The sequence below is a fragment of the Denticeps clupeoides genome, chromosome 5, assembly GCF_900700375.1.
Source record: "Denticeps clupeoides chromosome 5, fDenClu1.1, whole genome shotgun sequence".
NCBI classification, from domain to species: domain Eukaryota; kingdom Metazoa; phylum Chordata; class Actinopteri; order Clupeiformes; family Denticipitidae; genus Denticeps; species Denticeps clupeoides.
Genome location: NC_041711.1, coordinates 28,479,409 through 28,619,143, shown reverse-complemented (window position 1 = coordinate 28,619,143; position 139,735 = coordinate 28,479,409). Strand labels below are relative to the sequence as shown.

At 42.6% G+C, this 139,735-nt stretch overlaps 13 protein-coding genes across 24 annotated transcripts in view; 2 read left to right on the top strand and 11 right to left on the bottom strand.

The window, feature by feature from the left end:
* Positions 1-2,164, bottom strand: part of dyrk1b (dual-specificity tyrosine-(Y)-phosphorylation regulated kinase 1B) — a 33,098-nt gene extending 30,934 nt beyond the window's left edge. The window contains exon 1 of one of the 2 annotated variants that reach the window (XM_028979858.1): positions 1,910-2,164. The gene's annotated coding sequence lies outside the window, so the exon portion shown is untranslated. Of the gene's footprint in view, positions 63-1,909 lie in introns of those variants that run through there. The other variant, XM_028979857.1, reaches the window with a different exon arrangement.
* Positions 2,165-2,536: 372 nt separating this feature from the next.
* Positions 2,537-5,697, bottom strand: fbl (fibrillarin). The gene is made up of 9 exons (XM_028981370.1): positions 5,673-5,697; positions 5,055-5,147; positions 4,645-4,815; positions 4,472-4,566; positions 4,221-4,391; positions 3,618-3,750; positions 3,425-3,537; positions 3,066-3,211; positions 2,537-2,974 (listed from the first exon to the last, which is right to left on the bottom strand). Exons 1-9 carry the CDS (start codon positions 5,680-5,682, stop codon positions 2,950-2,952), a joined length of 957 nt encoding a protein of 318 aa, XP_028837203.1. The 5' UTR covers positions 5,683-5,697; the 3' UTR covers positions 2,537-2,949.
* Positions 5,698-7,135: 1,438 nt separating this feature from the next.
* On the bottom strand, positions 7,136-19,400 carry kcnj21 (potassium inwardly rectifying channel subfamily J member 21). 3 transcript variants are annotated; one of them, XM_028980504.1, is made up of 5 exons: positions 12,005-12,047; positions 10,948-11,064; positions 10,695-10,846; positions 9,497-10,370; positions 7,136-7,931 (listed from the first exon to the last, which is right to left on the bottom strand). In XM_028980504.1, the coding sequence occupies exons 3-5, from the start codon at positions 10,779-10,781 to the stop codon at positions 7,573-7,575; spliced, it is 1,320 nt and encodes a 439-aa protein (XP_028836337.1). In that variant the 5' UTR covers positions 10,782-10,846; positions 10,948-11,064; positions 12,005-12,047; the 3' UTR covers positions 7,136-7,572. The 3 variants fall into 3 exon arrangements, with proteins under 3 accessions (XP_028836337.1, XP_028836335.1, XP_028836334.1); XM_028980502.1 differs by lacking the exon at positions 12,005-12,047 and having other exon boundaries at positions 10,948-11,150; XM_028980501.1 differs by lacking the exons at positions 10,948-11,064; positions 12,005-12,047 and adding an exon at positions 19,097-19,400 and having other exon boundaries at positions 7,138-7,931.
* Positions 19,401-31,837: 12,437 nt separating this feature from the next.
* Positions 31,838-40,404, bottom strand: ppox (protoporphyrinogen oxidase). The gene is made up of 13 exons (XM_028980260.1): positions 40,289-40,404; positions 38,712-38,817; positions 38,285-38,419; positions 37,807-37,922; positions 37,578-37,710; positions 37,318-37,462; positions 36,943-37,136; positions 36,728-36,791; positions 36,315-36,433; positions 36,114-36,227; positions 35,188-35,337; positions 32,678-32,720; positions 31,838-32,599 (listed from the first exon to the last, which is right to left on the bottom strand). Exons 2-13 carry the CDS (start codon positions 38,796-38,798, stop codon positions 32,466-32,468), a joined length of 1,434 nt encoding a protein of 477 aa, XP_028836093.1. The 5' UTR covers positions 38,799-38,817; positions 40,289-40,404; the 3' UTR covers positions 31,838-32,465.
* A 589-nt stretch (positions 40,405-40,993) lies between these two features.
* LOC114790291 (uncharacterized) lies at positions 40,994-43,240 on the bottom strand. The gene is made up of 3 exons (XM_028980234.1): positions 43,161-43,240; positions 42,164-43,096; positions 40,994-41,955 (listed from the first exon to the last, which is right to left on the bottom strand). The coding sequence occupies exons 2-3, from the start codon at positions 43,075-43,077 to the stop codon at positions 41,211-41,213; spliced, it is 1,659 nt and encodes a 552-aa protein (XP_028836067.1). The 5' UTR covers positions 43,078-43,096; positions 43,161-43,240; the 3' UTR covers positions 40,994-41,210.
* A 911-nt stretch (positions 43,241-44,151) lies between these two features.
* Positions 44,152-46,909, top strand: upk1a (uroplakin 1a). 2 transcript variants are annotated; one of them, XM_028980235.1, is made up of 8 exons: positions 44,152-44,294; positions 44,487-44,578; positions 44,646-44,846; positions 44,934-45,008; positions 45,080-45,187; positions 45,849-46,025; positions 46,354-46,437; positions 46,514-46,909. In XM_028980235.1, exons 2-8 carry the CDS (start codon positions 44,516-44,518, stop codon positions 46,556-46,558), a joined length of 753 nt encoding a protein of 250 aa, XP_028836068.1. In that variant the 5' UTR covers positions 44,152-44,294; positions 44,487-44,515; the 3' UTR covers positions 46,559-46,909. The 2 variants fall into 2 exon arrangements, with proteins under 2 accessions (XP_028836068.1, XP_028836069.1); XM_028980236.1 differs by having other exon boundaries at positions 44,482-44,578.
* A 3,106-nt stretch (positions 46,910-50,015) lies between these two features.
* On the bottom strand, positions 50,016-82,244 carry arhgap33 (Rho GTPase activating protein 33). 4 transcript variants are annotated; one of them, XM_028980325.1, is made up of 25 exons: positions 81,978-82,244; positions 72,889-72,957; positions 68,422-68,513; positions 67,691-67,775; positions 65,794-65,880; positions 65,331-65,468; positions 64,793-64,885; positions 64,203-64,325; positions 63,470-63,547; positions 62,617-62,698; positions 62,469-62,528; positions 61,968-61,997; positions 61,143-61,292; positions 60,958-61,060; positions 60,734-60,878; positions 60,569-60,651; positions 60,299-60,406; positions 59,764-59,909; positions 57,318-57,474; positions 56,822-56,961; positions 56,659-56,733; positions 55,842-56,584; positions 55,499-55,679; positions 54,869-55,209; positions 50,016-54,760 (listed from the first exon to the last, which is right to left on the bottom strand). In XM_028980325.1, the coding sequence occupies exons 3-25, from the start codon at positions 68,430-68,432 to the stop codon at positions 52,382-52,384; spliced, it is 5,538 nt and encodes a 1,845-aa protein (XP_028836158.1). In that variant the 5' UTR covers positions 68,433-68,513; positions 72,889-72,957; positions 81,978-82,244; the 3' UTR covers positions 50,016-52,381. The 4 variants fall into 4 exon arrangements, with proteins under 4 accessions (XP_028836158.1, XP_028836156.1, XP_028836155.1 ...); XM_028980323.1 differs by lacking the exon at positions 72,889-72,957; XM_028980322.1 differs by lacking the exons at positions 72,889-72,957; positions 81,978-82,244 and adding an exon at positions 69,117-69,267.
* A 2,027-nt stretch (positions 82,245-84,271) lies between these two features.
* rbm42 (RNA binding motif protein 42) lies at positions 84,272-87,685 on the bottom strand. Of its 2 annotated transcripts, none has more exons than XM_028981232.1 (11): positions 87,548-87,685; positions 87,239-87,297; positions 87,013-87,151; positions 86,858-86,924; positions 86,656-86,724; positions 86,398-86,570; positions 86,120-86,290; positions 85,907-86,041; positions 85,308-85,425; positions 84,961-85,155; positions 84,272-84,784 (listed from the first exon to the last, which is right to left on the bottom strand). In XM_028981232.1, the coding sequence occupies exons 2-11, from the start codon at positions 87,292-87,294 to the stop codon at positions 84,672-84,674; spliced, it is 1,236 nt and encodes a 411-aa protein (XP_028837065.1). In that variant the 5' UTR covers positions 87,295-87,297; positions 87,548-87,685; the 3' UTR covers positions 84,272-84,671. The 2 variants fall into 2 exon arrangements, with proteins under 2 accessions (XP_028837065.1, XP_028837066.1); XM_028981233.1 differs by having other exon boundaries at positions 86,120-86,287.
* Positions 87,686-91,225: 3,540 nt separating this feature from the next.
* LOC114790908 (IgGFc-binding protein-like) lies at positions 91,226-101,032 on the top strand. The gene is made up of 14 exons (XM_028981339.1): positions 91,226-91,251; positions 91,355-91,405; positions 91,877-93,061; positions 93,354-93,703; positions 94,298-94,871; positions 96,030-96,628; positions 96,729-97,293; positions 97,380-97,981; positions 98,089-98,647; positions 98,737-98,933; positions 99,022-99,160; positions 99,265-99,593; positions 99,679-100,246; positions 100,327-101,032. The coding sequence occupies exons 2-14, from the start codon at positions 91,357-91,359 to the stop codon at positions 100,332-100,334; spliced, it is 5,724 nt and encodes a 1,907-aa protein (XP_028837172.1). The 5' UTR covers positions 91,226-91,251; positions 91,355-91,356; the 3' UTR covers positions 100,335-101,032.
* On the bottom strand, positions 100,756-107,493 carry ncam3 (neural cell adhesion molecule 3). 2 transcript variants are annotated; one of them, XM_028981340.1, is made up of 16 exons: positions 107,026-107,493; positions 106,409-106,480; positions 106,126-106,326; positions 105,895-106,032; positions 105,409-105,552; positions 105,161-105,278; positions 104,804-104,958; positions 104,337-104,470; positions 104,029-104,158; positions 103,603-103,770; positions 103,169-103,288; positions 102,683-102,810; positions 102,428-102,599; positions 102,092-102,293; positions 101,754-101,879; positions 100,756-101,350 (listed from the first exon to the last, which is right to left on the bottom strand). In XM_028981340.1, the coding sequence occupies exons 1-16, from the start codon at positions 107,090-107,092 to the stop codon at positions 101,311-101,313; spliced, it is 2,115 nt and encodes a 704-aa protein (XP_028837173.1). In that variant the 5' UTR covers positions 107,093-107,493; the 3' UTR covers positions 100,756-101,310. The 2 variants fall into 2 exon arrangements, with proteins under 2 accessions (XP_028837173.1, XP_028837174.1); XM_028981341.1 differs by having other exon boundaries at positions 100,756-101,879; positions 102,683-102,812; positions 103,168-103,288.
* A 10,580-nt stretch (positions 107,494-118,073) lies between these two features.
* LOC114790654 (sulfotransferase family cytosolic 2B member 1-like) lies at positions 118,074-122,090 on the bottom strand. The gene is made up of 6 exons (XM_028980895.1): positions 121,910-122,090; positions 120,291-120,499; positions 119,698-119,824; positions 119,194-119,288; positions 118,708-118,888; positions 118,074-118,610 (listed from the first exon to the last, which is right to left on the bottom strand). Exons 1-6 carry the CDS (start codon positions 122,040-122,042, stop codon positions 118,495-118,497), a joined length of 861 nt encoding a protein of 286 aa, XP_028836728.1. The 5' UTR covers positions 122,043-122,090; the 3' UTR covers positions 118,074-118,494.
* Positions 122,091-127,898: 5,808 nt separating this feature from the next.
* LOC114790479 (sulfotransferase family cytosolic 2B member 1-like) lies at positions 127,899-132,724 on the bottom strand. 3 transcript variants are annotated; one of them, XM_028980576.1, is made up of 8 exons: positions 132,510-132,724; positions 132,146-132,240; positions 131,775-131,923; positions 130,661-130,869; positions 129,567-129,693; positions 128,680-128,774; positions 128,155-128,335; positions 127,899-128,063 (listed from the first exon to the last, which is right to left on the bottom strand). In XM_028980576.1, the coding sequence occupies exons 3-8, from the start codon at positions 131,905-131,907 to the stop codon at positions 127,948-127,950; spliced, it is 861 nt and encodes a 286-aa protein (XP_028836409.1). In that variant the 5' UTR covers positions 131,908-131,923; positions 132,146-132,240; positions 132,510-132,724; the 3' UTR covers positions 127,899-127,947. The 3 variants fall into 3 exon arrangements, with proteins under 3 accessions (XP_028836409.1, XP_028836410.1, XP_028836408.1); XM_028980577.1 differs by lacking the exons at positions 132,146-132,240; positions 132,510-132,724 and having other exon boundaries at positions 130,667-130,869; positions 131,775-132,020; XM_028980575.1 differs by lacking the exons at positions 132,146-132,240; positions 132,510-132,724 and having other exon boundaries at positions 131,775-132,019.
* A 1,455-nt stretch (positions 132,725-134,179) lies between these two features.
* Positions 134,180-136,302, bottom strand: LOC114790698 (sulfotransferase family cytosolic 2B member 1-like). Its single transcript, XM_028980986.1, has 6 exons — positions 136,036-136,302; positions 135,344-135,552; positions 135,037-135,163; positions 134,879-134,973; positions 134,629-134,809; positions 134,180-134,538 (listed from the first exon to the last, which is right to left on the bottom strand). Exons 1-6 carry the CDS (start codon positions 136,247-136,249, stop codon positions 134,423-134,425), a joined length of 942 nt encoding a protein of 313 aa, XP_028836819.1. The 5' UTR covers positions 136,250-136,302; the 3' UTR covers positions 134,180-134,422.
* Positions 136,303-139,735: the final 3,433 nt, after the last annotated feature.

Here is a 139,735-nt window from a genome sequence, read left to right as displayed (position 1 = left end):
TCCCCTCTCCCTCCGTCCTAACCTCCACGACAGGTACCGAGCAGGAAAAAAAAAGGGAAAAAAAAAAAAAAAAAAAAAAAGGTAAACCGAACCCCCCTCCCCCCTAAATCGCCACCCCTCTGGTGGGTGCGATGCCGTTTCAAGTTGGCGTATCGTCCAATATTTCCTTTTAGAAAAAATCTCTTCCAGAGAACATCAGTGTTCGGGGAGGGGGGGTGAGCCGAGAGGTACCGCGCTGGTCTTCGGCGCGCAGCCCGAATGTGCGCACGGTTAGTCCGGCTTTCGGCGGCTCTCGTCCCGGCAGGTCGCCGCTAGCGTCGGAATCACGACCAGCCGCGGACAAGACGGCGCGGAGCCCGCGCGGCTCGGCCGAAACGAAGCCGCGGGTCGCGGTCGAAGACGTCCTCACGCCCTTCCTTTTCTCGGTTTCCCCTCCGCGGTAGCCCTCGCCGCCAGCCGTGGGGCTCTTCTCCAGCGCTAGCTCGCTAGCTGGCTAACATTTGCCAGGACTACTGGTTGCTAGCTGCCTTGGCTAGCTGTGACTTGCTTGTTGCGGTGCAGCAATGAGGGTGGAAGGGGGGGGGTGGGGGGAGGGAAGCGTGATTAAATTCGGGGGAAAGAAGCCAAGAAATGGTAAAAAATCGGGGTGTATTGCCGCACCGCTGGAAACGAGCGATGTTCATTCCCCACGGACCCCCCTCTACGCCCGCTAATCTCGGTCTGTACAAGACTGCCTCTCGCTTGACTAGAGAGGGTCTTCACCATGAGCGCGGCCCCGGTGCTCTGCCGAAATCTCATTCCCTGGCGGATTTTCACTCCACCAGCTACCGAAATATCACCCCATCTCCTATTCTGTCACTTTTTATACAGCTTGCGTGGTATGTGTGGTGTCAAGATCTCCGTACTATATTTGTAGGTTTCCTTTTTCGTACAGAGACAGGAGTGAAAGTGACATTTTGGTAAAGAACTTTACAAGACCCGATTCGAGCGGAACACTGCCGCGAAAGCGCCACTGTATATTTAAAAACGAAAAAGAAAACCGTACAGATTCAGAAAACAACGTCAAACGATATTTCCGGCAGAGGCACTTTTCGGCACAACACCTGGCTCAAAGCGCGTCCCCGCTTTGCTTTAGCGCGGCGTTCAGTTGACTTTTCCCTCACAAAATGGCCGCCAAAACAAATCTGCGGCTTCAGACTGTGAGGTTTAAGTTGAGTTTTTTTATGCTTAAACATATCAATGTATGCGTTAAAAATGTAGCAAATATGCGACGATCTTATACGGTCTGTTTGTTGGGAGGAAAAAAATCATACGTTTATTATTCAGTCCGTTGACCTTGCATCAACTTGCTAACAATAGTCGATTTGAAGTTGGATGCAGTGCTTCGGCTCATCGTCAACTGTTGTTCAGAGATTCCAAAAAATACAAAACGCACGTAAGAGGACCGCGCTTACAAAAATGTTTAATGCAGTTAAATAAATTACTCGGGATGTACTGTCATTAATCGGTCTGCCTTTCTTCAACTAAGCGATCTCCAAAATTAGCTAATATTCGCTTAATGTGCAATTAACCTATTTCCATCAACCCATTATAAGTGTTGCATTATATTGTCACATATTGATAGTGGCTACTTATAAGAGCAAATGTTGTCAGATGTATCGCGATTTTTTTTTTTTTTTTTTACAAACGACAGCAAGTTTAAAAGAAGGGGAGGAGAAAGTACATTTTACAGTAGTCGATACTATACAAAAGTATCTCAACGTATTTTCAAGACTGCTGATCGACGTAGCAGCTCCGCGGTTTTAAAAGCTTCCCGTCCGCTCACAGCACTCATTCTGAACCAGAGAGCAACACTAATAATAATAAAAAAAAGTTACTAAAATAGTTTGTTAACATTAAAGGGCCTCACCTGTTTTCCGCTGAATTGCTCGCCACCCGAAACCCCCTCGGAAAACTCCGCAGCAACGTCGCTAGCATGAGTGACCGCGTCCTTAATTCGCTGCACTCGCGCCAAGGGCCGCGGGTGTAAATTTTATTTATTTTTTTTTTTTTAAAAAATCCACAAAACGTTTTAGCCTCAAAAGAGCCGAGTTGCGTGGGGAAGCCGTGGGTAAAAGGAGCGCAGAGCGGCCGCGCGGCGCCGTTGCCGCGGAGCGCGTTTGATTTTCCCGCTCCTGTGGCGCGTCTCCGCTACGCGGAAGCGGGCAGGCAGCCTTCCTACCCGCACACCATCTTAAAATGGCGGCGGGGCGAACGAGCGCCGCGCTTACTTTTTATTTTCTTTTCTTTTTTTTTTAAACAAACGGCCCAAATTACAGCAACGCGCACGTTCGTTTACTCTTTTTTTTTTTAAACATTACGCGCAGTTATAAAAGTTGAAAATAAATTCCCAGTCCCTTACAAAAAAAAAAAAAAAAAAAAAACACGGTGAAATAGATTTTACTGAAACGTTCTCCATGTTTTGATCATGCCCATATGATAGGGGTTACTGGACGGAATGCGACTAAAGACAACCAGAAGAATACAACACTTTTGATAATAATAAAAAAATGTTTAATTAAGACATACCTTACAACAAACAAGGTTTCCACATTTAGCTAATTAAATTCTTTTACAAAGTTGTGGAAGATATGCTTGATCACAAGTTAGCTACTTGAAATCTAAGTAAAACTAAAAAGTACACAAGTGAAATATGTTTCTTGCCGTTATTTTACAGAAAAAAAAAAAAAAAAAGAACTCAACCAACGAGTTCTTTTTATATATATATATATATAAATGGAAACGGTATAGCCAAATCATCAGGGATGGGCCACAGTGTAAAAAGCCCTAAGGAAAAGGTAGTTGGTGACGTTCACGACCAGGGAACCAACTTGAGCATCAGCACAGTCCTTAACACCCCCTTAAGGCCGAAGCGGGGACAACAGAAAACCCCCCAAAAAATACAGCCCATCATTTCTTCTGCTTGGGTGGTGGTCTGAAAAATGAAAAGGGGAAAAAAAAAAAAATGTAACAATCTATACAGTTATTTAAAAAAGCAGACTAACCTGTACCCCCATCCCCCTAACCTGTAAACTCCCACAACAACAGCATGATCTCTTTCGTATGGCTCCAATGTCAGCTGCTCCTGGGGCTTCATATTCTCTGAACTCATTTTCTTCACTTCAGCAGCAAATACCGCCTCTGGTGCTGCCGTTGAATCGATACAGTTTGCCTGGAAGCAAGGGAAGGGGTTTGGAAAATCGTGGTACACTTAACACTGCAATTTTTTTTTTTATTTGCAAAAGATTCACCCTGAACTAGGCATACAATTTAAGGCCTTCTCTACAGATATCCATAATTCTACACAATGGTGCACTAGTTTCTTGTAACATGTTAAATCATGTCAAACAAATATTTAAACCATAATCAGACATTCAGCTTTTACCTTTATGGATATTACAAAATGACCTCCATTTTTGAGGAAGTTGTGTGCATTAAGAGCCACAATTCTTGTCTGGTCAGGCTGAGCAACATCAGCAAAGATGACATCAACCATGCCTACACCAAGTACAAATTGTATGGTTAGGCACACACCATGAAAGAGATACATTCTACATACAGTACAATAAGAAACGTACCAACAAGCATTCGGTATTTGTGGGGATGTCTTGCATCTTCAATTATGGGAATGATGTTTGTTCTCTTCTTAGCCACATTTAGTAGGTCTCTTCCTGATCTATGTGAGAACTCCACTGCATACACCAGGCCATCCTTAAATTATAAAAGCAATTCGTTACAAAGCTGATCCGCATATTGTGTTAACTAAATAAAAGTTAACGACACACGGTGCACACAACAAAATGGGTCCTCTGCATTTAGAACTGTACATTGGTGGTTCAGGATTTGAAGCAAGCAACCTTCCGATTACGGGCCCATTTCCTTACCCGCTAGGCCAAAAACCATGCCACTCACTCTAAAGAGATAAATGGTAACAATCTTTGACTAGTCAATTACTAAACAAATTAAATTTAGGCAGCGGTGGCCTAGCAGGTAAGGAAGCAGACTCTAAAAGTTGCGGGTTACACTGAGAAAGGTTCAATCCCCACACACTGCTCCCCGGGAGCCTTTCACGGCTGTCCACTGCTCACACCAATGGCGATGGGCTAAATGCAGACATAATTTCACTTAGTGCTGTGTCACATGTGACTGACAATTACTTTCCCTTTCAAGTAATTACTTACCGGTCCAACAATGTCAGACACATGTGAGACTGTTGTTCCAGAAGCTGCTCCTAAATACATGACTTTAGCACCAGGCTTTATGTGAATTTGGTCAACTCCACCCAATATGGCTGCCGCTAGCTTCGAGCGAAAAGGGTTCCATGCTCTGTATTCAATTTTAGTCTCCCCTTCCTAAAAGGCACAAAGAAATGTGTAAAATACAAGCAGGATATTTAAATACAAAAAGCTCACAGGAGAGTAAAACTGCTTACCTCAACATTTATCCTCTTCTCACCGTACACAGACTCTCCAATCACCATATTTTTGGTAACAAGAGCATCTTCCTTCCCGCGGCAGATAAAAACACCTGCAACAAAAAGTGGTTAAATATAATATATAGAAATAAAGAAATTTAGTCACACATCACAAGGACGCTGGACTTTACCTTCATGCCTGTGCGGCTCCACAGTCACCTTTCTGCCTCCTCCGAAACCGCCACGGCCCCCTCCACCCCTACCCCCTCTGCCTCTAGGTGTTCCGCGTCCACCACCTCCACGGCCTCGGAAGCCGCCGCGAAAGCCGCCTTCTCCGCCGGGGGACTTAAATCCACCTCCACCTGGAATACAGAGACACCGGTGAGCGCAAGGTTCCATCCAGGCTGCCCGCACCGCTAATAAAAACTCCAAACCAAGCCCCCTCCGAAAGGCCAGATGCAACAAGTGTACAGAAAACAGTCACCATTCACTACACATGAGTCTACATCACAACCGCAGCAGATGAAGAACAATTGGAGCACGTTTAACTAGAACTAGTTGCACTGTAATTAACACATGCACAAAGAAGAACATTTCTTACCTCCGCCTCTGCCTCCACGAAAGCCGCCACCTCCGCCTCGTCCACCCCTGCCCCCAAATCCACCCCGACCGCCGCCACCTCGTGGACTGAAACCTGGCAAACAAAAATAAATAATAACAATAATAAAAAAAAGTGATGGGTCGATGAGAGAAGCGCGCATTGAAACACGTGCTTTTAAAACGTCCGTGCTGTAGTTACCAAGCCAGCAAATCAAAGTGTCATTTCAGATTCCGACCAACAACTAACACCAGGAACGCAGGCTCGTTTTCGTGCGTGACACCAGTTGAACGTGGAGGAGGAGGAAAACCAGCCAAAATGCTCAAGTCTGGACCGCTTCTGCGAGCACGCGTAGCGGCGACCACGTGTGCGGCCGCGGACCCCGCCGAGCACGGAGCAGGGCAAGAAGGCGCTCAAAATGCCTGCACATAATACGCGTTTTAGCCCGAGTTTCTACAAATGTGCGACACAATACGTTTAACACCATCCTGTCGGTTACTCGCGTCGGCTACTCGCGTCTTCAGGCCACGCGGATATTTTTTAAAAAATAAAATAAAATAACGAAAACAAAAAACCATCCCGCAAGCTGCTCTCCATCAGCATCGTGCACAGTCCACCCACCTGGCTTCATGTCTGCTCAAAAACTCTGCCGCTCCGAAACAACACCGCAGCCGAACGAAGTTCGCGGCGCAGTTTCCGTCAATGGCCGCCAGTCGTCAGAGGCACGAGGGTCACAGCCGCCGTACCCACAATGCACCGCGGCGCAGACGGTGCGGGAGGCGGGGGCGGTGCTGCCACCTATCTGCGCCGCAACGTCTTACTCGCCAGGTCGACGTTCCTTTCCCACGTGATCGTGATCTTATAACGTTGTTGTTGTTGTTGTTGTTGTTGTTTTTTGCCCATTCTATTTCTGTAGTAGCAATGCTCGCCTAAAATCATAGATGCTGATGCTCGTCCGAAACTATGATTGGCATCCATAACAGGAAGAAAGGTTATTCTTGTATTGAGTTGCGATCACACTTATTTTTAAAACGATTCACTACATCTGTTGTCTACATCATGTGCAATTATCAGCTTTAAAAATACCCCCCTCAGTATTTTCAGTTCTATAAACATTCATCCCTCACCAACGAGTTAAGTTAAAGTTAAACCGGATGCTTTTCTATACGTTTTTTTTTACATGTCTGTAGCAAATGAAGGCGGAGGGGTGTGGTGGCATAGCAGTTAAGGACTGATCGGAGGGTCATTATCCATCAACGTTCCCCCGAGGTCACACCGCTCCCAGGCACCCATGGAAAGACGAGTGAGCATTTGGTGATGGGTTAAATGCAGAGGACAAATTTTGTTGTGTACACTGAGTGTTGTGTATCACATAAGACACATATTCACATTAAATACCTGTTGTTTACACATCTATTCCTTGACCATACAGTTTTAATTCACGTACCTGAAGTGAACCGATTATTCAAGGTAGTCAAATATTCAGACTAATACGATATGTGATGTCAAAAGTACAAAACGCATTAATGTAAACTGTATTATGGTTTTATTGACATTTTTGCTGGTAAACGTTTTCATTAAATTACTTTTTCATTAAATTCTCTTTTTTTTTTTTTTTTTTTTTTTTTACAAATGACCACAAACACATCAGAAAATTATGTATCTAATAGAAAAAAATGTCGAATGTCACACAGTTTCAAAGTAAAGCATTTAATTTGTCTCAATAACCATTTATCCTTAAGATCTGCATAAAGCTTGTGAATATGAGAATGGAGGAGTCAGTGAACAGGAAAACCACCGAGAGGAGTGACTGAACCGTTTGAACAGTAGGGGGCACACGTTACCCATGTTTGGAGTCAGGTCTTTCCACAGTGTCAACGAAATGCAATCTAACTAGCTTTTTATGTCCAAATGTGCATGCAAGGTTGAAGATTATACAAATAGAAGACTAAAAAAAACATAAATAATGACTTTTTATTTTTGTAATTCTTATGCATTTAGTTGAATTATTAAAAATCTTATTTTCCTAATCATGAGACAATGTTATATATATATATGTAGCTATGGGATTTACCATTACATTAACATTATTTATTGGATAATGACAATACAAAATAAGGAAAATACAGCCACACATAGACAGTGTTTGAATGCAAGTTAAAGGTATCACAGAATGACATGCAATATGTATTGAAAATTCACTTTGTCAAGACAAATAAATGAACATTTTTAGGTTTTGAATTCATGTAGCATCTTCACCACTGGCTTAATAATACTAAATTAAGAATATGACTAAATCTTTATACATTAATCATCACAGTCAGTACTTACAGCATCAAATGTCTGATCTATGAACTGTGTATACAATATAAATTACATAATATTGATACATCTAATCAAAGCCATGTTCCTTTCCTAAGGCTCTATGAAGTAGTTTTTGATACAGCCCTACTACCCTCTACCAATCTGCTCATACGCAGTAAGGTTCAGGAGTCTGCTGACATAATAAAAAATAAAACACTCATTCAAGCTTGGTTTCCTCCCTGCTCACATCTCCATTGCTAATCGTTTCCTCATCTCCTTCATCCACCTCTTCCCCAGCACATGCACTGCTGTCTTTGTCTTGTTCTGTTGAGGGGTGGGACCTCTCTTCCACAGTGGTGGGTGGAGACAGGGGGGCAATAGGTATTGCTTCACCTTTCTTGGCCAGCTCTGCCAGCTCGCGGGCGGAACAGGTGGGGGTCGGAGTGGGGTATGTTTGGTGAAAAGTGTCGTAGTCTACCTCATAGAAGCCCTCTTCCAGGGATAGGACAGGGGTGAAACGCTCTCCCCACATTACCTCTGATTCCAGGTAAGAGCTGCGGGCCTGACATGTCATTCCTAAAGAGAGAGGGATGTTGTGTGATAAGTATTACAATTACAATCTTTAGCATATGTATCATAGGAGTTTATGTATTAATCAACAAACTGCCTGACACTGTAAAAAAAAGTACCGTAATAGAATTAAAATACTGTTTTAATACTGTCAGTTTTACTGGCCTTATAATGTTTCATGCTGTAGACCATTCATTGTCAAGTACTGTCATGTTTTCTAAATAGGCACATGCTACAAACAGTGTATTAATGTAAAATCTTTGATGTTTAAGTAAGAGAAAAGATTTCTGATGATGACAGCCTACAGTTAATGGTGAAAACTATTCTTCCTATTGCACACAACTGAATATTTGGATTGGCTATAAATAACTGCAGTTTCATTCTCTGCTCAAGTGAGGCTTGAAGATTCAATTGCTATACATATTAAGCACACAGGGAAACACACACACACCCACACACGCACACACACACCTAAAGACCATGTCAGGCAACACATGCAACAAACCACACAGAGATACCAACACCAACTTCATAATCAACAAATTATGATGCAATTATAAAAGTGAACAATCTAAAATTGATATATTTTGTTTCCCAATTCAATAAGGGTGTGAATAAATGTTAGCCCTATGAATAAATATAATAGATATAAATAGATATAATGGCTGTAGAATGCATAATGATGTTGTACAAAATTGGCAAGATAATGGCAGGCAGATAATAAATATAAAAATGCATAATTAAAAACAGAAAGCTGGATTTGTCTTTCTTTAGGGTGTGTTTAGGAAAGTACATGCCTTTTTCCATCAGTCCAAATAGCAAAACTGCTGACATTTTGTTTGTTTCAACTGCACTACAGTAAACACAGAGAAGACAAAAATGCCCTAAATTTGGCACAGATTACCGGAGCAGAGCATAATGCGGAAACATTAAATTAAGCTTATCTTTCTACCCCGTTCTTGGCCATGATTCAGAAGAATGAGGAGGGGGAGGCCGCAGGAGGGAGCAGAGATACTCAGTCATGATTCACATTGGATTCCCCTCAGTAGGCTCTGCTCTTTAATTTCCCTTAGGCATGTCTATTGACAGCCCCTGGTTTCTCTTACCGCCATCTCAAGAGCCTTGCACTTCTTGAAAGCAAGCCGCTAGCATTTATGGTGCAAAGGACAATAGTGAAATCAATTAGCAAGGTGTAATTGCTGCCCTTGTCAAGTGTATTTACTATCACTGTTAATTAGTCTTTCCCTGAGAGTGTCTGGGAGATTTCTGCTGACAGATAAAAGTCTGTTAACAAGGGCTGATTTACATATTTGAGTTCATTGGTTTATCATTATCAGTATAAATGAATTATTTACATGATTCTATTTTTTTTTTTACTGCTGTGTGGGATTGTCAATTAACAACTTAGCCATTTCTTCTACAACTGGTTAAGAGAAACAGGAACAACTGGTTACCAGAAACAAGATCTAAAAAAAGTAACTGTCCATCAATCAATAAATAAAATAGAGTGCAATTCAAAAACACATTTACATGCAACACAATTACATGCAACACCGTTAGCAGATGCTCACCTGTGGCCTCCACCATTCCCTCAAGAATGACCACAATCTCAAACTCCTCCCGTGCCAGCTGCTCTTGTGAGATCTCCCAGAAGGGGCTGGACTCATTGAATTCATGAGATATGATGAGTGGCGAAACAAGGAACAAGCGATCATCCCCTGTATCGAAACCCACATTGATGTCCATCTGGTTCAAGGGTATAAACTCCCCTTCCTTGGTGTGCTTAGAGCGAATGAGCTTGGCCCTGATGGAGGCTTCCACAATATGTGAGTTACGCAAGTCCCCCACACGGAACATCAGGCACAGCTTACTGTCCCTCATTGAGATCACAGCCTTGTGGGAGAACATGAGTGTTTCGGCACGCTTCTTTGGCTGGGAGATCTTAACAAACATGCAACCAACCATAAAGGCATTGACTATGGAGCCCAAGATGGCCTGCACCAGCAGGAGAATGATTCCCTCAGGGCACTTGTCAGTGATTACCCGATAGCCATAGCCAATTGTCGTCTCTGTCTCAATTGAAAAGAGGAAAGCTGAGACAAAGCCATTGAGATTGTTGACACAAGGTGTCCACTCATCATCATCTGCATGGTCCAGGTCCCCACGGATATAGGCAATAAGCCACCAGATAAGTCCAAAAAACACCCAAGTGGTGGTGTAAACCAAAGTAAACACTAATAAATTGAAGCGCCATTTCAGGTCAACAAGTGTGGTGAAGATGTCGGTCAGGTAGCGGTACGTCTCTCGCACGTTGCCATGGTGAACGTTGCACTTGCCATCCTTCTCCACGTATCGTTGCCGACGCTTCTTTAAAGAACTGGGTGGCTCACATGAATCTCCAGCACTTGTCACCCCTCCTACCAACATGGTACGGTCAGTCGGGACCTGTTTGTGTTCAAATAATTCAGCATTATCCATAGAAAGGGAGAAGAAAGTAAAATGTGGATAAGAAGCTTAGGTCAAACTGAGAGAGAATTCATTTGTTGCAGACACAGAATATGTAATACAGAATTTTTCTGCACACAAGAGATAACAGTTCTTCTACAGAAGTAGAGCAGAAAAAAGTACGAAAGTATGAAAATTACACTGGGAAGCAAGGTACCAGAAAAGAACCTTTAAAAGATTGTACGTGCAGATTAACACACATTAGCAGAAAAGCAGATCGCAGCGCAGTTGTTCAAACTTGCATAAATCTGAATTATGCATCACCTTGTCTTTGAAGTCAATCCATTGTTTTGGAAGCTTGATTCCTTGTTTCTCCACATCCTGTCCTATTTGGCCCTTGAAGCTACTCATGGCCTAGAAGCCTCTGGGCACAGTGACAGTCTTGGTCCCAACACAGTGTCAAGGGCTGTTTTTGTCTGCAAAAGTAGAATAAGACATTTAACACTCTTTTTCACCTACGCTAACCATCCACAATTCATGGGAAAATGTCCACTGCAACTGTTCTCCACATTAACACCTTATTATTGCTGGATCAGAACATGTGAGAGGAGCAGTGCCCACATGCGGTGTCCTGGACTGATCAAGATTGTGATGTAGTAAGTTTCTGCCATCTATCAGCTTAAAGGTCTGGAGGCTGAATGAAAATGTAATTAGTTGCTGTTTACCATAGAACATCTTCAACATGCCCTTTATAATCCCAATAGGCCTTGAGCACACACACGACACACACAGCCCCACAAAACATGATATCTCAGTTTCCAAAAAAGAAGATTTGCTTTGATGTGACACGTTATGTGCCTTATCGGCAAAATGTAATATACCTGTTCCTCTGCAGAGCCGATTTAAAGTAGCTGGCATTTCCTGTGCCAGGTTACTTAATACTTAAGTACATGCTTAACAGAAAGGCAAAATGTGTGTTATAAACAACAACAATTTTCTTTGTGTAATTTAACACTCACTTCTATCATCCTGGTAAGTATCATCAAAGGGGTGTTATATTTTTATTAATAATGGCTGTGTGACCTGTGGGATTTATTTTGGTGTGCCGCAGGCTTCCCTTAGGCAGATCCGTCAGCTCGTCCGGCCCCTCGCGCCACATTCAGTCTCAGCCACTCAGTGTAGGCGAGAGATGACATTAGCGGGCACACGTGTGAAAGCCGTATTAATGCAGCTGCCCCAGTAGGGAGACAAGGGTAAGAAAAGGACAGTGGCAGAAGGCGCACACCGGGATGCAACAGATCAGCTGCAGAAACGCCTATCTTCCTGTGTAGCCACAGGTAAGAACTACCTTTGTGTGTGAACCGAGAGAACAGTGCGGCTACTGACAACTGCTGTACTGTACTGTATGTTAGCCAGGCTCAGATCTTCCTCCACCAGTCTACCGAGAGAGGCAGTCACCTGAGAAATAAACTGAACATCAAGCAGCAAGATGTCACATGCACACATGATACTGTCCAAAAAGGAGTAAAACATGTTTGGAAAAGAGGTTCCGTGGTTAAGAATGGGTATCTTAGCTTCACCTCTGACACCCAAAGTCTTCACGAAACCATCCCCTTTGTAATGACAATTCTGACCTGCACTCAGTGTGAACAGCCAGTCTCCAAACAGGGTCTGCTGGGAAGGTTTGCCACTGAAAGCCCTCTGCCACTCAGTGGGAATGATTGCATCATCAAAGTCAGGGTGGCAGGGGTGCAGAGTGGAAGGGGTCACTGGGAAATGTCACCAACTGTGGCGGACATCTGACTCCTCTTAGGAGAATATCTCTGAGACGGGAACAGGCTCTTTGAGACTTATGAAGCTGTCTCTTCAGAGGCTAGATATTAACATTCACTGGTTCTCATTTGTTACAATTTCCATTTTTGTATTTAATTTCACACACAAGAAGGCGGAGAAGCAGGACATTGGGGCAAAAAAAGGCATTTTATTTTACAAAGGGAAACAATCAAGCACGAGGGACAAATCCAGGTGAACAGAAAAGCAAACCCTTATCAGGAGCAGAACCATAAAACCAGGTGTGTAAAGTCCCTGACAAAAGTCTTGTCGCTTGTGTACAAATTAACCTCAAGTGCCACTTAAATATATTTCTAATCAAGATTTTTTTTTACAAGAAATGACTCATTTTATTCCCAACGGCTTTTGTAATAATGTTTCAGTGCAAAACAAAACTATCAAAAAGATTCTAATATTCAAAGCTTGGTACAGCCCATTGAGACAATTTTTGCAAAGACATAATTGTTGTCGCCTTGTCATATATGCTTCACCTGTGACTAATAATGGATCAATTAGGTCTCAGGTGTGTATAAAAAGAACCCCAATACACTAGACCTTCACATCAACTGCAACTAGACCTCTGCAAACATGCCTAAGATTCACCCTGAGACTAAAGTCTCTTCAGAGGATAGCTATTTAAATTAGGGGCAGTGGTGGCCTAGCGGTTAAGGAAGCGGCCCCGTAATCAGAAGGTTGCCAGAATCAGAAGGTCTTATCCCAATCAGCCAAGGTGCCACTGAGGTGCCACTGAGCAAAAGCACCGTCACACACTGCTCCCCGGGCACCTGTCATGGCTGCCCCCTGCTCACCAAGGGTGATGGGTTAAATGCAGAGGACAAATTTCACTGTGTGCACCGTTTTCTGTGCTGCTGTGTATCACAAGTGACGATCACTTCACTTTACAATTAAAAGTGTTGATTATCAAGAGGCGTAAGACCAGATCCACTGCTGGTGTGGCAGACACTTTCAATGTGTCTCAGCGTCAAGTACAGAGGATAAAAAAAAGATTTGAAGAGATTGGAGATGTTTTTGACAAGCCCAGGTCAGGCAGACCCTGCAAGACAACTGCTCAAGAGGACGTGAAAGGCAACATAAATAGCCTGAAATAACAAGAAATCTTAGCTACCTTTTATATTCCCAACCATAAAAGAGGCAGCCAAATTCTGCAGCAAAGGCAAATAACATCAAGATGCTCCAGGATTGGCCAGCCCAGACACATTATTGAGCATGTGTGGGGTAGGATGTAAGAGGAAGCATGGAAAACAAGTCTGGGAGGCATTCAAGACTGCTTTCTTTGCTATTCTTGATGACTTCATAAATAAATTGTATGAATCCTTGCCAAACCGCATGGATGCAGCCCTTCAAGCTCATGGAAGTCTTACAAGATATTAAATTTGGATCTCACAGCACCACTACTTAATTTGCTGACATTTTTTTGTAAATTTGTTCAACTTTTGTCTTGCCAAACTAATTCATTTCAATGTATTAAACATCATTTGGTAGAGTATTAGCTTTTCATTTGAGCTATTTCTAACACAAATTGATTAATTAAAAGTCAGGTTAATAGCAGCCGTTTCTACAAAATAGATAAGACTTTTCTTATTGGAGCTGGCTGGGAGACCAGCAGCATCCTGCAGAGACAAAAGCAGAGAGAAGAATTTCACAAACTTCACTGCTCAAAAAATAAAGAGAGCACATCCTAGATCGGAATGAATGAAATATTCCTATTAAATGGGGTGGTAGTAGCCTAGGGGTAACACACTCGCCTATGAACCAGAAGACCTGGGTTCAAGTCCTGCTTACTACCATTGTGTCTCTGAGCAAGACACTTAACCCTAAGTTGCTCCAGGGGGGCTGTCCCTATAACTTCTGATTGTAAGTCACTCTGGATAAGGGTGTCCGATAAATGCTGTAAATGTATTAAATACTTTATTTACTTTAACAAAATCACACCAAAATTATTGATGGAAATCAAATTTATCAACCCATGGAGGTCTGGATTTGGAGTCACACAAAATTAAAGTGGAAAAAAACATACAGCTGATCCAACTTTGATGTAATGTCCTTAAAACAAGTCAAAATGAAGCTCGGTAGTGTGTATGACCTCCCTTCAATGCCTGGGCATGCTCCTGATGAGGTGGAAAAAGGTCTTCTGAGGGATCTCCTCCCAGACCCGGACTAAAGCATACGCCAACTCCTGGAAAGTCTGTGGTGCAAAGTGGTGGATGGAGCTAGACATGACGTCCCAGATATCCTCAATTGGATTGAGGTCTGGGGAACGGTAGGGCCAGTCCATAGCATCAATGCCTTCGTCTTGCAGGAACTACAGACCCACTCCAGCCACATGAGGTCTAGTGGGGCAGTGGTGGCCGAGTGGTTAAGGAAGCAGCCCTGGTTGTTGATTTGAATACCTGTCTGCCAAGGCTCCAATGAGGTGCCACTGAGCAAAGCACCGTCCCCACACACTGCTCCCTGAGTGCCTGTCATGGCTGTCCACTGCTCACCAAGGGGGATGGTTAAAAGCAGAGGACACATTTCGTTGTGTCACCGTGTGCTGTGCTGCAGTGTTTAACAATGACAATCACTTCACTTTCACTGTCTTGCACTACGAGGGACCCAGGGCCAACCGCACCAGCATATGGTCTCACAAGGGGTCTGAGGATTTCATGTTGGTACCTAATGGCAGTCAGGCAACCTCTGGCGAGCACATGGAGGGCTCCACTCCCTGCCATTACTGACACACTGGTCATGCTGGAGGATGTTGCAGGCAGCAGAACATTCTCCACGGTGTCCCCAGTCTCTGTCACATCTGTCACATGTGCTCAGTGTGAATCTGCTTTGATCTGTGAAGAGCACAGGGCGCCAGTGGCGAATTTACCATGTTCTCTGGCAAATGGCAAACATGCTGCATGGTGTTGGGCTGTAAGCACAACCTCCACATGTGGACGTTCATACTACCCACATTGAGTCTTTTTGTGCACATTTGTGGCCTTCTGGATGTCATTTTGCAGGGCTCTGGCAGTGCTCCTCCTGTTCCTCCTCGTACAAAAGTGGAGGTAGTGGTACTACAGCTGGGTTGTTGCCCTCCTACGGTCTCCTCCATGTCTCCTGATGTACTGGCCTGTCTCCTGATAGCGCCTCCATGCTCTGGAAACAACGCTGACATACACAGCAAACCTTCTTGCCACAGCTTGCATTAATGTGCCATCCTGGATGAGCTGCACAACCTGAGCCACATTTGCTACAACTAGAAAGCACTGCCAGCATTCAAAAGTGACCAAAACATCATCCAGAAAGCATAGGAAATGAGAAGTGGTCTGTGGTCACCACCTACAGAACTACGCCTTTATTGTGGATGTCTTGCTTATTGCCTTTAATTTCCACTGGTTGTCTATTCCATTTGCACAACAGCATGTGAAATTGATTGTCAATCACTAAGTGGACATATTGATTTGACAGAAGTGTGATTGACTTGAAGTTACATTGTGTTGTTTAACTGTTCCCTTTATTTCAGCAGTGTATATTGATTGTGATTTTAATATGCACTGTTACCTAACATTTAAATAGTTAAAGTGTAACTCAAGGCACTTTCAACAAATAGTAATTTGCATATTGTAACCATGAAGGATTGTTGAAGAATTGTTTGCGTCAGGATGCATTATCTTGCTGAATGAGACCCCTGTGTTCCCCTGGTAAGTGATGCATATGTTGTAAAAGAAAACATGATCAGACCAGGAACCTTCTTTCTTTGCCCCATGGTCCAGTTCTGATACTCATGTGCCCATATTAGGAGTTTTCGGTGGTGGACACCATGGTTAGCTTGGGTTAAGTTGCCTGCTATATGCAACAAATTAGAACACCGTGTCTTCTGAATCCAGAATTGCAGCAAATAGAGGCAGAGTAGTTCCTTCATTGGATCAAATAACTGAAGTATCCTGCAGCAGAGCAATGTTTAATTATCTAACATGCTGTGGAGAATTTTTGCCTTTTTGTCAAATCCTTTTGTCAAACTGACCATGCACCAGTCACTCTGTGCAGCTCTGGTCTGCCAACTACCTCACTTGTCACTTCGTCACTTTAAACTTACCTCTGTTGCACTACATGGTTTTGCACTCTCCACCATATGCCCTTATTTGTATATGGTGTTTTTAAAATTGTATATTGTGTTTTTTTTTTTTTTTTAATTGTATTTATACTTTGTATTCAATGTTACTGTTACTGTTTTTGTATTTAATGTTACTTGTATGGGTCAGAGAGTAACGTAATTTCAATTCTCTGCATGTCCTGTACATGTGGCAGAATTGACAATAAGGCTGACTTGACTTGACTTATACTTTCATCCAGAGATCTAATAATGTGTTTTATTGATTAATATAGCACAGATGTTCTACTTTGGAGTGAGCATTGAAATAGCCAGCAAATTACCCACTTGAGCATATAAAATGCACAATGGGGTACAGCAACCTCTTTTTTTCTCATATTTTTATGTCTGTCCACCTGATATAAAAATTATACAGAGAAGGGGGGACAAAGTACGAACACATAAGACCAAAAAAAAATGTGTACAATTCCGTCCTTGGACTGAATAAATATTCATCTGAAATGCACAAAGAAAATTTCTTTTTACTCAGTGGCCTACTTAGTGGAGTTTAGGCCCTTTATAAGTATTACTGTTATCTTGGGAATAGATGTCTCTGGAGATGTTGCCTCCTCGCTCGTTTTAAGGCTTAATTACAGCCTGAGGTTATGTTCTCACTCACTTTTGACTCTCGTATTCTTGTAGGGTTTAACTAGGCTTATTGTGTACTTCTGTTTTGTTGAGCTGAAGGACACACAGAGCTGGGCAATGCAATTGTTTCATTTATCGGAAGTAGCTATTGTCATGATGTGGAGCTTTGAGTAAAACATACGGAAGAAAATATGGTAGTTTTCCAAGGCGCTGGCCTTGGTGACCTTCAGCAGTTTTTTGTCATTTCCTGAGCCAACGATGAAGGCACTGGTTGCCAGGTTCAGCTGTGTTTTTGTAGCTGTGAGAGAATAAGGGAAATATGGTGGTAATCACATTTGCACACTGACAAACCCAGGAGCCCCCACTGTCAAAAACCTGGAAACGAAGTGGCCTGAATAATAAGATGTCAGACATGACATTTGATTTTGGAAACACCCACGGGACCTCAGAATTTATGCACTGCCTGCTACAGCGTGTTTGCGATGCACTAATCTTGTCTACAACATGCTGTAAAACATGCGTGTCATCTTTAAATATCTGATGAAACAAATACGTCATAAATAATCTAAAATAAAAAATATGATTTACAATAACAGTTATGACAGATTTATGAACATTTAATCTAACTAACTGTCTAAATGTAAACTACAATAACCGTGCGCAAATCCCCTCATTTTGGGTTTTTATTATCTGGAAAATGAATTCCAGTATTATTTGAGTCAAGAGGCATTTTTACAGATCCTCCTCCACCAATGCATGGCACTTAATTTCTGCTAAGTGTGACAGATAATTGCGCATCACTACGCATGGACCAGAAACACTTTAAGCACCTAAATGTATTTTTTAAATCACCATCTCAATCTTTTGGTCTGCTAGTCACGCTCCTAATGACAAATGCTATAATCCATGTTGAGAAAACATTAAGCATATGGTGCAGCTTGTTCAGAAAAGAATGAGACAATCTTTCATGTTAGATCCCCAAAGCAAATAAAGTTGTAAAGTTGAGGTGAATTACGCAGCATCACTACATCCCTGTCCTAATGGCCTGTCTAATACAGTCTCATAGGCTATACCAGAATCTGTCGGTGAGCAAATTTTCACTCACTCACTTTCCACAACCTCTTAGTCACAGACCCCACACACCACACTCACACCTACAGCCAATTCAGAGTTTCATTCCACCTATTGTGCATACGTCTGAATGGTGGGAGGAAACCGGAGAACCTGCAGGAAACCCACGCCAACACAGGGAGAGCACGCAAACTCGGCACACATAAGCCAGGATGCAAACTCACAACCTTGGAGGGGCGAGGCCACGTTTAGTACAATTTATTTGATTCATATCAAACGTGTTTTTGTGGTATGTTGTGGAACAATGTCTGTATTTTTTTAATTTATAAATTAAAGGCAGTTTGAATTCTCAATTATTAATGTGGATTGCTTCAGTACTTACCAGCAAACCAGCCCAGAGATACTCAGAGGTTGCACATTTAAATTAAAATGGCACTTATTAAACACAGTATTAAAATGAAGTGCAAATGTAATGTGAATGGTATGAGGTAGAGGTGTATAAAAATCTTTATTGAAATTGTAACTTATTGACAAGCAGCCTCTACAGTTGACTTTTATTCCGAACTCTAATTTTGCTCATGTAGCGCTGCAGAAGTAAAGCAAACGAATGCAAAACGCGTTAAGAGGAACAGTGTAAAAACGACACTTGCATGTTTCCTGTCTCGTACAGAATCGATCTCTCGCTGGGGTCAGTACCTGGGCGCGCTGTGTCTGGTGATAATGGCGATAATTGAAATCATTATGGCGGGACACCTACAACGGGCGGGCAGGCTTGACCCATTTAAACAAAACGCGAAGCCAAACAGAAACAGCCTGCAAAGCCCAGACTGTCGGGTCTGGAATGATGATTTATTCAGCAGGAGAAGCGAACTCGGCGGATGACGGTGCGTGGCCCAGCGTCCCACTCCGAATTCCAATCACGTAAAAACCATCCGAAAAGTTGCAAATATGTAAAATCCCACGCGAACGGTGGCGTGAGACGTGCCATGTTGGCGTTTAGTGTGGTTGATTAAGATCTCCATCATGGTCGACACGACCCGCGCGTTTTGGATGCGACGGGGAAAGCTGGTGCTGAGGACCGGTCCATCTCTCTCACCTGCACGGTCCAGGTGAGTCGCTCTCGGCGTGGTCCCGGGTCCCAGCACCTCTCCGGCGCGGGACGCGTCCACGCGTCAGGACGTGACGGTCCTCCGAGATCACGGCGAGAACGACCCAGGCGCGTCCAGTTTCACTCTGGCGCTCAGGAAATCCGTCCTCTCCTCTCCAGAGCCGACCGTGTCCCCACAAACAGACTTAAAAAACAAGATCTACATCAACTCCTCAAGTCTGACGGTTCAATAAGAGAAGAAGCACCGGCGCCGGTTCTCCGTCGGTTTCCCTTCGCGGACAATGCGCGCGGAGAGACGGGGACCGGCTGGCGCGTCCTGGAGGCGGCGCGTAACGCGCAGATCCCCGCCCCCTCGCTCCGGACGTCTGTCCCCGCGCTGGGGGCTTTACCGTCACCTCACATCCTAGTGGCTTATAAGCAGTGATGTTAACTGTTTTAATGTTTATATCTATTTAAACATTAACGGGTTTATATGGCTTTATCTAGCCTAGTGGGTATCACACTCGCCTATGAACCAGAAGACCCAGGTTCAAACCCCACTTACTACCATCGTGTCCCTGAGCAAGACACTTAACCCTGAGTGTCTCCAGGGGACTGTCCCCTGTAACTACTGACTGTAAGTCGCTCTGGATAAGGGCGTCTGATAAATGCTGTAAATGTTAATGTAAATGTATTATCTGCTCACGCTGGTGCGCATGCTATCTGGCCAGAGGGTGAATACTAAGACTAATATCCTCTAATACCCTTTTTCTCCAGTAAGTGGTGGATTGGGATTTATCGAGTGACCTGCATGTCTTTAGAGTTGGTCTCTGGACGGGACTGCATTCCTACGCGACGTGTGTGTGCAAGCTTCAGGTTGAAATGCAGCCGTTTGTTTTCCGCCGTCCTTTGTGGAGGTACTGTATAATGATGGGAAGCACATTGACAATCCACTCACAGCATGGAGTGGAGAGAGCAGCGGGAACCCCAGGGATCAGTGGAAGAGAATGGCAGTGGGTTGAGAGGGAACAGAGCGGCGTGCATACATGCCACGCTGACGGACATAGAGGTGAAAAGGTCACCGATGCGAGAAGCCTGCCTGTCGCCGCAGTCGGATGACTGATCCTCGCTGTTTTCACGCACGGGTCTTCCTGCGAGGTGAGCCATCGCTGCCATGAGGGTGGGGGGGAAAGAGTACTGTGGTCATGAACTCAGTTCTCACAGCCAATCCTGCTGTAGATGGTGAGCAGCTTACGTTTGCATCCACGGCAGCCTATTCACACGGATTCTTGTAGATAACATGGAGAAATGATGCTGAAACATGAGAATTCAGAAACCAAAAAATGTTTGGTTAAAATTGGGAAAGCATTCCTCCTTTGAGGTAGACTGCAGAAACGTCGCACCTTGATATATGTCACAGCACCTGGCCAAATGGCCATGCTAGGAGGCGCGTTTATAGTTTCATTAGGGAATAAACAATGTTTTAATGGTATAAAACATCCCATGGCTCAGCAGAGGGCTGACTTTTATTATGATGAATGTCACATTGCTTCGCTCACATCAGCGTTATAGTTACTACATTTCATCATCAAAAGCATTTTCCATTACTACGCGAGGACGGACCCAAGGCCCAGCGCTGACCTCACGGGCTACGTTTTCAGGCGAGGCTGCATTTGGAGCAGCAGCTCAAAGAGACGTCGAATTTTCCCGTCTAATAAAGAAACTTTTTGGATTCACACTAAATCAATAGAAAATGCAGCTTTTCCTCGGGGTGCCTGGAATCTTATAAGAACTGCAAACGCCGAGCTCTGCCTCTTTCAATGAAAGGACGGCGAGCAACATGATGACATTTCACACGGCTCTGCATCAGAAACAAGCACCTTCTACAGAATCCTCCACATCAGGTGTGCATTTCACTGTCCTCCTCCTGTTCTCCGCATGACTTCCAGCATTTCCATTTATAACGAGGGGCGAGGCATCCACCGAACGGCACAATAAGTTCCCACATGCCGCATCTCAAGACGCAGGGATAATTATTCAGCAGGAGGTAATGTGCGTTAAGCCTTTGTGCCTCCACGGGCAACTCGTATTATCCGACAGGGAAGACGTTACGTTTGGGATGCGAGATGGTTAATACAGTGCCACTCGATCAGCAACTGAGATGGTGAGATAATCACTGAGATAATGAAGGGCATCTCAGCATCTGGCACCACATATGAACTGGAAAAGCAATGCTTTTTTTTTTGTTACAGTGAAATTTGGCTGAAGCATGGCTGCTTACCCTCAATCACCCTTGCATTGCGTGTACAAGCCTAAATAGTGGAAATTATTCTGTTACAGTCACCGCCTCCTGGGCACTGCTTTGGATGATACACAGCATTTCAGGCTCCACAGCCTGGTACACATTACAGATGATGCAGAGTTGTGTGTTTAAAGAGTCTGAGGCATAGTTGTCAAATGGGCACACTGAAATATGATTTTCATTTTCTGTGAGGATTATGTGGCCATAATTGATACAATGACTGCACACATAAGAATCCGGTCTTGACAACAGCTAATTTATGGTCAAATTTAGACTCAGCAGAACTGCGCAAAGTGGGACAATAATAATCGGGCAGCCGGGCAATTATGTCAGACCTCACAGGCTTTATAACTAATGGACATTTAACAGAGACACGTATTGCATTTTGGAGACACGTTTGATGTACGCTTTATGTCCACTTGTATTATTTCTGCAGTCTTTGCACTTTTCTGCATATAAGATATTTGACTAAATTGTATATTGCTGTTTTATACTGTTATACTTAAGAGACACCAGAATCAAGTTCCTTGTATGTGATCGCTCACAGACTGATTCTGGTACACACTTCTTCTCCCAGCCCTGCTCAGAAGAACAGACTTTATAAGATTTTACAAGATCATCCATGCATTACCGAGTGCACAAAGTTGTGTTGCAAATTGAACCCTCTTTGGACACTAAAGGTTAATGAACGAGGAGAAATCCTGTCCCGGCTCGCCTGAGTGTATTTATGTGCCACAGAAAACAGTGTAAAATGGGCCTATTAAAAAAGTACCAGGCAGACGGCAAGGAAGCAAAACAAAGGCGGAGGAAAGAGAGGTGCAGAGGTCAGAGGTGGTTGGATGCTGTGCGAGGAAGTAAAGAAAGAGAGGGGAGAGAGAGAGAAGTGTTAATGAAAGATTGCTACAGACGGCAAAAGATGCAGAGGATCACAACAGGAATATGTCAAAAAAAAAAAAAAAAAATCATGAATGAAAAACTGAATCAATCTGTACAGTGAAGCAGGACTGTGAATATTTGTGAAAGCTTTCTCTTTCCCGCAAAAACTTGCACTCAGATCATTGCGACAGATGAGAGAGACTAATGAGAAATGGGCTCTTGTATATCACTGCTTTAGCATCAGTGATGGACCCATTAAATATAATGTGGTGCTACAGGCAGGTTGCACCCCATTTCCTCTGTTACCAGACCTGTCCACTAAATTTGTGGTCATTGGCTAATTGCTTGTGCTGTGCCTGGCAATGCTATCTATTTCTTGCTTTTTTCAGCCCATGTGTGTCTGTTTCTGGGTTATTATGCATCCTATGTATCACTGTTTATGCAGCGCTCTGAACAGCTTCTGCCATACGGTGACTTTTGCACATATTAATGTCTCATATTAGAATTAACTGGGATGTCTTTATTTGTAGAGCATATCAGATGCCCTGATCCAAATAATATTGCAATAAGTAGTTACAGGGGCAGTCCCCCCAGGAGACACTCAGGGTTAGGTGTCTTGCTCAGGGACACAATGTAAGTAAGTAAGTGGGGTGCTGAACCTGTTACTTTCTGGTCAACGGGTTCATAGGCGAGTGTCTAACATACTAGGCTACTACCACTCTAATATGACATATTTCTTGCTTATTGTCAAAGTAGAAAGACAAATGACAGGCAACAACAGCCTTGAACATGTAGAAACCCGGGATCTGAGATGTGGTGGTAAAACACATATGGAGCTCAACACATTTATGGTAAGAGGGTGCAGTGCTTTACTTATTTTTATTACATTTTACAAATAAGTACTGTCCTATTAATGCATTTATTACAGAAAGGGTTGAGGAATAAAGATTTATCACAGTCAACATAAATTATCCCAAATAATATTTTATTCATAATTCCTGCCCTGCACTCATTTTCCCGGGGTGGGCTCCGGCAGCCCACAACCACGCGGTTAGGGAGAGTATGTTGTGAATTTTATGGCAGAACAGTGATAGTGTATACGGAGCACAGTCCAAAACGATTTTCCATCCTCTGTTTTGGCATATGTATTTCCAAAAATTCGACTCCCCTTTAGGCAGGACTGTGATCTGAGAGGTGCCAGCTATGGCTGGGCATTCACAGCAAGAGCACCTGCATCGCCAAAGCCTCCCCTGCTGTCCCTCTGCATGTATAGCCAGCCGGCTCTGGCTTCTTAATGAATATACACCTAGTGCAATAGAATTAGGTTTTTTTTATATGTTTTAATAGGGCACACACACACACATATATTTTCTATTTATATTATACAAACATGATTTTTCTGTGAAACCACTGGCAGACGTGAATGTAAGGTATTCTAGTAAATCTAATAAAGGGTTTACGTCGAGAACCCTTTTTCCGTTCATGAGGTGCTTCTGCTGAAGTGTATTCACACGTGTACATTATTTAACTTGCTGTAGCCCTTGTTTGTCTGAGTGGCTTTCATCCCTTTTTCCTCACGTCCCCTTCTTCGCGCTCACTGAACCCAAACCCTCCCTGATGCACACTCCCTGAATAAGCACTTCCTCTGAGCTCCTCAGCCGCACCGAGAAATATGACATCTCTAACACACAGTCTACACACATCCACCGGGCACAGCGCTTCCTCCCTCCAGCATCAGTTGATAGAAGAACTCCCCTCCACTGCAAGGCAGCTGCCCTCCCGGGGTTTACGCCTGTTCCCCCTTGTGCCCTTTCCTTCACTTTATGGTCTTTCCTACACTCTCACCATGTTAATATTCTTTTCAGAAATTGTGCTGGGCCGGTTGACTCCATTAAGCTGTTGGTATTCACTGGTAAAAAATGCAACTGCTGCATAATGCTGCAACAAGAGGTCGCTGTCAAAACATTATCAGCCAACATTCAGCTCCTCAAGCTCATTGAAGGGGCCAAAATGAAAGCTTTGTCTGGGAAGCACCGTGACTCTGCCAGGGATAATAAATCCCCCAAAGCAAAACAAAACCCCCCCAGAGATGCTGCAGTGACAGACATGATGTGGATTTTCGACAGCATTCCACAGCCCCGGAGATTTCACCTGTTTCTTCCGTCAGGGATTCAGAACAGGCACCAGCTAAGCCACCTTGAGCTGCTTCCAGTGCTGAAAACTGGACAGAGGACTAAAAGAAAAATACCTCAACATGTCTACATGTGATGAGATGAGGAGGGAAGCAACAGAGATGCATTATGCTGCACGAACTTGTTGAACAGATCAGGCAACGTTCAGACAACGTGAAGCAACATGCAACATGCAAAATGGGTGATAATCGCCTAGTGGGTATCACACCCACTTACACGTGTGTGCACATTTCTCCAGGGGGCTGTCCCTGTAACTACTCATTGTAAGCCACTTTGGATAAGAGCGTCTGATAAATGCTGTGAATACAAATATAAATGCCAAAGAAACACATTAAATGAGCAACTTGAAACTGAACTTTACAGCTAGTTGTTAAATTGAAATGAAAGTGCAGTGTAATTACATGTTAGGTTTCCAAATCCTCCACATAAGTGACCTGTGCAAACCCTGTCAGTGTAATGATCCTGGAGCAGTTATTTAGCAGCCATTCAGGGATGGCCTCAGGTCTGCTCATTATGATATGGTCAGTATGTGTGGTAGTGAAGAGAGAATCTGGATAACAGACAGAATAGGTGATGGTGGTCTGCCACAGGAAGCATTTCAAAGCAGGTTTCAAGCAGGCAAAATTTATCTTTTTAAGTTTTTAAGCACTCATAAAAATAATCTTAACAAAAAGCAAAACACTGAGAATATCATACAAATATGTGATTAATGTTGTTAATTATCATTACTGCAACTTGATTTGTATAAAATGTTAATACGCGTAATAAAATAAAAACCTCTTTGGATTGAAGGCTTCTGCAGTGACCTATTTTAAAGCCCCACTCTTATTGGATTCTTTGTGCTTTTTCTGTTCTTCATTTTTTCACGTACACACTTCTTCCTCAACATAACACTAGAATTGCCGAGCATCTTGTTTAATGCCAAGCATGTCCAAATCACTTGAGGAAGCATGGGTTATGTGTAAATGCCAGCACCCAGTGATTACTGTCGCAATTACAAGGTGGAGAGAGCGGCAGTAGATTCTTGCCCTATCCAAATGTTATATCTCGCCATCATCCTGGCAGGAGCAGGCTGAGCTAAATAGGTTATTTTCACTTACTGCAATTTATTTCATTATTCCATTCTGAGGTGCTGCTGATTAAAAGATGCAGGGCAGGCAGATAGCACTGGCATTCAGTCTCATGCTGAAGTTGTCATTATTCATGCAGAAAATCAGACATCAGAACAGTTCAACCAGCAAAATAATAAACATAACAAAATGCAAGACAAATACAAGAGTATATTGCATTTTTAAAAAGTGGTTAGGTGTGAAGGTTTGAAGATAACGTGCCGAAAGGCACCCTTTGTTTGGAGAGTTGCATTGTCAATTGTGACTGTCAGATTGTGATGGGATGTTCTTGTTTCTGATATTATACATCACCTTCAGTGTTTGAAAGAGAACCCCCCCTCAAATTAAAGTTCTGTAAACCGGGGTTTTTTTGCAGTAACTGTTGGCAAAAATTCTATTCCTTTCAGCACGCAACATTATTGGGTTTCTGAAACAAAAAGGATCCATGAAACATAATGCCTCTGGGACGAAGTGAGTCTGCTAAAATCAGGGGTACTTAAAGATTAAAAATAGCCCTCTTCATTTCCCCATGAGTCAGAGAGGGACTTATGTGGCACTGGTTGTGAGGCTTTGCAAAGAAATGTAACTTTCTTACATTTGATGTCCAGACTGAGCCAAAACTTAATCCAACATCGCTGTCTGACACTGTTCTGCAAGAGACAAGATAAAAAGAACTGGGGTGGAGGGGTATTATTTCTTACATACAGAGGGACTTGAAAGCTACTCTGCTTAACAGACTTAACGACTTTTTGCAGGTTTCAGGGGGAAAACTTTGTGGGGAAAAAGTCGGATCAGTCGTATCCAAAACCTAATTAGTGTATTTCAAGGACCACGGGAGCTCTTTGAAGGTTAAGTCTTAAGGATAAGGAGGGTGAAAAGACTCCACGGCATCCTTAAACCCCTTCTGACATACAAAAAAATGGGTTACGCTTAACTGATGAGGCAGCAAACTGAAAGCCTCAATTGGTCAGCCTTAGACTGGAATCTGACATTACAAATATAGACATGACTTTGTGTGTGTGTGTGTGTGTGTGTGTCTCGCCTTTCTGCCTTCCGCAGGGATAAACATGATGTTTATCCTGTTAGTGGAGCGCACACCTCATCGTGGCAGGAAGCAGCACGCGTTAATAGAGTAACGTGGAGCGGAGTAAACAGCAGCTTATCTCTGATCGCGGCGGAATGGCAAGTCTGCCGCACAGGGACCCCACAACAGCAGATAGGTATGGGGAAGTCGGGGTCTCTTCGGTTTCCCAGACTGTCACACAGCTCATCACAGACTGTCCACCTGCAGTATTAAATCTCTCTTTGCTTTACCCCCGATGTCAACCACATTTGTGAGCATCTACTAACTGCCGCCTGCAGGCGGACATTATGGAAATTAAGGGGAAATGATGGGGCGATAATAATAAAAATTACGAAAGCGAAAGCTAGAGGGAAGAAATAATGTGATTACAGCAGATGTGGTGGTAAAACACATATGGAGCTCAACACATTTATGGTAAGAGGGTGCTAATGAGTTTAGAATTACTTTTTATAGCCAAAAGAGAAAGTAAAATGAAATAGGCCTCCCACATGCAATGCAATTTACCCAGATTTACAGTGACGGTGTGGTAAAATAATTCCTTCAATCAGAAATTTAATGAACACAAAAACTTGCGTGCGAACGTCTCATTGCACAGGAAGCATCCTTCCGAGCGATACCTGAGTATTCCTCAGAGGGAGAGTGTTGGGATGAGTGGCACGGCATCTAATTGGAAGCTGAAGGGTTCCTCATCATATTTCACATATTCTAGCAAATGTGTGAATGTGCCTGCCTCCAGTTAATCACCGTGTCCATCAGTCACTCACACCCAGGCCCTCAAAGACAGATAAGACAAGAGATGATTAGAGCTGAAGGAAAAAAAAAAAAAAAGCGTTGTGATTAGAGGCTATTAGATACGCGTGAAAAATTCATTCCTTGCTTGGATGAAAAAAAAAAAAAAAAAAAGAGGGGAAGGAAGGGCTGTCATCGATTATAATGTATTCATTACCCAGACATAAAACCACAGTCTATGACCATGGGCACCATTAATATTTCAGATGCTAGGCAGTGTGAAAGAGGAGGTGAGAGGGGGGGAAGATTTATCTGCTGTCAGAGCTGGAGCTGACGCGCACCTTCTCCCCGTGCCACAGTGTAACTCGGCGATTAATTAAACTCCTGCCCATGATGTTTATGAAGAGGCTGGCAGCTTCAGCCCACTCACCTTCATAACGCTCTACGCAGGAGTGCGGATAATTGCATGCAAATGTAATAAGTCTTTGTTAATATCATTGTTCAAATAAAAGGAGCTGCTAGGAGAAAAACGAACGCTCTGGAACCGTTAACACACGGAGCCATAAGGCGAGAGGAGCGAGAGCCCATCTGGAAATATCAAAGATAGAAATGATGGCACAGTGACTCCATACTGAAGTGAGTACAGTTGATCAGACATGAAGAGGAGGGGAAAAAAATCTCTTTGTCAGAACTTTCAAGCAGGGATTATGTTGTCTCCTGTTTCTAATTGCCAGGCAATTTAGTTCATCCAGTGACTGTAGTCACGGAGTTGAGTGGTGAGCTTTCTTCCACACAATCAAGCCTAGTGTGCCCCTCCTCATCATATTTTTTATCATCTAATTCTAATGAGGCATTAAGGGAGACTCATTTGCTGTCCAGTCAAAAGACCTGCACTGCACTGAGTTCAAGCGCTGCAAGACGTAATGGGATTAAACATTGTGATACACACCACAGCACACAGTGAAATGTGTCCTCTGCATTTAACCCATCACCCTAGGTGAGCAGTGGGCAGCCATGACAGGCACCCGGGGAGCAGTGGTGCTGAAAGGTGCTGAAACAACTAAGTGGGGTCAAATGACTGGCCAATAAATCTGTCACGCCTGAGGCACTTGGTGGAGAGATGTTGGACGCAGAGAGTGAAGAACAAATGTTTTTTTTTTTAGGAGTAACACAAAAGAGTCAATAAGCAGAAGTCAACCCCCAAGCCATGTGCTGAATACAATCCCCTTGGGTGCTGCAACTGGAGTCAGGCAGGGCTGCCACAAGTGCTACACCTAGCAGGTGCTGAGGAAAAAATGTCCCCAATCACTGGTGCACAGATGAACCCGGATCCCATTGTACGTACATACAGCACATCTACAAGATAGTCAACAAGTGCACAGAGAGACAGACATACATTTATGAGTATCAATAGAAATAAAGTAAAATTAAGCACTAAAAATAAGTATGTAGTAATGCCTCAAGACACATTGCACTTTATGCAAGAGTTGAGTCAATAAGTGAGTTATTACACAGTAGAATAGCAACAGAAGAATGTTTTTTTGCTTTTATATATGTATGTTTTAGTGGTCCCCTAATACTCTATCTGAAGTCTCGTTCCGAAATTCAGCCGTGGTGAAGAATTACAGCCAGTCACGCAATGAGATATCCCCAGGATGCGTCATTTCGGTGTGCTTTAAATGCTAATGAAGAGGAGGTGGGGCAAGGAGAACTAACCCAATATCTCACGTGACAGAACTAAAAAAAATACAGCTGTGCTCATTTTTACATCCAATCACTGAGCAACTGCAATGCTTCGCACGCTTTCAAGCTAAAAGTTACTCTTTTAGTGGACGGGTGGGAATTTCGCAGGGTGGACAAAGCGAGGGGAGGTAACCTTTCCCCTTCTATTTACATAAAGGGAGACATTCTGAGTTGCCGCTCTCTGAATGGCGAAGCAGAATGGCCAAAGCACACAAAGCTATTTACCAGGGCATCCATGGCTACAAGCGACACTGCACACAGACCCTAATACCCTAACAAAATCAAAATCAGTACTGCAATTCTGTGGGTACGAAAATATACCAGATTAACACAACTGAAAAAACTATTTAAAAAAAAAAAAGAATACAGACTGACTTAAAATTAAGTTTTTCCTTCACTTGTACTGCTTAATAATGTAACACATGATGTAACAATTTGATTGCATCTTTGCAAACTTAGGAAGTTTGCCCTATTAATGAATTATGTCTCCAAATATTGTCTTGAAGAAGCAATTGTGCTGTCAGAGCGGCAGACTTCAGCAGCAGGGGGTAGTGGCATTGACATGTCGATCATGACCATAATAACGAACTGATGCACCATAGGGGTGTCATAAGAGCCTCCGCAGCAGTCATGTTAACTCCCAAGACTAATTGAAGATACAGAGTGCACTGTCCACCCATCAATAAATCAATCAATGCAGTGCTCATCCAAGACACAAGCACCAACCAATATGTTGCAACGGACGCCGACTGATGCTGCAGAAATAGGCAGCTGCTATTTGATTAGCAAATCACTAGGAGGAAAAAAGGTCAGCCAATTTCTGATAAAGGTCATAAAGATGTCATTTTCCAAGCCTCCACACACCTTAGGCAGTGCACTGAGGCAGAATAAAAAAAAAAAAGTCATTCTTACTAGAGCTTTCACTGGCAGCTAAAGACAAATTGTAGTCATTTACTGAGAACAGCAGACAAAGTACAAGACAAGTGGACACAAGGGTCAAATGAGGAAGAGTCTAATGTTCTCACTGCATCTGAATGCAACAAATGGGGCTTTTGGTAAAGAGCGAAAGAAATTTGGCACCGGGTCCTCTGAGTAATGGGAGTTAATTGTCCAGGCTAATATTTTTCTGAAATGGCATCTCTGTGAGATGGGACGGTGCAACACAGCCACAGAAATCACAGAGGTGAAATATTCACATTCACGCTCATGACATTTAATCATAGACTATTTGCAAGCCCCAGGCAGCAGCAAACATTTCTTGCTGAAGGCAAGTCTCCTTGGGCAGGAGCTGACTGAGAGGCTTAAGCAATCTGGAAGAGATAGGCAGACCTGTATGGCATTAATCGACTCAAGAACATGTAAAAATGCATCAAAAACTCAAGCACATTCAACAGACCCAGCAAGACCCAGACAAGTGTGAGAAAACAGTACTGCTGTGTAAACGTGTGTGTGTGTACATCACAGGCTGTATGTCAGTATCACAGGCAGCATCACCAGCAAAGCACAGGCATTAAATTGAATCGTGGTGACTTTCATAGACCCGAGGAGAAAACGAGAAACCTCCAATATCAGCAAAAACGAAAAGCTGTTCTCTCCCCTCAGTTAGAAGGCAAGAAGAGGCATAGGGACAAAAAAAACATTTTATTTGAATAAGGCACAATGCAGTGCCAGGGGACGATTAAAGACAAACCCAGCACCAGTCAGTGGATACACCTGCTTTTCAGCCGAGCCAAATGGCAAACTCTCCCTCGCTGCCTCCGGCATTGACGCCGCCTCGCCTAGACAGCAGACATCTGCGACGCAGGAACTCTGAGCGCCTCACACCCCCCCCCCGTCTGAACCAAGCACAAAGCATAACGGAGCGCTGACATTCCCATAACTTCCAGGAGGAGATGTGAATGGGGCTGCTGATGCCAGCGAGCTTTAATTACAAACATGCTGTCTGGAATCCAGGAGAATCCAGGAGGCGACAAAAAGGCCTAGTGAGAGCTTAAGCGATTCAATCACACACAAGAGTGCCAGGTTTTTTTTTTTTTTTTTACCCCCTCCACAATGCCATTACATGCAATCATTTTTTAAAAGCCTTATGCCACATTGTTACACTGAAGCCTATACGGCCATATGTCTATTATGTTTTTATAAATTCATAAACCCAGGAATTAGCAAAGGGCACAATGTTTAGGACAGGGTCACTGGCACTGATGTGCAATGCAATTGAGACTTGTTCCTCAGCAAAATCAAAAGTGACACAAGCCCCGCTAATTAACATGTTATTATTGCCACATTAAAATATGAGAAGCAACAGTAAAGCCACACATCCATCGCTGGTGATAAATCCCAGTTCTCAGCTTTTCCGTGGACAGCTGCTACATGAAGAGGCTTTAGACACTTTGTAACAGAGAACACTAGCAAGCTGGGAATCAATTTAACCATTCTGAGAAGACGTATAAAACTAACAAAAGCACTGATGTACTGTTGCCAGGTTTTGTCTTTTTTTTTTTTTTTCCCCCTGCTTAGGAATGGAAATGTAGGTGCAAAATTCACAGCAATTTGTAAATTTTGTGCAGACCTGCACTCCTGCATTTTGTTGCTTATCCTTTTCACTAAGCAAAAATTAAGGGACCAATGTCCTCCAGCCTAAATATACAAGAGACACAGGACTAGTCCCACATTTATTGTCGTGTAAAAAAAAAAAAAAAAAAAAAACCACACAGGACATTTCATTAAAATGGGAATAACTTGCACCAGACATCATACAGAGACTCATCTTCACATTGCATTCATCAGACAATGATTTATCACAAGGGGAGGCCAAGTCTGTTACTCCAGTGACAATTTTGTTTAAGTGGCTACTAGAGATGATAGGATGAAGGCTTTAAGAGCAGCAGCTTCAAAAATCACTGTCGGTGAATGATGTGCAGCTCAAGGCACATTAAGACATTTTTGTCTCATTTGAAATTCCTGATGTCTGTTTTACATTCCACAGTGGTTTGAGATGAATTAAAGTGTGACTGTCCCATCATCTTCACCCCATTTGTATTTTCCTTGCCTGTTGGTGCCGTGCCATCTTGAAATTGAAAAAATAACCTGTTTCAATCTGAATTCAGCCACAAAGATTCTGTGTTAGTGTTCGGAAGAATCGTTTACAGCATGCTGTAATGATGTGCTACAGCTCAGAAACAGAATCTTGCGGTTGTTAAAGAAATCTGGGAATTCTCTTACTCAGCTCACCCTGACGCTATACTGTACATGTACAGTATGATTAAATGGCAAAAATCATAACACATTTCACAGTTTTAGAAATTGAAAAGTAGAACATTGGCTGCCAAAGGAGTTATGGAATTCAGACCCTCCCCACAAGAGCCTCCGCAGCAGTCCGTCCGCTGAAAATTACGTCATTGACTGAGACACCATCAAATGAGGCTCCTGCCAAAGTGAGCAGCAGGTTGTGGTCACTGATATACTTCCTCATTGTTTCTGTTGATGAGATTAATATTATTATTACACTCAGACATTCTCATACGTTCTTGTTGTATGAAAGCAATGTTCTCTTACCAAGTCGTTTCCAATGTCCAAGATGATATTGGGGAATACAATCCTTAATAAAAAAGAAAAAGAAAAAAACAATATTCAAATTACATAAAAAAAATTTTTTTTTTTAAAATCTAGACTTTAGAAGGAAACAGTAACAAATGCATGGCTTATGAAAATTCTACATTATCTATGCGTTCCCTGTACATAAGTCTCTCCCCCAATAAAATAATGCCCACCAATCAATATGCAAATAATTTATTTAAAAAATGCCTCAATATTTCTGGTAAGTGTACAGCCTTGCGCAGTGGCTTGGAGGAATGATAGGCTAAAGCTCTGGGGTAGAGGTGCACTTTCTCTCATAAACAACTCACTTTCCATAAAATTTCTACTGAATTAAGGTCAGGGCCAGGCCGTCCAGACACAAGAAACTTCTTCTTCTTCAAACATTCTGTTAGAACAACCTGTGTGCTTAGTGCTGGTTCCCTTAAAATTCAATTCACAGACACGTACACAGACATTTCCATTAAAATTCACAGGTTTAAATGACCTGGCCTGGCCCAAATTCAGTACACAGACCCAAACCAGTACAATTAGAATGCAGAGATTTCATAAAATAAAAAAAATTCAAACAAAAACATCAATAAATAAGACTAGGTTTTGTGTGTGTGTGAGAGTGTGTGTGTGTGTGTGTGTGTGTGTATATATAATGTCATCTCGTATACAGATGAGATTTACTTAAGCATGTGTGACTGACAATCAGCTCAATGTATATATTCTTCTTTACTGCTCATGCACACTTTAAAGCATGTCCCTCCAAAAGAAATAAAGTGCAAGAGGGAAAATCTGACAGTGGTCCAATCTTTTAGCAGCAAAAACACACAAACATACCTCTGTCAGTGGCACAAGGTTTTCCTTTTGATCTATTTTTAGAATATATTCTCCCAGTAGGTGTCTGATGCAGAGTTCCAAAATGAACATTCAAAGCAGGATTTATTAATGATAATAAATATTCAAGGACAAAAATGTCAACATTCTAAGAAGACAAAAAGGGACCAAGACACAGTGTATACATTTGGTCTGAACTGCTAAGGGAAGGGGTGCTGTGGCGCTTTGCTGCGTCCAGTTCAGTCAGCATGAGGTCTCAATGCTATGAGGAGACCCACTTAAGAGTAAAACCACAATATTCTTGGTTGTATTATGAAATGGCACCTGTTATGTCGGACTAAACACACTCACACATACTTGTTTTATGTTCTATAAACCTACAGTCCTGCTCAACATTACTGATCTTCAGGATGCCTAGAGTACTTCAATCAAAAGATTCAATTTTCAAGTAATCACTTCAAAGAAGAATCAGGAAATATAACATGGGTGATAATAAAAAGTCACTACTTCTCAATATTTGGTTGCACCCACTATGGCAGTGATTACTGCCACCAAACAGTTCAAGTAGCAATCAGCTTTTCTCCCACTCTTTCTTTGCAGTTTATTCAATGTCTTCAATCACTCTGGACTCAATTGTTTTATACCTTGCAGTTACACATATTTTATGTTTTATGTTAAAGACATATTGGTAATCATGGTATACTTGCAATATTGCATGGTATACTTACATATTGCATATTGGTAATTATGGTATACTTGCAATATTTGCAATACTGTGGTCTGTAGCAGTCGCCTAAGCATTTCACTGCATATCATACCGTGTATGTGACAAATAAAATTTGAATATGTGTAGAATTCCTGGTTTGAGATCAGGGCTCATGGCTGCTTCTTGCTTCAGTTTGGGGTCGCCACAAGGGTTCATTTACATGTACACATCTGGCATTTAGCAGATGCCCTTATCCCCTGGAGGATCTCAGGGTTAAGTGTCTTGCTCAGAGACTCAAATAGTAGTAAGTGGGGTTTGAACCTGGTTCTCCTGGTTCATAGGCGAGTGAGTTACCCACTCAAGATTGGTCCAGCCTGATAATTTCTTTGTTTTTGGATATTTTACGTGGTGCACAATGTTCCACTACCATTATCTCCCATCTTTCGGGAGATATTTTTGTTTTATTTAAATTCCATAGTTGCTAATAATGATGAACAGAAAATCACATTATTTTAAAAACACCTTCTAACTGATGATTATTATCCCAATTACTAAACAATGTCCTTACTTTGACCAAACCAAAAACACTGGCAGTGTGGTCACTGAGAAGGCTGAAGTTTGTCACCTCAAACCTCTACAGATGCTTGCTGAATAAATGTATACTGTGGGAGCTAAATATATAATTTTCCCTAAGATGATTTATAGAAATATTTTTATTTGGCTTTTAATTTAATCTTCTATTGTGAGGATGGTTTCTATATTCTGGTTCGGTATTTGAACTGGTAACTTTTTCCGATTATGGGTCTGCTTCCTTACACACCCACCACTGCACCAGGCAGTTTAACAAAGACAGTTAAGCACCGATTGTCGTGGTGCTTTCTTTATTATTGCAGAGGGCACAACTGCATAAACAGCTGAAGAGGTTACGGCAAATCCTTACCTTCAGAACAGCAACATAAGTCCACTTTGGCGTCACAGCAAGGCTGAGATGAGAGTTCACTGCTTGAGTTGCCCTTTCCAGCAGCATCTGCTTGGTCACTTTGTCTGGATCACCAAATGCTTCTTTGAACCATGCCCCACCCATCATTACCTTGTAGGAATAAGAAAAAACGGAAAACAGGAAGTCATTCAGTATGACCTTGCTATTAAAAACATGATCTTAAACATGCATCAAAAGAGCAATTTCTTCTAAGACTTTGAATCAGGTGTCCATTATGGGTTATTTAAATGCACACATCAGACTCTGTGTGTGTAATGCATACAGCCTGGAGCACATATTTAGCTCTGAGTCAGGATACTGGTTCATTACACCCTAGCAGCCACATTCTGCAGTCACTGTGCCAGCAGAATGCGGCTACCGTAAACCAAAATGTCCAAGGCTGCAGACATCAGCCTAGTAAATAAATTATGACTAAAGAACAGAATTGAATTATTAAAAGCCTTTTTGTGTAGTGGAAGCTACATACACAGCTTTATTCTGGGTATTCCAGTTAGGAGTGCAAAAACATTCCTAGGCCTGAAACGTGTGAATTTATAGTTGCCATGCTCAGGGGTGCAGAACATCTCTCGAACCAGAGCAGCCAGAGGGACGAGTGGAGAAACGTTTGTGCTAATCATTGCTAAAAGCATGAAAGATGTAGATATGCTCTTCTGCTTTTCTATGTCCTGCCTATGCAGCCTGAAGCCACAATGTATGGCACAAATATGTGCACGACAGGGCATGAAAGACGTTCGTTTTGTGCATGTGACAATAAATTAGAAGGTTTGTGGTAAAAGTGAAAAATTTTAAATCATGTTATGCTCGTTTCTTTGTTTTGCTTAAAGAGAAATGCGTGGTAGTGTATATTAATGCATTCTTTGTCTTACTGTCAGTCTGGTGGTTGGGCCTCCAGGGCGGTTGTGCTGTGGGAAGGGAACAGAATCATACACTACCCCTAATAGTCCTCTGTCTTCGAAAGACGGCACCAAGTGGCCGAAACCCTGCAGTCAAAGCGCATATAAGCAAGACAAAATACAACTAAAGCAGAATCAATGAAAAAATGTGCAATGCGAAGGCAGCTTTCTCACCATCTCAGGCAGGATGGCACCCTCATACTCCAGATTTACCACAGCTACAGTAACGGGTGAGATTCCCTGCAGCAGTTCTGACAGTGGCTGAGCAGCAGGGGGAAGCACTGATGCTAGAGCTGCATTGTAAACACACACACAGCACTGTAACCGAATGTCTCACTAATCTTATTTGTGCCACACTTGACTTGTCTAGTACCTCTGCAGAGGGTACAGCAATAAAAACAACATTTAGGTAGAAGGTACAAAACAAATAAATAACTCCCTAAATATGAATTATATTGATAAATAACTAAATAAATAAATCAATAATCAAAATAATAAATAATAAAGTCTAAAGACTTCACGGATGAGCTCCCTTTCCATAATTATTTTAAAAATAATATACTCCATTTAAGCATGCCTCCACATACATTTAGCAGGAAGGGCAGATATGACATGGTCCACAGCTATAATGCATCCATCCTCCATCTTGATCTGAAGATTAGCAAAACATCACGATCTTTTAACTATTTGCACTCACCTGTAATTATTTAAATTAAAATTAACATAAATGATTATATCATACATCAAAGGAAAACCGAAGCCAAAATGCTCACATCTAAAATAACATCTAAATTGGTCTTACCTCCCAGCCACAGCCAGTGGGGTTCAGGGTTTTCACAGATGCATGTTTGTGCAACTCAACATTCTTCTTTATTTTAAGAAACTCTTCTAGAGCTTCTGGAAGCATCTGCATGCCCTTTTTCAGAGACCACTGGGACCACGATTCCTTGGATGACCTCTTTGCTAGGTCTGATGGGGGTACATGCAGACCGCCTCCTAAAAAACAAAATTCTAATTCAGTATGAATACCCGTTTAATAAAATGTATTATTATTATGTATTCTACCTCCAGTCTTATTATTATAATCCTCATCATGGATGTGGGTAGAGATGTCATATTAATCAATACAAAGATGTCTACCGTAATATACACTGTGCTGAGGTGGTGAGGTTCTCACCTGAGCCCAGCAGCATGCCCAGTAATATGGAGCCTCGTGCCCTCTCAGCATTGAAGAGGGGTGGGAAACAGGAACGCATGCTCAGAGCCTTACAGTCGCCCGCAAACACGCCTCTACAGAGACTGTCTATGGCAATGTCAGTCAACTGTTAAACAGAAAGGACTGCAGACAGTCTAGTGTATTTGTCATGGTGTTCAATTGTTTTAAAGTTATATCCAGATTTTGTGCTTAAAAAAAAAAAAAAAAAAAAAAAGTCTCACCTCAGAGCCCAATCTTCTGGACATAAATGAATGAACGGATTCATCCTCCTCCTTCCCTTTACTAACCAGGACCTCCCTCAGTACATTTTGCAGAATTGGTCGAGAAAATGGCGGAACAGTCCGAACAACCCCACTATACATGTTCAGTTGAGAGAGAAAAATGAAGGGAGATCATCACGTGAATCTGATTGTGGGATTACATTAAAGATTAAAATCCCTGATGACTAACCCTAAACCAGAAGGCATCTTGTGTAGCTGTCCTTTCACATACAGAAAGCGATTCTTGGAGGCCACGTGATTATTGGAAACTGGGAGAATTTCACTCTCCAGTCCCAGTTCGGACACCTGTAAAAAGAACTAGAGTAAGAATAATGTTTCCTAATTGCTAGGTTAAACATTAGCTTTTTTATACCACTTCCAAAGGCAGATAGATAAAAGTGATTGTCATTGTGATACACTGCAGCACAGCACACGGTGAAATGTGTCCTCTGCTTTTAACCATCACCCTGACAGGCTCCCAGGGAGCAGTGTGTGGGGATGGTGCTTTGCTCAGTGGCACCTAAGTGGCACCTTGGCAGTTCCGGATTCGAACCGGCAACCTTCTGATCACGGGGCCGCTTCCTTAACTGCTAGGCCACCACTGCCCTTCACATCATAAAAAACAAAAAACAAATGAAGTGTGGATAGTGGGCTTAAAAACAATATACCATATTTAGTGTATTTTTTCCAACTGCTCCAACCGGTCTCACTCCCCTGGGTCCATGCTCAAACACGGCTCCATCCTGTCTACGGGTGGAGCGCAGCCATCCACCATACTGACTGCCTCCCTCCAGCAGCACTACCTACAACAGGGAACGAGACGAACTCAGTTATATGAAAGTGACTGTTTCTGTCAATGTGATACACACAGGATAGCACAGCACAACGGAAATGAGTCCTCTGCACTTAACCAGTCACCTTTGAACAGGCATGGAAGGTGTCTGGGGAGCAGTGTGTTGGGATGGTCAGTGACATATTGATGGTTTGGGATCTGAACCCACAACCTTTCAAGTCCACTTCATTAACCTCTAAGTCACCACTGCCCCATATGCATTAAACTGTGAAGGAAAAAGATTCAGTTCTCTGGATTCATACCTTGGAGACCTGTGGGCTCTTGCTAAGGTGGAAGCAGGCAGAAAGGCCCCCTATGCCCCCACCCAGGATGGCGACTGTCTTCTGCATATAGCACAGACTAGGACACCTGTGTGTAACAATGGCATGTACAGAGTCTGTTACTAGACTGTCATTGCAGGACACAGAGATGAACACAACCATCTGTGTCTAATTGGTGACCATGGTCGAGTGACAAATCAACTTATCTAAGAGTAAGTGAACATACATCAGGGCTCTTACACATTTTACAAGAGTTTCCTTGATTGTTCAATTACTCCAAGGCAAATTTGACCACATGTTTGTGCAAATGTGAGAAAAAAAAAAACCCTGAAAAGCTTAAGGTAAATGACAGTTTCTTTGTTCCAATTCATGCAAGCCAGAGTCCAAGTAAAATTAAACGCATCAGGTTAATGTGTAGATAATCGGCTAGCAAAAATACCTTAGACCTGTGCTAGTTTTAAATGTTGTAGTTGTAAATGTAGAAAAATGTTTCTTGCGCAGTCTTGTGCAGTTGGTAACTATGTACTTCATGTTAAACTTTAATGTGTCAATCATATTTCAATGACTATGTTTATTTTGTATACCAAAAACCTTCAATGCCTGGAAAATTCCCTCCAAATTTCACGAGTTTCTCAGGTTTTTAATGACTGTAGGAACCCTGCTCCATGCAAAATAAAAAGCAATGTTATTATTGGATATTGCATGAAGCAATGGGTTTCACACAGAGACCACACAACCTCTGCACACTAACTCAAACAGTTCATCTTTGCTTCCAAGAGAACATCTGCAAGCGACAAACCAAAACGGCATCGTCTTTTTTAAACAAAGGACGGTTGAATTACATTGAGATATGTTGTGTCACAAAACAACTCATGTAGAAACCCAGAGCCCAGATAATAGGGAGGGGCTGAGTGTTCGCCCCTGATAAGGTGACGCCTCAGTCATGTGCAAGACCATTTATGACTCTTTCAGACTGCAATGATAACATTCAAGTAAAAACAGAATTTCAGTAAGGGATCATTTGCTCGAGATCAGCCTTTTGTTTAACAGAACATGCAAGTGATCCTTTTTGTCGTAAACTCAATTCCACATCCTGGTGTTGAATTTTAGTCGCGACAAGTCACCATTCTTGCCTGAACCAGCTCTTCTAACACAAATACCCACTTAACCCAGAAGCAAACAGTCTATTTAAACAAAGCACTGACCTGTAGGAGACGATTTCATAGTTTACTTTATTTATTGACTGAACAAGTAACATATAATCCACGCAGCTAACGCAACTATATAATTTCATTCGCACGTGATTATATAAACAGACGCAAGCGAATTATGGCGCACATGGCCTTCCATACACACCCGCAGCCTTCATGAACGCGTGAATAGCAAAAGATGCACATTTCACTATTCACCCCTACTTAAAACACATCTATTCATTTAGCAGCAACTAAAGTTACTTTCAGTATAATGGTTGTAAATGGGTAACGTGCACATAAAGCTGTCAAGGCGTCTCCCGTGCTGTCACACTGGCGACAAAAAAAAAACTCACTGAAGGCCCTCACCTTCAGCCGGTGAACCGTAACGCCGCCCGGCTCCTGCTGCGCAGCCGTTTCATGACGACTTCGGCGTCCGGCTCTCACGGCCGGTGCGCGCCGCGGCGCTTCTTCCCTCCCTGCTTCCGCGAGGGGCCGAGGCCGGTGTCGGCCGCTGCCGCCCCCTGGCGGCGGGAGGGCTGCAGTCGCCTGGGTTCAGTAAACTCAAATTCGAATTTTATTTGCCACATGCACAGCCATACCCGGTATGACATGCAGTGAAAGGCTTTTGCGACTGCTATAGACCTCAATATTGCAAACATTGCATATATTCAAGTGAACCAACATGCAAATATTGCAATCATAACCAAATATTATGTTTTTTAAACATAAAATATGTGTAACAGGTAGGGTGAAGGTGTGCAAATGTGTAAAGTGAAAGGAAAGTGAAAATTTGTGCAAAATTCTGGCGGGACAGAGTCCAGAAGTGATTGAAAGTAACGTCAAACGGCCATCACACCCAAAGGCCCGTAACACTAATGCTCTAGGTTTAGGTTTAAATAAAGCCATCTTCATAAGCACATACAAAACTAATGACATTTTGCCGGATAAATATAATGATAATAATAATGATGCCTGGTGGTATATATCCTCAATGCTTTCAGACATTCTGTGTTGGGTCTGTTTGTTGGGTCTGTTTAAAAATTGGGTGTGGATGTTGTACCATCACTCAGCGACAAATGAAGCATTTTTATTTACTTTGCATGTCTTCAGAAACACTGACATACAAATCCATTGCTTACATTTTAACTGTATAGTGGAGCATGTAGTAGAACAATTTAATGCTTATCTGCTAAATTATTACAAGATTATAACTTTTTTTTTCCTAAAAGCAGAGGCAGTATTTGGCTAAAATATGTATATATTGAACATCTTAATCCACATTTAAAAGTTACATAGTTTTGCAGAGGTCTGGTCTTTTTTGAACATTTTGCTCCAGTAATTTAGGAACATAAGACGCCAAAGCAACCCTCCTGTGATGAGGCAAGGCTGAGCACAGAGTGTCCTTAAGTTTGGGAAGGTCCATCCCCTCAGGCTGCAGAGCTGACACGAGAAACACGGCCCGATGCAGCCCCAGCTGTTCCACTGCCTTTTCACTCCACCCCTTCACTTCTTTCAAGTCTTCTTCATCAACCTGGTCCATCTTAGACAAGACCAGGTAGCATTCCTTCCCCAAAGCCTGCAGACTTTGCAGCAGATTCAAACAGTCATGGGTGAGTCTGAGTGGACACAGCAGGATGTAGACATCACAGGGGTTGGGGACAGCAGGTACTTCTGCTGAACTCAGGGAGGAAAGCCCACCAATGGCACCCACCCCGGGGAGGTCCCACAGAACCACATTTGGGAGTGTGGGGTGGGAGTAGGCCACAGGCTCTTTCGTGGTTTCAGTAATGCCCGTCGGAGCTGACCCTTCTGCCCCATCTGTAAGGCCCAGGAGGGCATTGATGAGGCTGGAGCTTCCACAGCCGGTCACTCCAAGGACGCCAATCGCCAGCTTGAAGTGCTCCATGGCGTTCAGAACAGAAAGCAGTCTGGATGGGTGTTCAGTCAGATCTTTTGGATGGGATATTTCAGAAATTTGATCAAGGTCCTCCTTGGTCATTTTGCCAGTTTCAAGTGCAGTGGAGATCACCGACCTGGTGAAGATATGAGGTAACCATGATATGACCGAACACAGCAGAAATGTACACACATGACTGACACTCCATCTAGTTTTTCAAGGCCTAATCAAATTATATTCATTTACATTAACAGCATTGGCAATGATTTACATAAGTGCTTTAAAAAATCCATTGTTGAAATATCTTTAATTTGGTTCAATAAGACAAAACTATTGTAACTTACATCTTGTCATTTTTTGTCTTGGAAGATTCTCTGAGTTCTTGGCTGACGTCTACTACGAACTGGCTGAACGTCCTCTTCCTCAGATCCGGCAGAACTTTCAGCAGAAGTCCACCAATCTCCATCAATTTCACTAGCTTTGGCTGGTTTTGCGAATCCTCGCTGAGGCTGGGCGATCTTCTTCTCCGCTGGATCTCCAAGTTGCGATCTCTCATGCGCTCCCAGGCGCAGGTCTTGCAGGCTCCCTCGAGTTTTTCCTGAATGAGGTCCATTTCATGTTCTGCACAGACCAGGAACAGAGGCTGTCCTCTTACATTAAATGCAGCAGTGAGCATCAAGTGGTCCTCCTGGTGCAGCTCTGAGGTGAGGACCACGAGCACGTCATAAAGGACCTGCTGTCGAGCCTGTCCACTTATGTTCTGCTGTGCAGTGAAAGACATGGCGGAGCATCCTTCTAAAGTCCATATCCGAATATTGGGAATTTGACAGTGGACGACCATTGGAAGGCTGTAATTATTTCTTGCTGTTTGCTTTTTGCTGTCAATCAGTTTCTCCCCTACAATTCTTACTTTCTTGGTTTGTTCCAAATTAGGATCATTTTCTAATTGCGTTATTTCTACCACATCCTCAGTCATACTGAAACTGGTAATGTCTTCTTCCTCCTCCTCCTCAGTCTCCTCTTCTTCTCCATCGTCTTCTTCTTCTTCATCTTCCTCATCTTCATCCATTCCGCTGACCGCGTGCGCGAGTTGTGAGTTGGCCTCCTGCGTCCCGCCAGATATGGCCACATCTAAAGTGAAGCGTTCAAAGAGCTCCAGGGCCGCCAGCAAGCGCCTCTCCAGCCCTGCCGCGTGAAGAGCCGTCTTCCAGGCGGCCAGCACCTGCTGCTCCCGCTCCTCCTCCAGTCTCCCCAGCATCACGGGCCTGCAGCTCCTTCTGAAACGGAACAATTTACACAGAAGGCCAGCAAATACCGGTACCAAACACAGCAGGAGCTCACCCAAAACTGCAGGAACACAGAACCGGACCGCTCTGTCGCCCCGCCGAAGCCGACTGGCGTTCCAGCGCCAAGTAACTCGCGGCCTAAATGCAGAATCTGTTTGATCGGTGAGTCAATACAAAAGGTCAACAAGGAAGATTGTTTTACGGGCGTCGACGCCGGCGAGCCGGTCCCAAGGAATAACAGAACATCAGACAGTTCAAGAGAGTAATGGTGTTTTAGCGAGAAAGAATGATCGTCAAAGAAAACGAGGATTTTAGACTTTACAGGGACACTGAATATAAAAATCTTTATGTATTTGTTTAAAATATTATTTCTGCATTTGTTGTTTTGTGTAAGTGTAATGGTTCATTTTAGGTACGTTTACTCTTACTGCAGTAAATACAAGTTTGTAGTACTTACAGATGTGATGTGAAATGTGAACGATAGATGTCAACGTTGCTGTTTGTTTCCCCCACTTCACTGTGCATACATATTTATTCAAGATAGACATCTCAGCCCTTCTTACACCTCGTATACTCCGAGCCTCCAGTACTGCTCGCCTGGTCCCTCCATCTCTGAAGGTACGAGGAAGACGCTCATCTAGACTCTTCTCCGTCTTGGCCCCTCAGTGGTGGAATGAACTTCCCCTCGAGGTCAGAACAGCTCAGTCACTGAGTATTTTCAAACGGCAGCTCAAGACCTTCCTCTTTAGGGAATATTTAGATGAACTGGTAACCTTCTCATTGTCTGACTTCTGAATAGAATCTACAACAGAGTGAATAAAAAGATTGTATTCATAGTTGGGGGTCCTAGTGAACCAGAATTGATCGCTGTGGATAAGGGCACCTGCCAAATGCCTAAAATGTAAATGTAAAGTAATGTAAACGTGATGTTCCCCATGCATTCTGTCGCACTCGGAATGCTGTGTAGTGAACGACCACGGCCCCGATGGTGCGGAGGTGAATGTGGCGATGTGTCTGTCCTGCTTCCTCTAGTGGAGCCAATGTCATGTGCATGTGAAAAGTGCATCAGTGTCCTGGTGGAACAGCAGTCCAAAACGTGTTGTCACACGAGGGCGTGCAGAACTTGAGACGTGAGCAAGTCACTACATGAGGCGAAGGCGTCAGAGAGAGCAGGTGCGGTCCTTAACAGGTACGCTACTCTATCACTTCACGTTTACTTTATTAAATCTATTCCTTTATGGTGTTTTACTTTATTTGGTGGGTTAAGTAAGAAAAATTACTTTGTTGCAAAGAGTTAAAAGTTTTGACTGGGTTAAGGGGCAAATGTGGTAAAATGATAAATACCCACTGCATTTTACTGTGTCTGTTACTGGTAGTGTAGAAGCCATCAACTCTTGACGCTGGAGAGCCATGGGAGATGCTGGAACCACCTGCCTGATGGTCTTCCTCGTCCTCTGCAACGCAGTTGCAGCAGTAAGTCTCCTCGGTTGTGGACCGCAGATGTAAGACGAGTTGCTGACCTCCTGCCCCCCCACTTCAGGCAGCGGGTCTGTGCCTCTTCTCCCTGTCCATCTGGGTGGCAGTGGACGGATATGGACTCTACCAAATATCGGCCGTGTCGGGGAAAGACGACATTTTTGCTGGGGCCTGGATAGCCATATTCACCGGCTTCGCCTTGTCCTGTACCGCAGTCTTCGGCATCTTTGCTGTGCTGATCAGAAGCCGTTGCCAAGTGCTTGTGGTACGAAAATAACCAGTAGAGTGTGTGTGTATGTACCGTTATATATTAAATTCTAATGCATTAACGCTTTCTATTTTTTTTCTGCAGTACCTCATCATTATGTTTGTCATCTTCATATTCGAATCAGCTTCCTGTATCACTGCTGCCACCAACAGAGATTATGTGAGTATGGTGGAGTATGGTGGAGGGTGACAATGAGGTTTAAGTGACGGTATAATCCGTTTGATTTTCAGCTGGTTGGGACCAGTGACCTGGTGAAAAAGCAGATGCTGATGTACTACACAGACAGCAGCAGCGCAGGTCAACAGGTCACAAGAACCTGGAACAACATGATGACTGATGTGAGTGAATGATGAGTGTATGTCAAGTGCTAATACTTTTTGAAGATGAGTTTGCAAAATAAGGGCGATCCTGCCTAGAAAGCAGACAGAGCTGCTATCTGATTGCCGTCTTGGGTCACTTTGCTCATACGCTAAGGTAAACAGACCTGAAATGGCTTTTCACTGCTTAACCAGATGAAATAAAAATAACTAGACAAAAAAAGCCACTGATGCCTATAGGCACTGGTCTACCAGCATATGGAAAACGCTGATGTTGCTGTGATCAACAGTTTTTTATAAGAATCACATTATATCTCGTAAAGCTGACAAACAGGATCCAATTTTGGATTCAACACCCAATACACACCCTTGGACTGCATTCAAGCCTGCTCTCACACAGCATGTCAAGTCAGCATGTGAAATAACCTGTTTCCAGAGAATAATTGTGGGAAGCAGCGATGGGATGCGGTTAATTTTCCAACTGAGGAACGACTGAGAAACCAGTCAGTCAGAGGTTAACACATTAATTTATACAGCTAATTAAATGAAGATTTACAACGACCTCATATCATTACTATTGCTATCATTATTCTATTCCATTTAAAAAAGGAATGTCTATGTAACAGACTGCAATGGCATTTAGTTATGGAGTAATTTTGGAGTAATTACCCTATTTCCCTAGGTTCAGTGCTGTGGTGTGGATGGTCCAGTTGACTGGATTGAGTACAACTCCACCTTCAGGCAGACGTTTGGCAGCAAGTATCCATGGCCCCTTTACTGCTGTAAAAGGCTGAGCAGTTTTGAAGTGGAGAATGTTGAAGGCTGCCAGATTGGACAGTCGAGTGCTATGTTCACAAAGGTGAGAAAAAGTGTTCCTGATCCACGCCCTTGATGCTTGATTTAGTTTTATATGTACTGATGCCAGGTGTCAGAAGAATAGGTTGGACCTGGATGGCTTGTCTGATCATTGCATGTCTGATATATATATTAAACCAGAGGCATATATGGCATAACTCTTGTTTGGTTAAGGTCATTACCAATAACTCGGCTTCCAGAGGGGTTGGTAAATCTAGGGGTTCACAATCTTTTGCCCTCATCACTTAATGTTTGGACAGCCAGAGCATCCATGTTTGTGTGTTATGTTATGTTGTACCCTGTCATCACCACCACAGACTTGTTCTCTGCAGGGCTGCTTTGACCACATCGAGTCCGTGTTCAGCCGCTACACCTGGGCGGTAAGCTGGTACGGCTTTTCAGTCCTCATGTTCATGGTGAGTTCCTTCCAATTCGAATACTGTAGCTATTGTGAATGCCACTTACACTGAGTTTCATGGTTGTCTGTTCCAGTTCTGGGTGATGCTGTTTACCATGGTGTACTACATAATGATCTGAGTGGAAAAGGACTGATCGTCAGACCATGGAAAAGTTTATCAAAGAAAGAAAAAGTCTATATGCATTATTTTGTGGTCTGATGAGGTCTGTGCACTTCCAATATTCATACTGACATTTCTTTTGTTTGTGGTCATTCCTGTAACATTTATTTTCATTTAGCATTTTTGTTCACAGTGTTTGTGTAAATGGCAAGAAATATTTCATAATTAGATACAAGTTGGTACAAATACAATAAGTCACCCACAGTGTGTAATATGTGAAGATGACTATCACAGTGCGTTTGCATGATCACACCGAAAGAGTGGATTTGTCAGCAAAACTGGATGTAATAAAAAACAAGATAGACTACCAGCATGGATCTTAATAAAATTCAGTACACTCGAATTACAACAGCTACAGGAAATAAAATATACATACATACAGATCAGCCGCTTGAAGACTAATGAGAGGACTTTTACATTTAAATCGGGCCTTAATGGAGAGTCAAACACAACTCTTGTCATTGCTCAAAAAAGAAATCCAGCATGGAAGTGCTGAGGTGAAGAAGCACACTCCCAGTTGGGCCTGGTAAGTCAGGTAAACTCCCTGTTGGAGGCTGTGTAGGCAACATCTGGCAGGGCGTCGCCATGTCAACAAAAAAAAAACATCCCGGCACACCAAGACTGCTGGGACAAGAGTGAAATGTAAGAGGCAAACTGTCATACCCTGTCTAATTCGAAGTCACTTCTCTTGTGTCTCACCATCAGCGAGAAGGTGCTCTGGCGCCACAGCTCCATATTTTTTTCAGGAACGCACGGCTGAATGGGAACCATTTTTACATTTACATTTACAGCATTTATCAGACGCCCTTATCCAGAGCGACTTACAATCAGTAGTTACAGGGACAGTCCCCCTGGAGCAACTTAGGGTTAAGTGTCTTGCTCAGGGACACAATGGTAGTAAGTGGGATTCGAACCCGGGTTTTCTGGTTCATAGGCGAGTGTGTTACCCACTAGGCTACTACCAAGAACAGTAACTCCCAAGCTTAACTTTGTTTGATTTCGTTTGGTATGGGAGGACTGTTTTTGCTTCACACTGCATTGTAAATGTTGTATTGGACAGGGGTGGAAAGTAACGAATTACATTTACTCACGTTACTGTAACCGAGTAGCTTTTGTGAGTAATTTTGTTATTTTGAGCTGTTTTTGAAAAAAAAAAAAAAAAAAAGAAATTTGATAAGCATTTTACATCGCTACATTGGAAAACCCTCCCGCTACTGAGTAAAAAATGAAATGCAGAAGAAGAAGAAAATCCGCCTGAACTGAAAGGAAACTGTGCAGGTTCCCGCGCAGCATATTCCTCAGACCATGAAACAAGGCGTCTCCTCTGGCTCCTAGAGCCGGTCAACAACCAGCCAATCAAAAGAAGAAAAGGTCTACGCAACAGCCAATCAGAAAATAGCAGTATATGTCCGGTGTCCGAAAAGGTGTCCTGGAATTCTTTGAGTTATTCTGCTACTCGTAATGAAATCTTAAAAAAAAATTGTTGACCCAATGATGCTCCGAGCATCACTTCTTTTGTTTTAATGTTTTAACAAATTCACAGTTTGTTTGACACAACCAATGACAACTTGACTGCTGTTACAGAATGTTAAACAGAGAATTATCTTCAGTTTTTCAATACTGAGTGTCTGTAGCCTGAAAGCATGTGGTAGTAAGTAGAATAGCCTTTACAGTTCATCTGGAAAGTTCTCAGTTCTCACATTCCAAAATGGATTAAATGGATTTTTTCCTCAGAATTCTACCCCATAATGACAACACGGAAAAAGGTTTACTTGAGGTTTTGGCAAATGTATTAAAAACAAAAAAGCTGAAAAAGCACATGTACATCACATGTATTCACAGCCTTTGCTCAATACTTTGCTGATATACAGTTGGCAGCAGTCACAGCTTCAAAATATGCAGTTACAGCTTTTCATATGTGATGCCACATGCTTGGCACACCTATCCTTGGCTAGGCATTCAGAGTTGTCCTGAAGCCACTCCTTTGATATCTTGGCTGTGTGCTTAGGGTCGTTGTCCCGCTGAAAGTTGAACAGTCACCCCAGTCTGAGTTCAAGAGTGCTCTGGAGCAGGTTTTCATCCAGGATGTCTCTGTACGTTGCTGCAGTCATCTTTCCCTCTATCCTGACTAGTCTCCCAGTTCCTGCAGCAGAAAAACATCCCCACAGCATGATGCAGCATCACCTCCCTGACTAAAGCCCTTCTCCTCCATTTGTCCAGTTTAGGTTGCGGACCAGCTCTAAGTAGAGTCCTGGTGGTTTTGAACTTCTTTAACTTATGGATAATGGAAGCCACTGTGCTCATTGGGACCTTCAAAGCAGATTTTTTTTCTTCTGTAACCTTCTCCAAACTTGTGCCACAAGATAATCCTGCCTCTGTGGTCTACAGACAATTCCTTTGATTTCTTGCTTAGTTTGTGCTCTGTCATGAACTGTCAACTGTGTGACTTTATATAGACAGGCATGTGCCTTTCCAAATCATGTAAAATCGAGTGTTTTATCCACAGGTGGACTCAAACTAAGCTGCAGAAACATCTCAAGGATGATCGGGGGTAACAGGAGGCACCTGAGCTTAAGTTTGAGTTTCATGGTAAAAGCTGTGAATAGTTATGTACTTAAAACTGTTTTCACTTTGTCATTATGGGGTGCTGTGTGTAGAAAAATAAATCAGGAAAAAAATAATTTAATCTATTTTGGAGTAAGACTGCAACATTAACAAAATGTGGAGAGAGTCATGTGGAGCTGTGAATACTTTCCGGATGAACTGTAAATGCTTTTTGCCTGTATATTCAATACATTACGTTGCTCAAACTAAACAAGAGCTTTACAGTTAATGCTGTAGTATTCTGTGGGGCAGGGTTTATTTCATTTTTTTATTTCATTTCCTATATCTGTGCTAATTGGTCAGTAAAGACAACTGATATATTTAGGTTTTCTATAGAAAGTACAAAAAAAATACAGTTTGATAAAAACTTGATTTTGGCTTTATTTTCTCTTTTTTATTGTAATGTTTGAGTTGGACCATACAATTCAGAATTTGATACTTTTGTGGCCAACTGTGCTTAAAAATGTTTTATGGGCTGGTCTGAGCATAGTTTGTACATTATACCGCCTAAAAGAAGAATAAAAAAGACTAGTACTGTATTGGATTTAAGACTAGTATTTTTTACGTCAAGTAATTGAAAGTAACTAAGTAACTTTTACTCAAAGTAAATTTTGAATGAACTAATTTCTTACTTTTACTCAAGTAGATTTTTAGATGGGTACTTTTACTTGAGTAGAATCTAAGCAAAAGAAATGTTATATTTTAACTTACATTTACATTTTTTTTCAGTATTCTTTCCACCTCTGGTATCAAACAACCGTATAAATGTGGTATGGATCAACAGAAATCAAATAAACAAAGAGAACCACAGATTTGATGCATCCATCAAGTTTAATTAACACATTACAAAATATTACAAAATAGGATGAACTGCCTCTTCTGCAAAGTGCTAAGGCTGAAAGGAGAGCATTGAACTGAAAGTTCAGGTAAAGGTACATTCATTCATTCATTCATTCACTCACTCACTCACTCATTCATTCACTCACTCACTCACTCACTCACTCACTCACTCACTCACTCACTCACTCGTGCGCATAATCACACAAGACATATGCACACACACACAAACACACACAGGTCCATAAACATAGGTAGTAGAGTCAGTTAAAGGAGAGTGTTTTCTGATTTACAGACCTTCTCAAGGTACATGTCACTGCATAGATATGAAATGAACAGACAAAAAGTACACACACAGGGACATACACACACACAAGTTTTAACATACAGGCTGCACCATGTACCCTTCAGAACTTCACAGCAAACCGCCCAGTTACCATTAGGGAAGTTACATTATCAAAAAAGTGTGCAATATGTACCTTTGTCTACAATAAATTTAGGAGAAACCAGGAATAAAGGGGTCAAGTATACAGTCTCCTACCAAACGAGGCCAATCATGGCCTCGCAACCATTTGCATTCATTTACAGTACTGAGATAAAGGCCTCAACACTTCAATGTTACTGTACCAGAAGACTGATTGTTCTACAAGAAGGCACCAAACCACCATCCAGAAGCACCACCTGCTACCTCTTTAGGCCATCATTCAATAACGCTCTCTTGACTAACTGCTTATAAGTAATCAGGGGAGGTTAAAACGGTGGCTAATCCGACTTAACGGTTCCTAGTTCCTACATACATTTTTACACACTAAAAACAGATACCAGACACAGACAAATGTGGTTCTAAAGCTTTTTTTTGTGCTGTTTGAAAGAGTGTGGATAATGGAAAAGATGAGAAGGACAAAATAAACATGTCCAAAATACTATCAGCCCACACTCACACTTTGTTATAATCAACAGCCTAACCCTACCCCATAAACTGGGTACTCTACCATCTATTACAGGTATACAATCTGACTCTGCTTTCAATCACTGTTTCACACCTCATTCTTAGGCTGAAGGAGGCAGGAGGATTTGAACAAATCAGATCAAATTGAGGTGCCCTTGGGGTAAACACACAGAATAAGATTTCTTTGTTAACCAAATTAATTAAGCAGATCAAATACAAATTGTCCAAAAGGAACAGATCTTAATTCAACTCCTCAAATTTTCTTTACAGTACAATACAATACATTTTGAAACATAAACAATATTAAGCATACTTTTGGAAGATGACCATCCTTCATCCTAAAAGGAACACAATCAGATTTTTTAAATATATTGTGTTGCTTTGGAGTAAAAATATGTTACACAAACCCAGTAACAACAGAACAAAATGGAAAGAAATTAAGTAATGAACAGAAAAATTATTTTAAAAATTATTCAATTTCAACAAGGTGGTGTTATGGATCCTGAAAATTTATATTTTTTTAACCTTATCTGGAGGCAGATAAAGCTGGTAGCAAACTCTCACACACACACACTGACATGCACGCATACAAACACACATGCAATGTCAAAACTGTCCAGGGAATAAAAAGTAAAAAAATCTAAGAATAACAACAAGAAAAAAAAAAAATACTTTTCACATTTTTGCCAACAAATTTAAAACTTAAATTAAAAAACATAAAAAGCAGTTTTAAAAATACTGAAAACAATGTTTCATATATACATTTCCAAAAGGAGAAATGAAATCAACTAAACAAGTTCAAGATCCACTGAATCTACCAGCAGCTTCTGAGGTTTATATTTTCTTTCATTTCTTTAAAAAAAAAACAAAAAAAAACAACATTAAGCTTACTTCCCTGTACAGTTTCCACAGTAATACTGTGTGCTTCACCCCAATGAGAGCTAGAGCACGCCATATAGACAAGTCCCCCATTCAAAAATGGTGGCACATCTGAAGCCACACTTGCTCCCTCTGGTGGTGAGCACAGCCACTTCTGGAATGTTTTCACATCTAAGCCACTTAACAGCTAGTGTCTTGGCCATCCTCCTTCACATCACATTCACAATTCTCAGTAATCCAGCCCTGCAGTCCTCCAGAGTTGGGAGCTGGAGACAAACTGGACAGGAACCTCCACATCTTGTAGCTTCACATTCTTATACCACCACACATTTTCCCTCCACTGTTTCTACTCAGACCATCAAACAAGCAACATTGTGGACAAATGTCCGAAAAACAAACCATTTGCCTTTAGATTTTCTTTCACCTTCACATAATGTTGTTTTAGAGGAAGGAAGATAGCACTTAAGAGAGATCAGGATATGCCCAACGTCTGTGTGCTCTTCAAGCTGCTCTTCAGCAGTAGCTGCGGGTTTGTCCCTCAGTACGTATTGTCCAGTTTGGTCCAGGGAGGCTGCCTTGTCGTGCCAGCCCTCTCTGATTCCTGACACTTGGAGGTCGCTGTGAGGGATCCAGAACAACATCTCGGCGGGGTGCATTCTGGTACTGGGGGCTGGATTGGACTGGGAACTGACTATACTGGAATTCACTGGGCAGATTCCCATGTCTCCTTGGTGCTCTGATTGCCAAGTTTGAGAAGGCTGCTGTGGGAGATGTGGTGGCATGGGGTGCATCTGGGTAAACAGTGTGAGTATCTGGAGGACTTCGATTGGAGTAAGGCGGCTCCTGATAATTTGGCCTGGGCGGATAGGGGTTAGGAGTTGTACCATCTCCTTGAGAGACAGGAATAAAGTCTTGGGTTCGATAAAATTTCAGAACTTGATCACCAGATGGCATAACATCAAACACTTGACGGTACTGACCACTGGAGGATCTTCTAAGGGGGTCCTGTCGATGGAAACCACCTGTGCCTTCTTTGACTGACCCTTGGCCTTCAAAGTGGCTACGGGAGGGTGTACGGGTATAGATGTTGTATGTTGGATGTTGCTGTTGACTTGGGTAAGGGTTTGGAGGGTGGTCTATCTGGGGGGAAGATGAGTTTGAGGAGGTATCAGCACTGGGACCCTCTTGTTCATCCTCAGCTAATTTCTCAATCAACAAGGAAGCAATATCCTTCCCTGTTAAACTCTGGCTGTGTGCTGAATTGGAATTTTGTGGGTCAGAATGACTTCGGAAGTGAGATGCAGCAGATGTTGACAATGGGAGGTCCAAAGACCGTGTGTCTGGGGCTGTGGTATTTTGACCTGAGCTGTCAAGGCCAGACTCAGTTCTTTCTTGCTCAGGGGTGTGGCATGGAGACTCCTGCTTGTCCTCTGGTGGAGGTTCAGGGGGTGGGGCCAGTGGTTCAGACAACTGTGCAGAATATTCATCAAGGTTGGAAGTCACCCAGCTTTTGGCAATTCCACTAGCACCTAGAGGACTGGCAATGGGAAAGTTGACATATATGGGCTCTGGCTGATCCTTGGACAGAGGCTTTTGTGCTCTTGGAGGTGAGGGCTGAGTCTGCTGGAAGTGGAGTGGCTTTGCTGAGAGATGCTGGTTCATTAGCGATTCATCAGGCGTGGAGGCCTCAAAGTAACGGTAGCACACCTTGCCATTCTCAAAATAGGGGTGGAGCTGGGAGGCGGTAAGGTCTGAAGAAGGAGAATGTTGTGATCGGTGGAGGCTGCGCTGGTGCACCGAGAGGGGAACCATAGCAGAAGAGGAGCCCAGCCCTGTGTTGGCTGGAATGGGATGTAGCTCACTGCGAGAGAGCCTGACAGAGGATGATGTCTGGCGCTGTGGGCGAGCCGGACCGTGGAGGCCTGGTGAGCCATCCAGAGAGGGGTGGTGCTGATGGTGAGAGTGAGAGTGGGAGAAGGAGAATGAATGTGAATGGGCTGCTGCCCAAGCTCTTGTGGCTTCTGAAGACCACAGCTGTGGTGCTCTACTGCTTCCTGGATTCTGGAATTGGTGGGGGTAATGGTGGCCTCTATTGTGTGGCCTTTGGCTCACAGACTCGGTGGGAGCAGGCCTGTAGTTACCTTCCTGATCTAGCCTCATATTTAAATAGCTGTGATGGGCATAGCTTGGAGGTGCTGCTTGAGGATGTTCAGGAGCACCAATCTCGTAGTAGAAGTTCTCCATTTTGCTCTGGTCATCTGAGGAGGATGCAATGACAGGGTGGATCTGCAGCTGCAGAGGTGCTGACATAGACTGGCTAGCTAATCTGGCAGCATGGTAGCGGGCAAGAGCGTCAGAGGTGCCACTGATGCGCTCAGAGAAGGCCCTGGAAAGAGGCGGGTTCCCTTGCTGCTGGTTCCCCAAGTGTCGGATGCGCCCAGCATCTAAAGAACGTCGCATGTAATCATGTCGGTCTGTCTTAGACAGTGGAGCTCGTTGTGGGGCTGGATCTAAGGGCTTAGGGGGTACTTTGGGACGTGTAGGCTGGAAGGCATGGATCTGGGCAAGAGGGGAGCCCTCAGACTTAGAGTGGAGAAGCTGTGACTGTGGTTGTGCAAGGGGCTTTGACTGGCTACCCTGGGAAGCCAGTTTCTGCTGCTGGAGATGCGGGGCAGAGAACTGACGAGAGTAGGCTGGAGGCTTCCTCTGTGATGGGATGTCAGAAAGACCTGATTTAGGAGGACGCATCTGAGCTGGGGTTGGCAGATTTTGGTTCTTATAGATTGGACTGGGTGTCTGATCACCATCTCCAAAGGAACTACCAGCAGATAGCTCAGAATTGGATGCACCAGAATCAGAAACTGAGGCCGAAGAAGAAAGAGTACCAGTGTCCTGTAAATTAGAGAATGCACACAAACGACCTTCAGAATTATTAATGCAAATGGTTTGCAAATTCTTGGAACTGGAAGACACTTTATGAAAAATATTGCCCATCCTCACCTGTGCCGCTGGAGACTTCTCATCTTGCTCCTGTTCCGCATCTGTTTCTGCTGCAGTGGCCTCATTGGTCCACACAGACAGGGGTCGGACTGTGGAGTAGAGCTGATTGGGATCAGAGGACAGCAGTTCCCTTGCATCTGCAGAAAGAGACCTCTGGAAGGGAGCTCCTGCTGTGTCTGATGCCCTGGTCTGTGGGGGTCGATAGGGAGGTGAAGGGCCCTGGCGCAAGGCTTTGTTGGCACTCTCAGTCAGAGCCAGAGCCATGAGCCGTGCTGGGTTCTTGGGTGGAGGAGGGGGAGGCTGCTGGGAGGGAAGTGGGACACCAGTTGGACCCAGAAAGCCTGAAGATGTACAGAAATAGAAGGGAAATTAGAGTAGCAGCCGAAGACAGAAAACACTTTGAAAAAATTGTCAGAGGAAGGATGGTTATGTACAACAAGATCAATGAAATGAAACCCCACAAGTGGACCTCACTGTAGGCCTTCAAAGTGGCTACGGGAGGGGGTACGGGTATAGATGTTGTATGTTGCTGTTGACTTGGGTAAGGGATTGGAGGGTGGTCTATCTGGGGGGGAAGATGAGTTTGAGGAGGTATCAGCACTAGGACCTCACTTTTCTCTCCACACTCACCCGGGACCTTGATCTTGGCCTCAGGACCAAGCTTGCTGCAGATCTCCTGCTGACAGCTCTCAGTGAGCTGGAAATCACATGACCTCAGCAGCATGGAGATCATCTGAGGTGGCTGAGTAGCTCCGCCACTGTGAGTGTTTGGCTGAAGTTCCCCAGCTCGCCCACCAATCATCTCCAGGACCTGCACATATTAAAGAAATATGTTTAAATAATATTTTTGACATATTCAACATGAGAACAGTCTTTCAGGTAATGTATTTGTGAAAATTGTGTTTTTTCCCCATTTAAATTTAAACTGGGAAAAATCTAAATTTAACAAGTGTAATAAGTCCACTCAGCTCACCTTAGCAGGCACACTGATGGCGATTGGGTCAGAGATGTCCAGTGGAGGTGACTTTGGGGCTTTGGGAGACAAGGCATGCACCACTTTGCGAGTGAAGGAGCGTCTCTCTGGAGCAGGCTGCGAGGAGGGCGCAGCAGCCGAGGGAGTCTGGCTGTGGGAAGGGCTCAGATTGGCCTCTGCCGACTGAGCAGAGGAGGACTGTATCGCTGAGGGCCTGTGATGGCAGACAACTTGCACGGGTGGGGCCGTGGCAGCCAAAATAAGACTTCTGCGCGCTGCAGCCTCCGACTGCATGAGGACAGAGTCGGGGTCTTCTGTGACTGAGCGCTGGCTGCTGGAGCAGGCTTGGCCCTGGTGACTAAGGCAGCGGTAGGGAGGGGGCGTGGCAGCAGGTGGGGACTCTGTGCCGCCTGGAAGTACACTGTTCCCCAGGCCTACTGGTCCACTTTCCTCCAGGAAGGTGGGGCTGAAGTCGATAACATCCTCTGCCATCCAAGAAGAGGCAGGATCCTGGGACAAGTCAGGCAGCATGTAGACCCCCTCTTCGTCCTCCTCTTCCTCATCCTCGTCTTCATCCACATGTTCACGGGGAGTGTCCCCGGGGAGAAGGCTGTCGTACGAGCGGCTGGAGGGCAGGCGAGAGGGAGGGCGCTGTGGTAACAATGGCGGCTCGACAGAGGCTGCCAGAGCGAGACCATCACTGCTGGAGCGAGGCCTGCGCAGGCGCTGCACCTTAGACTGACCTGGAAGAGGGGAGGAGATGTTCACTAACTCCTATTTGGTACAGGACAACCGTAACCAGACACTGATTCGGTACCTGCTCCACTGTGCTGGGAGGATAACGATTCCTCACTCTTAGCTGATCGCAAGGTCACATTATCCACCCGGCAGCCTGGGGGGGAAAATATGACGCAGGAGATCTGTGATGCATGCTCAGATAAACACATCTGCAGCTCTTTAAGGCGGTGTGAGTAATATACCGGCGTGCGAGATAGCAGGCTGGAACAGAGAACTGATCCTCATGGGTTTACGGCGGCTGGACCCTGCCTGCTTGCCAATAGCAAAGAAAGTCTTCCAGCTTCCTCCAGCAGACTTCCGCACCTTCAATCCCCTCTTTCGCCTGGATGGAGAAGAGTGGATGTGCACATTTTCTTAATTTACATTTACATTACATTTACCGCATTTATCAGACGCCCTTATCCAGAGCGACTTACAATCAGTATTTACAGGGACAGTCTCCCTGGAGCAACGTAAGGTTAAGTGTCTTGCTCAGGGACACAATGGTAGTAAGTGGGATTTGAACCCGGGTCTTCTGGTTCACAGGTGAGTGTCTTACCCACTAGGCTACTACCACCTTCATATACTGACCCATGGTTAATTATTATTATGAATACATTTTAATATGCTTTTTGTAATATTGAATGTTGGTGAACTACTGTTAAATATTCTATATAATCAAATTTCTCAAATGCTGACCTTTCCGCAGGCAAGTCCAACACTGTGTGAAACTCGCCCTGCAAGGACAATGGCGCCCCCTGCAGCATGAGTGGGGCTTGGGACCGAGCCTGAGCCTCCTCAATGGACAGCAGTCGGGTCGATACAAAGGATTTGGGCCTGGTTAAAGACTGACGTCCTGCACAAGGAGGGGCAGACGGCACATAAGTATTAGTCACATTATGTAAGCATAAAATGAACTTGGGTGAGACAGACGTGCTTTACATGAAAAAAAGCGCACAGACACAGGGAAATACTTTTAAACTTTTTGGACGAAGAAGAGCTGTTGCAATTTCAGACATTTGAAATACACTGTACGCCGTATGGCAAAGACAACAGCAACTGATGTCTGATAATCCTGATAAAAACCACAGACAAGCTGTATTTGAATCCAAATAATGTTAAGCAGACAAGGCAATAAATACTTCTGATCAGCCACACAAAATTTTGAACAGCAAAGCCAGCATTAAGAGCATCAAAATATACAATATATTTATGCCTCCTAATTTCATAATAGATAAAAGCACAAATATGTATTTGCTAATTGAGAAATGACGGGGTTATGCATTATAATTTGCTGTTAATAAGCAGACTTTCACAGATATAATATGGCAAATAAAAGGCTTGTTTTACCTTCTAAATCTGTTTCATTCACTTAAAAACATCCAAAAACACAACAGTCATGCACACAGCTGTACAAAACTACACAGCATCATGGCATCAGAAATCAGTTTAATGAATCCCATTCTGTAAAATCATTGCACATAAATATCCAAAGAATCGTGCTAAATATTAACAGAAAATCTGCCATCTAAAGTTAAAAAGCAGTTGTGCTCAAGCATATAGACTACGGCAAATAACCTGGGGTAACGTTTACAATTTTTCCCGTTTGTAGGAACAAATCCCTGCTGTGAAATAAAAAACATTAATTTCCTAGACCTTTTTTCCCCAAACATTGTAGAATATAGCAGAGTCCCAGAAAGAGCTTAAATACAGAGCTCTGTGATAATCTGCCTCATGTGAAGCTCCTCCACTGAACAAGTGGCGCTCAGTACAAGGAGAAGCGTCGTCTCTCGGGGTGGAGGATCTGGGAGAGGGAGCGAGGGAGGGGCTGGGGGACGGACAGGGCCACACTCTGCGCCTCCTGCAGACTCACCAGTCGGGTCGTTCGGGGCTGATGGACAATCTTACGCGCTGCCCCCCCAGCTGCTACGGAAACACACATCTCTCTCAGTCACACAAGTCTACATTGACTGGGGATTGGCTGTGCAAGTGCTAACAGTTGTCAGAGTTGAAGAAAATCTGCTAGAAGTGTTACGGACCCCCCTTCCCCAGTAAATGCTAGCCATCAATAACATTCAGCGCTGGACAGTGTGAAGTAGATATAAGTGATCTCAGACACCCACAGAATGGAGAAAAGAAAGCTGTCTGTAACTGCTAGCAACCAGCTTTAATTATTAAAAGTTTGCAACAGTTCGGAAGAATCACAGCTCATGCAGTCAGTGAGGCAGGCATCTGATGAAATGGATGAAGCTGGCATCAGAAGAAAGGAGCGGCTACACCGCGGCTACAGCAGTGTCATCTTTCACAATCCTGGTTACAATCTCGCTGCTTTCAACGTGTCCTCTGCGTCTGTCGGTATTCAGGACACCTGAATTCTCCTCAAGTTCTGAATTGTCTAGTGATAGCCTTAAAAGGTGCAATGTTGTGGGTGTTCCATTTAAAATTTTAATGACAAATGTGTAAAAAAAATAAATATTTAAAACACATTAATTAATACATTCAGTTTATTAATTAAGATGACTTGTGTGATATCTTTTGTATACAAATTTTCATCATTTTCAAAAGGAGACACGCAACGTCCTTGTGGCACGATCATGATGTGACTGCATCTACATGCATCAGGCATGAACTGATGAAAATATTTAAACTCACAGTACCATGTGACACAGAGTTCAGAGAATGTTTAGGGCATTTTGAGCTTGTCTCTAGAAGTTTTAAATATGCAATATAATCTCAGGGTGAGGCGCATTATTTATTTTGTATATATTCAGGGTTTTTAATCAATTGAGTGTCCTAGAAGAAATATTTACACATTATAAGACATCCATATATTTTGCAGAACCCCACCCTGGCTAGCATCATGGGTGATCAGTTGGCGAATGGGACAGTAAGCAGAACAGTGGCTCCCGCTAAGACCTGTGAACTGTCATCTGGTGACATTGCACCTTAAAAAAAAAAAGAGCTAAAGAAACAGAAACTTAGAATGACCAGGATGTGAAATGAAGTCCTGTTATGTTTATCGGGAAAGGTGCAGCAAACAGAGCAAGAGAGGAGCAGATGGGAAAAAACGATCAAGGTCAGATAAACAGAGCAGCATGTCTGTAGGCTAAAGTAGCAGAAGGAAAAGAAAATTCAAGAAACATACCTGCACTAAACCGTCCCACAGAGGTGAAGGTGTCACTGAACAGAACGTCTACATTGGTTAGGAGAAACTCAACCACAACCGACTGGATCCGCACCTCCCGAAAAGCATCTGTTCCACTGAACCCCACAACTTCTATCTCCTTTGACCTGAAATAAGAATAAGTATAAATAAGTATAATGATGTTGTCCTGTTTGTACTGTTCATTGTACAGAAAAAAGTTTTAGTTTTCTTTTATAGAGATCTATACAGTATTTAAGTTTTAGTTTTAATTAGTATAGTTTAGTTTAGTGTGTATATACATATATATTTCTTTTACGATTGCACTATGGGGGGTCTGTGTGAAACAGTATTTCAATACATGGTATACTGTGTATACTGTTGTACTGACAATAAACCAATCTTGAATCTGGACAAGATCTGGACAACAGGTGGAAAAAGTGGAGGAATACTTTTCAAAAAAGACGATCAATCAAAATAGTCAAAAGTATTGTTTCTAGCACCGTCAAACATTTAGTCACCCTCATATTAGACTTGCCTGAGCAGATTGGGGGCCCACACTATTGCCAGGTTCTTTACATGCATGTTGGTTTCCTCACTCTGGGTGGCCAGATGTGACAAGTGCCTGATGAGATATTCCAGCGTCCTGAGAAAAAATAAATTCCTGTCATCAACCCACAAAGTAGCTATAAAAAGATAGCTACTAGAACCAACAATTTTATAACACACTTTTATAGAACATTTAATGTATTGCAGAAAAGTTTGTTTACTTAAAAGAGACAATACGTTTGCAGCCAGTGTTCTATACCTGTAGTGAGGTGGTGGAAGCTGCTGAATGACATCGTGAACTTTGACCATGCGCTCATCCTCGGTCATCTCCCCCATGCAGTCCTATGAAGAATCAACTAGACAAATCGAACCAAAGCACAAACAAGGCAGAGAAGCAGTGATGATGTGGAAAATGGTCACTCACCGCAAACTTGTCATACAGCTGATAGGTCAGGAGGGGGTTGGGCAGCTCTCGGAAGTAGAGCTTGCACAATGAGCCGACGCAGTGGATGTCCTGCATATACACATCCTTAGTCAGGTCTGGAACATTCTCACTGTCAAATTCATGCCTGGAAAATAAAAAAACATAAAACATGTTCAATTTCATGCAACTCATCTAGGGCTAAACGTCTGTGTTAGCAAACCAACCTGAGCTTCTGGATATTGGAGGACACACCAGAGTGCCTGTAAATCCCATCCACAATGCCATGCTTCTCTATGAACTCTGAGCAGCTCATGAGAACCTGAGGAACTGCAAAGGAAAACAAACTCATGCCTTAAATGACATTCACATTACAACCCGACATACAGCGCATCCTGGACTCCGTTTGTACCGTCGCATCCAGAATTGAGCAGATGCTCCCCGAGGTCGCAGCCAAACACTCGCTCCTTCAGGATGCCACGCTGTTTCAGCTTCTGCTTGGTGGGCCTGGACTTCATGAACGTGCGCAGAAACCCCATCAGCTTGCCGTGCTTCTTAGACACTGCCAGAAGGGGGCGATAGAGAGTTGTGGACCACAGCGGGTATGACGAAGGGGATTTAAACCTACCCTCCAAGAAAAGTCACAGAACTCATGACTAACACAGAATTAAAGATGTCATTATACAGCAAGTGCATCAACAGCCTTCATTAAAACCTCAGTTATGTCTCCAAAATGCAACAAGTCCAATTCAACAGGTTTAACTGGGTTCATGGGGACTGAATGACAAGGGCAAAATGGGCACAATGGCCAGTGTGTTCATTTACATGCCGGTCAGCACTATTAAAGGTGTAAGCAGCAGACCAGGCTGTTAATGAGAGATTAGGGTTATCGGGAGGGGTATAATGCACCAATTGCAGCCCAGCCAAGAGACATTTATACATTTCACTAACACCCAAAACATCACACGAGGGTGTGGATCCAAAACATTCCTCGCTGATTTGTATCTCGTAGCAAATTAATACACAAAAGCACCAGACACTCCACCCAATTCGACCTCAACAACTGCCGAAACATCCCAGAGACCCAGTGTCGAAACATGTTTTCTTCATGTTGTATAAATGGCTCTGATTCAAGATGCAGAGCAATTTGGTTAAATGGAGGGTTAGGAGGAGAATGGTATTGGGGGATGGGGGGCAAGCAAAAACGGGGCACAGTAATTTCACTACGGATTGTTACCAGAAAATTTTAGGAACCAAGGCTGAAGAACTGGGAGAGAAAGACATAAAGGGACATAATATGGAGAAATGGTATAAATGTCGCACTGTAGGTTCAACTGGCACTTTCATCTTGCTCATCAAGCCAGTTCATGCTTTTTGGTAAACCAAAGTGAAACTAATCATTTAATCTTAAAAAATGGAGGTTCTAACAGCATTTTAATTATATTGCCTTTAGATTATTTTGCCTTATTTCTAGCTAATATGATACAGACTAATGTTAACAAGGCAGCAGTTATTGCACATTGTCTGAGATGACCAATTATCGCTCACCATTTACAACCAATTTAAAAAAAATTCTAACAAAGGAAAACATCCTGTGTCCTTTGGACAACATTTTGTGTCCAGCTTGATATATTACTCGTCCTCCTCTCCTTTACAATCACTCACTTCATTAAGAATTTCTGCAGGTTGGCTTTTAAAACTGGATTGGTGCGACACCCTTCACTTGACGGACATTTACCTGATGTGGGAGAAGAGGGCCCAGCTGCACTGCTAGGCTTAGTGCTGAGCGGGTCACACTCTGTAAATCACACACACACACATACACACAGTTACAAAAGACACACACAAACTGCGTCTGAATTAAAGCAAAAGGTAGGGAGCAGCACCTAGTTTCGCTGCTGGAGCGTTGACGGACTGAGGCAGCTTCTCATTGATCAGCTCCACACACTCACTGGGAAAGAAGCCAACCTGGGGATCAGAGGAAGGGAGAGAAAATGAGGGAGGGAGGAGGGAGGAAGGAGAGGATGACAACACTGGGCCTGTGTTCCACTGAAACCAAGCAACAGGCAACAAGAACGATCAGAAAAAAAAAATGGTACAGACAGAAATGTTGAAAGATCTTTCATTTAAATTGATTGAGGAATGTGGGGTGGTTGTAGCCTAGGGGGTAATACACTCGCCTACGAACCCAAATTCCACAGATTAAGCCCCACTTACTACCATTGTGTCCCTGAACAAGACACTTATTCCTGAGTTGCTCCAGGGGCACAGTTGCAGTGGAAAAGGGTGTCTGATAAATACCTTAAATATAAAATACACTTTTACGAAAGGGCCAGCTTCAAGGTATACCACAAAAACCTAATGCCATCAAAACCACTCAATTTTGCCATACCAAGGGTGTGAGTTTGAGTGTCAAGTAAGCAAACAAGCTGACACACTCACGTCTACTTTTCAATATGGTAGCATTATTTGATAGCAGTTGTGCTTATCTTTGGTGACTATTAATGAGCTTTGATTATTTAGGTCTCCTTACGATAGTCACTGCATTTATATTAAGTGTGGAATTTTTTATTATTATTTATGGCCTGGTCCTACGTTGGTAGGCTCCCTGAAGCCACCGGATTTCTTTTATTTTTATTTTAGAATACTTAAATTATTTACTGCTCGACATATCACCAGAATCTAATACTGGATCATGCCTACACACTGAAATGGATATGACGACAGGAATTCAAGTACCTGAAAGCCATGCTTTCCTCGCCACCAGGTGGTGTCCTCTTTTGGTGGCATGTCTATGACAGACAGAATGTCCCCGACCTGGAAGAATACACAGTCTCATTTCTCATTACCTGAATCTCTTTGAACCTGCAATACTATGTAAACTCGCTGAATATCGAGCCAATTTGGTTTAGAGGTCACTTTTGTTTCAACAAAGAAGAGGTGGCAAACAAAACACATGAGCAGCACAGCACAAACAGAACACTCCTTCAAACCAAACACACAACCTGATCGCCCTCAACTTTCCCAACTTCTCTCTTTGACCCAGAAAAGAGGTAACTGAAAAAGGGAAAAAAAAAGTTGTTCTTGTTTCTTTTTGGAAGGGCAGAAACTGAGAAACTGATGAGAGGCACACGACACGCAGAGCGAGAAAGAGAGAGAGAGAGAGGATATAGATGAAGGTTGATGGAGAGCAAAGGGATCTAAATGTGCTTTAGTGTTTGGGTCACCCCGTTCTCTGGCCCAGAAAGACTTGCGGTATGTGGAACATGGAGGAGGGAGGGAGGGAGGGACAGGAATAGACCTACTAAAAGAGGAGGATGAGGATGAAGAGATGCATGGGAACCAGAGAAGCACATGTGAGAAACATTTCAACGACATGAGCAAAGACAAAAAATTCTTCAAGACTTGGTTGAATGACATGTGCTATAATCGGCAACAATGAACTAACAGTGCTGGTTGGATGGCTGCTCACCTCGATGGAGATCTCATCGCTGGCCTGGGCGGTGTAGCGCTTGATGACGTGAGCAGCAGCTATGGCAGGGACATTGAGAGATGCCTCTTCTTTCAGCAGGAACCTGTTCCCATGGTTGTCAATCTGCAGAGGACATGAGAAACATCTGTTTAGAAGTCAACTCGAGGATCTGAGTTAAAAGTAGTACTACAACACAAATTTGTAAGAACCAGGGTTCAAAGGCTTGACTGTGGACACTTGTTCCTAGACCAACCACAGCCAGGTGAACCACAGGTGAATAAATAAAAACTAAATAAAAACTAATTCTATATAAAACCATATTTACAGAGTGGGGAAGTCTTCTCTATCATACAAAATATATATTTTTAGGAACTTAGGAACACACTTTCATCTTTTTTTTTTTTTTACATTCTCACGTCATGCTGGGACAACATGGATCTGACTTTTTAACGGCGCTGGAGTGCGTGTGATCTGAAACATGAAAACTATATGAAACCAAAAGAATTCCGAAAGACAAAAACTAGAAGAAGTGATCTCAGAGCCCACTGTATGACCTGTGTTTGGTTCCACAGTTCTCCTACACTCCTTACCTCCATCCATGTAAGGACAGGTCCACAGTTCAACTTGTTGTCAACTATCATAGAGAGGCGGCTCAGGTACTCAGACAGAAGAGGGGTGAAGATCTGAAGGATTAAAGGTCAGTCATCAATACCCAGGACAGGACATTAGAGTTCTACATTTGTAGCATTTACTTAACTTGAACTGTAGCGTACAGGCGATTAAACAATCGTAATTAGTGATCATGATTTTGATTACAATGATCAGATTTGGACACAGGGAGTGCAAGCCAGTCATTTCTCACTGGTGACAAGACAGCCAGTACAGAATAAACCAAACTGATTGGGTTTACTGCTAGGGTTGCATTGTCATTGCATATACTCCTACTAGAATATATGCAAAATAATGAGAAAAATAATGAAAGCACCAAATGAAATAAAATAATGAAAGCACTAAAGTATGGACATGGCAGTGCCCATTGCACCCTGAACAATGACCTCAATATCTTAGCCCTGAGCCCAAAAGTAATGCGCCTCACCCCCATGCCGAGCTCAACGAGACCCCACTCACCTCAGCCTTGTCTCCGAGCTCGCTGCGTGGAGGCAGGGGAAGCAGCTGTGAGTAACGTCGGTCGTAGATGCACTGGTGCAGGTGAGCGTCCAGGGTTCGAAACTCCTCATACGTCCGGCGCACCATCCACGTCTTACCCTACATAGAGAGGGAGAAGGGGAGGGAGAGGTTTGCATGTGTATGTGCATTAAAATAAAAAGGTATCAGAGAGAGGGGAGGGGATTCAGGAGGGGAAACCCATAAAACTGTTGGGGTGGGGAGTGGGGAGAGTTGCTTTAAAATAAAAATGGAGGATGCCAGAGGGAATGGAGAGGGAAAAAGACAGGTAGCCTTACGAAGAATGGAAGCACTGCTGTTGCTGTCTAATTCTGAAGTGTGATGTATTGTGTGCCCCAATGAGATTATAAATAAACCTGGAGAGGGTCTGTGCCACTCCCCTCTGTCCTGGTCTATGCCCACTCACCTGGCAGGACACCTGCACCAGGAAAACCAGGTCTTTGGCAGAGCCTGATGTCCAGCTGGCATCGTTCTGCTCACTGGCGAACTGCAACTGAGGGCGACGGAGACACAGAAACACACTTAGAACACTCTTGAGTGGTGGAACGGGTGGTACACGACACAGAAGCAGATACATTTTACCTCGATCACCTCCATCAAACAAAAACATTAAAAAAAATCTTATATTGATCCAAACAATCATCTCAGCACCACTCTAAATAACTCCAATTATTTGTCATTTTTGCATAAGCTTTTGGGCAGCGTTGACCTAGCGGTTAAGGAAGCAGCCCGGTAATCAGAAGGTTCGAATCCCGATCCGCCAAGGTGCCACTGAGCAATGCACCGTCCCCACACACTGCTCCCCCCGGGCGCCTGTCATGGCTGCCCACTCCTCACCAAGGGTGATGGTTAAAAGCAGATGACACAGTTGGTTGTGTCACTGTGTGCTGTGCTGCAGTGTTTCACAATGACAATCACTTGAATTTAACCAATTCCATGTGTTAAATTATTTTGTCGTTAAAACACACGTTTGTGGGAATGACTGTGTCTTTCAGTAGCTGCATATTAGTATTAGTACAGTTGGTGTTGGATTTTTTTTTGCAGGGAGTGAATTGCGCAGGAACGAGCTGCTCTCCAGCCTCTGGTTTAAAGGTAAGTAAGCTGTAGGAAGTGTAAGCATTGAGCGGGAATGACAGACGAAGAAAGGCAGAGTTCTGCTATCTTTTCACTACGCTGCACACAACACTGTGTGTGAGTTTGAGTGTGAGAGTGAAGGTCAGGCACAAACAGAGGCGGCCGTTTCAGCCCTGGAGACCTTCCTGTTCCACTATATACAGTCATTTTCCCAACCCCCACTACACATCCAACCCTCAGCACTGATACTGCCTGACACACACACACACGCACAAAGAAAACAAATACAAACACACACATACCTCTCCCAACACACAGACACACACAAAACTGGAATATATGCACACAATGCAGCGCACTGATACTCATACACCTATCACATTAGATCTCACACACATACAGGTCCATCACACCATCCACTGCGGAGGTCGTAAGAAGGCCAACCGCATGTCATCATTACTTAAGTCATTTCTACTGCATTTCATTTACTGAATGCCAGAGAGATGCGGCGTCGAAGACAAGGTTCACCCTTGTTCCTCCTGCAACTAACACAATCGTTCAACTGCCAAAAAAATAAAGAAGAAGAATGATGAAATTGCACAAAAATTCTTCTTCTTCAGTGTTCCAGTGTCACGAGGCTGGCATTAATTCTACCAGTGTAAGGTCAGGAGTTTTCTGTGCTACTGGAGAAATGCTTGTCTTTTACACTGGCATGCACTATTCAAACAATATCAACATGCTGTTCATGCAGCAGCCATGTGGAATAAATAGCCAGCCCTGATTGGCTCAGAGGAATCCCAGGAGAGCTGAGGTCTCACACAACTCCTTAAATACAACTTGGCCTTAATCACAATGTTAAATGATGGGTTTCTGCCACCGACCTTACTGCAGCCTGAATTAAGCTGCTTACATGATTATATGGTAGAGGTCGTACAATACAAATCAAGGCGCAACATGAGAGAAGGCAACTCGATCTCTCGGGTGCATTATTGACAAAATGTTTTCAGATTTGTTGTTGGCACCGTTGCTAGTAGTGTTATTCCTACCAGATTTGAAAAGGCCAAATGAGGTGAAGTTAGTGCTGGTATAAACACGTCCCTTGAATGTACAGGGAGAAACATCGGTTTGATGGATTGTAAACAAACTAGGCTGTAACTGAAAGCCATTCAGAGACACAATGTAAGGATATAAATAAGGCTTAATTTATGCCAGAAATGGCAAAAACTTACCTCAATGGAACCAAAATCAACATTCTCATAGTGGAAGTGGGCACAGTCAACAAGTTTGGGGAAGTGGCCTTTCACAACAGACAGCCTGAAATGATACAAGAGCAAGTTGCATTAAGAACTGAAATTGACCGCTTCAGCCTGACAACTTGTAACCAAGCAAATCTGAAGAAGAGGTTGGTTTATACGTGCAGGCCCATCTTTTGTGGATGTGCGAAGTACGTTATTCAGTATATACCACTGAGTAGACAGGAAGCAAAACTGAATTTCTTCCTGTTTCTGCACAGTGTGATGGAGAAGGTGTGTGGGTGTACATTAAGATGAACATATTATATCCGTCTGGAAACTGAGAAGCTAGAATATAGGCAAAACACACATTTGTATTTAGATCATTGTGCAAACTGGTGATAACATAGCACAGGTAATATAAAAGTACCTCGATGCCATGTCCTTAGTGGTCCATTGTCTTATCTGAATAATGTTTACTGCTTATTGATATGCAATTCAGCGCTGGGAGGTGTTGGGATGACAGGAGTATATTATGAATGTGTTTTTACCCACATTAGCCTCAGTGATGGGGACAGACTAATCCAAAAATAGGGGGGTAGAGGAAGGCTAATAAAATGGTGAGAGGGTGAGTGTGTGTGGGAGAGATAGATAGAGTATGTGTGTATTATTTTTTTTAATACACTGTTCTAATAAAGCATGTGCCCCCACCCAGTCAGTCCTCTCACCTTTTGCTCATCTTCCCCTTCAAGTTGGCAGTGGTGCCCACCGAGCGTGTAGTGGGCTCCCCGGAACTATCCAGATTATCGGTGCTCCGGGCCTGTGGGGCAGGTTAAGAGTCAAGGGTCAAACAAGAGACACAGATAAGAGTCAATTTATTTCAAGCAAGCTCACACTCGACTCATCTCACAGTAATGGTGTGGGGTGGCATTGGTTACACAGGGTTGTCTGCAGTGAGGAGAGAGTACGCGCAAATGCCGATATATCGTCAAGATATTGTGGTAATCGAAAACAAAACCACAAACTTAAGCATTTTTATGAATCACTCTGCACAGCCAATACTTCTGGACCCAGGACATAACATTAGAACACTTGCTTTAGAACACGCATTAGAACAGGTTGTGTAATGTTGACCTCTTACTATATTTAGTCGTTTGTTTCTAACGCATGTTTGAAAGTGACTGCTGAAAGCTCAGCCTTTTAAAGCGCCGACCAAGGACTGAATTTTACCCACAAGCCTCGTGGGTACTATTTGACCACTGATGTGAGAAAAAAAACGAAGGAACACATGTTTGTCTTATTAAAAAAAAATAAAAATAATAATCTCTCATAGCTTTAAGTGTAAAAAAATAAGAATACCAGAAGAAAAGGGTACACATTACGCTTAATAGACTACAAAAAACACATTTAATTACTCACTCACTCTCTCACGTTTCATAACCGCTTAGTCCTACTCAGCGTTGTGGCTGCTGGAGCCCGTCCTGGGACACTGGCAGCAGGGACTGGGACGAGCCCACTGCAGGCCATTGAATTACCTTCTGCCTAATATAATGCACACTAGTAATAGACGGATATTTTTCGCACAGTTGATGAAAAAAACACTGACCTACTTATCAATAATACATTTGCATCTTTTCAGCAGATTTCTCAGAAGTTTTTGTTGCCAAGTTTGCCTTTTTTTTGCATGTGCAGATCGGTAGCTTTGTTCGTACATTTGAGCCCACATACATCCCATAAAAGACCTGATTGCACGTCTATACAATCCTATTATTTCTGATGGTTTCATCAATCAGAAATAATGATAAATTATTTCCATTCTAAGTAATATCAAAGCTCAACGGGAGGATGATTTCGGGGAGGTCACTCCGGTGTGAGATGTAGTCTACATTAATATCTTCATGTTTCTGTGTGAAATGTGGCTTGATAAAAAGATCTGTAACAATGTTGACCCCACCTGTCTTTAATCCCCTATGCTATTTGAACCAGCAGCACACAGTGTTGCTCTTGAACCATCGCTTCCAAATTATTATGGATTTCCTGCCATTTCTTCTGAGGAACGGTCTAGTGTTGCGACTTCTCATTCCTCGTGGGCTACTAAATTAGAAAATACACTGGGTGTGCACAATCTGTACAGACTGCCTGAAATCAGTGCATGTGCAGAACTCCCATTCTGCCTCAAATGGTTGATCTGTTCCAAAAAAAAATGTAAAGCATGCACACTTGTAATCTGTAAACGGTGCCAAAAATGTGAGCATTTCTCTTGCTCTCACTACTCACATTCACCACATCTAGTTGTAAAATGCTTTACATGTTCAGTTCAGTGTACATGAACGTGTTCAATGAATGGCGCTCACTGAATGTGTTCATACACTGATGTGATGGATGAAGCTGTGTGTGTTATTAACATACACGAGAGTGGCCTGAGAGGGGCAGTGGTGGCCTAGTGGCTAAGGAAGCGGCCCCGTAGTCAGAAGGTTGCCAGTTCCAATCCCGAACCACCAAGGTGCCACTGAGAAAAAGCACTGTCCCCACACACTGCTCCCCGGGCGACTGTCACAACATTTTGTTGTGTCACGTCACTCACCTATGAACCAGACGACCACAACGTCACAGGTTCAAACTTCACTTACTACCATTGTGTCAATGAGCAAGACACTTAACCCTGTAACTACTGATTATTAGTTGTTCTGTATCAGGTAGTATCCTTCAAACATTTAGCATAAATAACAATAACCTTGGGTCAAAGCCTAGGACTAGGCTTAATAGTGAACAGGAAACTGGCCCATAGTATTCAATGAAACCCCTTCCACAAGTATCCCAGGGCAACACATTTTGCTCCAGAGAACTGAGCTTGTACCCTTGGTAAGGCCATTCGTTGACTGAAAAACACAAGACAAACGTTTTCGGTTTCTGCTGTCTATTTGTTTCACCCTCATTCTCTTGTTCCTTTTGTTGACACCATCCTTCATGACCCAGTGCATCTCTAACGAAATGTGGCTCTTCTGGCCTTGTTCCTAACGGCAAACAGAGAATCTGCCTTTCAGACGAGGGGGGCAGATGACAACTGGGGCCCGAAAGAGAGGGAAATTGTGTGTGTGTGTGTATATAGCTCCATTTCAACACCCATATATATATGGGTGTGTGTGTGTGTGTGTGTGTGTGTGTGTGTGTATATATATATATATATATATAATTTTTAATTAACATATATATATACACACACACACACACACACACACACGTCAATTTGGAATGTATATGTTATTTTTGGAAAGGTGAAGTGACCTCAGTAAAAAGTTAATATACTTTTCTTATTACCACACACACACACACACACACACACACACACACACACACAAACACCCACACAGAAAATTCTACACTACCCACACACAGTTGTTTTAAACCAAAATAAAATAGAGGACCAGTCTAACAACATGACATTTATTAATGGGCTAAGGCATGTCCTCTTTTGATCTAATATTTCATAGCACTTAAACCAGCAAAAGGTAAAACACATTGGGAGATGGGGTATATGGTGGATGCAGATTAATTTCATCATTGTAAACAATGAACCAGACCTTCCTGCTCCTGCATTCATAAGACACTGCTGACTGGATCAGCTTATGTGTTATGACTGAGCAAACTGGTTCCCGCCCGAGACCCCTTATCTGCTTCACCTTGAACAACGCAGGATAAGGATGCAAACCTCCATGTGGGTGCCATGCAGGTGCAAATTTACTGCAAACACGCTGTGCATGCCTGCAGGTTCGCCTGCGATGCGCCTGCATCTGGATGCACAGACAGTGGAAATCACGAGCGACCAGATGAAAATATTTAAACGCACACAGCACCATGTGCCACAGGGTACGCACTGTTTTTGGGCACATTAAGGCGGAAATTCCAAAAAGAAAAAAATGCCCGACTTAAGAAAAGTAATTACTACTTTTGTATTTAATGTGACATTAATATTTTTTGCAATGTCAGTTCCAACGGAGTGTGTGTATACATGAAGTGGTTATTAGAACTCAACTACTGACACTTGGCATTAAATAAAAAGGTGTAAATTTTGCCTACGGAGAAGTGCGAGACCCCATAGAGACACAACCAACTTACACCCTGCTTGGTAGCAAGGAAAAGTGGAGGAAAAGCCTCCACACGGCTTGTTCATCTCTAGTAACCCCACACCTCCTTAACCCGGGAGTGTCAAATTTCCCCCAACAGACGGTTTGGGACAAAGCACTACTGCACCGCCCACTCCATAGCTCAGAGATAAAGACCAGCAGGCCCACAAACGTCCCCACGGTTCACCTGTCCACTGCATAGAAAAGGCCCCAAAACACGGGTGAGCACATCTACCCAGGCATCCAGCACACCTCCCTACTGCTGACATCCTGCTCAGTACCTTCAGCACCAGCTTCCTCTTCCTGAACATGGCTGCCCCTCCCTCAGGCGTCTCACTCAGGACTTGGTGGTCAGACGAGGCCGCGCTGCCGCCTCCTCTCCATCCAGCCGTGTCTGTCTTCACCTCAGCCGCCCATTGTGACTCCGGCTCGGGCCGCGGCACAGCCACTAATGGCCGAAGCCAGAGCAGGACGGGTAACCAGACACAGCCGCCGGGCTGACAACACCCACCGGCGCACGCACACTCATACCTGTTGAATATTTCACGACGTGAAGACTGATCTGAAGTCAGGGTATGTGGCGGGACTGAGGCTCCTCGCCGGCCGGAATTTCCTCCATGAGCATGCTTTCAGACCCAGTAGAATAACTGTGTGTGTGTGTGTGTGTGGGTGTAGTGGAGGACGTGGGATGAAGCTTGTGAGGAGGCATCGAGCAGAAGCTCGTCATCAGTTCAAAATGGCTGCAGTTCCGCCAGCAGCACCAACCCCCCCCCCCCCCCCAAAATATTTTAAATAAATCAAACACCGCTGCACATTTACAGTAAGCAAACAATGGCAAAGGATGGGGGAAATACACACACACACACACACACAGGTGCAGCTACACAACCACGGGGATGATAAAACACACACACACAGACATAGATACATAGATATGCTGAGACCCCAAAAAAGGCATGCATCTTCATTCGAATGCACCACGGTGGCCACACAGGCTGGCATGCTCATGTACAGACCACGCACAGACACAGAAAAGACACGAGGTGGTACGGGGTGAAAAGGGACACTTACCAGGCATGTCTGTCAGGCTCATTGCTCGCACAAACATGGCAAATTTCCCAAACCACTGGGCTCCCGACACTTGACACAGAAAAGGGAAATAAAGGCCATTTAATTGCAGCCCTGTGTGACATGGTTTACAGTCCCTATGGGAGATGCTTTTATAAAAAAAAAAAAAACACACACACACACACACAGGCACATGAGAGTGGTGCACAGTGATGTCTAACAGATTAAACTGAATCAGGAACCTGACTTAGGTCCAGCTAAAAGCTGAGTAGCATCAAGTCCGGATCAAGAGCAGCTTTAGAAGTCACTCCAAAAAAGTCATTTTGTGTGGAGAAACGACACCAGAAAAGCAAGAAGCAGATGGCGCGTGACATTCTGCTTAAAAAAAAAAACCAAGATCTTCTGTGCATGTGAATGTCACCACTATAAAGCCACCACTGGCTTATTCCACCACACAGCCCTGTGAATGGGTGAGTTACAGGGTTGGTGGCACACATGGCTCTTGGTCACACAGAGAGAAAAGCACTGGGTCATCATCTCCAGTACATGGCTGGGTGTTTTGAGCATCTCCTCCTCCATCCTCCTCCTTTCATTGTTCATACGTGGAGAATCCAGTCAAAAATGCCAAGCGTTCTCCAAATTGCAATGCACAGTACATTCACATATTAGTGTGGATTTGATGTAAAAAATAAAGTTTAGTATGCAAGGAATATGCAGATTGGTGTAACTTAAAATTACCGAAGAGCTGTGAGAGTGACAGCTCATGACACCCACTATGAACGGATTCTAGTCCACATGAGCTGACCCATTTGATGGTCTATATTTGGGTAATCTCAGAACTTTCCAAGCATTTAGGGTCAAATCTGACCCACTTCAGGAGGGAGCAATGCAAGGCCTAAGCCACCTGCACCCAACACAAAAAAACTGACGTGAACTTTTGAAAAGGAAATATAGCCAAATAACACATAATTTACAAAGCGCTTTACCATAAAATGGAGCACTGTGTAGATTATGGAGCGCAGTTATTTTCAGCATGTGTGACACTGCCACTCCCCAAAGCATTATTTTATAGGAGTCATCAATAGACCCAAGTGCCCTAAGTGCCCTTCTACAGAAATCGGAACAGCGAAGTCGGAAACTGTTCATATATGGAAGGCCGATTTGCCTAAATGCCAGAAGTAAAAGGCGATGAGCTTCAAGTTTTGCATGAAGCATAAAAGGCCTACTGTGTGTATAGTGTGTGAATACATCACGACAGATTTTACTCGAGGACCGCTCTTTGCTTAGGCAAACTCGGGCTTAGTCAAGCACAGAGTAGGCCTGGCCATCGTGATCGTATCAGTGTGAAATTCCCTGGTATGGGGACAATTTGGCTGCTATGGGAACCAGCAGGAAAAAGGGGTGTGTTCCTCGTAGGGACGATTTCTCTGTTGTGTCAGAGTTTTTGGACGTCCGTGGTCTGACTTTCCGAGCAGCCAGATGTGCGCAGGCCTACGGCAGGAGCACACGGCAATAATAAAAAGAAGACACAAAGCCACGCACACGAGACCAGGCACATTTCTGGCACATATCTGACATCTTTACACAGAACAAAAAAAAAAAAAAAAAAAGACACCTAATTAATGCAAGGCCTGAGAAGTATTTGTGGCTCAGTGTTTCCATAGCAACACACTGAATGAGGTCTGAGGTTTGTTGCAGATGAAAGGCAGTCGTCGGCTGGGCGGTTGGCGCTTAGAACTGCAGATTTGAAGCAAGCCCTGCTTTAAATAGATGAACGCGAGCCTCACATGTGAAGCATTTGTACAGTAACCGGCCCAATGCATGTGTGTGAACGTCGGTCTCATAAGGTGCAGAAGAGGCTATTTTCAGAAGATAAGCTGGGTCCTGTGTGTGTGTGTGTGTGTGTGTGTGTGTGTGTTGCTGAGATGGCCTGGCCAGGGCTGTTACGCCTGTAGGTATACATAGAATAAAGTGGGTCAGCACACACACACACACACCCCCGCCCCTTCCCAGTCCGTTTCTTACCCCCGCGATTCATTATGAACGGCCACAATAACGAAACTACGCGCTTTTTAAGCAACCCTCTGCTGCCAGAAATACAGCCACACGCGTCCTATTACGCTCAGCAGCAGATGGACCAAACCCACTCACCGTCAGTCAGTTCTGACAAATCTCTGGAGGACACAAATCCTAACGGGCCATTATGATTACTGTTTTTCTATCACGGTCGCAGCAGGCGTCCATGATGTGACCTCAAAACGAGACAATGGCGTAGAAGCCTAGCCAGTCAAGCAGAAAAAAAAAAGAAAGACATTGGCCATTGTTAATTGTCTTTCATAGCCACCATAATTCTCCGTCCCTCCGAAGACTTGTGTGTGTCCTTACTTATGTCTGCCTTACACAACAGAAAGAAACAGCTCAAGCTAAAATTCAAACTGATCTTAAGTCCGGACCTGACTGCAGCGCAAAGGGTGTCAAGGTACGAGCTGCACCTTCACCATTCTACACAATCTATCTGAGGATATAAGGATTGATCCTTCCCTTCCAGGAAGGTCCCTCACCCCATCTTACTACTGGACGTCAGCATCCCTTTCTCCTGGGACTAAGCGAGCGAGTCATGATGTGTGAGGGAGGGAGAATCATGTGTGATGGGAGGGGCAGCATCACAAATCCTGACTCGAGATCGTTGCGACCATCATCACAGCCCCAGAGCTGCCGCTTGGGCTAATGCAGCGCCAATGGGGCAGTTTAGTGTACCACTGGGGGGGGGGGGCAACAAGTGGCCCGGCGGAGCCTGATATGTCCCATCAGGGTGAAGCTGAGGAGCTAGAGTTTAGGGACAAATTATTAAAAATGACAAAAAGTTGCATTAGCTCAGATGTACACGGAAAGGGGTTTTGAGGGTATACACACACTAAAATATAATATGATAGAAATCAGGCATTTCGCTTAAATATGAGCCATTTTAGCACTTTATCGCTGCCTTATGTCACTTTTCTGGTTTGTTTGGGAACACCCCAGTACAATTCCAAACCTTTAAAAAAAATCCCCAGCAGTCCTTGGCCTTCCCATTCAGCCATGGCTTTGAAACCCCCCCCCCACCTCCCTTTTAAACACTCACCCAGCCCCCCACCCACACGAAAGGACCTCATTCATGGTTAAAAAGCTTCTCCCCCTACCCCGTCTCTTCAGACGAGCGTAGGGCACCATCTCCAATGATGCAACGTCCTGTCCAGGTTCCAGCCCCCTAAGACTCTGGCATGGGAAAAGCTTGCTGGGAGGTGGAGCAAGGAGGGCCGGTGTTGTGCAAGACCCCGGCCATTTTCATCCTGGGAATTCCACAAGAGGGATCCTTGGAAACCGGGCTGCCACGCCGGCCCCTGCTCCCGCTCTTGCTCCGGCCCTTTTCTTCTCCGCGGCAGGAAAGGCATAGTCGCCGACAGCATACTAAACACTCCCCTCTGATCCCATCTGGAGACACGGGAGCGAGCGAGGCAACCAGAGAGCAAGGGAGAGGGTGTGTGTGTGTGTGTGTGTGTGTGTGGCGTGAGGGAGCTGACTACGCCAGGCACCGCAAGTCACAGAATAATTGGGGGAGGAGCTCGGAGCAGATGTTTCCACAGGAGCGCGGGTTCGAGGCAGATTAATAAAAGCGGGACATGAAGAGGAGTGTGTAAATGTCAGTACAGAGTGCAAATTCAGAGCTGGCGAGAGCAAACACGAACGCGGCTCTTCTCCTCTCACAGCGAGCTAAAAAGCCAAACTTCGCGTCTGTTTGGATAAATGTATTAAGAATTTGAACTTCAGTTAGATTAGACTTCAACTTCAACTTCATTACCAGCATCCTTCTTTATGTTTTCTAGGATAAAAATCAATAGAATCTATGGCTGTCAGATGCTTTCTTCAGAAATATATATATTGTTTTATTTATAACAGGTCAGTGGTAGTCGATGTTCAGACAGATTTACTAATGATCAAAGAAATTCATGAGAAAAGACAAGTGTGAGAAGAGACGCAGGCTGCGACGTTTGCAGGACGCTGCTCGGACCCCGTCTGGGGCGATGAGGGGTGGCGGGGCGTGAGGACGGGGCCCTCCCGGCTGAACCGCCCTCTCCTGCCCCGGGGTCAACCCTGGACTAGTGGACCAGAGCGAGATGAGTTGTCTGGCCAGCGGCGTGAGGTCACGCGGTGCCTCCCCGAGCATCCGACTACAGGCCGCGAGAGCAATTACAGCAATCACAGCTACGAATGAAAAGCCAGGTTACGGCCTATTGGTAAAAAAAATATTAAATACGGTTACGAAGATATATATCCCTCCATAATTGAGGGATGAGTTGAACGGAAAGAAGAGGCTTCCCCCACGAATCACCTCGAATCGAGGGACTCGTGTGACTCCACGTGTGCGGCGCAGTAAGAATACGGGACTTCCGAGGGCCTTCTGGGTTGCGTTGTCTTACGAAAGCGATTGTGCTTCACTGGGTTTTCATAAATGTGAAAACAAGAAAGATGACGGCAGAACGTTTGTCTGCAGTGGCCGGAAAATACCGAGCCCCTACGGTATTTCACTGTGTGCACCGTGTGCTGCGCTGCTGTGTATCACATGTGACAATCACCTCACGTTATTATTACTTCATTATCTTTATGAATTCTATAAGAAAAATCACCGCTTCCTCTAGCAAACCAAGCGCGTGTCGGGAAAGCCCTGAACTCCATTAGAAACTATTCCAGCGGCTTTCTTCTCACAAAGCTTTATTTAAGCCAGATGTTCCATCTTCCATATCTCAGCAGCTCTTTGCTGAAAGCCCTCTCATTTACTTTATCGTAAAGGGCACGCAGGGACACACAAACGTGATGTGACTAAACACCAGGCTCCGCTTATTCAAACCGGAAAGGATTTGCATGGACTGAACGCTTCGACCAAGCGATGACTTGGGTGCGAGACGCGCACGTGCCCTTCGTTAAATAATTATCTTTTTTTTCCCCCCATCATGACTTTCTCCAGACACGCCTCTGCCGTCCCTCCACCTTGCAGGACCAGGAAGCAGTAAACAGGATGTGGGAGACCCCCCGGACGGACCCAGACGCCCCCCTCGCTCCCGCCTCACTTCAGGCCTTTATGTAATTGCCACAAAACCAAGAGGCAGCTGAGAATGAGGCTTGCGTGATCACCTGAAAAACTTCGTTCCCATGTAGCTTTTGTGCAAGTAGACAAAGACAAAACGCCAGCAAGCAGCGATATGAATAACTCGAATGCCCTTCTGGCTCAAAAAGATCGACGCATTTCATGTATGGATGGATTTTGTTGCTCAGTCACGTATGATTTCATGTATTTAGTACAGGGTGGGCCATTTATATGGATACACCTTAATAAAATGGGAATGGTTGGTGATATTAACGTCCTGTTTGTGGCACATTAGTATATGTGAGGGGGCAAACTTTTCAAGATGGGTGGTGACCATAGTGGCCATTTTGAAGTCGGTCATCTTGGTTCCAACTTTTGTTTTTTCAATAGGAAAAGGGTCATGTGACACATCGAATTTATTGGTAATTTCACAAGAAAAACAATGGTTTTAACGTAACTTTATTCTTTCATGAGTTATTTACAAGTTTCTGACCACTTATAAAATGTGTTCAATTAGGGTGGTTGTAGCCTAGTGGGTAACACACTCGCCTATGAACCAGAAGACCCAGGTTCAAATCCCGCTTACTACCATTGTGTCCCTGAGCAAGACACTTGGGGGGAACTGTCCCCTGTAACTACTGACCATAAGTCGCTCTGGATAAGGGAGTCTGATAAATGCTGTAAATGTAAATGTCACCAACCATTCCCATTTTATTTAGGTGTATCCATATATATGGGCCACCCTGTACAACACTCTGATTATATTAAAGTTATTTAAAACCCAAGGCCCAGACCACGCTGTATGACACTGCGCGGCGAAATGAAACGTCCAGGATGTGTGTTGAGTACGGCGTGTTTAACAGGCCGGCGCTCGGAATAATACGGCGAGTGCAGCGGCGGCACAGTGTTCTAGGGCTAGTGGCTAAAATTAACACCCACGCTCCCCGCCAGACGTTTGGCCGAGATGAGATGCTGTGTTTGTAATGAAACACCTTGGTCACCCGCCGCCGCGGCCACGGCAGCGCGTTTTTGCCCTTGAGAAGCTTGGCAACTGCAAGTCGCAAGTCGGCACGCAGAAAGTGGCAAAAAAAATACAACTGGCCAGCGCGTACCTCCTCGGCGGCCTTTAACAGATCTCGGCGTGGATTTTGTAAATGACACACAAACATAACTGCCGAGGCGAGAGGCGTGAAAGGACACCTGGGTTTGGAACTGGACAATCACGATAAAGATTAATACAGGGAGTGCAGAATTATTAGGCAAATGAGTATTTTGTCCACATCATCCTCTTAATGCAAGTTGTCTTACTCCAAGCTGTATAGGCTCGAAAGCCTACTACCAATTAAGTATATTAGGTGATGTGCATCTCTGTAATGAGAAGGGGTGTGGTCTTATGACATCAACACCCTATATCAGGTGTGCATAATTATTAGGCAACTTCCTTTCCTTTGGCAAAATGGGTCAAAAGAAGGACTTGACAAAAATAGTGAGATATCTTCCAGAGGGATGCAGCACTCTTAAAATTGCAAAGCTTCTGAAGCGTGATCATCGAACAATCAAGCATTTCATTCAAAATAGTCAACAGTGTCGCAAGAAGCGTGTGGAAAAACCAAGGCGCAAAATAACTGCCCATAAACTGAGAAAAGTCAAGCGTGCAGCTGCCAAGATGCCACTTGCCACCAGTTTGGCCATATTTCAGAGCTGCAACATCACTGGAGTGCCCAAAAGCACAAGGTGTGCAATACTCAGATACATGGCCAAGGTAAGAAAGGCTGAAAGACGACCACCAATGAACAAGACACAAGCTGAAACGTCAAGACTGGGCCAAGAAATATCTCAATACTGATTTTTCTAAGGTTTTATGGACTGATGAAATGAGAGTGAGTCTTGATGGGCCAGATGGATGGGCCCGTGGCTGATATGGTAAAGGGCAGAGAGCTCCAGTCCGACTCAGACGCCAGCAAGGTGGAGGTGGAGTACTGATTTGGGCTGGTATCATCAAAGATGAGCTTGTGGGGCCTTTTCGGGTTGAGGATTGAGTCAAGCTCAACTCCCAGTCCTACTGCCAGTTTCTGGAAGGCACGTTCTTCAAGCAGTGGTACAGGAAGAAGTCTGCATCCTTCAAGAAAAAGATGATTTTCATGCAGGACAATGCTCCATCACACGCGTCCAAGTACTCCACAGCGTGGCTGGCAAGAAAGGGTATAAAAGAAGAAAAACTAATGACATGGCCTCCTTGTTCACCTGATCTGAACCCCATTGAGAACATGTGGTCCATCATCAAATGTGAGATTTACAAGGAGGGAAAACAGTACACCTCTCTGAACAGTGTCTGGGAGGCTGTGGTTGCTGCTGCAAGCAATGTTGATGGTGAACAGATCAAAACACTGACAGAATCCATGGATGGCAGGCTTTTGAGTGTCCTTGCAAAGAAAGGTGGCTATATTGGTCACTGATTTGTTTTTGAATGTCAAATGTATATTTGTGAATGTGGAGATGTTATATTGTTTTCACTGGTAAAAATAAATAATTGAAATGGGTATATATTTGTTTTTTGTTAAGTTGCCTAATAATTATGCACAGTAATAGTCACCTGCACACACAGATATCCCCCTAAAATAGCTAAAAATAAAAAACAAACTAAAAACTACTTCCAAAAACATTCAGCTTTGATATTAATGAGTTTTTTGGGTTCATTGAGAACATGGTTGTTGTTCAATAATAAAATTACAACTTGCCTAATAATTCTGCACTCCCTGTAACGCGAACGTTCGGTAACGTTTCCACAACCCACCGGGCCAGTTGGTGTGCTTGGCGCTGATGTGTGTGCACAGCAGTTGTCCTGATGCCGTCCTGCCCAACCGTCCCAGCAGCTTTATGCAAACAATTCCCAGTGCAAACACGGACCTGTTGCCGAGGCGGAGGACGACCGTCCCGCGGCCTTCGCAGCGGGCTGAAGCCTGCACGAGCCCGACTCGCACTGGTCCGGACTTCCTGACACTCATTTACATTTATCAGATGCCCTTATCCTGTAGTGACAGGAGACACTCAGGGTTAAGTGTCTTGCTCAGGGACACAATGGTAGTAAGTGGGATTTGAACCTGGGTCTTCTGGTTCACAGGCGAGTGACACTCAGCATGAGACGTCTGCAAATTCAAAACCCGTCCGTCCGCTCGCCGGCTGTTTTCCCAGAGCGACGCTTCTCGGCCACCGTCACCCGGCAAGGGGTCACGCGGGGGGGGGATTTCTGACCCTTACTCAGATGGTGACGTTTGCATGGACGTAGTTGTACCTACTTGTCCTTTGCACCGTCCCTGCCCACCTGCACACACAACAGAACTTTTTTTTTTTTTTTTTTTGCATGTCCTGCTGTCCCCGTATTGCCTGTTGCACCGTGATGGTGCAGGTCGTTCTCCTCTCACAAAACAGCCCCTGAATGCCCCCCACCCAGGTGCAGGTCTACAGACAGCGATGGCGGTGTGTGTGTGTGTGTGTGTGTTAGTTGCCATGGGCCGTTTATCCGTCATTGACGGCGGCTAATAAACAAAAAGCGGCGGGCCTGGCCGGTTAAAGCGCTGCCCGCCAGCGCCATTCATCCGACGGCGGCTGCAGGGAGGGGCGCCGCATGGATGAGAAAGGCGCTCGCATCGTGGGGTTTGGGCGGGGAGGTTGGGTGGGGGGGGTAAACAATGGCAATTTGCCTCTGCGTGGGTCTGCGGGCGAGTTACGCGGCGCTAAACGGAGGACGCGATTTCGCGGCATTTTAAAGGAGAAGAAGACGGGAGACGCCGCGGAGGAGGGAGGCGATCGGAGAAGCGACCAGAGATGCACGAGTCAAGTTCCTGCAGGAGCTTCTCTCCCGGCGCGTCCTCGAACCCGCCGCGATCGCGATCGGAACTGATAAATGCTGTGAACGTAAACAGAACCGCCGGCCTACACCGACCCCGGTCCCTCCGGCCGCGCGACTCACCACCATTCCGAGATCCAGGTTTGGGGGATGAGTGGGGAGCAACTCCGTCGTAAAACCCGCTCCCGGTTCTCCAGTCCTCGTGCAGTAAAACTCGACCCCCCCCCCCGCCTCGTCCCGGTTCCGGTCCCGATCGCCGCCTGATCAGATCCGGTCCGACCCCCTTACATGTTGTTTGCCGCCCGCGGTGGCCTTGTGCGCTGGGCGGGTATTTCCAAGCCCCAACTCCGAAACGAGAGGCTCCCGCGACTGAGCCGTCCCTCGAAGACGGAGGCGGGGAGGAGGAGGAGGAGGAGGCGGCCCGGGGATATAAAAGGGGGTGGGCGGCCGACTCGAACCGAACCTCTCCTGGTACCCGCCGCGTCCTCCCCCGCTGTCTGCGCAGCCACAGTCGGCTGCAAAAAAATACATTCAACTGTGAAGGACCACGGCTTCCATTTTGCGTTTAAATTCGCCTCCTGACTCTGGACATAAAGGTGATGGGAGGAGAGAATAGGAGCTGCTTCCAGTCCTGATCACCCCTGAAACTTGGGGACGGCCTGGGTAGTGCCCTGAAACTCGGGGATGGCCGGCCTGGGTCATGCCCTGAAACTCGGGGACGGCCTGGGTAGTGCCCTGAAACTCGGGGACGGCCTGGGTCGTGCCCTGAAACTCAGGGACGGCCTGGGTAGTGCCCTGAAACTCGGGGACGGCCTGGGTCGTGCCCTGAAACTCAGGGACGGCCTGGGTAGTGCCCTGAAACTCGGGGACGGTCTGGGTCATGCTCTGAAACTCAGGGACGGCCTGGGTCATGCCCTGCAACTCGGGGACGGCCTGGGTAGTGCCCTGAAACTCGGGGACGGCCTGGGTCGTGCCCTGAAACTCAGGGACGGCCTGGGTAGTGCCCTGAAACTCGGGGACGGCCTGGGTCGTGCCCTGAAACTCAGGGACGGCCTGGGTAGTGCCCTGAAACTCGGGGACGGTCTGGGTCATGCTCTGAAACTCAGGGACGGCCTGGGTCATGCCCTGCAACTCGGGGACGGCCTGGGTCGTGCCCTGCAACTCAGGGATGGCCGGCCTGGGTCGTGCCCTGAAACTCGGGTACGGCCTTGGTCGTGCCCTGAAACTCAGGGACGACCTGGGTAGTGCCCTGAAACTCGGGGACGGCCTGGGTCATGCCCTGCAACTCGGGGATGGCCGGCCTGGGTCGTGCCCTGGTTGGGTTTTTTTTTTTTATGAGCAATAGCAACTAGTTGCTCTTTTTACGACATAAAAGATGTGAGACTAGGTCTTTATAGACCCCTGTGGTCTGAGTAACCCCTGAGTAACGCATTCGCCCATGACTACTGGACCACGACAGTCACAGGTTCAAGCCTCGCTTTACAACACTGTGTCCCCGAGTTGCTACTAAGGTGCTCTGGAAAAGCACGGCTGTTAAATGATGTTCACGTGTTTTTCTGCCATAGTCATTGTCCCATCATTCATAACGGTTAGAGATATTTGATGCACTGCTGGAGTATGGAATGAATCAGGGCAGACTGGTCGACACTTTTAACCAAAAGTTGAGCTTGTGTTCACCGGATTTCCTAAAATGGACCACTTTTGGAACAACAGCTGCAATTTTGGAGATGCTGTGATGTTGCTGTTTAGCCATCAATTGCTGGCTAATATATCCCATTAATTGATTGGTGCCACTAAAACTAGATAATCAATTTTATTCACTTCACTGACAGCGGTTATCAGTGCTAGTGTACCAGTGCCACCAATCGTTCCAAGGGTCTTCTGCCTGCACACAATGACCACTCCCCGGTGGCCTGTAGACTCCTTTGCATACATGTTCCACATGCTGAGAATCTGTTCAACAAAACATTGATATTTCATCAGATCATTAGTCAATTGCAGAGATCCTAAATTGTCCATGTTTTAAAAAACAGACCATTCAATTTCAGCCCAGCCCACCCTTACATTGCCACCTCCAAATGTGGCCATGGCATCAAGTGAAAGCGAAGTGATTGGATTGTCATTGTGATACACAGCACAGCACACAAGGGAGCTGTGGGCAGCCATGGAAGGCGCGTATGGGGACTGTACAATAACTTCACTGTACAACATTCAACCGGTTTAAGTATTTATTGTCCCGTTTGCTCAGCAGCACCTTGGCGGTTCTGGATTTGAACCGGCAACCTTTCGATTACGGGTCCGTTTCATTTCTCGCTAGGCCTGAGAGCAAACCTGAGATGACTACCATGGTACAACATATTCAACCAGTTTAAATATTCAATGTCCAGTCTCTGGCCATATATTACCAAACACTTCACTACAAAAGCACTCAGTATTTATTAGAAAAAAAATGTAACAGACAGGCATTTAAAACTCATACGATGCACAATTTTATTTTCTGAAGGGTCAACTTGCCATTTTGTGATCCCTGCTCAGTTTACAAACATACTTCAAAATGCAGGTCCAGTCTGGTATATGTCATGAAAATTACATCACATAACTGGTGTTACTCAATTACAATGAAAGTCAGTAACATTGGGATATATTTACTGGCGACTGATGAACCAATTCCAGCCTGGAATTTAATATTACCTGGTGGGGGTCTAGAACTAAATATTGTAAATACAGTCATATGCAGGATATTCACAGACCAAGGGCCGCTGCTGCCACATCAACCACACACATACAGATTCACGAACACACCCAAATACACAGCACCTATCTAAGGCCCAGTTTCTTCCTCTCCTTCTGTTTTTTTCGAACGATCTCCATATTTCGATCCTTCCAAGTGCTCTTCCGCAGTTTGATGGGTCTGCTACCAACATATTTTCCTGCACAGAGGAAAAAAATGGGTTATGCTACGCTGTCAGATAAGGTAAAAATATATGGGCAATTGTATCCCACAAAGGCTTACGTGTTAATATTTTGATTGATTAGGAAGTAAGGAAACCAGAAACATGACAAGTGATCTACTGCACATGCATGTTATTTACAAATGGAGCATTACCATTCATCTCCCTCATGGCACGCACGTAGTCATTAGGATCCTTGAAACTGACAAATCCATAGCCTTTGGTTTTACCGGTGCGTTTATCTCTCACCACCTTGGCTTTCAAAAAGGAGGGGTATCGGCTGAAAGCTCTTGCCAAGATATCGTCATTCACCTCGTTTCCCAAGTCACCACAGAAGATCCGGAAATCATCTGAACAAACAAAAACGTTACGCTAAAAACTACTGTACAGGAATTGCAGCTAGTTTTGAACAAAATCAACAGAAACGTGTTCTTTAAAAGCTGTTTTATGACGTCTTTGTGGAATGACGTCTTTTGTATGGACATGGCCATACAACATGTACCTGATTCCCATTCTAGCAGACTTTGGTCTTCCCAAGAGGTTCCTGCTGCGGTTCGAATGCACTTCTTCACTTTCTCCTGTCTCCCTTTTTTCTTATCTTCTGTGTTGCTATCTGCTGGCTGAATGCACAAACATGGCATATCTTAGCAGGAAAAGACCCCTCTGCATTATCAACATTGCATAAAACCAAATCATTGAACTGTTGCTTCACCAGAGTTTTTTCCCCCCTCAAGAGGGTGACCGTTAGTGCCGTATGATATGGCATTATGTTCATATTGCGATATAAATTTAACCATTCGTGTAGACTGTATATAATTTGATAAGTAAATTTAAATGTAACTTAAAATTGGAAAGGGTAACATGTCCAACGTGTCTGCCTGCTTACACTGAAAGCCACCTGAACCTTTTTGCTCTTGCCCAAAACCAATGCTTCATGCTGCAAGTATGCGTGGTTTTGTGCAGGTGATGCAATTTTTTTCACGATGTCTGAGGTGGGCCAGTATAATCAAAAATCTTTCCCGTTGGCCAAATTTATATCGCAAACAGTTTACAGCCCCAGTGACAATGATTCTTAACTCTTATTAAATTGGTATTACATACTTCTGCGTGGACAGGCTCTGGTTCAGGCTTGTTGGGACCTATGACGCTGTCGTCTGAGGTCACTTCTTTTTTGTCCAATAATCCAGCTGCAGCCACAGCTGCCTGTTGCTCAGCCACTAAAGCAGCCAGCTCCTCCTAATACAGAGAGATAAACATATATCATGAGACTGTAATAATGTTGATTTGAGGATCTTCTCAGTGGGAATCCCTCACCATGCGTGCCTGTCTCTGGGCCCGGATGTCTGGTCGTTTCTGTGCCGGGGGCACTGGTGGTGCAGTGTATACAGTGGGTGCTGCTTGTATAACACTCGGAGTTGCTTTGGGAGGTGTCTGACTCACAGGCCTAGGTGGTGCAGACACCACAGTGTTCATCCCTGCAACCTGCTGATAGGCACACAATAGCACATTTTTAATTATTTCTTCACATTCAAGAATATGCTAAGCAATGACAAGTGCATTAGTATGTGGGGAATTATACTATTCCCACTGACCGGCATAGAGCTCATAGGTCCCACTGGGGGTCCAATAGGACCCATATGATGCTGGGGTGGACCTGTGAGAGGAGGTGCCATCATCATAGGTGGAGGTGGTGGTGGCCTGGGTAGTGGAGGAGCCATCATACCCTGAGGAGGAGGTCCACGCATCAAAGGCACCCTCTGCCCACCTGAATGTTTGGAGATTTTTGTTTCAAGGGTATACTTGTTCACAAATATGTTGAGCATAATTAGTTTACACTAAGGAGGAATTACCTGGTCTCTGAAGGATGTGTGGGACAAATGCAGGACGAATCATAGGTGGGGGTCTTACTGGTGGTACAACTACAAGAAGTGAAAAAGAACAGTACAAATAAAAAAAGCTAGGCCTACCAAAGTCAGTCAAGGGTCTTTGATTTTTTTATTTTTTTTATTTAGTCGGATAGGTGAGTTAAACTTTCAGATAAAATATTTTTACCTGGACCAACAAAAGTTGGTGGAGGTCCAACTAATGTCGCAGCCCTTGCTTCCAAACTCTGCTGAACCTGTAGGAGGAACCAAATAAACTCAGACCAGTGGATGACCTGATGAGGGCTGTTATTAAAGTGGAACAAAGTTAAGTGGAACTCCTACCTGATGGTAGGTGTTTGTGCCTATGATGGGTCTGACCATGGAGACCGCCGGAACAGCGAGGGCGACTGGCAGTGCCTCGACCACTGCTGCCCCTCCAGCGGCTATGGCCACCGGCCCCCCGAGGACCTCCTGCTCAAACCTGGATCAGCGGTCACACGGTTAATAAGCAGGAAACGCTCCATCAATCAGACCTCACACAGCTCACGCAACGAAATGTGACACCCACAGAGCCATTTCTGCCTCCATCTCCTTCAGGCGCTCCTCGCCGGACTTCATCGCCATGTCCTGCAAGACACGAGCGATTATGCTAAAAGCGGTGTTTACTTCTGCGTGGAAAGGAAAAGGCGAAGTGCAAAACATACCGGACTTTCTGAACTGTAGGGATATTTACACAACTCACTGGTTAGCATGTTCGTTTTAGTTAGATCACATTTTATGATTCTTTGGCTTAGCTCACAAAGTACCTAGTCACAATGAGCATGGAGCTGTGCAAAACACTACCATCTGGCTCATGTTCAATTAATATAGCCCTTACCTCTCGTTTCTCCGAACCAAAATGGGGAAAAAAACAAATAAACTGTTAAAGTTAAGTGCTCGACGCTTGGCCGAACATTTCGTGGTAAAACGCGCTTAAAATATCGTCAGTCGCTCTTCTCGTCGCGTAATGATGACGTTGCATAGGCGCCATAACAGGGACGTCCACCAGATGGCGGTACCGCTGCAGTAATAAGGCCAACTGAACTCTCATACGCACGGCGAGACGTTGGAGAGACGCTGTAAGATACCTGTCTGAATTTCTTGTATTCTTGCATTTTTATGTTTCAAGCGCTTTCGTGTTTGTAGAAATGAATGCAAATCGCAGTGATTAGTTGAGATTCTTACAAGAGACACAGGGCATCTGCAAGTTTGTGACCTGAAATCTTCAGGTAAACACACAGATCACGCATAACATAATGACCACTGACCTGAATAACAGTATCTTTTTACCTTGGCAACTGGCAGTGGGTGGGATATGGTAGGCCCCACCCTGTGCACAATATTCTAGGATGGGCTTTAACAGCTGTGACCCTGCTTAAGATTCAGTGGTTAAAGGACATTTATTTCTTATGTAGCCCATAATCACATACAGTATGTCTCAATGGGCTTTGACAGACCCTACATTTGACACCCCCCACACTTGACCCTTCTGCACACAAGGAAGAAACCTTGGGAAGGAGTGATACAGAGTGGGATACCGTCTCAGGGTAGAGTGAGCCTGCAATTGGTGTCACTGCAGGGTTGGTAATAATAATAATAAAAAAACAAACAAACAAAAAAAACAGGAAAAGTCAAAAGTGTAGTATAGAGCATCTGTCCATGTTTGGAGGTACTGGACAGTGCAGAGTAGGTTTTAATTGAGTGTTATGGTGTACATTGTATGTCCATTATGATGCTACTGGTCCATTAGGAGATCCCTGAAGCTTTAGCTGTTACAGTGGTGGTTGCTGTGGGGACCATCTGGTACATTTCATGCTAAGTTGTCTCATCAGCAGTTCATTGCTAGGGACTAGGATCCCTCCGGTGATCTCATCATTGGACTCTGGAGGTGGTCTGAGCGCTTGATTCAGTGCCTCAGTGAGAACAAAAAGAAGCAGCAGCATATGGTGGCATTGTACAACTGGTACAGAAATATATGTGGTTATAGTGGTATATTTGTGCAACAGTGCCCCGGTACACCAACTAGGACAGCCTAACTAAGGCGAATTTAACACTGTCTATGCCTGACTAGGTGACTGTGTAATAAAGTGTACTGTGTCTGGGATTTTAACAGAAGATCAGTGTAAACAGATGTCATTTCAGTTTAAATTTAAACACTAAGACTGTGTCTGAATCCCGAACATTGACTGGCAAGCCGTTCCTCAACTGCTGAGCTCTATAGGAGAAGGATCTGCTACCAGCTGTGACCTTCTCTATTTTGGGTACCAGTAGTGACCCCACACCCTTCGAACGCAGGGGGTGTAGAGGATCATAAATAACTAAAGGTTCACTCAGGTACTGCAGGGCACGTCCAACAGCTTTATAGGTCAAAAGTAGAATTCTGTTTTTGATTTTAAAGAGAACATATCAGAACACACTACCAAAAGTGCCTGCAATAGGCATGTGGTCATCAGAACTGGACCGTGGAGCAATGGGAGAAGGTGATCTGGTGAGATTAATCACATTTTTTTTACATCATGCGATCATCCGGTGTATTGCTTACCTGGCACCAGGATACACTCGTGATTGTCCACCAAGCCCACATCAGGGAGGACACTTTGCTTTACTTGAGGTTTACAAACTGCTCAAAAACAATATTTATTTAGAGAAATAGATATCCTGTTGAGAAAAAAACAGCATAATGCTGGTAGCTGGATTAAGATGACATGAACACACCATATTAGCTGATGGAAGTGGGGTTTATTCTAAGAAATTGTGTAGAAAGGGCTCTTAAGAGATGCTTAAATATTTAATAATAACAATATAAAGCCAAACTGCATGTGATAGAATTCTGCAAACAACAAATTAAATGACAAGGCATTGTAGTAAACACTAGATAACATCATTCTTACAAAGTTGTTACTTTTGCATGCAGGGAAATGATTGTAGGAGATTTACATTTTATTCCTACAGTGCATAGAGCTCATAGGATCCATTAGGATCCATATGATCCTGAGTAGGAATGATAACCTGAAAGAGGAAATCCATCCAACACAGACACTTTCTGCACCTTACTGTTAATAAGAAATAAAAATCCAAATACATAATATTAAAACAATGTTTGTTGGCAAACGTTGGCAGCTTTTGGTATATGTAACTTAGCAGTCATTATAATAAACACATCAGTCAAACTGCTCTAAAGAAAATACTCTAGAAGCTCTGCAAGCTGTTTAAATATTTAATGGCACGATATATCAAGCAAAATATCCTGATGAGGTGACTGCAGACTGCAGGTAAAATGAAAGTGAGCAACGGATGTGGCCTCACTTTGCATAACAATTTTTCTTTTGTGAAAAATATGTTTTATGCATTTGTGTGTGTGTGTGTGTGTGTATTTATTTAAAAAAAAATATATATATATAAACTTATGTGTAAGCACTTGATTCTATGGCTGGAGTCATTAAAACAGATCTCCCAGTAGGAAATAAGCTATATAAGCTATATTGTTCACCTAATATTATTAAATTTTGGTATTGTAAGGGAATAAACAGACAGGCAAAAAGACACTGGATGTTCAGTCCAAAATAGCAGCATTTATTACTCAAAAAGTAAATATTACAGAGAGACAAACATGTAAAAAGCCATAACGAGGTTAAAAAAACATAACTCAAAATCACAAAATCCTGGACATTTACTGTTGTATGACACAAATAGACAAAGGAGCGTGGGGGGTTGTAGACTAGTGGGTAACACACTCGCCTTTGATCCAGTAGACTCTAAAGTCTCAGGTTTAAAACCCACTTACTACATTGTTTCAGTGAGCAAGATACTTAACCCTGAGCTGCTCCTGGGGGACTGTCCCTGTAACTACTTATTGTATGGTCTCCTTCTGGATATAGGTCTTCTCAGCCCTCAGTCCCAGCTTCTTAAACCCAGGAATTGTCACTGTAACGACTGTCCACAAACACCCCGGGTTGCCCAAACAAAGAAAAAATTATTAATAATAAACCCCACCATTTACCTTTATAACTCTACAGTGTTCCAATGTGTGCCCACTATATAAAACAAAGTAAACTGTTGAGAAATGTATTATTTTAATAAACTGTTGGTGTGCTGTTACTCTGTGTGGCGGCATTTGCTCATCATGTTTTTTGTTTTTTTTTAATCCATAAAAATTTTTAAGATTTTCGGTTCCATTTAAGAAAGATAGACTTCGAGTGGTTTAGAGGAGTCTAGATGTGTAGTGCAGGGGTTTAACTGCTAAACAGAATTAGTCTTATTGATATTCACACCTAAAACTGCTGCAGCCCTGACCAAGCTTGTATCGGCAAACATTTACAATTCGTAATTTGTGATTACAACAACTGACAGTTGTGAGCATACAGCTTCTGCACACACAGGTTTTCCACCACCCATAAATATATTTAACCTTTCAATGAAAACAAATAAGTAATGATGAGCTGGAGGCTTAGAGCCTGTTTGCTAATTGTAAACAAATTTGCTGTATTTAAGCGTGACTCTCCATTGTGTTCTCATTTGGCTTTTCGTGACTTCAGATTGAAGGTGGGTTTTGTCAAGTTTTTATCTGTATTGAATGACAGCAAATAAACAATTAAAAAATAAAATATGATAACGTGATATTTTTATTGCTTGTTCTTCATTATAGCCATGGATAAGCACTTAATCTTAATCTGTGTGATGGCGGTCATAGCTAGCGGTAAGAAACCTTGCTATGTACACATTTACCAAAGTTTGTATGTATTTGTGGGGACCTGCAGTACATATTTATTTATGTGAAAGTAATTTGTCATACAATGTGTGAGCATTTTGGATCTTATAAACATAAAGGTTATTACCTTGTATTCATAATCATACTGTATATATGGGTGAACCTGCATTCAGCACCCCAAATCCCTTATTAATTGTCATGGTTTTTCAGATCTATTGTCATAGTGTTTTAGTTTACATTTACATGTACATATTATTACATACATATTATTATAAGATAGTTCTAATAATATTTTCATTTCATCCCACATGCATTCCTGAAGAATTGCAAAATATTATACCAAAAAATGTTGTTTCTCAATTACTTGGTTTATTGAAACAAAATATTATTATGTTAAATTGTTTTCGAAAAAGACATTTTGCATCATCAATAAAATGATAATTATAATTTTTTTGACAGTCAACGGATGTCCTATGGGTCGCAAGTTCGTGACAGCATTTTTGACAAACCACCTGGGGACCAACGGTAAACTACAGCTCGCTGTTACTGCCCAGGACCTTGCTGCTACTGTCAAAGTGGAGGTTCCAGCTATTGATTTTAAAAAAACAGTCCAAATAGAAAAGCAAGCCACCACATGGGTTGACCTACCATCTTCTGCTGAGCTCTCAGGCCCAGGGACATCTAAAAAAGTGGTGATGGTCACCTCAGACCAACATGTCTCTGTGGTGACGTCAAACATAAAGCCCTTCTCGGGTGACAGCAGTGTGATCTTTCCCTCATCTGACTTAGGGAAAAAGTATGTGGTCTTCACACCAAACACAGGGCCTCGGGAGTTTGACAAACTTGTGGCCATTGTCAATCAAGGGGAGGCTAACACAGTGGACATCCTTCCGACATCGAACGTGGAGGTCAAAGGGATGAAACCATGGAAAACTGGGGAAAAGTTTACCCTTCAGCTAGCCCCTTATGAAGTCTACCAGTTCCAAAGCCAGTCAACATTGAGTGGCACAGTGATTACGTCTAAGCTTCCCTTGGCTGCTCTCGCGGGGCACCAGTGTTCCAAAGCATTTGGAACCTGTGAGCATGTTTATGAGCAACTGGTTCCGGTGGAGAGGCTCTCAACAAATTACTTGGTTCCTGCAATGCAATGGCTCATTGGAACTGACACAGCTTATGTGGTCAGTCCTGAGGACGACACGCAAGTCACCATTTCCGATGGAAAAGAATATAAGAGGAAACTTAACACTGGTGACGTGTGGAACTTCAACGTTAAGAAAAACACACCTGTCATTGTCAACAGCAACAAAAAGGTCATGGTGATGTACTATGGTACCAATCATCCCTATGATGAATTTCTCACTAATGTAATTCCCACATCTGAGTTCTCATCGTCGTGGTCCATATATTTACTAGACGGTTATGAAAGCACTGCTGTTGTTGTTGTTGAGGCTGAAGCATCTGACACTATGAAGGATGTAACTAAATGGACGCCGTTCCCCTCTGACCACAATTATGTCATGGGTTTCATGCCTCTAACTAAACTGAAGGGTGCAGTGACAGTCTCTGGTAATGCTGTCATGGCAGTTTACATCTATGGAGGAAAAGTCAGATATGGTTATGGTACAACAGGAGTGTGCCGTACAGGTAAGCATGCATTATTTAAACTCCTTTGTTTGTTGATGCTTAAATTGTAATCATTGGAAGGTGGTAGTAGCTTAGTGGGTAAGACATTCGCCTGTGAACCAGAAGACCCGGGTTCAAATCCCACTTACTTCCATTGTGTCCCTGAGCAAGACACTTAACCTTAAGTTGCTCCAGGGGGACTGTCCCTGTAAATACTGATTGTAAGTCACTCTGGATAAGGGCGTCTGATAAATACTGTAAATGTAAATGTAAATGTAATCGGGAAAATGAGGCACCTTTCCTTTTTTTCCAGCTGGCATCCAAGATACAGTGACTGTCCCTCCACCACCAGACCCCTGTGAAACTCTTATATGTCCGAAGAAGCAGCAGTGCAAAAACGGTGCCTGTGTCCCTGTGGCCACTGCAACATGTTCAGCTCTCGGAGACCCCCACTACAGGACTTTTGATGGCACACGGTTTGACTTCCAGGGGACCTGTACTTACACTATGGCAAAAGTGAAAGATATACCTAATCATACCCCCTTCACTGTTCTGGCCAAGAATGAACACAGAGGAAACAAGTGGGTTTCTTTTGTCAGAAAAGTCACTGTAATAGTGTATGACTATACTGTGGTTATCAGTGGCCAGAAGGGTCAAGTGCAGGTAAGTGGTGCAAATAAGTACTATTCTAGTACTGAATACCTGAGACTGTATGCAGGCAACAGTCAAGTAATCAAGCCTTAGATACAGAACAGGCCAAAAGTTTGGACACACCTTCTCATTCAATGTGTTTTCTTTATTTTCATGACCATTTACACTGGTAGATTCTCACTGAAGACATGAAAACTATGAATGAACACATGTGGAGTTATGTACTTAACAAAAAAAGGTCCTTCAAAGGTCTTTCAAAATAGCCGCCCTTTGCTCTGATTACTGCTTTGCACACTCTTGGCATTCTCCCGATGAGCTTCAAGAGGTCGTCACCTGAAATGGTCTTGAAGGAGTTCCCACAGGTGTTTAGCACTTGTTGGTCCCTTTGCCTGTGTTCATTCCTAGTTTTGATGCCTTCAGTGAGAATCTACCAATGTAAATGGTCATGAAAATAAAGAAAACACTTTAAATGAGAAGGTGGGTCCAAACTTGGCCTGTACTGTAATGTAATTAATAATTAAATAGTAACCGCTGATTTTTACACAGTGAAAAAATGAAAGAAAATGATTGCTGCACAAACCCCTTTTTTATTTCTATTTAATTCAGGTAAATGATGAAAATACTTTCCTGCCTGTGAGTCTTGCTGGGGGGAAAATTCAGGTGGCGCAACAAGGCAGGACTGCCACCGTGAGTACAGATTTTGGCCTAGAAGTAAAGTATGACTGGAATTCAATGCTGTACATCACAGCTCCCATCAAGTACTTCAGCGCCCTAGGTGGGCTCTGCGGGAACTACAATGGCAATCGCAAGGATGAGTGGACAGCACCCAGTGGAACTCAGCTTTCCACTGTCTTGGAGTTTGCAAAGAGCTGGAAAGTAGATGACAAAGATTTGTTCTGCATTGATGACTGCCAAGGGAAATGCCCTAGTTGTTCAGAAGCACAACAAGTGAAATACAAAAGCACAAAACACTGTGGCATCCTGAACAAAGCTGATGGGCCATTTGCCATCGGTCATAAAACCATAGATCCTGAAATGTATCTTAATAACTGTGTCTATGATGTCTGTATGAATAAAGGTGTCCGGACCTTCCTATGTGATAACTTGGCAAGCTATGTTGACGCTTGCATGGCTGAAAGAGTCAAAATCTCAAGCAACTGGAGGACGGTTGCTGGCTGTCGTAAGTCTTCTATTTTTATTCTAAATTAATACAACAATGCAAATAGTTTATTTTCCTGAAGCTGATGTTTTGTGCTGCTTATTACGTTACATGCCATGACTGTTTCTTTAAGTCTACCTACTTTTCACAGCCTATGCTTTTAACGTGCCACATATTGTCTTTGATAAATATGGAATAGTTGCGCCAACCCCAGGCCTTCAACCCAGTAGCATCTCCACCCTGTCCAATAAGCATCCATGGTTCAGAAAGGTCATGTGAAGTCAGTCCTGTGAAATTCAAACAGGATCTGACAGGATCCGCATTTCCATATCACTGGCAGAGGAACTGGCTTCTATCAAAAAAAAAAAAAAAACACCACCACCTCTACAACTGCCACTTTTGTTTATGATATGGTCTTCTCAGTACATTTTTAAGTTTTGTACTCATTTCTAAACTATAGTTGCTTATCTCTCCTCTCTCCACACCCTCTCTTCAGAGGATCTAGTCCAACCAAATGGATAGATTTTGTTTTATCTGGCCCTCCCTTTCGCCAATGGGCTGGGGAAACAAACAGCTGATCACTTTTGCCAATCGCCTCTGGTTGTTTCCATGTGTAACAAGAAAACAGGGCTGAGCCAAAAGGAGGTGGCTAAAAAGCCAACAGGTGAAGGTATTTATTATGGGAAGGACAAAGCCTGGGGGGTCAACACTGCCCAGGCAACCCGGATAAAAGCAGGATGCTTTCACTTCTGATGCAGGCAGCACCAAAGACAGAGACCCCGTGGGCCTTGGAGGCTCAGTGTAGGTGGCCCTGGGCAACTCCCATGCCCCATGTCCTGCATTGCCCTCATGTTATGCTGAGTAATTTGTTTTTATTCATGTTTGTGTGTTTCTGGCCATCATAAGAGCCCTGAAACTTGCTGCAGAATAAGCTGCCAAATTAACTTTCATGTTGAATGCTGGAATTGAACTCTGTACCAACCCTATGAAATCCCCCCCCAAAATAATTTCAGCACATGGAGTAGGTTGACATTTTAGGGTTATAAAGTAAAAAACAAAGACCGGGCTTTGTTTCAGCCATCAAGTTGAGTAGTGAGTCGACTTTCAGAAACAGATCTTGGAACACTATACCTGAACAAAAAGTGTCCTAAAAAAAGTGTTTATTTTCTCCTCTTCAAGCTTTGACATGTCCTCCAAACAGTCATTATGAGGCCTGTGGAACAGCTTGTGCTCCCTCCTGTTCTGACAGAGATGCTTCGGCCAAATGCCTGCTGCCCTGTGTGGAGGGTTGCCAGTGTGATAAGGGTTATGTGCTCAGTGGAGAAAATTGTGTCCCTGTGAAAACGTGTGGCTGTGTGTACGAGGGCCGCTATTACCAACCTCAAAAGTTCTGGGGTGACGAAAAGTGCACTAAAAGATGTACATGCAGTTCTGGACAAGTTAAATGTACGGACGGCCATCACTGCAAGAAATCGGAAATATGTGCAGTGCGAAATGGAGACAGAGACTGTTACCCTGAATCTTTCACTACCTGCTGGGCTTCTGGAGATCCCCATTACCACACATTTGATGGCAAGAAATTTGACTTCCAGGGCACATGTACTTATGTCTTGTCAAAGCTGGTAGGCACAACAGATCCCTCTCTGGAACCCTTTGAGGTGCAAGTTCAGAATGAGAACAGGGGTCAAAACAAAGCCGTCGCTTACACTAAGACAGTTCAGATATCTGTCTATGGATACACCATCATCATGAGCACTGATAACCTCAACAAAGTCATGGTAAGTTCAATAAATTTGAAAAGCTCTAAAATATTTAATAAAGATGCTTTAAGTCAATAATATTCAGTATCTAATCAAGCTGTTTTGTGCTTTTTCCAAGCTTAACAACCTGTATGTGAACTTGCCAATGGATGACGGGAGGATTTCAATCTTTCGAAAAGGGCAGTTTGGTGTAGTAAAAACCAATTTTGGCCTAAAAGTGGAATTCAACTGGATTGCATATGTTGCAGTCACCCTTCCCAGTACCTACAAAGGTGTTGTTGGTGGCCTTTGTGGAAATTATAACAGTGATATCACAGATGATCTATCCTTGCCAGACAAAACCCCAGCCAAAACTCCTACTATTTTTGGGGCCAGCTGGAAGGTGAAGGACAATCCTGGCTGCTCCAATGAATGCCAGGGCAAAAACTGCCCCATGTGTGATGAAGTGGCATTGAGAAAAACAGAATACAGTTTACCCTGCAAAATCATTACAAACCCTATCGGCCCATTCAAGGACTGCCATGGCAAAGTGAAAGCAGAGCCTTTCTATGACAACTGTGTATATGATGTGTGCATGTATCAGGGCCATTCCAGTGCTATCTGCAATGCAGTGAGTGCTTATGCTGCAGCATGCCAAGGTGTCCAGGCCAATGTGGAAAGATGGAGAAATGTAACCTTCTGTCGTAAGTCATTTTAAAAATCTTTTTACACACTGTTTTCCTGCACCAAAATTCACCCTCCTCATTGCATTTCTTGTGATCTCTTTTAGCTCTGTCGTGCAAAGCCAACAGTCACTATGAGGTGTGTGGATCTAGTTGTCCTCAGACGTGCAGTGGCCTTTCAGAGCCTGTGGCATGTGAAGCATCTTGCACTGAGGGTTGTGTTTGTGAGGATGGGTTTGTCCTGAGCGATGGTGAGTGTGTGTCACAAGAGAACTGTGGGTGTATGTATGAAGGCCAATACTACCAGCTGGGACAAACCTACTTTCCCAATGGCCAATGCAAAACAAGATGTGTCTGCAAACAGGATGGTAAAATGGAATGTGACAACACATTTAAATGTGCGCCAAATGAGAAATGCCAGATCAAGGATGGGAAACAGGCCTGTTACTCTATTGGAGCTGGGACCTGCACTGTGTCCGGTTCTGGAAACTTCCAGACTTTCGATGGCAAAGCTTTTAGTGTGTCAGGGGACTGCAGATTTAAACTGGCGGCCACCTTAGAGATGGAAGAAGCGGAAGAAGAGAAGCCATCCTTCTCAGTGACAGTGCTTCAGGTTTCCCAAACCGCAGATGTGCTAGTTACCCGTAGCATCACCATAAACATTTACAACTACAACATAACCATGCTTCCAGGACTTCTAAAAATAATGGTAGTCGCCTTTCCTTTTTATGTATTATTGTATTCAAACTGTCAGTTATAATCCGTGTTATTGGTCTATTGGTCTTTTAAGAGCATTAAATTACCTTTTGTGGGCAGGTGGATGGCACTACAAAGAATCTCCCCCTTGACCTGGACGATGGAAAAGTGGAAGTTTCTCAGAATGGCTTGCAGCTGCTTTTGCAAACAGACTTTGGGCTGAAGGTGACCTACGACACAATCTCCACTGCCAGAGTGGAGATACCATCATCTTACAAAGGTGATGTAGGAGGTCTCTGTGGAAACTACAACGACAACCAAGCTGATGACTTCCTCCTGCCTGAAAAAGCTATGGCCTCCTCCCCTGAAAAGTTTGCAGCAGGCTGGGTTGATGAGCATGTAACATGTCATATAGGATGTGGGTCCAAATGTCCAGTCCCTGATAAAGAAAAAGAAAAAGAGGCAACGGTGGCCTGTGCTATCTTGACCTCGACGTCAGGTCCATTTTCTGATTGTCATGCCACTGTGCCGCCTAAAAACGCATTTGATGACTGTGTGAAGGACATGGCTGCTCAGGGTGGCAACCAAGTGGTCTTGTGCTATCACCTGAGGAACTATGTGGCCCTCTGCCAATCATCTGGATCCTCTATTCGGAGCTGGAGGAGCACGAATTTTTGTCGTAAGTCACCAAAATGATTCAGTTTCACTTAGCTACTATACAACAATAGACCAAACAGGTAGCTAGATGTCCACCATCTTTTTTTCCAGCTTTGGATTGTCCGAAGAACAGCCATTATGAATTGTGTGCCGACAGCTGTTCCTCCTCCTGCGCCAGCTTATTCATGACGCAGAAGTGCTCTAGGTGCCAGGAGGGATGTCAGTGTGACTATGGTTTTGCCTTTGATGGAGTGGACTGTGTGCCATTAGAGAACTGTGGATGTCTGGCTGATGGACAGTTTTATAGGGCAAGTCTTTGAATAATCAAATGCATTAAGGACTGATGAGCTGTGTGTTCAGTGACCTAATGTGATTGCCTGTGCTGGTTGTCAATAGGCTGGTGAAACTGTGATGGATGAAGACTGCACAACAAAGTGCTCATGTACATCTGGCATGTATTCTTGTGAACCAGTGCAGTGCAGACCCAATCAAATCTGTGAAATCATTGAAGGCGTGAGAGACTGCTATGGTTCTGGTAATTTTTCAGCTCCATAACTTAGCATAGGTTAAAAGAACCAAATGACCAAAAAAACCCACAGATATTTTTCTTGTTCTTATATTTATGTCCTTTGTGTTTAGACCCTTGTGATGCAGTGGCGTGCCATGAAATGGAGACTTGCATTATTGAGAAAGATAAAGCCACTTGTATACCCAAGTCCAAGGCTTCCTGTTGGGCCATGGGTGATCCAGAATTCCAGACATTTGATGGAAAAGTCTTCTTTTTCCAGGGAACATGCACTTACACAATGGTTCAGACAACAGGCACGGACAAGACCCTGAAACCTTTCAGTGTGGTGACTGTGAACAAGATGCATGGCAACTCCAGAGGTTCCTACATAAAGACAGCAGTTATTACGGTTAAAAACCATGAAATCACAGTTCTCTATGGTGAGCCAGGCAAACTAACGGTGAGTGTAAATCAACTTGGTTATTGCAAAATAATCAAGATATCAAGATAAGTCTTGCCGACTGAGCAAACCCTTCTTTGTCCAGATTGATGGAGTCATCTCTCACATCCCCGTGACCCTGCCGTCTGATGGCATACAAATTCTCATGAACGGATTTAAAGGCATCATGAAGACTGACTTTGGAGTGGAGGTTACATTTGACTGGGCTGAGTTGCTAATGGTGACCGTGTCCAGCAGTTATTTCAGGAACTTGCAGGGTTTGTGTGGAAACTACAACAATGACACCACAGACGATTTTACAATGGCGAATGGAAAGCTGACCCCCAACACTGCTGAGTGGGCAGAGTCTTGGAGCCAACCAGACAGTGACAATTCCTGCCTGCATTCTTGCCAGGGTCAGTGTCCCTCCTGCTCAGTGGAGGATGATGCCCTTTACAAAGGCACAAGTTACTGCGGTGTGATCGAGGATGAAAGTGGTCCCTTCTCATCCTGCCATGACAAGGTTCCTCCAGAAAGGCTGGCTGCAGACTGTCTTTACCATGTTTGTCAGCATGGTGGAAAGAAGGAAGTGCTGTGTAAGGCCCTGGGCAATTATGCAGAAGTGTGCCAGCTGAGTGGCATCACTGTGTCCCCACAGTGGAAGGCAAATTGCAGTAAGTTTCCTAACTTCCTAATGCATCTTACAAGGTTTGTATTATATCAAAACAATGTCAATAGTTCTTTTCTTTTATAGGTGACTGAGAGGAACAGTCTGGATTCATCAAATATATCATGCATAAAGAAAAACTAACTTTTTGACAATGCTCATAAAACAGCATGTGACATGTAGCTAAAACCTTCTGACTGTTTCTCTTTATCTTGAAATTAAATATTAAAATGACACATTTGCATTAATGTGTATGGATTTCCATCACAATACAAACTTTACATCTCTACTCAATTAACTGGTAGCACCGTTAGCTCCCTGGTTCTTCACACATAGTCTACAAATGCAATTCAACAGTGTTTTGCATGAGGGAAGTTCTTCAAAAGAGTTTCCTGTCATTGAAGCCACTCTTTACAGTCTTTTCAGAAATAAGATAAAGTGGCTGTTTAACATAATGGAATATTTGCCTCTACTGTGTGTAAGTTACTGCAACAAAACACAATTCTAACACAATTCTAACACAATTTATCATTTATTGTGCCTAAGAATGTTCTTTACATTCTGGTCATTATCTGTAAAAATGAAATATAGCAAAACAGTTTATGTACAAATTATTTACACTGGCATAAAAAAAACTTACATGTACATGCATTTAGACATCTGTACAAGCTGTATTTTTAGGAACAATGAGATGAAGTTCACAAAGCAGAACCCTATAAGTACAGGGTGGAAATATAGCAAATGTTTTGTATGTATATTCATTATTTTTTAGCAAATAAATAACTTAAATGAACTTAAATTTCATATTTTTCTTCTATAGTATGGTTCAGTATTACTAATGTTCAATTTTTAAATGAAAGTAAGCATTAAATCTCGCACATAAAGAGTTGAAATTCATCAGACAAATCTGGCTGTACATGGGCACTCAGTCAACTGTAATTTGCATCTTAGTCTACCTTGTTCCTGGATTATTTTGTAGTCTCCTGTTTGTCTAAACCTGTTTGCCTTATCAGCAACCTGAAACTGACTGACTGCACATTCATATCTTGGTCACCGTCACATTGGTGTTTTTCAGGGATCTGTTACTGGATTTCCATTGGCTGGGGACTTCCTGTTGAATGACCAAATGCCATTATTAAGTAACCACATCCTTAAAATACCATTAAGTAATCCCTAACCCAGAGCTCTTCAAATCTGTCCAGCAATTTAAAATTACGGTCTTGTACTTTAGGTTGTTTGACTTTAGGTAGAGGGAAGGTGATGCAGTACGAGAAGTATGTGACCATAAGGACTGTGTTTTGAAGAACACTGGGCTAGTGAATACACTGTTTGGGGTAAAGATGCAATCAATTCGTTTACTTTAATATAGGAGCAATGAGGTTTATTGGAGATCAAAAAATGGCATCTAAGAAAACAACTACATTTTTCTAAAGAATGAAAAGTGCCATTTTTTGTTGAGCATGGCTAATGAGGCCGAGGCCTGGCCATGTCTACCCCAGGGGCTGGGCACCTACTCGAATTTGGTGAGGGGTGCTTTGTCGCATGTGACCTCCGACTGCACCATGTTCTGAGCCCCATTTTGAGTCTGCTGTTTTGGGATGCTACCGCGGGGAGTTGCAAGACCATTCAGCTTCACGTCTCTAGATTGAAGGACAAACATGTGCTCAGACTCAACATGGCTGACTCAAATTGTTAATACACACCCTTCTCAAACACAGAGAAAAACAACCTTTGATGGATATTGGAGCATTCTTGCAATGGAAGGTGAATTATAGCTGTGTGTATATGTTTAGGAAAAATATCGCCAAACCCAAGACTAAATATTAATGACTTAAAAACAAATATCTCTTACATATTTGAAATGGTTCCTTCCCCCTCCTCCATGCTTTTAGCCCCAGGAGTCTTACGGCCAAACAGTTTGACAGCCAGGTACATCAACATGCCACAGTGGTTGGTATAGCAGCAGGTGGCATCCACAGCTATGAGCAGCACCAGGAAAATCAGCATAACAATGCCCACCACTCCTCCTTTCCCAATACCAGACTTCCTGCCGTCTATAAAGACAGGGAGTAAAGGGAAAAGGGGAACACAGACAGGTCAACTTTCAAGGCTGTGAACGAAGAAGCACAGCCAGGATAAAATACACTTTTTACCTGATTTACTAGAAAAATATTTGGTGCATTAATACCTGCAGTGGCCATTAGGGTGGTGAAGTTAAATGCAGCTGGGTTGGATCTGCCTTTACGATTGACAGAAAAGAGCTCCACGTGGTACTCTGTCTTGTAATGAAGATCATGCAGGAACACATTTGTAGCATTTGAAGGCAACTCCCTTTCCCGCCACTCTTCATCTTCCCTGTTCTGTGAATGGGACGTTTACTTTAGTCCAATTGAGGGTCAAAACAGTAAAAGCCTCTGGACAGACAGCTTAGGGTGAGACTCACTGGTCTGTAGCGTATAACATAGTGTATGATGGGAGAGCCACCAGTGTCCTGCTGCTTGAATGGGATGGAGAAGGTGTTCTCCTCCAGCTTGATATCATCGGATGTTAGGAAAGGTCTATCTGGCTCACCTAAAGACAAAGAACAGCCTGAATGTCTTTGAATGAGCTCAGAATGGTTTTTGTTGGATATGAACAGTTTTGCACATTAACAGATATGTCACAGGCTCATCACAGGTTTACCTCCTGCAGTAGACGTTTATGTGTTTGGTGTTTATGGTAATGATCGTTGTTCAGTAGCAAGTTGATTGGAGCAGATGATGATAAATGGTCACCACAGACGAGAAAATTTCATGAAACAATGAAATGAATGATCCATATGAATGATAGCAAATGTACACATATAATGAAGTACAATGTTGAGAAGATGCAAGCAGCAAAATGATGGTTATTGCAGGGTGAATGAAAGGAAAATCAAAGTGACACTCACGCTCCCCCAGTGTATGTATGGTGTAGTCTTTGGAGAAAACTCCTTGACCAATCGAGTTCTGAGCTGCCACACGGACAAAGTACGAAGTGTAAGGCAACAGAGGGGCTGCTACCAGGGGTTCTGGAAAGAAAGAAAATCATTTACCAGGTTATGAAAGTGGCGAGTGACATTAAATTTGTTACACAGTGCATTTTCAAGTTTGCAAAAAGCTCCTGCCTCTGGCAGTGTAACATGAGACCAAAAAGTGCTCATAAAATATTTTGCTAATACTGTGCAAGTATCTCTGTAGTATAAAAGACTATATTACACACAGTTATTGTTTGGATATTTCTGTTCACTTTTAAATTCATACCGTTATGGTTTGTAAAACTCACAATTAGCATATTACATTTAAGCTCCATTCTGTGCTTAAAATTTAGTGATAGAATATATACCATCAGCCAGGACAACTTTCTCAGACCAGGACTGATCTGGCCGCTGTCTCCACTGGAGAACATAGGCGGTAACGTTGGATCCTCCATTCACTACGGGGACATCTAGGAAGAAGTTAGCTGCTGCAGCCCCAGGTTTCACTGTGACTTGGGTTGGTTTATCGGGCCAGGCTGAAAAGTAAGGAATTTAGGAACATAAGATTTGATGAGTGCCTTTTATCATCAAATTGTCCTAATACTTTGAGTGTTCATCATTGTAATTATTTCCGGGATGATGTATGGTACGCCACACCTTCACCATTATACATTACACAGCACTTTTACACTAATTATATCTGTGTAACCATGACCTTAGCATTCCTATTTACTGGAACAAATGTTGCTGCAGAGATATGATATAAACTAGATGGAATATAGTACAATCCTTACTTTGCAGAATGAAATCATTCGATGCACTTCCAGCCGAGCTCTCGGCCACACAAGAGTAGATCCCTCCATCTGAGGGGATCACATTCTCAATGATCAGATCAGATTCCACTACTGTTGTTCGGTTGGAGGTCTTTATAACAAAAAAAGAAAAAAAAAGGTACATACATGAGGTACATACATGTAATACAGTTATATAAAGAGGCAGTATATTCTTTAAAAAATTACATCAATTTAATCACCCGACCAATTAACTGTTATTTTCAGACTAATAAGAAAAAATTAGCTATACTATTAAATGCAGAACTCACCATTTTTAGATTTGGACTCTTTCTGATCCACTGGAATGTAGGGGTTGGATGCCCTGAAACACTGCAGGACACAATAACTCTGCCCCCAGGCTCAACTTGCGTCTCATTTTGGCTCAGGACCACCAGAGGATGCTCTGTTTATTTTGGGGAAAAGACGAAAGGATAAATGAATGCTGGATTTTATTTACTTATAAAGCAGCCGCAGCTTCCTTGGTCATTCTAGCCCATCTCAAAATGGACCAATTCTGAACTAGCTGAGAACGGACAATAACAAATATTTTTTTCATGAGAATGGCTTCTGAAAAGAAAACTCTGGTTGCTTACACAGGACCAAATTCTCCATATCTCCGTTTACTAAACTTCAGACTGCTCCAACTTTGTGTTTGACTGGCTGAGCGTCTCTTATATAAATACCAGCATAATTCGGTTGGGCACTCATGCAACTTCAAAAGGCATGGCAAACATACCTGACACATCAAGCATTATTGTAGCACTCTTCTCAGATATTTTGTTTTTTGCTGTGCAAATATATTCTCCATTGAATCTTCTGTCAACGGTGTTGATCTTTAGCTCACTTTTGTCTGAGTTGTACTGGAACTGGGACAAATCTGCAGTAATGGGGCTGGCGAAGGAAAAGATTATGGAAAGTGGTTCAACATAAGACTGGCAAGCATATTTAAACGTAATATCATAATAAAAATGTAAATGAACATAAATCCATTCAATGGAGAAATGCAAAACAAGACGTTTATCACAAAACATTGTTTTAATTGCACATGATGAACATTTGGATACAGTTGGACATTTTACCCTTAAACACTCACAATGTCCAAGAAATGACTGGCTGAGGGGCTCCAGAGACTAAACATGTCATAGTCACCGTCATTTCAGGTCCAGCCAAGACTCTCTTCACCTCCTCGTGGATTTTCACTGTCGGCGGTGCTGTGCAACCACAGTCAAGATTTTACATTACCACACCTTACCATATTTATTTATAAAGGAGTTGACCAAAGTGCTGAATATGTACATGTCATGACCGAAGTTACTGACAAAATGAATATATTCCTCCTACCATTTACAACCACGGAGATGTTCCTCATATCAGATACTGGGCGCCCTGTAATTGTGGCCTTACAGGAGTAGGAACCTTCGTCGTCCCTTTCAATCTTACGTATCTGCAGGGATTTGTCAGGCAAAATCACGAACCTGTTTTTAACTAGAAATGTAAAAGAAGTAGTTTAGACCCAATGGAAATTTCAAATGCACCTCAGTTGATTTGACTGAGCCACACACACACACACACACACACACTTTATAAGGTTCTCAATGGTGGCATTTTTCATGAAATGGGGACAGGGCAGCTTTTCTAACTTTATTTTATTATCATTCTCTCCACCAAAAGAAATCGGACATCCCTCGATCTGAGAGCAAATCGGTCTTGTGCTGCTTCGCCCCTCCTGTGTTCACCATTGCACGGTGAGTGGAGCTAAGAAGGTGAAGGGACCCCCCCTACCACATAAAGGGCCAGTATCAGCCGTTGTGAAGAAAGTCTCCCTACCATCAGAACCCACACTTTGTCCGTTCCGATACCAGGTGACATCCACTTCAGGCTTTCCAGTCACTATGCAGGGAACCAAAACCGTATCGGCAAGCAAGAACTCGTGGTAGTCTGTCGTCTGGTGAAATTTGATTGGTTCTAAAAAAAGAAAAAATGTTAGTTAGCTTTTTCCAAAAAGGTTTAAGTCAATGGAGGGATAATTTAATTGAACAAGCCACACAAAAATCTTACCGTAGACATAAATATTTGTAGATATTTCATCATTGTGGCCGGAATCAAACTCACACACACATGTGTATGTTCCAGAATCAGCCAGTTGCGCTGCTTTAATAATGAGTTTGCTGGTTGATTCATCAACCTTGTCCACTTCCATGTGTTCCTCCTCAATATCATGTCCATCCTTCTGCCATGAAATCTCCCCTTCTCCACCCGCTACGTGGCACAATGATATTTAACTTATTTTCCTGCTCATCTTACAAAGCAAAGGACTGAACTGAAAATATCAGATACCAACCTTTGCAAAGTATCAAGCTATCTTCACTGACTTTCACATCTGGCTTGCTGGAAATGATTTGCATTTTTGCATCTGAATACAAACAGGTTAAAATAAACAATGTTCAGAAGACTTATATCAATTTTAACAAAGCACTTCAAAACCCTTGCAGTAATGAAAAGATGATTTATTATATCCAACATCAGGGGAAGGAAACATAACAGAAGTATTGAACTTCCTTTCCAGCACATGATTTCATCTTTTCCCGCTGCATCATCCTCCCTATACAACATTCATCTAAAAAGGCACATGCTCTGAAAATGGAATTACATGTAATTAGAAATTAAATATACGGTGCACCAACCAGATGCGTTTATTGAGTTTTATCCTGCTTTAACTCTTGGACTTTGTAATGCCCCGACAATGACATTAAGAACAGACTGGATGATGCTAATGCTTTTCATATTCTCAATTATTAATGATATTATTATTAATGATCATTAATAATTGAGCTTGTTTTATTTAATTTTTGGTTGGTGGGCCAACTGTCTCAGAAAATCATTTAGTCTTTACAGTCTTTCTAATTGTGCTTATTGCTTAGTTTTTATAGTTTGTCATGCTGTTATGATTATTATTACCTGTCAAAGTGCAGAATAGGAAGATCAGAGCACTGACTGCGATCATCATCTTCACCGCAGAAGACATGAGACCAGATGCCGGTTCCCTCCTCCGCAGACCTGGACCCCATAACGCGCCCTCCACGCATTTATACGCCGCGTGGAGCGAAGGAAGGAGACAGACAGGAACCCCCTTATCTCTCCCCCTGATCTCCCTCTCTTCCTCGACTCCCACCTCCCGAAGCGTCGCGGCGGATCATGCGTGGGGCCGGAGGAGTACAAAGCGCGCCCTACCCTCGCAGGCGCCACGGCATCTCCAGCGTGGCCGAACATGACCGGATGAAAGGAGCGTCGGCTCCCGCCGGGATTTGATGGGACGCGATAATTTCCTCCGCTTTCTCGCTGCAGAACCACGTCCCCTACGGGTCAGAACTGGAAGTCGCTGCTCACGTCACCCCCACCGGGCCGTGCCGGAGATGCGCCACTCGCGTCCTGACGCACGGGAGTCGTGGCTGCGTGTGGCTGGTCACGTAACGGCCGCGGAGATCGTGACGCGCTTCCCACCATCACGGGGCTGAGGAAGCCCAATGTAGATGATTGCAAAAGATGTTTAAATGATACCAACAGATTATTATTTTTTTACATTTATATATGAGCAACCACAATAGACAGGACATGACTTGTTTTTGTGAGATTATGTATTTTTTTAAATGAACTGTATTACAGAAATGCAGACAGGCAAAAATAATTAAGAAATAACAAAAAGAATCATATATATATATATATATACACACACATACACACCTTTTAAATAATTGCCAACTTTTTAGAAGCCTTCTAGGCCATATATCAGGAAAAACTTACACACATGCTGCTTCTACACACGTTTGTCACTTTTGTTTTGCACACATACTAGCGTTTCCCTGCACATACACACTACCAAAATGTACTGTGAGATGTGAAAATTTAAATGTGTGTGCGTTAGTGTGTCTGTGAGGCAAAACTAGTGTGTGGGTGACCAGTTTTGGGGATTATGTATAACAATGTTACATAATTTAATATGCAATATGTTACAATTACTGGAGGAAAAGGTGTTATTAAAGATTACAATTTCATTTTAGCTATATGTTAATATTGTGCAGAAAACCTTGCCAATATCTTAAGTAATTGTGGTGTAGCATGTGAGTGGTATTGGCGTTGTTAGATTTAGATTAGAAGCAATTTAGGGTTAAGTCTCTTGCTCAGGGACACAATGGTAGTAAGCAGGATTTGAACCTGGGTCTTCTGGTTCATAGGCGAATGTGTTACCCATTAGGCTACTACCACCCTTAGCTGTTAGTTGAATGTGACGACTCACTGGTCCTGACATCTCTCTCTTCAGATGTTGAAGCTGGTCCACATGCTGTGTCCTGACACTGAAAGCCATTGCAAAAGGGTTAAAGGCCAGTGGTGGCCTAGTGGGTAAGGAAGCGAAGAGAAACCAAAGGTTTGTGGGTTCAAATCCTGAAACTGTCAAGGTGACACTAAGATACCCTCCAGCAAGCTACCGTCCCCACACACTGCTCCCCGGGCGCCTGTCATGGCTGCCCACTGCTCACAAAATGGTGATAGGTCAAATTCAGAGGACACATTTTGTTGTTTGCGCTGTGTGCTGTGCTTTATATCACAAACACAAAAACAGTTTCAGTTTCACTGTTTCACATTATAAAGTAAAGGAACGGTATTTCTATTGCGACCGCCATTATTAAAGAGATGTCAGAAAAAGTAAAAGATAGGAATACACTTCTGTAAATAAAGTAAATATGAAATAATTGTGTTGTAATTTCAGCTTTGTGTGAGCTAACATTAAAATAAGGACAAAGCAGAGCATTAACAGTGACAAATGAGTAGACAGACTGGTTCTGAACAAACCTTATATTTTTAAAAAGCCTTTTAGGACACCAAGTCCAAGCAAAATATCTGCACATTATTTATTTAATTGTGAACATCCTGCAAGCTACGTCACCGCTTATCCATTTTGAGCAATATGTCCACGACGGACACATTACCCATAGTTGGACAACCAGCTCAATCCACCTTTGTTCAACATGAGGAGAGACTGATGGTCATTTAAATATGAAAAATTTCGTCATCATCAACATTTTTTATGCAGACAGTGATAGCAAGTCACAACTCTCACCTCACAACACATGAGAAATCTCAGACATGACTACTTTCCCTTCATTTTCCTTCTACTAAACTGCCTTTCCTCTGGCGCGCCACCCAGTGAGTGCCTTGTGTGCCCCGTGCATTTTCAGACAAGCCGCCACACCTCCGACCGTATCAGCTGAGGAGCCCCAGCGGCAGGCAGCCCTTCCCAGCACCTTGCTGATAGAGGCTCAAATGCCAGGAGCTCAGCGGGTCTGCAACGTGTTTTGTGCAGCCATTGGGGGACTCATATCAGAGTGATCATCTGCTTGCACTCATTTTTGCTCATTATGGGGAGCGTGCACTCTTTAGAGTTTGGCACTGAGAGAGGAAACGATCTATTGCATGGCATTAGAACAAAGAGTAGGATTTTAACCCTTCATTCTTTTCACGTTCTGTTCATGACCACTGCATCCTTTTAAACTTGCAATGTTCCTGAATAAAGCAGCCTTTGAAGAGTTATCAGTTTTAATTCAATCTTGTGGGCCAATGGCAAACTTAGTACTAAACATTTTGCGATAAAAATACTGATAATTGAAACTTCATTAAGGCTCAAATAAAATTTGACACTGGTGTGTCTCTAAATTTACTCCACATTTTAATCCCTTTAAGCTTTTTTTTTTTCACTGACGGGGAACCAGTAGAACACATTATAGATATGTTTGGATGTCCATGATGCTCAGTGTCATGTTTCATTGACTGGAACACATCAATCACGTGGCACCCCATATAGTTTTCTACAGGGCATCATTCGAATGTTTCCTGATGTTTTTGTGTCTATGTTGTACCTGATGTGTCATCACCTGTGTTTTTAGTATAAATAGATCCTGATTGTGTGCAGTCCTTGTCCCTGCATTTTTCCTGTCACCCAGTGAGTGTTCCCTGTGGTGTTCCCTGTGTTATTATTAAACCCTTGCTTTGTGTTGGAATCGTGCAAATGCGCCACAGTGACAGCATCTGTCATGGTTCCCGCACCACCACGCCCGCAGGGGCCGCACGGACATCCCCAGGGATGCTGACCCGGAAGTAGGTCGGCGTTCTACATAAGAGACAGGCGGCCATGTTCTTCCCTGCACGCTTGAGGGGAGAGGCAAGGAAGTGACTTGACAAACTAGATGAATCCGTTGAGAAGGATGAACACGAAGATGGAAGGTGACTGTTTCTGTGAAGGATGTGATGAGGACCAATGGGGGGTGCCGTCGATGAAGGCAGAACATTGGTTGGCTGTGATGATGGCAGTCTGGGCAGCCCGATGACACAGCGGACCAATGCTGAGCAGACAGAACAGTAACTCCAGGTTCCTGATGTTGAAGTATGTGTGGCTTATAATAGTAACATACCTCAAAAGGGATGAGCAGACATGGAGGTCACGCCCTGACATATACTGCACAGACCAAGCTTTGGTCATCTTTTACAAGAGTAGGCCACCAAAAGGGCCGCCGTATATATGCACAATCATCCTACTGCACTTCCAATGACTGGAAAGGGCTGAGGAGTGTCCCCATCAGAGGACCTTGGAGCACCAGGACACTGGCACATATAGGCAGCTGGCAGGAGTGGCTGTGGAGGTAGGGCAGTCCAGACTTGGCCTTCCAGGTCCCAGCAAAGAGGACCCACTAGCTTGATTGCTGAGAGTATGGGATTGGAGGTGGCAAGAGCAGAGTCAAGGGTGTATTGATTGGACAGAGCATCTGCCTTAGTGTTCTTGCTGCCAGGTCAGTACGAGATGTTGAATTGTTAAAAAAAAGATTGCAACATAACTCCATATGTGTTCATTTATAGTCTTGATGCCTTCATTTACATTTACATTTACATTTACATTTACGGCATTTATCAGACGCCCTGATCCAGAGCGACTTACAATCAGTAGTTACAGGGACAGTCCCCCTGGAGCAACTTAGGGTTAAGTGTCTTGCTCAGGGACACAATGGTAGTAAGAAGGAAGAACCTGGGTCTTCTGGTTCATAGGCGAGTGTGTTACCCACTAGGCTACTACCATCCCTTCAGTGAGAATCAATGTAAATGGTCATGAAAATAAAGAAAACACATTGAATGAGAAGGTGTGTCCAAACATTTGGCCTGTACTGTACATATTCTTATCATTAAAATATATTTAAAAAAATTCAATTTCAAAGAACATTATTTGTCCCCAAGGGGCAATTTAGAAGGCACAGTGGAGCAGCTCACATATAACACTTGTTACACTAGACACAACATTTGACACACAATTAAATTTTACTTGTATTGCACTATGAGCAACAATAATTAACTGTACCTAACAGGAGCAGTAAGGTGCATCATTTAAAAAGTGTGTGAGGTGATGATGATTGTTTTGGGGGATGTCCAGAGTTCAACAGAAGGACAGCTTTAGGATCAAAGGTGACCTTCCTCCTCTGTGTCCTGCAGCCGGGGCATCGGAGCTGACATCTGGAGGGTAGCCACTCAAAGGCTGAGTTCAGAGGGCGTGAGGGGTCTCTAATGAGCTTGAGTGCCAGCCTGCATGTCTGCTGGTCTCAGATGTGTGATAAGTATGCCGAATTCTGTTCTGCATATAGGCCCCTTCTCTATGGAGAAGTAGTAAAAGGTCTGTAAAATGTCTTTTATGACTCCAAAGGACTTCCTAAGGAGGTATTCCAGCTGATGACAATTTCTGAGGATCTCCTCTGTGTCTGAGGAGAACTTCAATAGGTGGTCAAAGACGGTGCCCAGGTATTTTTACTCCTCATCTAGCTCTATTGGTTTCCTCTATTGGAAGTGGTAACTGCTGCAGCCAGGTCCCTCTGATTGTTGGTGAAGGTCACCACCATCTCTTTTGTTTTGCTGACGTTCAGTTCCAGACGTGCTGAACCTGTGTTTTAACAAATTTTGCTGAATTCCTTTTCTAATATATTAAATCAATTTCATAAGTATGCACAAATGTGGCATATTTTACTTTTACAGTGTTATTATTATTATTATTTTAGTTTACTCATAAAAAAGAGACATGTTTTGTCTCTTACCTCAAGAATCAATGATACAATAAAATTCCTAAAATTCATTTCTGAGTTCATTGAATTTCTGAATAAAAAATTGGGTCCCTACACTGATAATGATCAAACTTGCTGTATTTTGATTTAACTTATAATAATTGTGGATGACTTTTATGCCCATGTCTCCTTATAAACTTTATTAATATATAAACTTTATTATTAAAATGACCACGAGACTTACTTAGTGGAAAAGTTGTCAAAAATGTGAAATTGTTAATAATTTACAAAAAAAAAAAAAAAATTTACATCACATGCTCATGAATCATTTCAAATTTTTTTCATAACCACACATTTGGGCTCAATTTACCTTACATTTGCATGTTGTAAATTGGTTTTATAAAATGTTAAATTTAATTTACACTTGTCGGCCACCATACACACAGTCAAAATAAGAAAAAAAAATTAAGAAAAAACTTTAAATTAAATAAATATATTTAGAGAAATTTGTAATTAACAATAATACAGTAATACCAGTAGTCAAGTAGTAAAAACTATTCAGGGGGGATGGTGAATTCTATTGTTGATCAGACATATTTTGTGCTGATGACAGTGAACATGGTGGCCTAGTGGTTAAGGAAGCGGCCCCGTAATCAGAAGGCTGCCGGTTCGAATCCTGATTCGCCAAGCTGCCACTGAAGTGACAATGAGCAAAGCACCATCCCCACACACTGTTCCCCACTGCTGACCAAGGGTGATGGGTTAAAAGCAGAGGACACATTTCAACGTGTCACCGTGTGCTGTGCTGTGTATCACAATCAAGTTCACTCTGTACCATTTTTATTGTTGTTTAAGCAAAAACATAATCAATATATTCTACTATCCTAAAAACAACATGCATGGTGTGGATGTTATATGTGAGATACTCAGATTTACATTTAAAGCAGTCAGGTTGTGAATTTTCTCTGAAATACCATAGTGTGTGCTGCACTGTGATTGTAGCTTACTAACCCTTTAAAAACGTGCCGTCAACCTGCCGATTAATGGCCTTGTTGGCTTACCATATTAGAGGGGGAAGAGAAGAGTGCACCGTGGTGGCCTAATGGAAAATTTACATATCATTATTATTATTATTACTACTACTTAATTATCTTTGTTATGCAGGTACATTTTTGTGGTCTTGTTCTTTTCATATTAAGACACATGAATACAAACTATTTTTTTTTCACTTTTTTTTCTTCCTTTATTTGTGGCACCGCCTGGATGGATGGCGCTCTTATCATTTGCTTTTCAAATTCGTTTTATTTTTACCATTTAAATTCTTCTAAATTCTATAAATGAATGTGATTATGGAGTGGTTCAAATGCAATATGACAAATCATATTTAAACAGTGTTCAACAAAGTGCTTGGGCGTTTACGGTTTGCTTTTATAAACCATTTACATGTAAATAATATGTGCATTTCATACAAAGAACTATTTCCCAATATTACACATTCTTCCATTTGTAAAATAAAAGTCCTTTACATTTTAAATCAACATAAAGGATATCAAATAAATAAACATTGGGGAGACCTGGAATACAAAAAAGGTTGCGCCCACTTTCCTTATGAACTGGAACCATGATAATAAAATCACATTTTGAATCAGCAGTTTGTTTGCATAACCAAGAGTTTGCTGAACTGGTGGTACAGATTTGACACTGGCAGCCTCTTCACCACAGCTGACCGCACGTTCACATTGCTGTGTGCGAACATCCCACCTGGAAACCACGCGTAGTGGGCTGCAGCAGCCAGAATCGCAAATTATACGTGAATTATCTCAGCACACCATCACCTTCACTTGGTGGGCCTCCATGAAAAATTAGACCCCTTCTCCTGTTTCTTGCAACTTGTCCATACTTCCCACAGCAAATTTTTAGGGAACATAAACACCAGTCGGTGTTTGTCTTATCCTTCTCTATGTTTGAACATTAAATGTGAGTTTTAACTGCCTCTTCAAGTTATTCTGTGATTGGGTTCACCGTAGCAATCTTTCATCAATCTTGGCGCAACCTGGCATGTTTGATGGCAAATTTTGTACTTCTTGTGGTCAGCAGGACTCACTTGTGAAAGGAAATGTTCGGAAATATCCCTGAATGTTTCTGAATCTCTGCATGAGTTTGGAGGACTCAAGTGAATGTTTAAACTCGTGGCTGTGTGTACATGGAATTTGGCTCATTCCCTTTGTTTCAGTTGTGTCTGATAAAATACACAGATACAGCACGGCAGCAGTCCCTAAAATAAAGACGCTTTTTGTTACTTCTAATTTTTGGGATGCCATTTAATAGTGAAACCGTAGTAGAGTCATTGTTCTCGCTTTTGTCCTTCTCTTACTCCAATAAACAAACAAAGGTCCAAAAAACAATGGGTGATGTTTTGGAGCCAAGCCGATGTCACAAGTTAAGAATAGAAACAGGCCACTCCTCCAGTTTATGCTGAGACACACACATCATCACCTGACACTATAGCCCTGGCCTTAGCAGACGCTCCAGGAAACAGGGACAGACGTCAAGTGGGCTCCGCTGAAACAAAAAGACACGCACCTTTGTTTGGGCCTCAGACCAAAGAGATCCTCCTTTAATTGAATAGTGTAATTGTTACAGTCATGCAAAGTAGAAGCATGTGAGAGACTCTAGAGAGACTCTAGTGCGCTTTAAGTTTCCTGCAGGTTTCCATTTATTCTGAAGGCCTCCTAAAATTGTCAGTCATGATCATATTGGAACATCTGACATTTTAAACGTTCATTATATATTTACACACACACACACACACACACACACACACACACACACACACACACACATATTCAAATACAGGGTGGGCCATTTACATGGATAAAGTTACGTTAAAACCTCCATTGTTTTTCTTGTGAAATTACCAGTAAATTTGGTAAACATGACCCTCTTCCTATTGAAAAAACTAAAGTTGGATCCAAGATGAAAATGGCCACTATGGTCACCACCCATCTTGAAAAGTTTGCCCCCTCACATATACTAATGTGCCACAAACAGGACGTTAATATCACTAACATTCCCATTTTATTAAGGTGTATCCATATAAATGGCCCACCCTGTATTTGAATGTGTGTGTGTGTGTGTGTGTGTGTGTGTATAAATATATAAATATATAAATTGGTGTTTTTTCTTGGGGACTCATTGTATTGTAATAGTACCATGTGTCTTTTTCATTCGTATTTGTGCATCAAAGGAATTATGATTTGTAGGGTAGCCTAAACAATGTGGGTGTTGCATTTAATCAGAGGGATTTACAGATGAGCGTGTCCATCTACTACATGTACTAAGGTGCAGAAACGACACATTAACAATAGAAGGAAGAGTGGAATGTTTAATCACTAGCAGGCAAAAACAACAATCAAACAGCAAACAACAGTCTTTCGAAGCATAATGGGTCTTGATTGTTAAAAGGACAAAAATAGTCTCTCAGACAATGGAAGACATGCAGTGGATGTGTAGTATCACAGCCAAAATGTATTCAAGGCAGTGCACTTCAAACAGTATCTTCTAAAGTTTGGGAAAGAGAAACCAGACCACAGAGAAACAGCAATAAGAGTAAACATGTAAATGATGTGTGTTAAATGTACATTTGTCACATAATAAATGACCTCAAACCAAAAGAATCCATTAAACTAATGGTGGCATATAGGATCAGGGGGTTGAGTCAGGCAGTAGGGAACTCTTAATATTTATGTATTGTATATATAGTTGTGTATTTTGTTTGTGCGTGTTTTCTTGGGGACTTTTTGTTTTGCAAAAGTACCATGCTTCCGGGGGCCCAGATTGAGGCACCCAGAGTCTCAGAGGTGAATGGAGGTTTAGAAAAAGGTGGACTGATAGGAAAATGACAGTATTGTCCATGATGATAGTCACTGAGCCAATGTTGCTCATAATTACTTCAGAATCTTTCACTATGTGGAATATTGCTCAACAGAGTTGTTAAAGAGAGTACAAGCAGGTTAACACTGAATAACCTCAAGCTGGCTTAATGTGCTGCTGTCTTCCATTTCTCGACAATACTTTAGTGAGAGCTCTCAGAATAGCTAAGAGAAATAAACACACCAGGTCACTGACAGGAAGCTTTGGCCCTGCAACACGGCAGCGCGGATAATGGGACAGAATTCCCAGCTTGCGGTTTTTGTTTCTTCGTGTTGGTGGACTGTGTATGTTTGTCTCTGTTTATTTATTTTGTACTTGAGAAGTGAAGGCCCTATCTTTGACTGAGCTCTGCAACATCTTTTTTTGTGGGAGGGGGGCAACAATTCATGGATATTCCTGAAGGCTTGCATGACGCGATCAGTCGTAAACATAAAACCAGTCGAATTTACAAAACACTGGCAAGCCTTTGTGAACTTGTTGCAGAATTTATTTTTTCTACAGGTTGTCTACAGGTTGAACGTTAACATTTATAGCACGACATCATCTTCTCAATTTATTTCATTCAGGTAAAGGGGACTGATGAGTTGCGGAAATGTCTTTATGAAGCTATAAATGTGTATAAATGAAGCACAGATGAGCCACTAGAAATAGTGAAGACACTATTACTTGTCCTGAAGCTGAGAAGCATCTGAGAAGCTGTGTCTACAAATTACAGCAGTGAGTGTGGACACGCACCCTCCATATCTCTCCTCTTCCCCGTTTTCTCATTTGACCTCTTTTTGACTATCCCCAGAGGGAAGACACTGATGCACTTAAATGTTGACCCTTTGTACCAGAGGGGGCTGGAGTGATGTCCACACCCAAGGACACCCACCATGCCATGAGGCTGTGAGTACTGCAGAGTCTTCCCAGGACATCACATGAGATCCTGATATCACTTAAGACATCTGCTTTTCAGCTTTGATGATTTAGATTGATCTCTGACTGCTACGGCCCATGTCATCAGCAACCTTTCTCTTTTATCCATGCAGTTCTGATCTTAAAACGGCCGTACAGCAGCTTCAGTTGCCCGCAGCCCTGATGTGTTGACTCCACCCTTTTCTGTCCCCATCACCCTGCACCTCTTGTGAATGTAAAGGGTGGTATAATGTCTGGCGACATTTCTACTCATTCAGACATGCACACACACACACACACACACACACACACGTGCCCCACCCTCAGCGTCTTGACCGCCAGCAATTACAGGAAATTACAGGAAGTGAATTAACGTTATCAGTGGAGAGGGAGGCTGCAGCTGGCAGATCTGATCTCAGTCAAAGTCACGTACGGCAGAGAGCCTTGGGTGAAATGCCCTCATGGGAAAAAAATAAACACACACGTGCTCCTGCACAACACAATGAATGATGAATTGTGGTGGTCAACTGTGTAAAACGAATTCTGTAGAAACCTGACAGACAAATTGTTAATCGTATAAAAATTTGACAATTACCATAACTATAACAACTATAACATCTGCAGTCAATCAAATTTACTATGTCTTCTACATAACTATTAAATAAAGATGAACGGCTTTGCCACCCTCAAACTTGTATAAAGCTTCAAACATCAATGTAGAAATTATTCATTATTAATTCAGATCTCTAAAACCCTAAAAATTTAAAAAAACATTCTGTGGACAGAGAATGTGAGAAAAAAATACGTTTGATGATATAAATCAGACTAGAAGTTGTCTGTCCTTACCTAAAGTCAATTATAGTGTTTGGTTTGTACTGCTATATGACATGTGACATGTCCATATTTATGTGCAATAAGAGAAAACAGGTTTTCTTTGAAATTGAGTAAATCCTTAAGCTGAAGAAACTGCACAATAATGTTATGCAAGAGCAGTGTGCAACTGCAAAAGAGCGTTATTGTTCAAGTGCATTTCATCATCTGGTTGAAAGGATGCAGCAAGATGAAGGTTGTGAGGAGAAATCTTTGTTCTTATGCAAATGTATTCTTTTTTTAATGCGTTGTACTGCCTCTTAAGCACAGAAATACTCCACTTGCCAGCTCAGTGTAATGGGAATATTTTTGGTTCACATACAGGTTCATGTAAAGACAATATATGAGCGGAAAGAAAACAAACATGAAGATCATCAAGATAACAATTGTGCCTTGTGAAATGTAAATAATAATTTAGCTGCAGGTACACAAAATGTGGCGTGGCCCGCCAATGATGTGACAGTGGCAGCAGTATGAGACCCCTGCTATAGAGAGTGATGAGGCATGTTATGCTGCTAATCAGTGAAAGGCACAACGTGAACTGTTCCAGTATTCATGAACCCTTACTTTAAAGTTGCTGTTTAACTGGTACAAAAAAATAATGTTATGCCTCTTCCCCTTATAATATTTTTCTCTTTCATTCTTCATTCCATCGCAATTTAACATCCGATCCCTCCAGCTCCTCTTCAATTGCTGCTCTGAACTTGGCCTCTTGCTCAGGACTAAAATTATTTTTCCAGTCCCCAGCAATCCCTGTAAACTCAAAGGAAGAACTATTAGTGAATGATAGGGGCACACAAGCTCCTCATTTGAGGTTATATTGTGCCCTCTTGTGGCTTCTTGCTTTTACCTTTCCTCAGGAAACTCGATTTACTTGTGTCCATAATTTGTTGTGGTACCAGGGAGTAGTTGGACATCATATTGGTTTTCATTGAATTGAAGCTGCCGTGTTTGGCCACAGCCTCCAGAACTTCATCACTGAGATCACGGTCAAGGAAACGTGAAAGCGACCCAATAACTCCTTTCAGGTCCTTCAAAGAAGGTGAATAAATAAATATGTTTGATGAGATCACTTTTCCAGGCATTATCTTCATTATCTTTAATGAGGACACTGTCATCAAGAGTAACTGAAATGTAAAATGACAACTGCCAGTTGACAGGTGGTTTTCCTGCTGTGATGCTTTCTGTCAGTACTGTCTAAAGTCTTTATTATCTCAATTACTACTGAACTACTGAACTAATTTCAGATAATTCACCAAACATCCCGGATTCACGTCACTCCCTCATCAACAAGAAATATTATCCAGAAAGTGCATAAAGTAAATCACCCCCTTACCTTTATCATTTCCTCATAGGTGACATACATCATCCTGTTAGCAATATCTGTTTTTTGCCAGCTTTTCATGTGGTCTGTCCACTTCCCAAGAAGTACTGTAAACAGACATTCAGCATATATCCAACATTTTAATAAGTTATGTAGGCAATAAGTATATGAAGTGAATGTTAATTCTCATTCCATCTACTGTGTACACAGCATATTTTTTGGGACAATGATTCCCAATGATTTTGGTATTTTATAATTGAAACTCTGTGGAGGTCCTATAGAGCAGAGATAGGCAAACTACGGCCCAAGGGCCATATCCAGCCCGTTGGTCTTTTTGGTCTGGTGCAGATGCCGCAGATGGAGCAAAAATTTGATGTGTTTTTACCCGACTATGTGGTAAATGAGCGGTCAGGTGATTGTCGTCTGACAAATGTAAAAAATCTATATGGCCCCTGATCTTAAACGTTTGCCCACACCTGCTATAGAGCAAAGAAAGGTGCAAAAAAACACAATCACCTTCTCCATTGAGAAACTTTTCTATAAATTCATCAAATGTTCCAGGGTCATCAAGAAAGCTCGCCATTTGGTGGAAATAAAATGATGACACCAAGACATCCCTAGGGTCTCTTGTCACATATATTGCCTAATGGAGAAATATACATTATGAGAACATGAGAAATGAAAATAAAATTTATTAACAATATTAAGCAAGATTTTAAACAATTAATTTTAACCAGCCAAGAACCATTTTTTAAAAAGTTTACTACTGTTGTAATAACCCTCCCTGGCATCCTGCATCAGCTGGGCATGGTTGCCGGTCCTGCCCCTTCCCGATTACCCACACCTGGTTTCCCTCCTTTAACGGAGTACCTGCTCTGTGGAGTGTGTGGGTGCGAGTTTGCGTTGTATGAGTGTGCATGTGTTTGCTGTGTGAGTGAGCCTTTCCTTCCCCGTTTTCTCATGTCTTTTTCTCAAGCAGATTCCTATATATTTTGGTTCATCCTGTATTGCAATAAACTGTTTTTTGTTAAAGCACCTGTGCCTGAGTACTCATCTTCCCTGGTGTTGTGACAACAATACAACTATTAATATATTATTACAATTCTTACTTTGGCCTTGGAAGATAAGAATGATGGAGGCATGAGGTGAAGTGGCATGTGAGAAGTAATGATTCGTGGGGAGGGCCTTTGGTCCAATAATAATGCAGCATGTGTCTCCTCAAGCCACGGCACTCTCTCCCAGTTTGGAAGAGTCGTCACTGCAGTAAGGTCCCCTCCACTCAACAGTGGAGGAAGAATCTCCTGCATCCATGTTGTACCTAAAAATGCAGAAGAGACTGATAAGTACATGCAAAATTGCTAAAGTAGTACAGAAACCAACAGCATTTTCTATTGATAGTGTGCCCATGTTTATGTTTGGACTTTTAAAGGTCCCCTATTATGAAATTTATTTTGTTTTTATATATCATAGTGATCCCTTTATACTACATCTGAAGTCTCCAAAATTCAGCCATGGTGCAGAATTACAGCCACTTTTAGCCAGTCACACGATTTCCTCTGATTTCCCCAGGACGCACCGTTTTGGTGTGTGTAGCTTTAAATTTTAATGAGGTTGAGGGAGGTGGGATGAGGAGGAGAGTGGACAATAAAAGTGGGCATTCACGGAAATGACATCATCAACACTTAAAAAAGTTAAGTAACCAACTTGTGTGACATTTACATCCAGTCACAAACAACTGCAATGCTTTGCATGTTTTCAAGCCATGACAGTCAATTTTTTAGGGGAGGGATGGGAAATTCTTTGAGTGGACGCAGCATGAGAAAGGGTAGGTCACTTTTCCCGTTATGATGACATAAGTCTGAGCTGCCTCTCGCAGATCGGTGAAGCAGAATGACCAAAATGCTATTTACATTTATCGCCATTTCTAGCCACTGCAGGACCATAGACAGGTTGGAGGACCTCGTATTAATATTAAATAAGCAGTCTGTGGGGACGGCACTTTGCTCAGTGGCACCTTGGCGGATCGGGATTCGATCCGACAACCTTCTGACTACGGGGCCGCTTCCTTAAACGCTAGGACACCACTGCCCCTATATATCATTAATATAAGAGCAGGTCTACTAGATTATTATGAGAACTGATTAGCCAACACAATTAGCCTGTATTATAAGTATAAACTGACAAGACATAATAGATGTTCTTTTTTACTGGGATTTCAGGAAGAACATGTCACCACACAACCGGCCTCAATCAATCAATCAATCAATTATGAAAATACAATTAAAATTTTAAAATTTATTCCAATCAACCCTAACAACTCTTCCATTCAAAATGTCCAGCCGTAAACCCTCTCACTTTAAATATATGTTAGCAGGGAGACATTTTCCCATGTTTACAACCATGTTCCTTCCCAGGGCACCATCTGCCTTATAATGTCCATCGGTTAAATCAGGCATACATGTGCATACACAAATTCCACAATTCCATGTGCAGAATTCAGAAATGTAAAAACTGCATTCAAATCACAGAATCACGTACATAATGTGATGGACCCTGAACTACATTTACATTTAAAGCATTTGGCAGACACCCTTATCCAGAGCGACTTACAACGTAAGCAAACTCTCTGTAGGATAATGCTAAACCGCATTTTTTTCCTGTTGGCATATTATTGCGACTAAAGACAGTGAATGTGCTCTTGAATAAAAAGTTTAAAACTGAAACATACCACTTTTGGGGTAAGTTATGATGAAAACATCATCGTCTCTGCACTGAAACTCTTCAAAGTATTTCAGACTGTCAGCAGAGTGGTTCTCCTTGGGGCACAGCAGACCGTGGTATGTGAGATACTTTCCGTCCATGATTCTGTCCGAGTCTCTGGCAGGCAGCAGACGGGCAGCAGCAGAAGAATATGTTGATAGGAGAGGAGACACTCCCCCCATATATAAATGTTGACCTTCTAGAGGAGGCTGGGAGTGGGGTGACACCCATAACCAAGGACACTCATGCTCAACTGTGTAGAAAGAAGAAACCTGACCTGACGTTTTCATCATGTAAATTGTTAATTGTAAAAAATCTTAAATAATTCCACAGGTTCAACAATAACGTTATTTTCTAAATTATGTCATTAAACACATGTACCTGCTTGCTGAATATTCTACATGAAAATTCATTTAAAATGAACATCTTCAAAATAGTAAAAAAGATTCAAAACATTGCTCCTACTCAAAATGTAAATGTGTAGAAAGTTTAAAAGTACTTATTAATTCAGATCCTGAGTACATTAAAAACCTAACGGTAGAAAAATATATTCTGTGGACATTTTAGTGTTGCTGAGAAAAAAAAATAAAATTTTTGATTATATAAATGAGACTAGAAGTTGTCTGTTCTTTCTCAATGTCATTGTTAGAGAACCTTGCATTTGTTGTTCAAATGTCATCTCTGCATTTACTTTTATTTGTCAACAATGCATTGAAATGTTGAGATGTATTTACTGAGTAAATCCTTATTGAAGCTAAAGTAACGAATCTTAAGCAAGAATGTTGAGCAACTGCAAAAAAAAGCGTTACTGGTCAACGACCCACTAAGTGCATTTCATCATCTGAATGGATGCAGCAAGATGACGGCTTTGAGGAAAAATCTTTCTTCTTCTGCAAATGTATTCTTCAATTTTACTATGTTGTATCATCTCTGAAACACAATAATACTTTACATGCTAGCTCATTCTAGCTCATTCTAGCTGCCATATATTGTGTTCACCATACAGGCTCATGTAAAATTAAGCCAGAGCAACTTACAATCAGTGGTTACAAGGACAGTCCCCTTATAGCAGGGGACACCAACCCTGGTCCTGAAGGGCACACTTTTGTGTTTCATTTCATTTAGTTGAACCTGATTCAACTTCTGTACTCATTATCACACAGTTCTTGAGCTGAATGAGGTGTGCCGGAACATGGAATCTACGCTGTGCAGGACTGGTGCCCTCTAGGACCAGGGTAGGTGACCCCTGCCCTATAGCAACTTAAGGGAGTAAATTCATAGTTGCTTCAGGTTTGGAAGCAGGGTAATTAGGACCCATCATATACTTTCCAGTTATTCATTACAATGGGTACCAGAGTGTCTGACCTTTTTTTTTTTGCTGCTATTACCTTCTGCTTCTATCCACTTTCTGCCGTGACAAGTGCAATTTCCCACTTGTGGGACTAATAAAGGTTGATCTTATCTTATCTTGTCTTTACTGACCCACAGTATGCTTTGTGTGAGTTTCTCTGTTTGTGGATTTACTTTTGTTCCTGTTTTTGTTTATTATTTTTATTATTGAAACCCTCACTTTCTTCACCAATTTCGGGCACCTGTGACTCCTCCTTCAACCACCGAAGCATCACCATTTGAACTTGTGGCTTATGGGCCTCTGGTTCATATGACAGCATGTTACCCATTAGGCCAGTGGTTTTCAATTGGTGATATGCATACAGGGCATATAATTGTTTTACCAACAATTAAGTAATCACTTATTGTTCAATAGGACCCCAACTATGAAGACAAATAATTTTATTCACTCTGTTCTAGTTTTTCTTACATAATTCAGACTGTGAGAAAGTCAGAAAATACTCAGCAGCTGTGCTGTTCTGACCTCTAGTGGAAGTTTATTCCACCACCTAGAGGCCAAGAGAAGAGTTTAGATGAGTGTCTTAATCAAACCAGTGGTGGAGGGAACAGGCGAGCAGTACTGGAGGGTCAGAGAGTGCGAGGTGCAGTGCGAGGTATAATAAGGTTGGATGAAGTTTGACTTTGTAGGCCAACATCAGTATTTAAAATCTGATGTGGGGAGCTACTGGGAGCCAGTGAATGGAATGTAAAAGTGGGGTGGTGTGGGAGAATTTGGGAAGGTTGAAAACAGTCGTGCTGCGGCATTCCGTATTAGTTGTAGTTGCCGGATGGAATTCAGAGGTAGACCTGTGGAGGCACGCCATGGGGTAGGTTTAAATAGAGGGCTGCCAACTCCCATGCAATGAGTGTGAGGCATACCGATCTGAATGTCTTCACATGATCTCATACCATAACTCTGATTTACCACACAAAAAATCTATTTTATCTATCTGATCTAGGCTGTCCATTGCGTCAGGCCAACTAAAGACAAAGCGAAAGGGGGCATAGAATTGCATCTGAACTGAGGCTTATAGGCCATGGACAAAATGAAAGGGGGTGTAGAATCGAATCTGAACTGAGGCTACCAGGCAATAGACAAAGCGAAAGAGGGCTTAGAATTGCATCTGAACTGAGGTGACCAAAAGTATATTTGTAAACATTAAATGTATAAAATCCAAATAACACACCCAATATAATCTCTGTATAATCCTATATGTTATATAGCTGTAAATCTTGTCAGACCTGTAAATCTTCGGCACAGGGGCGGCGGCACAGCTGGGGAGATGCAATGGAAGTAGAAAGTAGCACTGTTGTCTGGTACAAACAATGAACCAACATTTTTATACCGGTCCTTCTTTCGATACGATACCAAGTAAAATGTAGGTTTGAATCAGTGATACTAATTCGATACTGACACTTTATAGAAAACTAAATGGGGCAGGAAATCTAAATAAAAATTTGTATGTCAAGTGCAGAGGTGGTTAGTAACGAATTACATTCACTCATGTTACTGTAATAGAATAGTTTTTGTGAGTAAACACAACAACAACAAATTCTTTGCTTTATTCTGCTACTTGTAATGAAAAAATGTTGTTGACCCCCACATTGATGCTCCACTTGACTGCTGTTTCAGAATGTTATACATATAATAATCATCAGTTTTTGTCTGAACTTTTACAGCCTGCAGCCAGAAAGCATGTAGAAGTAGAATAGCCTTTATAGTTCATCTGGAAAGTATCCACATTGCATCGGTTTTTCCACATTTTGTTATGTTACAGCTTTATTCCAAAATGTATTAAATGCTTTTTCTACACACAAGATCCAATAATGACAATGTGAAAAACGTTTTGGCAAATTTGTAAAAAAAAAACAAAAAAAAGCACATGTACATAAGTATTCACAGCCTTTGCTCAGTACCTTGTTGATGCAATTACAGCCTCAAATCTTTTTTAATATGATGCTTGGTACACCTATCCTATGCTTGTAGAACTATTTTGAACTTAATTTCTTTTACCCCTCATGATCTATTTATGATAGATTTTACTAAGGAATGATTTCCATCTGGCCATTCTACCACAAAGGTAGAATCCACTGATTGGTGGATTGCTGCAGGGATGGTTGTCCTTCTAGAAGGTTCTCCTCTGTCCACAGAGGACCTCTGGGGCTCTGACAGAGTGACCGTTGGGGTCTCAGTCACCTCCCTGACTAAGATCCTGATCCCTCAGTTTAGCTGGCCAACTGTAGGAAGAGTCCTGGTGGTTTTGAACTTCTTCCTCTTATGGATGATAGAGGGCACTGTGCTTCTTGGGAATTTTTTCTGTAACCTTCCCCAGATTTGTGTCCTACAGACAATTCCTATGAATTCTTGCTTGGTTTGTGTTCTGACATGAAGTGTCATCTGTGTGACCTTATATGGACAGGCATGTGTCTTTCCAAATGATGTAAAATCAACTATTTTTCTTCAACAGGTAGACTCAAATTAAGCAGGTAGACTCAAACATCTTAAGGATTATCGGGGGAAACAGGAGGCACTTGAGCTCAATTTTGAGTTTCATGGCAAAGTCTGTGAATACTTCTTCAGTATAGAATACTTATAGATATTTTTAACTCAAGTAAACATTTTTTCATGTTGTCATTATGGGGTATACTGTGTAGAATTCTGAGGGGAAATCCGTTTTGGAAAAGAGGTGCAACAACAAAATTCTGGAAAAATTGATGTGCTGTGAATACTTTCCGGATGCGCTGTATATGCATTTTGCATGTGTATTCCATACATTACGTTGCTCAAACTAAACAAGAGTTTTAGAGTATAATGCTGTAGTATTCTGTGGGGCAGGGCGCTTTATTTAATTTCTTATATCAGCAGTCAGTGTGCTAAAGACAACTGATATATGTTGCTATAGAAAGTTTGCTACAGAGTTTGTTAATAAGGAATTGTTGAACATTTTCACAGTTTTGGATGGTTTGATTTTGGCTTTATTTTCTCTTTTTTATTGTAATGTTTGATTTGGATCATACAATTCAGAATTTGGTACATTTGTGGCCAATTGTGTTAAAAATGTTTTGTGGGCTGGTCTGAACATAGTTTGCAAATGATACTAAAACTTGAATACAAACAACTAGTGCTGTATTGGATTTATGACTGGTCCTTTTTACATGAAGTAACTAAGAAACTTTTACTCAAGTAGATTTTTAGATGGGTACTTGAGCAAAATTCTGGTCAAGTGTATGCCCTTTTCAGTACACCAGGCAGGCAGGGGGAGCTTTAGGCAAAAAAGGTTGGGAACCACTGCTATAGAGGAAGATGCATCATTCACACACACACACACACACACACACACACACACACACACACACACACACACACAGTTGTTGCCAAAAGTTGAATGACACTAATACACAAATACTGGTTTTCACAAAGTTTACTGCTTCCATTTTCATGATGGCAATTTGCATATACTCCAGAATGAAGAGTGATCAGATGAATTGCAAAGTCCCTCTTTGCCATGAAAATTAACTTAATCCCTCCAAAAACATTTTCACTGCCTTTTAGCCCTGTCACAAAAGGACCTGCTGAGATAATTACAGTGATCCTCTCATTAACACAGGGGAGACAATCTGAAAAAGATGTTGCTTCAAAGATGAAGTCTATAGGCAAGAGTGGAGTGATTGTCATTGTGAAACACTGCAGCACAGCACAGTCAGTAACCATCATCCTTGGTGACAGGTGCCCGGGTAGCAGTGTGTGGGGACGGTGCTTTGCTCAGTGGCACCTTGGTGGATCGGGATTTGAACTGGCAACCTTCTGATTACGGGGCCACTTCCTTAACCGCTAGGCCACCACTGCCCCAAAAGAGCAGCAATCGCCAGGACCGTCTCCTAAAGATGATTCTGCTGGAGTGGCAGCAGGCAGGTGAGGAGAAGATTTTGGAGGATGGTGTCAAGGAGGGCAGCAAAGAAGCCACTTCTCTCCAAGAAAAACACCAAGAACAGACTGATATTGGATTGGGCTGCTGAGGACTGGGGCAAAGTCATTTTCTCTGATGAAGCCCCTTTCTGATTGTTTGGGGCACTTGGAAAAATTATTGTCCATAGAAGAAAAGATGAGCGCTACCATCAGTCCTGTCTCATGCCAACAGTAAAGCATCCTGGGACCATTCATGTGTGGGGCTGCTACTCATCCAAGGAAGTCGGCTCACTCACAATTTTGCCTAAGAACACAGCCATGAATAAAAAAAACTATTTGGTTAAGAACAATGCCAAAGTGATAACTAAGTGGCTCGGGGAACAAAACATTGAAATTTGGCCAGTAAAATCTAGTTGAGAAATCCTCAAGAGGCAGGTGGACAAACAAAACTTCCACAAATTCTCCAAGCACTGAATATGAATTTTCTAATTATTCTACTATGACAAAATGATGTATAAACACAGAAGCAGTAAACTTTGTGAAAACCAGTATTTGTGTCATTCTCAAAACTTTTGGCAATGACTGTACTCATTGCCAAAAGTTTTATTTTAAATACATTTAAAGTTACTCTTTCACTGGTAAAAGAATTGTTACGCCTTAATAAAAGTTAACATTTATTTTTCACACTTCCCCTTAAATATTTCTCCCTTTTACTCTTCACTCCAGCATAATTTAACATCCGATCCCTCCATCTCCTCTTCAATAACTGCTCTGAACTTGGCCTCTTGCTCAGGACTAAAATGATTTTTCCAGTCCCCAGCAATCCCTGTAAAGGAAGTACTATTAGTAAATGATAGGGACACACAAGCTCCTCATTTGAGGTTATATTGTGCCCTCTTGTGGCTTCTTGCTTTTACCTTTCCTCAGGAAACTCGATTTACTTGTGTCCATAAATTGTTGTGGTACCAGGGAGTAGTTGGACATTGTATTAGTTTTCATTGAATTGAAGCTGCAGTGTTTGGCCACAGCCTCCAGAACTTCATCACTGAGATCCTGGTCAAGGAAACGTGAAAGCGACCCAATAACTCCTTTCAGGTCCTTCAAAGAAGGTGAATACATAGAAACAAACAAATATGTTTGATGAGATCACTCTTTCATGCATTATTTACATTATTTTCAATCAATACACTGTCATCAAGAGTAACTGACTTTACATGTATGTTCACTCAAAATAATAATGACAACTGCCAGTTGACAGGTGGTTTTCCTACTGTGATGCTTCCTGTCAGTACTGTTTAAAGTCTTTATTATCTCAATTACTACCGAACCACTGAACTAATTTCTACCAGTCAGACAATTCACAAAACATCCCGGATTCACATGACTTCCTCATTAAGAAGAAACATTATCCAGAAAGTGCATAAAGTAAACCATCCCCTTACCTTTATCATTGCCTCATAGGTGACATACATAATCTTGTTACCAATATCTGCTTTTTGCCAGCTTTTCATGTGGTCTGTCCACTTCCCAAACAGTACTGTAAACAGACGTTCAGCATATATCCAACATTTTAATAAGTTATATAGGCAATAAGTATATAAAGTGAATGTTAATTTGCATTGCATCTATACATAATAGCAAGTCTAGATAATATGGCAAAACACATTATTCTTTTCCACATGGAACAATTCGATTTTTAAATGTTTTTTGATGTTGATGTTTAAGTGTTCTTTTGATGTTGCCATACTGAAATCAAAACCATAATAGATAATAAACAATGACTATCGCTGCCCTATTCAGCTCCATTTTTAGACATTTATCTTTGCTAGCTTTATGCAGTGAACCAGGTTATGTGGTGCAGCGTGCATTTCTTCCATATTCCCATGAAAAGACGGGGGAGCATTTATCAGATTCAGCAGATATCCAAGTCATCAACTTGTTCATTCTTTGGTAGCACTAGTTAAACATTTGGTGGGACTAGTTGGTCATTTTGCTGCACTAGAGCAACATGTTCTCCCTCCCTCTCTCTCCCTCTCCCTCTGTCTCTCTCTCTCTCTCTCTCTCTCTCTCTCTCTCTCTCTTGCATTGCCCACACTGTCTCGATGGCATGCTCTTGATTTTTTGCTCTGGTTCCTTGTTTATCAAATTTGTGGCATCAGGGAGCTGCTATCAATATGCAGGACACTCCTGGAAGTTTCAAGAGACTTGGGATGTCTGGCAGCTGCTTGTCTCCATTTAAAGGTTATGTGAAAAAGACTAAAATCAGGCTAAATATTTGTAGCGATCATTGCTCTGTAGAACAAAGAAAAGTGTAAAACAACACAATCACCTTCTCCATTGAGAAACTTTTCTATAAATTCATCAAATGTTCCAGGGTCATCAAGAAAGCTCGCCATTTGGTGGAAATAAAATGATGACACCAAGACATCCCTAGGGTCTCTTGTCACATATATTGCCTAAGGGAGAAATATAGATTATTATCAAACATGAGAAATTAAAATAATGAATGTTATTTAGCCCTAATATTTTGCATAAGTCCGATTTTTTAAAATAACCATTTTTACCATTTAAACAACCATTTTTACTATATTCACTTTACTATTATCTATTATTATTAGTGGTGGGCCGTTATCGGCGTTAACGTGCTGCGTTAACGTGAGACTCTTATCGGGCGATAAAAAAAAAATATCGCCGTTAATCTATTCACAAAGTTGGGTTGGGAGCTGGGTCTATACTACGCAAGCTATTGTGCCGGAGTTAAATGGCTACACTAGAATTATAAGTGTATTTCTTCTTTCTTGTGTCTTTTAGTTTCTTATTTCCTAAAGACTTTTATTTTGTTTTTGAGACCCGGTTCAGGTCTCTTGGACACATGGCGTGAGTTTTGAGAGGTGCGTGGGGTTTGTGTGCAAAAAGTTATTTCTTTCATTTTAATTTATGTACATATTAGGAATATTTAGCATGTGTGTTATTTTGTGAATATTTTTTTTTATGTTCTTTTAATACTGTATATTGTAGAGAGAGCTGCAGAAAGACGCGATGTTCTGACGCGACCTTGCTTTTTGTACAGGTATGCAGTATTGTAAATTGTGAATACTTTATGTTAATGTTCAGTTCTCTTGGACAAATCAAAAAGTTACACAACGCAGAAGAAGAACCGCTACACTATGCTGACTTTCAGCCATTTTAATCTAGATGAATCTACATTAATCTAGATTAATCTATATTAATTTCGCTTACTCTAGATTAATCCAGATTAAGTTTGCTCACTCTAGATTTATCTAGATTAATTCCAAGATTACCGTGCGATTAATCTAGATTAAGAAAATTAATCTATGCCCACCTCTAATTATTATGTTTTTTTTCAGGTAGTACATTGGATCAAGTTTAATAAAAAATAAATCAGAATTATGTCATTGTTACCTTCACCTTGGAAGATAAGAATGATGGAGGCATGAGGTGAAATGGCATGTGAGAAACGATGATTCGTGGGGAGGGCCTTTGTTTCAAATATAATGCAGCACGTTTCTCCTCAAGCCACGGGACTCTGTCCCAGTTTGGAAGAGTCGTCACTGCAGTAAGGTCCCCTCCACTCAACAGTGAAGGAACAATCTCCTGCATCCATGTTGTACCTAAAAATGCAGAAGACAATGAGTCAAAATTCTGATATGGATACTTACCAGTCTACATATGTCTTCAATACATCTAAAAAAAGATCAGAGCAGTTTTACACATCACATGTCATTTGTGATGTCCCCAATACTGCTGGAATATAGCATTTAAATGTCACCTAAGGAGCTTTTGAAGCTATGTTTTCTGCCATTTAAGTTCTTCACTTTTTTACAGTACAGTACAATATTAATGTCTTAACCACTGTATAAAAAAAGTAAACAGCTATTAAAAGGTCTACATTTAATCAACATGAGAACAGAACTAGTAGATTATGATAAGTCAACATGATCAGGCTGCATCTTATTATGAGTATGAAAGGTCACTGGACACTGACAAGACTGAAGTTCTTTTATTAGTGGGATTTCAAGAAGAATTAAATCCTGTTAATTTGTTATGTTAAAGTGAGTCATGAAATTAGCAACATAGACCGGTAATTCTATTAATGTATTATGATATTAATCAAAACCATTCCCTTAATTTCCCCAAATTAAGCCCTCTCACTTTCAATGTAATATCTACTTTCATGTCAGCAGGGAGAAACATTTTCCTGTTTTTACAGCTGTGTAGGGACGTTTTTCCCCTGGGGCGCCATCTGCCATCTCCATCAGTTAAAGCAGGCAGACATGTACACACACGCACTCACATTTCCATTCTGGTACTTCAGAATTTTAAAAACTGCCTTCAAACCTCCGAATTCCGTAAATAATGTGATGGTACCTGAACTGAACTTCCTCTAGGTTTATTATTACGTTTATGTAGCAGAATGCTAAACTGAAACCATTTTCCCTGTCAGCATATTATAGCAACTAAATGAATGTGCTGTTGAATAAAAAGTTTAAAACCGAAACATAAGTCCAGAACATACCACTTTTGGGGTAAGTTATGATGAAAACATCGTCGTCTCTGCACTGAAACTCTTCAAAGTATTTCAGGCTGTCAGCACAGTGGGTCTCCTTGGGGCACAGCAGACCGTGGTATGTGAGATATTTTCCGTCCATGATTCTGTCCGAGTCTCTGGCAGGCAGACGGGCAGTGGAAGAGGAGAGAAGAGCTGGATGGACCGCGTCGCACCTCTGTCAGTAATGAGCGACACTTCGAGCGACACTCCACCCTCCATCGCCCCCCCCCAACACAAACACCCCGCCCCTGCTGCAGAACATTTTGTTCTTTGCGGCCAAATCACTTCTGAAGACACTGGTTTCACTCATCCCTTCCTAACAGGAGCCTGGGACTGACCTGATCTGACCAACAGTGCCATAAGGTCCATTCCACTCAACAGTGCGGAAGGATCTCCTGCATCCATGTTGTACCTCAAAACGCCAGTCAAAATTCTGTAGAGAAATGTACAGAAAACCAACAGTATTTTGGTTACCCAGAAATTCTGTTACACATCTTCCTAATCAAAGGCCAAATCCGACAGATAAAAACACACTTTGTATTAAATGTTTTTATGTTATCTTTTATTCATTAACATCTGATCTGATTTAACCTTTATTCATTTCAGTTTACTTTATTCAACTATAGTTCTTTAACCAGCATATAACCACCTATTTAATCATTTTCTCATTAGCCAGAAAGTCCAGAACATAATGTGACACACATATATGAGTTAATCTTATCTGGAAGATTTCCTTGCAGACAGGCGACGCTGAAGGTCTCTCCTAGATTCTCACACTTGAAAAGTTCCACCCTCTCACTGTACTAATACTGCCTTCTATTATCTACTGTAGAAAAAGTGACAGACTGTCTGTTCTTCTTCAGAAAATCCTGTACCACTGTGCTGACTTGTCTCCTTGTACAAGAATAAACGCGTTCTGATCTCTGGTCCAATGAGTCGACTGGATATTTCCTATTAAGAAAAAAAAAATCCATAAAGTTTACAAAGCAGAAGACATGAAGGAGAAGGTTCAGATTTTAATTCATGTATTTTAATGTCTGTACTGGCAGTGCAGCTAAACAAATCTATATGAGTGTATGAATGCCTGGAGGACAGATTTGCATTTACATAGTGAGATGTAATGTGAGATGTGAGTGCAGAACTGGAAGGCAGCAGCCCTACACTTGTAGACACTTGCATTGTCCCCGATAAAATATATATTTGCTATATATACCCTGTAGGCAAAGGGACTAAACAAAGCTGTCCACTCTTGCAGCTTTTCTATTACTTTTGTCTCTGTTACATGCCTGTCCTAGGTCAGGTGTATCACTCTGGTGAGGTATGGAATAAACTGAAGACAGTTGCATAAAGATGCAATTCAATGGTAATTAGTATGTGAAAAAATTAAATAAAAGAAAGAACAAATGCTCAATAGCCATATTGCTCTTTTAGCAGTCTAAATCTATCTCACCTCTCAATCTATCGCTAGCAAAATGCATGGGGTGGCACCATTAAACCTAGGTTGTTTAACAATTAGTGTCATACTTACACGTACATGTATGTGCACGCACGTGCTGTCCTGGCCCACTGTTCCTGGTGGGAGAAACAGCAGCTGGTGAGATTAAATAACAAAGGACAATAACTGTTCAATTGAACAGTGTGTACGGTAGGCAAGACAACACAAGCACAGTGGCTACAGCGCAGTTCACCCCGAGGAACGCCAGCACGGCACAACTAGATTCCCCCTGAGCTATTGCATCACTTTCCTTCTTATTGTCATGGCTCTGTTCCCTGTGGCTGAACAAGGCAACAGGCCACATGAAACAGCCACAATATGTGCCTCAAAATGCTGGTATGTAACACTCTCCTACAAAAATTTATAATGCTGACATTTATGCGATTTACAGAGAATCATTAGACCTTAACAAAGAGTATATTTCAATAATCACCCAGCATATTGCACACATAATAGAGATGAACAGGCATGTATTGGTTTGTGTCATGATCCGGACCGGCAGGGGGTTACTCCGGATCCGGAGTTCGGAACGGAGTTTCATGTTCGTCTCGTGTAATGTTCCCTGATCGTGTTCACCTGGTGTATATTTATATAGATGTATAAAACTATCCTGTTCGTGTCTGTTCCCCGTCAGGTCATTGTGCGTGTTCATGTTCCCTTGTCTCGTGTAGTCTGTCCTGTGAATTCGTGCGAATGCCTCCTGCTTCATCGCCATGTCCAGCCCACCCGTGACAGTTTGAATAGTTTACATTTGTCTTCGGTATAGGGAAGGGAAAAGAGTATTAAATGTATAAAAATTATTTATTCATACAATGTGTGTATGTGTATTTGGAGTTATTATAAGTTGGAGCAGAACAAGTAAACCTGCAAAGTTTAGTTTGTTACAGAGTGAATCCTCTTTAATTAGTGTTTTAATTACAATATGAGTTAGCAATATAACATTATGAAATGAAATGTACCAGAGTCACAGGTATCATACAACAAATGTGACTCCAGATTAATTAAATATTCATATTTGCTCTCACTGAACAAGGCATGCAAGTATTTGTACACTGCGTTTAAAACACATAGATCTAAACACATAATCAGTCATTTCAGGATTTGCTTTCATTGGATTTCCTCAGTCTTCATCCCAGGTTATTTTATTGCAGTTGTCTCTCATTTCTCTTTTCATTGCATCAGTGAATTTTGCCTCCTGTTCAGGATTGAAATGTTTTTTCCAGTCTCCAGCAATCCCTGAAAAACAGAAGTTGTAAAGTATTCAAATTGGAAAAACACATGTTAACATATGACATTTAAAATGGAATATAATCGATTTGTCATCACCTTTACGCATAAAGGGTGACTTGGTGTTGTCCATAATATCTTGAGGTACCAGAGAATAGTTGGACATAGCATTGTCCTTCATGGATTTAAAACTGCAGTGACTGGCCACCTGTTCCAGAATCTCATCACTCAGATCTTTCCCAAGAAAACGTGACATGCGGCTCAGAACCCCTTTTAGATCCTGAAGTAGAGACAGATTAATCAGTCAAACATAGAGAAATTCATGTTCTTCAAATAGAAAGATCATCACCTTCAGCATTTCCTCATATGTGACATGGAAGATTCGATCTTCCATGTAGGTTTTCTGCCAGCTCTTCACATGGTCTGTCCATTTCCCAAACATAACTGGGAAGAGAAGCATTTTCAGTCCTAGTTTCTTTATTTATCTTACTGCACTATATAACTTACCTTCTCCTTCTAGAAACTTGTCTAGAAACTCATCAAATGTCCCAGGATCATCAAGGAAACTGGCCATTTTGTGGAAATGGAACGATGATACCAAAACATCTTTAGGGTTCCGTGTCACATAAATGACCTATACAAGACAAAATACAATTATTGATTTAATAATATAATTTTTATTTTATATTTTTAAACAGAAATCAATATCATTGACATGTACATGCTAATATTGCACATATTCAACAGTCTGAACTGGAAAATATATTTATTTTGTATTTAATATTTTGGAAATATAAATCAATTGCTACACTACCTTGGCCTTAGATGAGAATAATGATTTTGGCATGAGATGATAGGGCATGTGGGACACCATGATCCGTGGTGAGGGCATACTGGACAGGACTTCTGCAGCACGTAGTTCCTCAAGCCAAGGGACTCTGTCCCAGTTAGGCACAGTCTTGACTGGACTAGTATCCCCTCCATTCATAAGCAGAGGAAGAATCTCCTGCATCCATGTGGTACCTTGAAAAAGACATTCAGCTACTCACAAAACCACTCTTCACAAAGGCTTATAAAGAATTTGATATCCACTTCACATTTCAGAAAAATCACTACGGTAGGAAATTACTGAACTGGGCACTACTCCAGGAAGCAAAAAGCTGCTCCAGGGATAGAATCTGCACACATTTCGAACTGAAGACCAAAGTTGGCTGCTTTGACAAAACGTGATTTTTTGCTGCAAGATACATAAAATCATGGATAATACAATTGTCGTTCCTGGAAAGGATAATACATATTTTAAACCCTATTAAAGGATGATCTTGTGCCATTCATTCTTAATGTTAAAAAAGCATTGAAAATGGTAATATTAACAAAGACTGATGTAATCAATTCATTAATAATTACTTTGGGTTCAGCCTGTTTGTTTATGCAAACAATGCTAACACAATGCAGTAACTTTTTTAAAGGTTTTTTGTTACCTGTAAAAATGTAAGCTGCTCGTACCTGATTTTGGATATGTAAGGGCCAAGACATCATCGTCCCGAAATTCAAATGTCTCGAAGTGCTTCAGGCTCTCTTCAGAGTGAACGATTTTTGGTAGCATCAATCCGTGGTAAACCAAGTACTTGTCATCTGCCATGGTGCTGATGACAGAGGTGCTTTTTACAACCCACAAGCCTGAATCTGAACACCTGTGGGCTGGGAGCTGCGAGTGCATAGGTCTCCTGCAGGAGCACTATGGAATGCCAGGGTCCTTCAGCTTCTCTTCAGTCATACAGCACTCATGATGCACTAAGGATTTTGTCACCAGAATTATTCAAATAAAAATATTTAATTTCACCACAATTCAAAACAATTGGAGGTGGGTTTGTATTGATGAGTGAAGGCATACTTTCACACAGCTCTCTAGGTCTAAAATTACTTCACTCAATAGTTTTTTTGTTCACAGCACAGGCAGATAAGCTGGTCAGTACAGTGAGATTAAGTTGATGGAAAAGGCTTTTGTGCCTGCTGTAAGGAGGTAAAATGACCTTGGTGGGAAAGTGTGAGAGACCCAGGTGTAATCGGATTAAACATGTGATAAGAACAGGCCCTTCTTGAACACAACCACTAGACTCTTTTTGTTTTATATTAATAAATAGTTTTAGGCAGTATTTCCCAACCCTGGTCCTGGAGGAATGTCTGCCGAAGAGTCTACAGTGCTTATACAAATAGCAAGATATGGGGATTGACAAACAGGTACTTTCTTAAAAGAGCGAGCATACAGGTAACAAGCCATTACTGAAACGCAAAAGAATGTGATGGCCAGCTCACAATGGAAAACAGCACACTACAGAACACAACAGAAATAAATCTCAGGCGAGATCTTAACTGGAATGAAACAGTTGGTTTAATTGAGACAGTGCTGGAAATCACGGGGCAGCGCTTGGGGGTCTCATAAAAAGCCTCTGGATCACTAAGCAGACTTCCTAGCTCATTTGATGTACAGGCACATGAAACCCACTCAGCATGCATACTAATTTACTCTACTTTCACCAAAAAAGGAACATCTGAGAGCTGGGGTGATTTCTGAACAGAGTTCTTGTGATGCCTTGCATAGTTGTAGGAAATTACATAATCTGGCTGTGATCATTTAGGTAGCATGTAATTTTGCTGATTTGAAAGAATGCATTTGAAAACTTTCAATTCACCGCTCCTTTTAATTGTTTCATTAATTTTAAATGTTCTTGTCCACATTTTTAAAGGTCTCCTATTATAAAAATTTCACTTTGTCATAGAGACTTCACTTTGCCTGAGAGACTTCAGACTGCCCTCCAAGGTGCTCAGGAACTTCTACTCCTGCACCATAGAGAGCATCCTGATGGGAAATATCTCAACCTGGTTCGGGAACAGCACCATGAAGGACAGGCGAGCCCTACAGAGGGTGGTTCGATCAGCCGAACGAATCATCCGTACCAAGCTCCCTGACCTTCAATCTATCTACAGCAAACGGTGCTGTGCCAGGGCCAGGAAGATAGTGAAGGACCTCACCCACCCAAACAATGGACTCTTCTCTCTGCTGCGATCAGAGAAGCGCTTTCGCTCCCTGAAGTCCAACACAGAGAATGAGGAGGAGCTTCTTCCCGCAGGATGTCCAAGCTTTCAACAACAACAGTACATAGAACTCCAGCACTTTCACTTTCACCTCCAATCACTCCAGACTCTTTTGCACAAAATCACTTTGCACACAATCACAAAATCACTCTGCGCTTTTTACTTTACTGCTCTTTTTTATGGCTCTTTTTCTCTTTTCTATAAACATTGTCTTTAACTCATTGCACACCTTTACCCTACCAGTTACACATATTTTATGTTAAAGACGTAAAAGTGTAATATTTGGTTATGTTTGCAATATTTACATATTGGTTCATTGTATACTTGCAACATTTGCAATACTGTGGTCTGTAGTAGTCGCAAAAAGCATTTCACTGTATGACTATGTACGTGGCAAATAAAATTTGAATTTGAACTTTGTGAGATTATTTAACATTAATAGAGTTTCCCCTAGAGTTGGGTCATTCTGCTTCACCGTTCAGAGAACGGCAGCTCAGACGGTCCGATACCTATGGGCCAGTGGTGGCCTAGCGGGTAAGGAAACGTAAACGGAAGTTTGAATCCCAAATTGCCAAGGGGCCACTGAGCACCCCTAAAAAAGTAGCTCCACTGACTGTCTTGGTTTGAAAACGTACAAAACATTGCAGTTGCTCTGTGACGTCCCGCCTCTCTCCTCCTCATTAGCATTTAAAGCTACAGACGCCGAAACAATGCATCCTGGGGAATCTCTATGTGAAACATTGTGGCTGTAATTCTGCACCATGGCTGAATTTGGAAAGAGACTTTAGATATAGTATTAGGGGTCACTAAAACCTATATAAAAGCAAAAAAACCTTTAAAGTATTTTAATAGAGTTAGGATTCTCTTGCATACAACCCTAAGAGCAAAGTTATTAGCCATGGCAGACTACAAACTAATTTTGTTGTTGAATAAATTACATTTTCTCAAATAAATGATTTTCTGTCCTTCATACAACAGAGGCTTCTGTAGACAAACTTGTGGTTGCTGTTGTCAGATTAATGCACAAAATGAATCATTGCTTTTCTGTGATTTAACGTGACGACATCTATCTTTTGTGGATTTGACATTTCAAAAGGGTTTAGCCTTCTGTGGACAAAATGCAACAAATATAAGTTGATTGCATCATTATATAATTCATTTTATGGCACAGAATACATTTTGTTCACGGAAACAAATGTTTCCAACCCTTGACACTTGGAGACTCATATTCCTCTAAATAAGAGTGAGCAAGAGATGTGGTCCAGACAATATTTGTTGCCACAAACTTAACTTTGCACAGACCCTCAGAATGATTAGTGCCCTATAAGAGTAGGGGCGTGCCCACACTCATCTGTTGCACCTTAGTGATGGTTGAGCGTGTGTGTTTTGTGCTCACCAGAATCTGATCTTGTCCTTTATCTTTTCTGTTGTGTATTTTCATTCCTGTTATTAAATGTTATTTTCACGATGTTGAACATCACTTTGGATAAAAGCGTCTGCTAAATAAAGTAAAGTAAAGTAAAGTAAAGTGAACACCTGTGTCTCATCCCTGATATTGGCATATCACCTACCTACCATTATAAAGAAGCGCAACGCATGCCTAAAGTCTGGAAGGTTGCTGTGGTAGTCTATTTAACCAAATCCTACGGCCTTAACAATTTTAGAGCAGAGGCTCTCATCAATTGCAAAAAACATTTTTATAGGTACAATTTATATAGGTCTGAAATATTGAGGAAAACAGAGCATTTACTCCACCCCATGCAGCTTACTTATGTAGACCAACAGGTGGGTGGAGGATGCCACAATCACTTTGTTTTACTGTTTATAGTGCCCATTTCAGACTTTTATTTGTTGACTTTCCTATGCTTTGAACACAGTCCCACGTCATATGTTGTAAGTGAAGTGAATTGAAAGTAAAGTGATTGTTATTGTGATACACAGCAACACAGCACGCCTGCACACAACAAAATGTGTCCTCTGCTTTTAGCCAATCACCCTTGGTGAGCAGTTGGCAGCCGTGGCAGGCACCCAGGGAGATTTCGGGGCCGCTTCCTCAACCTCTAGGCCACCACTGCCCCTTAACCAGCCTTAACCAGAAGGCTGCTAGAAC

Bases quoted from the DNA above. Each gene is read 5' to 3' on its own strand.
- upk1a (XM_028980235.1), top strand. From the start codon at position 44,516: ATGGGAGATGCTGGAACCACCTGCCTGATGGTCTTCCTCGTCCTCTGC. The intron at 45,188-45,848 runs GTGAGTGAATGA...CTATTTCCCTAG, and splicing joins GGAACAACATGATGACTGAT to GTTCAGTGCTGTGGTGTGGA. The intron at 46,438-46,513 runs GTGAGTTCCTTC...TGTCTGTTCCAG, and splicing joins TTTCAGTCCTCATGTTCATG to TTCTGGGTGATGCTGTTTAC.
- LOC114790654 (XM_028980895.1), bottom strand. From the start codon at position 122,042: ATGGACGGAAAGTATCTCACATACCACGGTCTGCTGTGCCCCAAGGAG. The intron at 120,500-121,909 runs GTATGTTTCAGT...CTGCATTTTTAG, and splicing joins CATAACTTACCCCAAAAGTG to GTACAACATGGATGCAGGAG. The intron at 119,825-120,290 runs GTAAGAATTGTA...TTTCTCCATTAG, and splicing joins TCTTATCTTCCAAGGCCAAA to GCAATATATGTGACAAGAGA.
- ppox (XM_028980260.1), bottom strand. From the start codon at position 38,798: ATGCAGAAGACAGTCGCCATCCTGGGTGGGGGCATAGGGGGCCTTTCT. The intron at 36,434-36,727 runs GTATGTGGAGGC...TTTACAATGCAG, and splicing joins ATCTGCCCTTCCTGCTAAAT to CTCTAGCATCAGTGCTTCCC. The intron at 36,228-36,314 runs GTGAGAAAGCTG...CTTTGACTGCAG, and splicing joins GTGCCATCCTGCCTGAGATG to GGTTTCGGCCACTTGGTGCC.
- LOC114790698 (XM_028980986.1), bottom strand. From the start codon at position 136,249: ATGCACTCGCAGCTCCCAGCCCACAGGTGTTCAGATTCAGGCTTGTGG. The intron at 135,164-135,343 runs GTAGTGTAGCAA...TGTCTTGTATAG, and splicing joins TATTCTCATCTAAGGCCAAG to GTCATTTATGTGACACGGAA. The intron at 134,810-134,878 runs GTGATGATCTTT...TCTCTACTTCAG, and splicing joins CATATGAGGAAATGCTGAAG to GATCTAAAAGGGGTTCTGAG.
- rbm42 (XM_028981232.1), bottom strand. From the start codon at position 87,294: ATGGCGATGAAGTCCGGCGAGGAGCGCCTGAAGGAGATGGAGGCAGAA. The intron at 85,426-85,906 runs GTATGTAATACC...TTGTGCATTCAG, and splicing joins CAGAGCCTGTCCACGCAGAA to CCAGCAGATAGCAACACAGA. The intron at 85,156-85,307 runs GTACATGTTGTA...TTGTTTGTTCAG, and splicing joins TCTGCTAGAATGGGAATCAG to ATGATTTCCGGATCTTCTGT.
- LOC114790291 (XM_028980234.1), bottom strand. From the start codon at position 43,077: ATGCTGGGGAGACTGGAGGAGGAGCGGGAGCAGCAGGTGCTGGCCGCC. The intron at 41,956-42,163 runs GTAAGTTACAAT...TATCTTCACCAG, and splicing joins AAGACAAAAAATGACAAGAT to GTCGGTGATCTCCACTGCAC.
- LOC114790479 (XM_028980576.1), bottom strand. From the start codon at position 131,907: ATGGACGGAAAATATCTCACATACCACGGTCTGCTGTGCCCCAAGGAG. The intron at 130,870-131,774 runs GTATGTTCTGGA...CTGCATTTTTAG, and splicing joins CATAACTTACCCCAAAAGTG to GTACAACATGGATGCAGGAG. The intron at 128,775-129,566 runs GTGATTGTGTTG...GTCTGTTTACAG, and splicing joins AAAGTTTCTCAATGGAGAAG to TACTGTTTGGGAAGTGGACA.
- fbl (XM_028981370.1), bottom strand. The intron at 4,816-5,054 runs GTAAGAAATGTT...TCTGTATTCCAG, and splicing joins TCGTGGAGGCAGAGGCGGAG to GTGGAGGTGGATTTAAGTCC. The intron at 3,751-4,220 runs GTAAGTAATTAC...TTATAATTTAAG, and splicing joins TGTCTGACATTGTTGGACCG to GATGGCCTGGTGTATGCAGT.
- ncam3 (XM_028981340.1), bottom strand. From the start codon at position 107,092: ATGTCTTCTGCGGTGAAGATGATGATCGCAGTCAGTGCTCTGATCTTC. The intron at 104,159-104,336 runs GTGAGTTCTGCA...TTTGTTATAAAG, and splicing joins AGAGTCCAAATCTAAAAATG to ACCTCCAACCGAACAACAGT. The intron at 103,771-104,028 runs GTAAGGATTGTA...CTTACTTTTCAG, and splicing joins GAATGATTTCATTCTGCAAA to CCTGGCCCGATAAACCAACC.
- kcnj21 (XM_028980501.1), bottom strand. From the start codon at position 10,781: ATGAGTAGCTTCAAGGGCCAAATAGGACAGGATGTGGAGAAACAAGGA. The intron at 10,371-10,694 runs GTGATGCATAAT...GAACACAAACAG, and splicing joins GGATTGACTTCAAAGACAAG to GTCCCGACTGACCGTACCAT. The intron at 7,932-9,496 runs GTGAGCATCTGC...CTCTCTCTTTAG, and splicing joins GGGAATGGTGGAGGCCACAG to GAATGACATGTCAGGCCCGC.
- arhgap33 (XM_028980322.1), bottom strand. The intron at 65,469-65,793 runs GTGAGTGGGCAT...CTCTCTATGTAG, and splicing joins TGGTGCAGGTGTCCTGCCAG to GGTAAGACGTGGATGGTGCG. The intron at 54,761-54,868 runs GTGAGGATGGGC...TCTAATTTACAG, and splicing joins AGAAGTCTCCAGCGGCACAG to GACACTGGTACTCTTTCTTC.
- LOC114790908 (XM_028981339.1), top strand. From the start codon at position 91,357: ATGGATAAGCACTTAATCTTAATCTGTGTGATGGCGGTCATAGCTAGC. The intron at 97,982-98,088 runs GTAGTCGCCTTT...TTTTGTGGGCAG, and splicing joins CAGGACTTCTAAAAATAATG to GTGGATGGCACTACAAAGAA. The intron at 99,594-99,678 runs GTGAGTGTAAAT...TTCTTTGTCCAG, and splicing joins GTGAGCCAGGCAAACTAACG to ATTGATGGAGTCATCTCTCA.